The following is a 144,179-nucleotide window of genomic DNA, read 5'->3' on the forward strand; positions in this document are numbered from 1 at the left end:
ATAAATAATACATTCTACAATGATCTACGTTTTAACCAACTATATATGGAGATAATATACAGTACCATACTTACCTAGTAGGTCACTTAAGATTAACACTGTTTATTAGCGAAATTTAGATACAGGATTTAGGACATAATTGGAATATTGGATATAATTGGACTTTTTCTCAGGAATGGTATATTAAATTTAAGGGTATGGCAGCTTAAAAATGTAAGTTTTTAGTTAAGACCTGAATTCTGTTGGACTTGTTATGGATCTTAGTTTCTGAGTGAGTTTATTTCAAGCCTTCGGCCCAGATTCTCCTAAAACGCGATCACCAAACTTAGTATTTGGCTTGCGCTTAGGTTTCATCAGTCTGCCTACAGCTGATGATGTAAATGCCTCAGACCAGTGGTTGTGTATAATATGTATGCTATGTAGGTATATTTTATTAATTTAAGATAAATAGTATAAGTATAGCCTTTTTTGTTCTTTAATCCATATCTTAATTTTGTCAATGAATAGTTTTTTGTTTCCCTCACTTTGGTGTCGAGTGTCAGATTGTTGAATGATTTTATTGCCTGGTATTTGTGGTGTCTTGAACCATGCTTGAACCAGAAAGTGTCTTGGTGTCTGAAACCAGATATTCTGCAAATCTTACAATAATTAGGACGTGCTGTTTGCACAATTTGAACAATTCATTCCTCTAACCCTATTCAAGTTCCGTTATTATTTCATTATGAACCAGTTGCTTCACAGAACTGAAAAAATAAAAGAACTTGAATAAAACTTCCACAGAACTTGAAAATTAATTTCGAAATTTGATGAATTGTTCAAATTGTGTGAATTAATTTTAATAAAGAGCTTAACTCTATTGCTATCCAATTCCTCTTTGAATGCTATGACTTATCACTAAACTATCATACAAAATGTTTTTAAGAAAGTGAAAATAAGAAATCCTGTACTGTGGGTGTATAAATAATCTATAATACAATAACAAAAAAAAATTATAAAAAATATTAAAATCTTATTAAAAAATTTTGAGGTTGGTTCTCAGCAAAGATAATATAATACAAGGTTCTCAGACTATTGTGGAATAATTTCAATTAAAGATCTATGCCCGAACTAAAATTCTCGAATAAATCGATACTCTCCACTTTTTCTTCAGTTCCATCTTCTAAATCCATAGACAAATAAACAATTCTCTTTGCTTACCCCTTATGATTTTGTTTGGTGTAATCCAAATTCCTGGATGCGGCCGAATCTTTTTCTGATTTTCACTAATATTGCCTGCAACTATTACATATTGTTAACTAACTAACTAACCAACCAACCATCACGACGTTTCCCCGCAGGGGTAGGAAGAGAGGACGGACCGCCAAACAACTCGGTCTTGGCACACACTTCTTGCCTCATTCACATTCATACATCGTCTCATACATACTCTTCTATTATTCTGACTCTTGACATGACTCAATTATTTGATTCATTTGATCGTGCCATGTCTTCCTCGGGCGTCCCCGACTTCGACTACCATTCGCATTTGCATCATATATCCTTCTTACACTCTTTTCTTTGCTCATTCGCTCTACATGCCCAAACCATCTAAGCGTCCCTCATTACGCTTACATTAGCCTTTCATTCTTTGTGGATCTCCACATTCCTCACACGATCATACATGGTTTTACCACATATAAGCCTCAGGGATCTCATTTCAACAGCATTCAATCTACTTTCATCCTTTCTCTACCAGTCCATATTTTTTAATTTTAGTAACAATATGATATTATTTTTGGCAGTACAACGAACAATTTGCTCATTTAATAATACAATTCTCCTCCCGATTAATGATGACTGCTTTTACCCTCTCGTGCTTCAGTCTGAACTTTGTGAAACAATCTATTTGAACTATCTCTAAAACCTAAAACCTCATGTTCCCGTCGTGTTCAATTTACGTTATTTAGCATTAAGCGTCTACTACGCTGCCAGAAATTGAAGGTAGGCGAAACTTCACTAAGGATTTTCCTCACAATACGGAATTTTAAAACCATGGAGCATTTTGCATCGTGACATTTTTGCTGTTAACAAGTCAACAGGAAATATTTAAAAACAATTTTGAATTTGGCTGAACATCTCTTTCATAGCTTTTTAAATATTGTATATAAAACGGTTTTTAGACAGATAGTTTCATGAATCAACAAAAGTTAAAAAAAAGTAAACAAAAATGAATTAAATCTTACTATAAAGTAGAAAGAAATGAAAAACAGTAGTAACAAGTGCAAAATTAAGAATGACAAGAACATTACAAATAGTTAACTTCCCATTTAACATTTTTAATTTTTATGCTTGTAGGTGAGTTCGAGAACATATCAAATTATAAGTTTCATTATACATGTGGTTTTCCAAGACATATAGTTTGCTATTAGTGGAATATTATTTTGATCAGTACTGTCAAATCGAGAAAGGGTATTTCTTTGACCGCGGAACAAACAAACAAAATACTAAAGTTTTTAGTTAGAAAGTGACTTTTAGCATTAAATGAGAACCAAAGAAACTCTTGAGTAGTGATGAACCATGATTCGTTTTATTAAGAGCGAAAGCCACGGTACTAGCTCAATATGTTCGTACGGCTCAAATAATGGAGTCAATTGACTGTCGGCTCAATTGAACGGGAGCAATGAAAGTACGACTCGCCCGATACGACTCCTCTGGTACGGCTCCCCTACTACGACTCCCCAGATACGGCTTCCTCGATACGGCTCCCAGCTAACAGCTTTAGCGTACGACTCTTGGTACCGGTACGACGCCACGTACCATGAGAAAAAAAATAAGATGCTAGGTAGTTGTCTCTGTACTGTCAGACGCCGTGTAATACAAATGAATACTTGGATAATTTTAACGGAGCTATTTTTCTAAAATATCTCCTGATAAAAAATCAGTAACCGTTTAATTTTGCGTGGTATGTTTTACCGCACGGTGAAAATTTACTGATATTAGATATTGTTAATTTATTAAAAAAATGGTTAAATTAATCGTTTCTTGTTTAAAACGGGACTGGATGCCTATAACTAATGACTTGACAACTTTCAAAACAAACTATCAGTAAAGCACGAATATGTTATGAGGAAGTCGGAATACGTGATCTTAAAAATAATAATACTGTCGCATCTCGTCTATTATATTTATTCGCACAAGTTCACCTGCGTGAACACGTGTTCAGATATATTCTGAACGATTAATATTTTACTAAGACATTGTCATGCAGTCACATTATTAACGGTATCTTGATAAAAAGCAGTTTTCATTTTTCTCCGTGCGTATTTCCTTTTTCGTGTTCGATAGGAGGCAGTATTTGAGTTTAGAAAAAGAATTAGCGTAGCTAACTCGTGCGTGTTTCAAGGCAATGCTGTCGTACTGCCTCATATTGAACACGGAAAAGGAAAATTGCGTGCGGGAGTCGTACGATTACGGCGCATCAAAAAGAGCTAGCTCATTTCTGCAGCACTTTCACGAACGACTCGTGAGGGTTCACAAATGAATGTTGAAATTTTGACATTTATAGAAAACTTACTAAATTTTGTGATCGTTTAGACTTGAAATCTGAAATTAACATCAAACTTACATAGGTCTTTCCAGTGCCTTTATAATCTTGGAGAATAAAAGGGTAATGTAGTCGCAATAGAGAAAGAAATATGTGTAAATGTTTAATATATCACAATACGTTTTATAGCTCAAGGGTAGCGCACGTTTCGTATTAGTTCCTCGTGGATACCATCCTCTATTACCGCCGGTCACCAGGTAGGTAGTAGCAGTCTAGGGCTGTATCAAAATAAAACTAACTCATTGGAAATAACAGCTAGAAGCCGTCAACGCTCGATGTTATTAAAGAAAATTTGCGTCAAAAGTTGGATCCCAGATAATCCCAGGCAGAGTTCGTTTGTATGCACGTCATCACAAAAAGCATTCTAACGGGATGTCTGTCGAATCTTGCCTGGGTAACATTGACCATTCTTCTATAATTTACAAGACCTTTAAAATAGGACACAATAGTATTAAGGACGCTGTATTTATTGCTTAAACACGATTAAGATATATTAGATTTTATTTGTGTGCTTTCGTTTATGAATATGTGAGAAATAAAAAGAATAAGAAGAAGAAATAAGAAGAAATAGAAATAAAAACGCGAGATAGAACAAGAATTTTATTTATTTATTTGTTTATACAAGGTGAGGCAAAAGTAATCACCTTATTGCGCCTTATTGTTTTCAGATTTGTTAAGTAAACAAATGCAGAATACAAAAATGGACAAGACATGAATCGATTTACTCCGCAAGAATGCGGAATAATGGTTTCCATTTTTATACGCAACAATTCGTCGGTTGTGTTGGCACAGCGTGAATTTCGTCGCAGATTTCCTGGCCGTCCGACACCAACTGGACAAACACTGCGGCGTTTGGCCACTCGCCCTGAAGAGACTGGGACAACAAGAGATGTTCCCAAGGCTGGCCGCCCCCGGAGTAGCCGTACTGCTGAGAATATCGCTCCTGTTGCCCAAGATGTCGAAGATGAGCCCGGAACATCGAGCAGACGACGTGCCACGCAATTGAGCATTAGCCGGCGGTCCCTACGCAGAATTTTGGTGAAAGATTTGAAGATGTTCCCTTACAAAGTGCAGAAAGTGCATCAGCTGTTAGCTGTTGACCGCCAAACGCGTATAACCTACGCTCAAGCCATTCTGAATCTCAAGGAAGAGGTGGACGATTTTTCATCGAAAATTATCATGAGCGATGAAGCTCATTTCCATCTTAGCGGTTAGTGAATAAACAAAATAATCATTTCTGGGCACCAAAAATCCGTGTATCACCCACGAAGAGCCATTACACCCGCTCAAAGTTACTGCGTGCTGTTTACGCTGGAGGAGTCGTCGGGCCTTTTTTTTTGAGAACCCTGTGGGCCAAACGACGACTGTGGACGGCGCGCGCTACAGAGCCATGATTATCGAATTTTTTCTTCCTCAATTGGATGAATTGGAACTGGAGAATATGTGGTTCCAACAGGACGGTGCAACAGCGCACACTGATCGAGCCACAACCGATATTATGAAGGAAGCATTTCCGGGTCGCTTAATCTCTCGTTTTGGTGATTTGCACTGGCCGGCCAGATCACCCGATTTATCCGTTCCAGACTTCTTTTTATGGGGTTTTTTGAAGTCGCGAGCTTACGTAAATATACTTCAGACTCTTGAAGACCTGAAGCAGTACCAACGTTTATCATAAAAAAAATTACAGCAGAAGAACATTGGGTGATTACTTTTGCCCCACCTTATATTTACCCGTTCACTCGAGAAATAATCATTAATTCCAATGTTAAAATATGAAATTATATATAGAAATAAAAATTCATTTCATTTTTACAAATGATAATCAAAGATCATGTTAAAAACATATAATTAGAGAAAATAATTTGAAATTAATATGTATATTTTTCAAATGATCTAAAAATTCTTATATTCAAAATTGGATAGCCACATTACCAATACTTCAGCATAAAGTAGTTGGGAGTACCACAAGGGTCTGTTCTCGGACTAATTCCTTTATAATATGCATTCATGATTTGGTAAAAGTATTGAAATATTCTAAATTAATAATATTTGCAGACGAAAGGTTTGTGCACATACCAAAAAACGATTGTGAACTCATGAGAAATCAATTAAATGAAGACGTAGATAATATATCGACATGGTTGAGGATAAATAAACTAAAATTGAATACAAATAAAACAAAATTTGTGTACATTGGTAAACGAGTAACACCAATAGAAAAATACATTTTTTATAGACGGTGAAGCTTTTAAAGAATAGTTTGAATTTAAATATTTGGGAGTAATACTGGACTCCAAACTGACTTTTTCTCAAAACACAAAAGAAATCATTTATTTTATTTTAAATGCACATTTACAGTTATACATAACCAAAAATAAATGTACATTTTATTTTATTTTATTAAGTAATAATCGCGTTTTTGAACTGTTGAATATTTAATAGGAAAATATCTATATCAGGGGACAGGTAATTTAGTAACGGAATCATTTTTCCGAGCTGCATTACTAATGGTATGTTAGTTCTGCATTTTGGAACGACAAAGGTTCTGTGCCTGCGCGCTCTTGTGTAATTGTCGGGGACATAAAACTCAAATGTTTCTATTATATCGGGAATACAGATGTTACCGTTTAGAAGTGTATATGCTGTTGTCAGCAAAGCAGTTTTCCTTCTATCGGTGAGGCTATTAATACCCAGTATGCTGGACAAAAAGGCTGATGGATATAACCAGGGATAATACCCGAAATCACTAAGATATAAATATCTCAGAAACTTCTTTTGTACTTGCTCTATCATTTGAGAGTAAGTTAAATCCATTGGTTCCCATATTACAGAACCACTTTCCAAAATGCTACGTACTAAACTATAGTATAGCACACGAATCGCGGCCGAGCTGCAAAAGTGTCAGGAGTTGCTTAACACAAATCCTAGGATTCTTAAAGCTTTGTTGCATATCGTTTCTATGTGGACGTGAAATGTTAGGTGCGAATCAAATGCGATTCCCAAATCTCTCGAAATAACAATGTGCCGAAGAGATGAATAAGACATTTTGTAGTTAAATTAAATCGTTTTGTTTGCCTTGGTGTAGCACACAATGGAGCATTTCTTAATAAATTAAACAATTGCCAAAAAATTTCACTATTGGGAAGAATAAAACGATTCCTAAGCACAGTTTCCACTAAACAAATAGACAATGCAATCATTGTAACACACGTTAATTACTGTAAGAGCATTTTATTCTTGGCCAACGACAATATATTCTGAAAAAAAATAATACAATAAAATGGAACTACGAGAATTATACTGAAAAAAATAGAAATGCAAAAGTCAAGGAAATGTTGAAGGTGTTAAATATCTTGTCATAATATTTAATTCAATACTTTGAGTACTATTTTTAATCAACAAAATATTTAATGGCTTTATGGTAGCTGGATTTCTGGGAAAATTTTAATTTGCAGCACAAAAACACCCAGAGTCAACCCAAAAAGCGACAAAAGTTGTTGATCTACGAAGCCATCAAGATATTTGGTGTATCACCAGAGGAAATTAAATTAGAAGAAAATATAAACAAATAAACGATAAATTTAACACTTTAAAAAGTTTGAAATATATGAGATTATACGAGGATTATACCTAGGGTTGCCAGATGTCCGGTTTTGCACCGGACACTACGGTTTTTTGAACGGCTGTCCGGTCTAAAAAGTTTTGGAAAACCGGGCAATAGAAAGTCCGGTTTTTTTAAAATACACCTTATGTATGTTCACTCACGAGATAATTTACAGAGCAAAAGCCGTGAGCGATTCTCTTAACGTTTACCAAAGAGCACTGGCCTATGTTGAAAAGAGGTACCCTTTTGAAAACAAAACCTACAAAACTTTCAGTTGCTTGGATATTGAACGCGGAAGACTACCAACGCTAGATGAACTAATTGAAATATCAAATAATTAAAAGCAATAATTAGTCATCCGAAATACTAATACAAATTGAAAATATCTCCCGAGTAAAAATAAATCCCGCCAACGGGAATAGAACCCGTGCCTTCTGATGTCCGGTCAGGTGCTCTGTATCCACTGAGCTATGTCGGCTTATTTCCAACCCGCCAAATGATTTAATATGTACTAGTACCTACCTCAATCAACAATTACTGCTTATTATATTTTTTATTAGTATTTCGGATGACTAATTATTGCTTATAATTATTTGTTATCCTTTATGCTATGCATAAAACCTTGTCTTATAAACGTTAGTTAATCATGAAAAAAAAAAATATATAATAATTGAAATATGGTCACTGTTCCCATGGAAGCAGCAAAATCCTTCTGAAAATCTTTATGAGGAACTGGCTGCACTTCAAAGTATTTTTCTTTTACTTGAAGGAAAATCCATTGATACATGGTGTAGGTTTTTCAACGATGAATCAGACCAAATCTGTTGAAAATGGTACAATATATGTGCAGTGTTCCCGTCTCCAATGCCTTTGTAGAAAGGATTTTTTAGTGTAATGGGTAATGTATGGACTGACGAAAGAAATAGACTAGGTGTGAGTACCGTAAAAAGCCAATTATGTGTTTTCTTCAATTTTAATGTCAGTTGCACTGAATTTAAAGATACAATTTCCGGCAATGTAGCATCTAGTGCCAAATATATATTATGTTCGCACTCAGTAATTTTCGGTAATTTTCTTTTTGATCTGGCCAAAATCAAAGGGGTTTATGATTATCAAAGGATCCTTTGATTTTTTGACAAATTATACCAACAAAATTAAAGGGGGGACACTTTGATAAAAAAAAAACATTTTTTTTTATCTGGACTATCTGGCAACTCTAATTATAGCACATAGGTGACTATGTAAATATTTAAAAACCATTAAATAATTAAATTAAATACTACAGTTAATGGTAAAAACTAAAATCTACCTCATATAACAGTTACATGGTCAAAGATTAAAGAGATAAAAATGTTCCACCGTTTTCATTCAAGGATTGATTATTAAATTATTTATTTACCACTGTGTGCGATTTACGCATTAAAGCTTGTATTTTTAGCTTATTTATACAATACCGCAGAAGTTATTAAAAAAAAACGTACGATTTTTGAATTTCCATGGGAACATCATTAAAGAATTTCGACATTCTAGTATCATCTGTCTGTTTTTTTTCATTTTTGAAAGGGAAAATTTTTATGAACGGCTTTAAAGACGACGGTCGATGACATGCATACGACCTCTGCCTCGGACTAGTATGACTATCTTACAGATGTACCGTTACAATCAGTTTAATTGATGAATTCAAAGTAATATAGAATGCATATAATATTTATCTTAATTCCTTGTTAAAGGCATTTTTGCTTCTAAAAAATTTTGGCAAATAACCTATACATTGACAATATGGCCATATTTTATAATTCCCTTCCAAATCTACATAATGTGATTATTAACTGATGTGTGAAAGGACAGGAAGATAATGGAAACCAATATTTTCAGAGTTGTAGTTTTATTATTACAAGTATCAAATGTTCACTAGGAATACATAACAAAGAAATAATGAAGATCTGAAATAAGATGGTCGGCAGCAAACAATTATTTAGTTTGTTTATTTACAGCTGTGCCTCAACCCAGTCAACCAAGGCTGGTACGCGAGACCATACTCCGGGGTACCTGGCCTGAGCGCAGCCACTTCCCCAGGAGGTGACTCCGACAATGACTCCATTGACGACAAATGGACCACCAGAGTCTCCCTGGCAAGCATCAACGCCACCGACTCCCAAGAGACCTCCACAGATCATCCTGTCGGTGACGGGGTTGAATCCGGCGTAGGCAGCTACGCAAGCAGCCTGGTCGACAACGGGGAGGGTCACCTTGCGGAGGGTGCTTGGGATGGAGCCTCCGGACTGTCGAAAGGAAGTCAACATTAATTAAGTTAATATTATACACAAGGTATCCTGGTTTTCACATGGGTATAATATATTTTCATAAAATATCAGTACATATATAGGCCATGAATCAACTTACCGAGGTAGTTCCCCATCCGGTGACGAGAGCTGGAGAGTCAGTGGGAACATTCTGGTTCAGGGTTGGCAGAGGAATGATCTTTGTGTTGATGTCATCGATGGCGATAGCTTCTGAGAGGATGAGGACGGCGATGTCGTAGTCGAGCCTGGCAGCGGAGTACTGGGGGTTGGTCACCACCCTGGAAACCTTGTAGGAAACGCCACCAGATGCGTGCTGGCTAGATCCGGCACGGACATTCCATGCTCCGGCAGAAGTTCTGTAATAAATAATTCAGTTTATTAGCGGGTCGTCCTACTCATCATGTGGCGGCCAAAAACTTTATTTTTTACGCCATCAAATCGTGATAACAAAATGGCCAAGTGTTAAACTTACGAGACGGTGCAATGTCCAGCGGTCAGGATGACGGTGGTGGTGATGATGGAGCCTCCGCAACGAAGTCCTCCATTGTACTGGAGAGCCACTTGCCATGGGGCATCCTGGATGGAAGCCTCGGTTCCTCCAACAATGGGAGAGGATCCGATTCCCCGGATTGGACCGAGGGTGCCGGCTGGACAAACATATTAACCATTTATTTATTGATACAAAACTTTAAGTAACTTGATTCTCACTATTACTAAATAAGTTTTACCGACTATTTATGATAATATATAAAACTTTTTGGATAACTTACCCGAAGCCACAGCGACGAGAGCAGCGAGTACTACGAATTGGAACATCTTGGTAATGATACCTTGCTTCGTTGTGTTTCACTATTTATACCATTTTGAAAACAAATTATGATAATATTCTTATAAAAATAATCTTACTTACCACCAATTAATAATAGTTTGTCTTGTCAAGTCAATCATGAAGATAAAAAATTTGGAAATACCAGTCCTTTTGGTTTTATCCGAATAGATATGAATTTCGAATGAACATCACAGATAAAATATATTTGTGTTCTAGTGAAAATAAGCACTCGCACACTTATATTTAAATTAAAGCTTGAATTAGAAACATTGTATTTCCATAAAATAATTTAAGCCGCGCCGTCCATGAACGCGTACATTATAACCTACCTTACGCTTACCTTTAAATAAGCTTTTGGTGAAAATAAGCAGCCGCTAACTTGCACACTTTTAATTAAACTTAAAATAGGAACTGAATACTCTACTACCTAAAATAAAAACTCAACCAGAGCAAAAAGCTGAAATATATATTTTTTAAAATTTATTTATTACAAAATAATACAAGATACCAAATTATAACAGATTGCAAAATAAATATTTTTTCTCCTAATTCCACTACTCTATACATAATTCAATATACACAATTTTAGAAAATTCGAATTTTTTATTTTATAATATTATTTGATGTGTTGTAATTAGTCAATGGTTGTTGTATATGGATGTATGTGTGATGTGTGATGGTCAGTTATATTATTTGATGTGTTGTAATTAGTCAATGGTTGTTGTATATGGATGTATGTGTGATGTGTGATGGTCAGTTATATTATTTGATGTGTTGTAATTAGTCAATGGTTGTTTTATATGGATGTATGTGTGATGTGTGATGGTCAGTTATATTATTTGATGTGTTGTAATTAGTCAATGGTTGTTGTATATGGATGTATGTGTGATGTGTGATGGTCAGTTATATTATTTGATGTGTTGTAATTAGTCAATGGTTGTTGTATATGGATGTATGTGTGATGTGTGATGGTCAGTTATATTATTTGATGTGTTGTAATTAGTCAATGGTTGTTGTATATGGATGTATGTGTGATGTGTGTTGGTCAGTAATATTATTTTTTAATATGTAATGTGTCGATAAATTTTATGTTACACCATATGTGATTGATATATGACATTTTGTCATTTGTCTAGTATATTTATTTTACATAATATAAAATTCATTACGGACATAAAATCGGTTTTTATATTGATTTTGTTTTGGTTTGATAAGTCAATGTTAAAATCGCCGATTATTGTTATGTACTTTCTAATTCTTATTAAATAAAATAATGTTTCTGAATTCTTCCAAAATAGGTAATCGAAATGCGACTCACTCATATTGAATTCGCATTTGAGCATTTTTTTGCTAAATTTGTACAGTGTTGTATTTTGCGCTCTTCTGTACAGTGGAGGCATTTGGGTACCTTCATGATTTCTAGGCATCTTATTCAAGATATTCCCAATTTGAATACATATTTGGACGGAGAAATATTAAAATTCATGGTGTGACACTGTTTAGCGGCCTACCAAATGAAACAAAAAAGATAATAGAAACTAAAAAAATTAAAACATAGCAGATAAAACTAAGGAGAACAACATCAATAATGCCATATTTTAAAATCTTCACTCTAGTTATCTGAAAGTCACGGACCGCCCCTGATTTAAAGACAGCTGGAGACAAAAATATAAAAATGAAAAAAAACTACAGGCCGCATCAAAACAGAAAATCCTAGTGAGGAGGCCTGCGAAAACTGAGAAAACATTATAACATAACGCTTTATACAGCATGTAAAAACTTTACCCAAAAACCAATGAAAAAAAATTACTAACATACAGCAGACTTCATAATAAAGAAATTAAACCAAATTTGATATACTTAAAATAAAATTAAAAAACTGTACTATTTTATTATTTTTTTAAACGCTTCTAGAAAACATTTTCTTGTTCATATGTAAATTTTTCGAAGATAATTTCTTCTGAAAGATTATCACTTTGTGATGGCATTTTATTAAAACACAAATTACGTTGTTTACATCACTTTATTATATACAACCTCTACATGTTTCGTGAACGAAGTTCACCTCATCAGGAGTAAGTATACACTGAAGTCAAAAATCAAAAATAGATTACAATTGGAAAGAAGAAGTGGAAGGAGGGGAAATGGTATTTGCGATGCTTTTTGAATAATTTAGAAATTTTAGAAATAAGTAAACATGTTAATATAAAAGCAGATATAATAAATAAGCATTTTTTATAAACCCTCTTTTAAATATTTTCCCACTTTACTGGTCTTTCTCGTCTAACGATATTGTAATTCCTAATTCTGATAAACTCCGCCCACTCTTACCCCTCCCCGCTCCTTCCACTTCTTCTTTGCAATTTTAATCCATATTTAATTTTTGACTTTAGTGTATACTTACTCTTGATGAGGTGAACTTCGTTTGCGAAACATGTAGAGATTGTATATACTAAAGTGATGTAAATAAAATTATTTGTGTTTTAACAAAAACATATATAAACGTCAGTTGATTTATGTTAAGAGTTGGATTATTGATAATACAAGTAACAACGTACGAATATTATTCAAACACAACTTCAACAACACACTTGAATTATATTATGCGTAATTTTTAATATGGGTGCAAAAAGCTCCTGAGGTCCAATGATTCTACCTGTGGCTAATAAAATATAGCAATTGTCGCTGTAAATAGCGCTCCCAACGGATTTCCTAAAATTATAAGAACCGTTATTTATTATTTTATTTAGCGTTCGCGTCAATGTCAGAGTTATTTCCAACTGTTATATTTAACAGTTGAAAATCGCCAACGATAACTTCGTTGGCGTTTTCGAATAAATTGTAGTCAGCGGCCAGTACTATCAGGCACGTTGTCCTTGAAAGTACCGGGTTTTATTGGAAAGACGCTGGAACACTTCGCAAATTGTGTGAGGTAATCTCAAGAGATCCGATCACCCAAATCACCAATCGACAAACTAAAGAACCATGCCAATAAAACTTACCAAATACGTACATATTGTAACAGACATGTCGCCCTCGGACTGGTCTTATAATGGTCGAAACAGCTATTATCTATTAAATCAGGCTGAATGTAACTTTTCAGAATAGTCTAAAGAAGTAGCTATTTATAATTTTTTTTTAAATATTTTTTTTTACATTTAAATTCCATCCTTAGTTTCTTATATTATTTCTCTCTACCTTCTTCTATGTACCTAAACATTTGTTTCATGTAAAATACAACTATATATATATTTGCGGTCGATATTTGAAGCCGGGAATTTATTATCTTAGTTTTTCATGTGCATTTACATTAAAATTCAATTCAATTCAATTTTCTTTATTCATTTCTAAAACATTAAAAAATTGTTAATTTCAATGCTTTTTAAAAATATTTTTGTAATAAGAATTCTTAGATTAATAATAAAATTGTGTATATCAACTATACCAGTGATAATAGAGCTTGCCTCTTAAAGGAAGCTTCATTGATGCTAAAAATGTCGATATCCGAATTGATTCTGTTCAACAGCAAGATTGCTCTCCCCACAGGCATGACCATTGGCAAGTTAGTCCTGCAGGCCGGGAGATAAAATAGTCTATGTTGTCGGTGACGTAGATAACCATCGAGAACATAGAAATGAATGCTTTCCATGATGACCGAGTTTTCAAACCATCCACGAATCAGTCTAAAGAAATGTGTAGCAATGCGCATATCCCTCCTGACCCGTAGATAGTTCATTCCGAGCATACCCAAAAGAAAGTCAGTGGGATAGAGCCACGGGTAGTAGCCATACTCCCTCATCTCAAGAATTTCTTTTGAACTCTCTCCAACATGAAAGAATACTTTACCTGGTGTGGACTCCAAATCACCGACCCACTTTCAAGTCTACTCCTTACTAAGGAATTAAATAAAACTATAAGCACCCGGTTATCTCTAAAATTCCTTGCAGTGCGTAGAACAAAGCCCAGAATTCTCACTGAAGTGCTACATGCTCAATATGACCATGAAATGTCAGCCTACTATCAAACATGATTCCAAGATCCTTCATTGTCGAGACACGTTTTAAACTTCGGTCGTTCATTGTTTACCGGTAATACCAGGTATGACTCGCCCTAGTTACCCACCTCACTAGACAGTTTCTGTTCCGAGACGGGTGTTATTGCTCACATTATTTTTAGAAAAACTCCAGAATTTGTCAAATAAAGCAGAACTTTCAGTAATCGTTTCAATATTTTCTAAGAAATTAATAATTTAATCACTCTCTCTGTTAACTCCCCCTTTAATACCTGAAGCCACCTCACCTGCAGTAAATATGAACATCATCTAGAAGTATCACCGCACCGAAATAAATTACCCCGTACAAGAACATGCCCCCCCGACTTACTGACCAACTAATTAGATCGCTTTTAATTACCGGTTGAACTACGGTGTACCGGGAGAGCAGGGGTATGCATACAGTAGGCACTTAATCGTCACACTTCATACGTATTGCTGAAGCTGTTGCGTATATAATTTATATACAACACAAGGGGTACCCAACCTGCCAGTTGAAGATTTATGCGGCCCAAAATGAAACTTTGAACTATCAATCTTTTGGATTTTGATATTTAAAGAAAATTAATCGCTCTCCTAAATTTATATTATATTTTGTAAAATTAGAACATCGTTGTTAGAAGATCACGGACTCTCGATGGGGTTTTTGATTTATTGTTTGAAAAGCGCCAGGCAAGTCAAGCGATAAATCACAAGGTCCATCGAGTGTCCGAGCCTTACTGGTTATGCTTTTGCCGGCTCCCACACTCACCGAGCGTGTTTAGTCGGCAATACAGCAGTGATATAGTGAGGCGGCTGTAGTCTGAGCATTGACCAATCAAGTAATCATACAAGCAACTATTTGTTTTATTTACTCATTTTAGCACGGATGCCATTTCTACCGATTTCGGAAAAATCTATCAATTTACCTATAATTATAGAAAGTCTATCAAAATTTGTGAAAATCAACCGAGATTTTTTGAAAACCTACTCAATTCAGTTAAATAACTACCAATATACACAAAAATGTGCCAAAGATTTTGAAACTCCGTAAATCTTGTAGAATTTTTAATTCGCAAATCATACACAGGCTTAGAATTTTTTTTGGCTTACCGATTTTGGTTGAACGCCCCTGTCCCAGACGTTATGTGTCTACGAGCCGAGCCTCTTCCCGTAGACATAATACTGTGAGATATAACGACGCACTTAGCGAGATCATTGATTCGCCTAGCAGCCAGCAAATAACTCGGGGCGGGGAAGAGTTTAACAAGTTTAACCAGTGTTAACTGCTGCAAGGGATTGACATTTCCTCCTGAAGAGTAATCGTTACATGGGCGACTTCTGAAGCTTCCTGGTTAATTTCGAAAGTCATCCCACTAAAATCATACTTCATATTTTTTTCGATATTTGTGACTGCACAGATGTTTAACCCCTCTTTGCAAATTCATAAACACGATGTCAATTCAACAGTTCAATAACCGTGTAACCGACCACGTGGCAACTTGGAAATCCCTAACTTTTAAACTAGTGATTCTCAAAAACATTTCGCCAACTGAATAGTACAAAGTATTTTTTTTTTTTTATAGTGAATACCTCACAAGAGTCCCAACTGCTCCCGTATGGAGCCAGTGAGACTATGGCATCCCCAATTGGGGGATGTTGTGAGGCTGAAGGTAAGTGGGGAAGGGAAAGAGGAAGGTGGGGAAGTACCTGGCTATTCAGATCTAGTCACTAAACACGGCTAAAGCCATTTGGAGCAACGTTTCAATTCTGGATGGTGGTCTTATACTAGGGCGATACTGGTAGTATCTTCCACTCTGGAACGTGCCGCAAATATACTATATAGTATATATAGTAAAGTATACCTTCCATGTAAATTCGAATGTAAATCATAGTCACCACTGATTTAATACCTTTGTTTTCTGTCTCTTGATTTTCATAATGATGATGAAACACAGTTTTGTATTAGAAATTTAAGGCCCGATTGGACAAGCTTTTGGATCATGAAACAAGCCCACATCGCACATATTGTATTTTTTACTCTGCGCCAATCAAGGAACACACATTTTGTTGACCTCCCACATAAAACCAGAATAGAAAAACATTAATTATAAAGCTTTCAAATAAGAAATCAATCATTTATTAGATAACAAAAAAAACCTTAGAGCATGAGAGCTTTTTTCACTAGAAACCTTATACATTTCCTAACTAACAGTGATTAACAGCCATAGCAGACGTATTTCTTGCGTCAGCAGTTGGTAGCTATTTGTTTGACTACATATAACTGTAGTGGTACGCAACTACTTCATTCGAACGAAATTCTAGAAGTCTCGATTGTTCCAAACAAACTTCTTGGATGTTCTTTTATTTATTTGTTTGGAAAATTCTACATAGCAACCAAATTGTTCCAGAAGCTTCTTCACCTTTTAAAATCGACAGCATGAAGAAGTCAGTCAGTCATCAATCTGCCATCAGTTAACAAGGTGCTCAACGGGTGATAATCCGCGCACCTCACTTGCGTGAAGGATATTCTTCCCGGCTCTCATCATGGACTCCATCGGGACATCATCATAGCGCTTTGGCCCAGATCGCCGTCCCTGGCCAACGCTACATGGATTACAGCGCCCTGGTTCCAGCGTCTCTAACCAGCGCTTCATCCACTCACCATGACCACCACGAGGACACGTAGCATCCTAACTGGTCTACTCAGCTCCCATTTAACCACCTACAAGGTCCACCGCACCTTCGGCCTTCTCGTCAGCACTGGAGTACTGATTGCCAAGATCGCCAGTGCCTGACAGTCGACGAGTCCGGTCACCAGCGCCCGGCGTCGACTCACAGACCCGCGCTTGACCAGCACATCACAGCGAGCATACGGAGAATACCACACCTGTCCTACGTCATCTCATCACGGCCACCTGACTCATCAAATAAACACTCTGACCTTCACGACACGTCTTTCATTCCGTGCCGTCCTTGCCAGATCACCAAAGTGGTGACCCCGACGTGATTGTGTTACCCCGACTCACCGGTAACTCCGTCTCAAAATGGGTGATCGGTTGAGGCACCATGGAGCTGCGTGCACCAGACTATCTTCGCACCAGCGCGGATAATAGTGCCCACCATGGTTACCTTGAGTGTATCCTCAGCTTGTGTTGTGAACAGTGTTTGTAATTTATAATAATTTTGTTTTTCTAACCATTTTTATATATATTTTTTACGTGAGAAAATATACAACAACTGTACAGTGGCCCATAACCCAAGATAAATGCAACGATACCAGCACCAACCCTTCTTAAGACCATCAATAAGCAAGATCTGACTCAACTTTTCTTTCTATCGCGGCCCTCAACCATGCCGCTGGAAGGGGAGTCCTGTAGTGGTACGCAACTACTTCATTCGAACGAAATTCTAGAAGTCTCGATTGTTCCAAACAAACTTCTTGGATGTTCTTTTATTTATTTGTTTGGAAAATTCTACATAGCAACCAAATTGTTCCAGAAGCTTCTTCACCTTTTAAAATCGACAGCATGAAGAAGTTAGTCAGTCATCAATCTGCCATCAGTTAACAAGGTGCTCAACGGGTGATAATCCGCGCACCTCACTTGCGTGAAGGACATTCTTCCCGGCTCTCATCATGGACTCCATCGGGACATCATCATAGCGCTTTGGCCCAGATCGCCGTCCCTGGCCAACGCTACATGGATTACAGCGCCCTGGTTCCAGCGTCTCTAACCAGCGCTTCATCCACTCACCATGACCACCACGAGGACACGCAGCATCCTCACTGGTCTACCAGCTCCCCCTTCAACCGCCTACAAGGTCCACCGTACCTTCGGCCTTCCCGTCAGCACTGGAGTACTGATTGCCAAGATCGCCAGTGCCTGACATACAACGAGTCCGGTCACCAGCGCCCGGCGTCGACTCACAGACCCGCGCTTGACCTGCCATCACCGCCTGCATCCGGAGAATACTACATCTGTCCAACGTCATCTCATCACGGCTACCTGACTCATCAAATAAACACTCTGACCTTCACGACACGTCTTTCATTCCGTGCCTCTTCACCAGATCACCAAATAACTATTTGTTTGAACTATGTAGAAATGCAATGTGGGCGTGGTTTGTGATCTTAAGCCCCCGCATACCCAATTCTTTTCTGGTTTATTACAAATTTCTAAATTCTTTATGTTAAAAAAATACATGTTATTTTTGATGCTAATATCTAAAAATTTGTTACGCTGAAACGTTAATTATATAAAATTCCCCCGATTTTCAAAAATTATTGAAAACACCTTTTGTTATGTTATTTTATATGTTATAGGCATGAAAAAAATCACAGTGTATCTTTAAATGTAATTGAAGCATTTGAAGAGAGATTTTTTCCTCTTTTTCAAACTATTTAATATTTTCTCCATTTACGCGTAATTATTATCGTTTTTTTATGCGCGCTCCCCTTATCATTCGAATTTTCATATTTCCCTTTTAAAACATTTTTGAACGCTTACCACGTGGCCTTGAAGTCTGACCATTGTTTGGATAAAATTAACTTTCAGAATTAAGTTTTATCAAAATTTGAAAATCGTTATTTAATCTATAGTAAGATTTATAATATTTAATGTGCTGTGCTGTGCTAGATATTTTCGCTTTTGTTAAATTTAAACAGATAACTTAAACATTGTCAATATGGCCATATTGTATAATTCCCTCTCAAATCTACATTATTTCATTATTAACTGATGTGTGTGAGCCGGAGATGAATGAAATCGAATACAAACATGGAGATGAAGAAAACAAATATTTCCACAGTTGTAGTTTTTTTAAAATTATATATTATGTATCAATTGTTCACAATTAAATAATTAAAATCTGAAAATATATGGCAGACTGCAAACAATTATTAAGTTTGTTTATTTACAGCTGTGCCTCAACCCATTCAACCAAGGCTGATACGCGAGTCCATACTCCGGGGTACCTGGCCTGAGCGCAGCCATTTCCCCAGGAAGTGACTCCGACAATGACTCCATCAACGATAAATGGACCACCAGAGTCTCCCTGGCAAGCATCAACGCCACCGACTCCCAACAGACCTCCACAGATCATCCTGTCGGTGACGGGGTTGAATCCGGCATAGGCACGTACGCAAATAGCCTGGTCGACAACGGGGAGGGTCACCTTGCGGAGGGTGCTTGGGATAGAACCTCCAGACTGTGGAAAGAAAGGAAACATTTATTAAATTCACTATAAACAAGATACTAGTTTTCACGTTATGTGTTACCATAAAATATCAATACATCTATATGGCATGAATCAACTTACCGATGTAGTTCCCCATCCGGTAACGAGAGCTGGAGAGTCAGTGGGAACATTCTGGTACCAGGTTGGCAGGGGAATGACCTTCGTGTTGAGGTCATCGATTGCGATAACTTCTGAGAGGATGAGGACTGCGATATCGTAGTCAAGTGTGGTATCGGAGTACCGAGGGTTGATCACCATCCTGGACACCTTGTAGGAAGCGCCACCAGAAGCGTGCTGGCTAGATCCGGCACGGACATTCCATGCTCCCGGATAGGTTCTGGAAAATGTTCAGTTTATTAGCAGTTTGTCCTACTCGTCATGTTACGGCCAAAATCATTATTTTTTTATACTATCAAATTGTATTAATAAAATTGCCAAGTGTTCGACCTACGAGAGGGTGCAATGTCCAGCGGTAAGGATAGCGGTAGCTTTGATGATTGAGCCTCCACAACGAATAATTCCATCGTACTGCAGAGCCACCTGCCATGGGGCTTCCTGGATGGAAGCCTCGGTTCCTCCAACAATGGGGGAGGATCCGATTCCGCGGATTGGACCGAGGGTACCGGCTGAAGAAACATATTAAGTAATAATTTATTGAGAAAAAACATCAACTTTAGTAATATTAATTCGTGTACAAATTTTACCGGCTGTTTATACAATTATAATACTTTTTGTATAACTTACCCGAAGCCACAGCGACGAGGGCAGCAAAGACTACGAATTGGAACATCTTGGTAATGATACCTAGCTTCATTTTGTTTGAATATTTATTGCAGTTTTATAAAAAATTATCTTAATATTTGCGATTAATAAATAATCTTACCACAAATTAAGAATGAAGATAAAAATGCGGAAATACCAGTCCTTCTAAAAATTAAAGCCTAATATGATAATAAGAAATATAAAATATAAGTGGAAATATAAAATATGCCCATGGGCCGCATGCGACTCAGTTGAAGATCTTCTGTATACATTTGACATGTTTAAATTGGCATGTATAGTTAGGTCAGGAAAACTGATTAGGTTGGTGTGGCTTATGGTAGACATTCTTGAAAAAATCGGCAAAAGATCGACAGTGTTTTTGATACCGTCGGCCTTTCTGTCTACAATATAATAATATTTGTTTTGCATTATCACTCCTAAATAAATTCTTAAGATTTTTTTACTTCAGAATGGGTATTACAAGGGAATCTGTCAACTATGATTATCTACTATGTCAACTCAATTTATTAAAATTTTCTGAACGTAGAATAGTTAATGACCTAACATGTTTATATAAAATAATAAATTCAATAATTGACAGCCCTGAACTATTATACTTGATTTCTTTACATTATACCTCACAAACCAGCATCGAGGCATTATCTACCTGTTGTGATAACTCCAACACAGAATCACACAATTGTATACCCCTGTTCGCCGTATATAAAATTTGAGTTATGATTATAAAGATGTTGTTGATATATTCAGTTCCCAATTTATTTCAGAAAGAAGAACATCACATTTAATACAATATTTAACTATATAAACTACGTAGCTCTGTTTATCTTGCCAACTTATCTTACCAATGTTTTGTAATTTTCCTAGTATTATATTTTTCCATCTTGCATGGTGGAGTATCTAGTTTCGACTCCATTTCGTTTTTGACATTGTTTTTATTTTAGTGGTTAATTTTTATTTTATCTTCTATTTCCTTTTTGATTTTGTTTTTAGATTTTGCTTTGATTTTTTTTCATCTTGCGTTGATTTTGTTTTTTGATTTTGTTGTGCTTATTTAGATGTTCTTTGTAATGAATAAAAAATAACATGTAAAAGCCCAGCCGGGCGTGAAATTAGAAATAAATAAATAAATTGGAAGATTTCCAAATAGAAACTCGGTGTCCGGTGTTCTCTATACAGTTTATTAAAGCAGACTGGGTATTTAAATTCTTTTTATCGAATGTAAGGGACAAAGTGCTTTATGTGATTACTTAGAATTAAGTAGAACTGTTCAATATTGAGATTTAGACCATCGCTTTCCAAGAAAGACCAATCAACCGATTTAAGCGAGTCACAGATAATCCGAATAATTTGCAGTTCTGAAATAATAGCTTTTTCTTGTAGTCTTTAGTATACAAATATTAAGTGGAGGATGATGGATGTCACGGAGAATGATAACTTCTAGGACTTTACTAGCTTCGATATATTCAAAATTGAAGAATACGAGATCCATAACACGATTGTTAATGTTTCTAACATGATTACGTCGAATTTTCTTTTTGTATATTGACATGTCGAGTATTAATTTTTCACTCTCCGAGACAGTTGTGTGACCGAAAATTCAGGGTCATGCAAATCCTAATTTACGTTTGGTAGATTGTAATCACCTACAGTAATAAATTTGTCTTCAGGAAATTTTGTTTTAAATATTTAAACGTTTTCATAATAGTTTTTGTACACAACAATGTTGGCCGAGGGGGGTGGTTATTATTTTTTCACATTTTTCTTTTAAATTTCACCAATACAAACAATTGTTCAACGTTACAGTTTTTTTTGGTTAATTTCTTAGATGCAAATTTCTTTTTTTATTGCGACCTGGACCCCACCTCCTCTTGACTCAGAACTGGTAACTAGGTTTCTGTCCATCCTATAAACGTTGTTAGATGATAATCCTAGTTCAGAAGAATTGATGGATGGATCTAACCATGTTGTTTGATGAACATATTATTGATGGTATACACATTCTAATGTTTGCGAGCTTTGTTCGGAGCCCTCGCGCATCGTGATAGTATAGGTTTAGTGTGGTTTATTTTGATAGTTTTTTTTTAAGCTTTCACAATTTTTGGTATTGAGTTAATATATTTAATGGTGATGTTGGTTTCGCAATTTTTTATTCTTGTTTTCAGTTCACTTTGTAAAATAGCAAGTTAATTTCTTTTTAAATTAGTGTGGTCGTTTGCTTCATTGACACCATTTTTCAACTTTGCTCTGTTCATAAGAATGGATTTGGAAATTTTTGCATCTTTGAATTCAATCTTGATGGGTCTAGTATGGTCAGGTTTCTTGATTCCTAACCGGTGTATCTTAATCTCGTTTGAATTGAAGGTGATTTCGAATCCCTTCAGAGAAGATGAAATCTTTTGTATATCTTCAGTGATTCTCGTTGCAGTCGACTGTGAATTGCTCTCGGGGATGTTGAATAGTATAATGTTTTTAGACTACGATAAGCATAGTAACAGCCATTTCTCCTGTTGTAACCAAGAGGTATGTCGTTTTCGGTGTTACTTTAACTATTTGGGTTTTCATGAAATTGTTAGCTGGGTCATTGAAAATTGTTAAGAGTTCAGTTATCACAATCTTTGCTTTTGTCATGAACTGTAGAGATTTTTTTTGTAAATCCATGGTGAATAAGAATAAAACTTTTATTTCAGTGAAATAAATGCAGTTGACTAGCGCTGTGACTACCCTACTGCGTAGCGGTCGATTGATGATAACGCGGCGGCTCACGAACTGTGCAAAGTACAACGTCAAATGTATCCACATAATGATACTGTTTAAGTAATCATCATCAAAATAACTTTTATCATTCACTCAATCAATAATTGTTAACCTCGATACAGGCTCAGTCCTAGTGAGGTTGATTTTTATGAGAAAAAAAGTGTTTTATGTATAGTGAGATGCAATAAATAAAAAAAATAAAAACACTATTTCAGTCGATTGCTGGCCAACTATTCAGGGCGAAAAAAGAAGTTGGCTCGAATGATGTACGTGTTTCTGTCATATGGTTAACAAAAGAAAGATTTGATTAAAAAGTTATGCCTGTGTCTTAAATTTGTGTTAATGTCTCAAGAGTATTGTGATCAATGTTGTAATTAAAGATCAGTGGATTTATTATTCGAAAAAATGTGATTATTTGACATATTGAGATATTTAAATAAAGTCTGTTTTCATTGCACCAAATTAAAAATTTGTTGATATTATCCCGAAGAAAATTACAATGATAAATGTATTAAAACTGTCTGTCGTCTGCCATCTGACTGAATCTGTTAGAACGCCCTGTGTCTCTTGATTTTCATAATGATGATGAAACAGAGTTTTGTATTGGAAATTTAAAGCCCGATTTGCAAGACTTTTAGAACATGAAACAAGCCCACATCACACTTCTTGTGTTCCTTACTCTACGCCTATCAGGGAACACACATTTTAATTTCCTCCCGCATAAAATCATGACTGAACAATATTAATTATAAGGCTTTCAAATTTGAAATAAGTGGTAAAAATTTCGAAAAAATTTACAGTTTTATAACTTTTTCCACCGGAAACTTTATACTTCTACCTGACTAACCGTGATTAACAGAAATTCGTAGTGTTTCATTTATTAGAAGCTGGTAGTTGACTATAACTTGGACTATATGTATTTTTAAATATTAATAAAAGAAATGTGATGCGGGCGTGTTTCGTGAACATTATGGTCTCAACATTATTTGGTTAAATTTCATTTGCAGAACTGTGTTTCATCGACAGATGAAAATCGTTAATGAATTCTTAGTAAGATTCCATTTAATCCCTTCTGTCAGGTATTTTTGCTTTCGTTAAATTTAGTCAGATAACCCGCAAATTAACAATATGGCCATTTTTTTTTAATTCCCTTTCAAATCTACATTATGTGATAATTAAATTATGTGTGAACGGACATGGAGATAATTGAAACAAATATTTTCAGAATTGTAGTTTTATTATTATAATTATCAAATTTTCACAGGAATACATAACAATTAAATAATGAAGATCTGAAAGAAGATGGTCGGCTGCAAACAATTATTATGTTTGTTTATTTACAGCTGTGCCTCAACCCAGTCAACCAAAGCTGGTACGCGAGACCATACTCCGGGGTACCTGGCCTGAGCGCAGCCACTTCCCCAGGAAGTAACTCCGACAATGACTCCATCAACGACAAATGGACCACCAGAGTCTCCCTGGCAAGCATCAACGCCACCGACTCCCAACAGACCTCCACAGATCATCCTGTCGGTGACGGGGTTGAATCCGGCGTAGGCAGCTACGCAAGCAGCCTGGTCGACAACGGGGAGGGTCACCTTGCGGAGGGTGCTTGGGATGGAGCCTCCGGACTGTCGGAAAGAAAGTAAACATAAATTAAATTCATCATTATCGAGAAGATACTAGTTTTCACATGCGTATAATATATTTTCATAAAAGATCAGTACATATATAGGCCATGAATCAACTTACCGAGGTAGTTCCCCATCCGGTGACGAGAGCTGGAGAGTCAGTGGGAACATTCTGGTTCAGGGTTGGCAGAGGAATGATCTTTGTGTTGATGTCATCGATGGCGATAGCTTCTGAGAGGATGAGGACGGCGATGTCGTAGTCGAGCCTGGCAGCGGAGTACTGGGGGTTGGTCACCACCCTGGACACCTTGTAGGAAGCGCCACCAGATGCGTGCTGGCTAGATCCGGCACGGACATTCCATGCTCCGGCGGAAGTTCTAAAAGTAATTCGGTTTATTAGCGGATCGTCCTACTCGTCATGTTGCGGCAAAAATCATTATTTTTTTATACTATCAAATCGTATTAACAAAATGGTGTTCGACTTACGAGACGGTGCAATGTCCAGCGGTCAGGATGACGGTGTTGCTGATGATGGAGCCTCCGCAACGGAGTCCTCCATTGTACTGGAGAGCCACCTGCCATGGGGCATCCTGGATGGAAGCCTCGGTTCCTCCAACAATGGGGGAGGATCCGATTCCGCGGATTGGACCGAGGGTGCCGGCTGGAGAAACATATTAACTATTAATTTATTGAGATAAATATCAACTTTATTAATATTATTTCATCTATAAATTTTATCGGCTGTTTATACAATTACAATACTTTTTAGATAACTTACCCGAAGCCACAGCGACGAGGACAGCGAGTACTACGAATTGGAACATCTTGGTAATGATACCTTGCATTGTTTTGTTTGATTATTTATAGCAGTTTTTCTATTAAATTATCTTAATATTTGCGATAAAGAATAATCTTACCTACCACCAGTTAATAATAGTTTGTATTGTCAAATCAATCACGAAGATAAAAAGTGCGGAAATACCGGTGCTTCGGGTTTTATCGATCAGATAGTAATTATGAATGAATATCCCAGATTAAAGTAAACATACCCTACATTATAATCTACGAGTAAATTGGTGGTGCTAATTTAATTATTTTTGGAAATACTCTTTTCGCTAGTTATGCTTTAAAATATTGAGACGACTTATTCGTTTGCACCGGTACACAGACATTAGTTAGTAAAAATACATTTTTCCACGAGCATTCAAACACCAATACAATATTGTAATTGTGTGCCTTTTTTGAAAGAATTAAGTTTTTTATATGGAAAAAACTATTTATTCTTTCTTAATACTTCTAATAGCTTCAATAATTTCGTATTTTTCAATCTTCACTCTAGCTTACTAAAAGTAACTTACTTAAGTTGTATATGATGTTAGTTCAGTAAATAATCCTTGTTTTCGACCTCGAGGACCAAACTAAACATTGTCAAAAATAAAAAAAAATAAAAATATATTCTACCTTTCTTCAATTTTTGGAGTTTTTAATCCTCAAGAACTAGTTTTCGATCATAACCATCTCACCTGGAAAGCTGAATTTTAGAAGTAATTGAGCCTATAAAGTTCTAAGCTCAAATTGTAGAAAATTTAGTCTGCTTCGAAAACGTATGAAATAATAAAAATTAAAAACTCGTTTTTTAGCATGGCTAAAAACTGAAGAAAGTTAGAAAATATACTGTTTTTTTTATATTTTTGATGATGTTGCGTTTGGCGTTCGAGGTCGGAAACTTGGATTAATCATCGGGCTAACGTCATAAACAACTCACCCATATATTAGAACTAGCAGATCTGATGCAAGGTCTGATGTACGTGGTTACTGGACTAATACTACCGGAGTGCGGAGAACTGCAAAAATTATGACGACATTATATTACTTACATAATGAACAAACTTTGCTACAGAATCTGATGAAAAAGAATTGTAAATTCTAAAATATTTGCCGACTTTATTATTGTAAAAGTATCACTAACTGAATCTGTATAGCTAAATGTAGTACATAATTAATTTTTTATACCCTTCAGGAAAACATTTACTTTCTAATAGTATTCTCCGAATAGATCGTATATAAACGCAGGTTGATTTATGCCAACAGTTGGATGGTTGGTTATATCAGTAACTTCGTACGCATGTATTATTTGATTACAATTTCAAGAACCATATTATTTTTATTTTTATTTTAAATACATAAACGGCTATACTGCCTTTTATAAATAAACATATTACAGAGTACAAAAGTAAGAAAAATAATATCATTACATAATAATAGTTTTAAACTTAAAAATAAAATACAATTATTTTGTGTATCACAACCAAAAATAACAAAAAAAGAACAATGAGAACTATCATCATTTCATTTCAACATGTCCATATTGCGTATATAAAGTTACATTATGGAAAAACAATTTTTGAGTGCATGTTTATATTGCGCTAATTTTAAGCAATAAATGTCGCCGATGTTAGCATGTTCATTTCCCAAAATGTGTAATCGACTGATTGGTGAGTAATAATGTGATAATGTGGTCACTATTATCAATTGTGGTGTCATATACATCTTTAAAGAATGAAGCAAATAAATTAACAATAGTTTCTGCATTATTTCCATTTATGCCGTTATAATACATGCTAGCAGGTATATCTATTTCATTTCTTTTTAATGACTTTGAGTACTTCCATAAAGTGTTGATGTCGTTATTTGCAATTGAATTTTCCACATTATTTAAGTATTCTTTGTAACAATTTTTAGAAAGATCGTGACATTGGCGCCGAATTGAATTGAATTGAATATAATCATTAATTGATTTAGAATTTTTGTACTTTTTATGTATTTTCTTCTTCAATAGAGTCAAGTCAATTAAATCTTTATTGAACCACTGAGGGAAAACATTATTTTTACATTTAATGTAAGGCACACTTTTTTCTATGATATTGTGAATTATTTTATAGAATACGTTGATATTTTCGTTAATATTTTCTTGTTTTAAAAAAGTCCAATCAGTAGCATTTAAGCATTCATTAATATGATTAAAATCAGCTTTATTAAAATTGTGAAGTGATTTTTTGCACTGTAGTTTTGGTATTTTATTTAGTGATACGCTAATATTTAATGGAGGATGATAGTTATCTACAGGTAATATTATTTCACTTGATTTTACTACAGTTACTGAAGTATCACTTGAAAATACCAAGTTCAGTATTTTGTTATTACTATTTTCAATTTTATTTAATTGTGTTAGATTTATAAAATTTGACATGCTTATAACTTCTTTGTTTATAGTTGACAAGCCAGCATTTTCTATACCTGTCAATTCCATAAAGTTTTGATTCCAAATGATGTTCGGAAGATTAAAATCGCCAGTTATAATTATTTTTACTTTTGGATATTTTAATTGTAAAATTTCAATATCTTCAAAATGCTTGGCATAAATACTAATATCCGATTTAGACGGAATGTACACATTACCCAATAAAATTCTGTTTTTACCTGTATTAATCATAACAAATAATTGCTCTATTTCAACATTTTTTGTATTTAACTGTCTGGAGACAATATTTTTCGCTACTGCAATCAGAACTCCACCACTTCTTCTTTTATTGTTTTTAATGTCATCGTTTGTAGATTGATTTCTATCCCGGCGGAAAACGTTGTATCTTGACATTCCTAGTTCTGCAGTGTGAATATCCGAATGTAACAAAGTTTCTGTGAAAATCAACACATCAAATATTGAAGTAGTTATTTCTAGTCTGAGAGTGTCCAGTTTAGTTCGAATTCCTCTGACGTTTTGATAATATAGGTAACAGTGATTTAGTTTATTGTGTAGTTTTTTGGTGTATGCTGTTGAACGATTTTCGGAATAGAATGAACATATTTTATCGTGAGATATTATGCGTAATTTTTAATATGGCCGATACATAGCTCCTGTGGTCGAACGATTCTACCTATGGTGAATAAAATATAGCTAATGTCGTTGTAAATAGCGCTCCCAACGTCCCTTTAGTTGGGATTCCCTAATAGCTTAAAATATAGAATCGTTATTTACTATTTTTTTTGCGTTCTCACCAACGTCAGAGTTATTTCCAACTGTTATATTTAACAGTTGACAATCGCCAACGATAACTTCGTTGGCGTTTTCGAATAAATTGTCGTCAACGGCCAGTACCAAAAGGCACGTTGTCCTTGAGAGTACCGGGTTTCATTGGAAAGGCGCTGGAACACTTCGCAAATTGTATGAGGTAATCTCAAGATACCCGATCACCCAAATCACCAATCGACAAACCCACAGAACCATATCAATATATATTTTTTTATTTTTAAAAGTTATCATTAGTTTCTTATTTTATCTCTATCTTCTGTGTACAAGTTGTTTCATGTAAATTACAAGTTTTTAATTAATAAAAAATTAAATAAATTTTGCGGTCGATATTTGAACCCGGGAATTTATTTTTATTAGTTTTCCATGTAAATTTATGTTACCCACCTCACCAGACAATTTCTATTCCGAGACGGGTGTTACAGGGATTAAATAATAAATAACTTATGAAGTTAGCTCCTTCAAAATCGTTTGAAACCTTATATTATTTTTAAACAAATTAAAGAAGTTTTCAAATACAGCAGAACTTACAGTCGTCGTTTTAAAATTTTCTCAGAAATTAATAATCCCTCGGTTTATTTCAACTTCCTCGCAACTAGGACGAAGTACATTATTGTGCTCGCGAAAGTTTAAGGATAATTTAATCACTGTCTCTGTTAAATCCCCCTTACCTGAAGCCACCTCACCTGCAGTAAATATGAACATCATCTAGAAGTATCACCGCACCGACATAAATTACCCCGTACAAGAACATGCCCCCCTGACTTAACTAATTACAACGCTTTTACTTACCGGTTCAACTACCGGGTACCAAGAGAGCAGGAATTGCATTCAGTTCTTAATCGTCACACTTCATACGTATTGCTGGAGCTGTTACGTGTACAATTTATATACTAGACCAGGGATGCCTAATCTGCGGCCCACGGGCTGCTTGCTATCTAGTTGAAAACGTTTTACCGCCCAAAATGAAGCTTTTTGTCATCTATGTTTTGGATTTTGGTACTATACAAAAAAAAGTTAATTTATGTAATTTTTTTGTGAAATTAGAACTTTCCAGTTATTGGACCACGGATTCACGAGGGGGTTTTGATTTATTGCTTAAAAGTGCCAGACAAGTGAAGCAATACATCGGAATGCTATTCCTCCGAAATTTTGTTAGATCGATTATGGGACATAAGGAAGAATTTTTTTTTCATGAATTTAAATATGCATACCCTCTTATTTTATTCCATTTGATCCCAATAACTCATATAATAAATATTATTTTGATAAAACACCGGCAACCCGTGCCGACTTGATGCCAAACATATGGTACAGAGTTAATATGGAAGGATTTTCAACTTTCATTTTTGTCGGATAAATAAAATTTAAAAATGCACAAATGTTCAATTATGTAGTATTTTATATTATAGTTTGTTTTTTACAGTCAGAATAAATCTTCCAGTGTTCCTGAACGCATCGTAACAAAAAATATTTTTGTTCCTCTTCGACCGTGAGATTAAGCCATGAAAATCTTGCATTAACTTAACAGTTCTTTCAGCTGTATCATTCACTACCCTCAGCGGCGACACCTTCTTTCTGACTTCTGATACGAAGCAATATTTGACCACAACGTAGGGAATTCGTTAAGAAAACTTGCATCTGTTTTCAGACGATCAAACAAATACTTGATCCTGACTGAAATGAAGTCGTAAATATTTTTCTCTGAAACAAAAGTCACTAAACTATGATATGAACAAAAACCTCAATACAAAACATAATTTAAACTACTTAATAAAATTACCATACAATTTACCATCGAAGATCTTCCTTCAATGGGATGTAACGTTTGTCATGGGTTGATAAATTTTTTTTTTTTGATTTTTCTTTGATCTTTTGTTTGATCCACAGCGTCGTCAAACAGCGATAAAATAGATCCTTCATCGGTCAAATACCATAACTGCTTACTGAACAGAAATAAAGCTGACATTGAGATGTTTTCATCAATTTTTTCTTAAGCCTTCATCGATTTCAAAAATCACAAGTCCTGATAAGGTGCTTTAACTGGTATAATACATTGTAACCATGGCTTGACATAGGATGTTACTATGAACAGGCAAACGTATAAAAGTGCCGCCTTATCCTTACCGGTAATTTTAAATTGCGCACAAATTAATGATATTTTCAAGGAATAAAGCGCCTTTGCCATCCATCGAGCACCTGGAGGCCGAATCTTAAATTTTCTCGCTGTATTTCCTCCTAAAACTATCACACAGAGCTCTAAAAACTCTCAATAGTCATCTTCAAGTATTTTTGTTGTCAGTGCAGTATGGTAAAAGTCAAGCAAATCATCGATTTCGGAACCGGTTAGGTGCAATGTGAGATTTTCTCTATAGCACTGAATTTTATCGGGATCAACATTTTTACAGTTATCTCGAAACTTTTTGAAGAGTGGTATGTCAGGGCTTGTAGTCATTTGCATGATTTTTACTTCAAACACAGCTTTTAATACCAACTATGGCTATATTTGGTATATATTGACAGTGAAATTCACTTTCCGGATATTGTAGAACAAAACTTCAAGAACTTGTCCATTAGATGGCAGTTTAGAACCCGATATTTGGTGTTTTACGACTCCTATTAAAAATATACTCTTTTTAGAAGTGCGTAAATCTAACAACATCTTGCCTGAACGAGTGATTTTCGTGTTTTTGTGTGTGTTTTTTCATTATTCAAACAAAATTAGAGGGTATGCGTTCAAAAATAACAACTTTAACTTTTTTGGGACACCCTAATATATATGTATAGATTTGTTTATTTATTTGTTACTTTAATAACGCTCTTTTTAGGGGATTTTACAATTGAATATAAAAAATTATACATGAATACAGTTCATATTTATTATACATAACTAAAATGTCTCAGTAACAATAATTTGTATTTGTCAAGTGATAAATCAAAGATGTCTACTGATTCGGTACATTTGTTACCCTTCATAAGTATTCCGGGCAATGAGGAAACATTTGTTAGTTAGTACCAGAATTTCTGCACTGAAATACATCCCGACTTCTAGTATTACGTAGCGGAATCCTAACTGGATCATCAAATACATCATTTAGAATTTATATAGAAATACCAAGTCAGTGAAAAACCTTCTTTCAGACAATTTAAGCATATTCATTTCATTCAAAATAGTGTTTAAGTTCAACAAAATTGCGTGAATCCCCATTTGAAAACATAGAAAAAGTAATAAATTATTTTATATTCTTTCAATATCTTGTACATGAATATTGTAGTGTGGTTTCCAGACGGGAGAAAATTGACTTTTGACAAAGGTAAAATATAACAGTTTAATAAAATTAATATTGTTTGACATTTCTAGTTAATCTAGTTATAAATCCGAAAATTTGTAAGCCTTTTTAAAGATTTCCGTTATGTGGTTAACAAAAGAAAGATTTGATTTAAAAGTGATGTCTTTAGTTTGGGTAATGTCTCAAGATTATTGTTTTCGATGTTGTTATTAAAGATCACTGGATCTTTTATTCGAAAAATCTGACCATAAATAAACCACTCACAATCTGACTATTTGACATATTTAAGTCAAGTCTGTTTTCATTGCACAATTTGTTGAAATTATCCCGAAGAATTCAATGATAAATTTTTTGAAACTGTTGATATGAATATAACAGTGACGTACCTAATGGCAGCTGATTGCCGCCGCATCGATTCGCGAAGTGAATTTTGGTTAACGCAATTGAAAATTTAAATTCATAATTCTCCACCGCCCGAAATGCAAAAGTTTTCTTTTATAGTAATTAAGGCGAATAAAATTTTTTTTTCTAAAAAATATTCGTAATAAGCGTGTCAGGCCCTATCCAAAAATTACCAAAATCTTAAAAATAATCCTTTTTTGCGAATTCACAGTTCAACAGTTCAACAACCTTGTAACCGACCAATATCTCGAGGCAACTTGGAAAGCCCTAAATTTTAAACTAGTGATTCTCAAAACCATTACGCCAACTGAATAGTAAAAAGTAAGCCTTCCATGTAGATTTGAATTAAAACCATAGTCGCCACTGATTTAATTCTTTTGGTTTCTCCCCACTTAGAATGCGTTCTGTCTAATGATTTTCTCAATGATGATGAAACACAGTTTTGTATTGGAAATTTAAAGCCTGATGACAGACTTTTGGATCATAAACCAAGCCCACATCGCACTTCTTGTGTTCCTTATTCTACATCTATCAAGGAACACACATTTTAATGCCCTCCCGCATAAAATCATGACAGCATAATATTAGTTATGAAGCTTTCAAATTAGAAATAAAACTCGATAATTTCAGTAATAACAAGTTATAAGGTAGTAAAATTTTCAAAAAAATTATTGTCTTATTAGAACTTTTTCCGCTGGAAACAAAGTAAGATTGTTTGTAATACCTTGTGCTAGACATATTTGCTTTCGTTAAATTAAGTCAGATAACCCGAATTGACAGTATGGCCATATTTTTTAATTCCCTTCCAAGTCCACATTATGTAATTATTAACTGATATGTGAAGATACATGGAGATAATGGAAACAAATATTTTCAGAGTTGTAGTTTTATTATTACAAGTATCATATGTTCACTAGGAATACATATCAAAGAAATAATGAAGATCTGAAATAAGATGGTCGGCTGCAAACAATTGTTTAGATTGTTTATTTACAGCTGTGCCTCAACCCAGTCAACCATGGCTGGTACGCGAGACCATACTCCAGGGTACCTGGCCTGAGCGCAGCCACTTCCCCAGGAAGTGACTCCGACAATGATTCCATCGACGACAAATGGACCACCAGAGTCTCCCTGGCAAGCATCAACGCCACCGACTCCCAACAGACCTCCACAGATCATCCTGTCGGTGACGGGGTTGAATCCGGCATAGGCAGCTACGCAAGCAGCCTGGTCAACAACGGGGAGGGTCACCTTGCGAAGAGTGCTTGGGATGGAGCCTCCGGACTGTCGGAAAGAAAGTAAACATTAATTATCATCACTATCGACAAGATACTAGTTTTCACATGCGTATAATATATTTTCATAAAAGATCAGTACATATATAGGCCATGAATCAACTTACCGAAGTAGTTCCCCATCCGGTGACGAGAGCTGGAGAGTCAGTGGGAACATTCTGGTTCAGGGTTGGCAGAGGAATGATCTTTGTGTTGATGTCATCAATGGCGATAGCTTCTGAGAGGATGAGGACGGCAATGTCGTAATCGAGCCTTGAAGCGGAGTACTGGGGGTTGGTCACCACCCTGGACACCTTGTAGGAAGCGCCACCAGATGCGTGCTGGCTAGATCCGGCACGGACATTCCATGCTCCGGCAGAGGTTCTGAAATAGATAATAAATCGGTTTATTAGCAGTTCGTCCTTCTCGTCGAAAATTTAACAAAATGGCCAGGTGTTGGACTTACGAGACGGTGCAATGTCCAGCGGTCAGAATGACGGTGGTGCTGATGATGGAGCCTCCGCAACGGAGTCCTCCATTGTACTGGAGAGCCACCTGCCATGGGGCATCCTGGATGGAAGCCTCGGTTCCTCCAACAATGGGGGAGGATCCGATTCCGCGGATTGGACCGAGGGTGCCGGCTGGAGAAACATATTAACTATTAATTTATTAAGAAAAAACATCTACTTTATTCAATTAATAAATAATATTTAAATAATAAATATTCTATAAATTACAATACTTTTTGGATAACTTACCCGAAGCCACAGCGACGAGGGCAGCGAGTACTACGAATTGGAACATCTTGGTAATGATACCTTGCTTCGTTTTGTTTGTTTATTTATAGCAGTTTTATGACATATTATCTTAATATTTGCGATAAATAAATAATCTTGCCTACCACCAGTTAAGAATAGTTTGTTTATTCGAATCAATCATGAAGATAACAAAAAATCGGAAATACCAGTGCTTCTGGTTTTATCGATCATTTTGAATCTTTTAAAATCTTTGAAATTTTTATCGATTTTGAATATCACAAATGAAAGTATAAATCAATATTAAAAACGTCAGTGCAATTGGCCAAAATACACAAGTTGTTCTCAAATTGAATACATTTTTAGACGGAGAAATATTAAGTTTGATGCGAAACTGTTTAATGTCCTAACAAATCAAACTTAAAAAATAGAATCTAAATATTTAAAGCCTAAGTAAAACTTGGCAGTGAGAACCGATTACAACAACACCAATAAATTTGTATTTTTTATTCTACACCCTTGATTTAAAGACAGTGAATTAAAGTAATGCTAAAACAACTGTCCAACTCAGGACAGGAAACCCTATCGAAGAGGACTGCAAAAGCTGTGACGACATTATATTACTTACATCACGAACAAACTTTTTTATAGAAAGTAATGAAAAAGATTAGTGAACAATAAAATATTTGCAGACTTGACAATATGTAAAATTATTTAATTTTGTGAACGAATACTATTCACTCACAACATCAAGAAGTATATTATGCGTAATATGCAATTCGGCCAATACGTAGCTCCTGGGGTTGAACGATTCTACCCGTGGCGAATAAAATTTACCTATTGTCGTTGTAAATAGCGCTCCAAACGTCCCTTACGCTGGGGTTCCCTAATAATTGTTTATTGCTGGAACTTTGACATCTGTCGTTTCTGTAAATGAAATGATCTAAAAACCCCAGTTCTTGATCGTTTATGCTAGCATTTAGCCATGTTTCAGTAAGAGCATAAATTTCGTAATTCATCGTTGGTAATGTACATTTTAGTTCTTGAAGTTTCGTTCTCAGTCCTCTTACATTTTGATAATATATTATTAGTTTGTGGGTCAGTTTTTTGGATTTAATTTTACAATTGTTGGGTGATTATTAATGTACTTGATTGTAATGTCTTGCTCACCCGATGATTGCCTATTTTTTAGTTCGATTCGTAAATTATTTAGATAGTTCCTTTGAGCAACTGATTGATCAGGGTACATGCGGATATTATTCTTCAGCGAGCGTTTTTTGCCGAGTAGGATTTTCGGCCATTTAGACTCAGGGAACTCGACTTTTACACCCCTTGGTTTATTAGTATCCCTTTTCCCGATTCTGTAAACTTTCAGGTCGAGAGAATTGGTAGAGTTGTCCAGGTCGAAAATGATTTTTTTTATGCTGGTAGTGTCGTCTTTCATAATATCAGTCTTGGTTATTGCTTTGCTTTCGGGGAAGTTACATATAATAATATTTTTTTCCCTTAAATTTTGATCATTCGTCTCTGCAATAATATCGCAGATGTTATTTGTTTGCATATTAGTAGTGGTAACAGCAGGAGGAATATTTTTGTACACTGATAATTCGCCTTCTAGGGTAGCCATTCTTGCAGCCATTTGGCCTATGGACCCTAGGATATTATTAGTTTTGGGCATTATTTTGGCAATATGCTCCTTGGTAAATTTGTTATTGGGATCCATCAAAATATTTGTTAGTGCATTGATGGCATCTTGTGCAAGGAATATGTATGTCTGCGCATCCATGATAAGTTCGGATTTAGGTTAATAAAAATTAAAAATTAATAGTAGTTTGAACTCCCCTGATTACTGTCTGGAATCAAGTTCACTTACAGGTAGTAATGAGTAGGTATCAGTACCTACTACGGTCACAAGGCGTGCGGAAATGCAGGTTACCTGCCTTTGGTGTAACAATAATATTAAATATTGAATTGAAGTAAAGTTATTATTATTTGTTATTAAAACTTCGGGCTTTTATTTATTGTTGAGGACACAAAGAAATGAACAGATTCAAAACTTTTACACTGGAACACAATGGCACAGGAATAGAGTGTTAAGTTTTATTTTAAATATTTTGTGGACAGAAATAATTCGTGACTGGTTTAGTTTACTGTTGTTGAGTGAGTGATAGTCCAATAGTCCAATATTATTAGAATCATTATTTTTGTTAGCGTTCGCGTTCATGTCAGAGTTATTTCCAACTGTTATATTCAACAGTTGACAATCGCCAAAGATATCTTCGCTGTCGTTTTCGAATAAATTGTCGTCAACGGCTTGTACTATAAGGCACGTTGTCCTTGAGAGTACCGGGCTTTATTGGAAAGGCTCTGGAACACTTCGCAAATTGTATGAAGCAATCTCAACAGACCCGATGACCTAAATCACCAATCGACAAACCGACGGAACCATGTCAATAATAATAATAATAATAATAATAATAATAATAATAATAATAATAAATAATAATAATGAAATAAAAAGAATTTGGCATTCTCAGACTATAAAAATATTACCATTCGTTATTTCGGCTACTGGCATTATATCTAGCTCTCTAATTAAAAATTTAGGCGTATTAGATCTATCAAAAAAATTATATATAAAGATGCAAAAGTCATTTCGCATCAAAGTTCGCATTCAAGTCGGTCATTTTGAATACACGTAGGATAACAAAAGATTTTTTTAGTATTTGTGTTGGGGGATCAGTAGGATTTATAGGCCCTGTTAGAAGTTCTACCGAGCCGAACCCTCTGATATGAAAATATCTGGAGTCGGTGAATTATTTTTCCATTTGATCTCTGGTGAGTTGACGTGTTGTTCTTGTATTGTTTTGTATTTATTTTGCTTATATAATGCACTTACATAATGTTGATTGACTAGATGATCATTTGTGGAAAAGTGAGTGGAAGGGTTAAGTTTTTCCTTTGGGGAAGATTTAACCCGGACAACTAAATCGGAAGTTTAAATGAAAAAAATAATAATTAGCCTTTTATTCTGAACTTCTGTTAGGTATATTAATATTAGAAATGTTTTGTTTGTTATAATATATCCTGAAGCACAGTTTGCCTCTTGGCATAGGCCTCCTCTAACAATTTCGCCTTTGTGCAATAGTATATAGTCAATGCGTTCCTCAATCTTTTCTCCTAGTCTTCGCATCTCACTAATGCCCAGGATATCCCATTTTATTTCTTCGAGAGCTATTTCTAGCTCGTGAAGGCTTTCTTCGGTTCTAAGGGTTATCGTATTTCAAGTTGCAATATTGAGTATTTTGTTTCTTCTTGTTGTTAAAGGGTTGTGGTAAAGAATTAAATTTTCACCATCTAATGAAGTTCGTTTCTTTAAAATCGTTTAAAACTTCGTATTAGTTTTAGAAAAACTCAAGATTTTTTCAAATAAAGCAAAACAAAAAACAAAAGTCATCGAAATTTTCTCAGAAATGAATAATCCTAAATGAGTTTCATGCAAATAGGATGAAGTACATTCTTTTACTAGCACAAGTTTAGGGATAATTTAATCACTGTCTCCTTTAACTCTAAATTTAATACCTGAATCCAACTTATCTGCAATAAATATTAACATTATTTAGAACTATGCACACCGCACTGACATAAATTTCCCGTTACAAAAACATGCCACCCCGACTTAACTAATTACAATGCTTTTAATTACGAGTTCAACTACGGGTTACCGGGAGAGCAGGAGCTTGCATGCAGTGCTTTATCGTCACACTTCTTTGGTATTGCCGAAGCTGTTTTTATTTTGTTTTTTATTATTTTATTTTATTTAATATATTTAAAGTGGGTACAGGATATAATATGAGTACATACAAATATATATTTCTGTACCCGAGAAGCATACGGATGCAAGTCCAAAATTTGAAGAAATGAGTTTTTGATGAAGACATGAAGTAAATTATCATGTTCATTAGTGGCAGAAAGATGCAAGCCCTATCTTGAATATTTATAGTATTTTCAAAAATATATAAGGATGCAAGAACCATTACATCGTAGAAGCATAAAGATGTACATTGGACTTGAATCTTTCTGCCTCTAACATTACTACGCTTTCCGTGGAAGTAAACATTCGAATGTAGACTCAAGTCCATTTTGCGTCCTTCTGCCTCTAATTTCTATGTTTTCTGTGGAACTAAACAAAACAATCCCAGTGCTCTCATCATTATTTATTGCATTCCTGCAATAAATAAAAATGAAAAAGAGTATTTCCGTGTATGAATGGATGACGAGGCTCAAGAAACAGAATTGTTCTGAAGAGACTGATGAAAACATAGGTGGTGATATTATTATTGAAGACCTGACCATGTCACTTATTTATTTATTTACTTACATTTACCTTACCTCATCATTACACTACTGAATGGACTATATAGGGATGGAAAACAGGGGGCAAATGAAGTAGCGTCTTGCCTCTTAAAGTGGATATACAGCGATATGGGGGATAATGTTGAAGAAATAACCGTATGGTCTGACAACTGTGCAGGTCAACATAGAAATATAACAATAGCCATATCCTACGTATGGCTGGTTTAAAAAAAAATTAAAAACCTCAAGATCATTCATCATAATTTTTTATTACGTGGTCACACTCACCTGAAAGTAGACTCTGTCCATTCAGCGATTGAAAGGGCAAAAAAAAAACTACCCAATTCCAAATATTTTACCTCACGACAAAACAATTAAAGGGAACAATTCATCTATATTAAATATTTGAAATTAGAAAATTTAAAATATTTAAATCCCCTTTAAAATGGTTCACAATCACCTTTTGTATATCGAAAGAAGAATATGAATGGTGAGGGTTTCCTAATATCAACGGTATTATGGCTACGAGCTGACGTAAATGTGTCGGCGATGCTACTGTATAATAATGGTTTTCAGGAAACTGAATTTAAATATTATTATATTAGAAGAAAAAGGAGAGGTGTTTTGAGCGGTGACCGGATAAATCACCAAAATGATAATTCATAATAATTTCGCATTTTTAAAAAGATATATAAAGTCATGAAAAGTGATGAAACAAAATCTCTATTAACTAGGTTAAGTAGGTTAGGTTTAATTTATTTTTTTCATCGTTTCTAATGACTTTATATCACTTTTTAAAGGTGTGTTGAATTGTCACTGTGTTGATTTATCATGGAACCGTTTTGATCGCCCCGGAGGTATTGACCCCCGGGTAAATACAAATCCAATCGCATTAAATACACCAAATTTTGGTGATCTACAAAAGATGTTATAGTGGGTACCAGAGCCACTGCACTTTTTTGCATTTTTTTTTTTAAATCTTTTTTTCTCTGTCAGATGACGAAGATATGGAATATAGATATTCATATTTACCTGTTATATAGTTATTATTTTACTTCCAAATGAAGTTTTCAACATTGATCTATTTTATTTATATTTATATTAACAATAAATAAAATATAAATATGTACTTTATTTATATTTATAGGTAAATATAAATATAAATAAAATATATATTTATATTTACCTGTTATATAGTTATTATTTTACTTCCAAGTGAAGTTTTCAACATTGATCCTTTTATAATATACCATGTGTCGTACCAAAATATTCAATATCATTTTGAAGCAGAAGGACTCAAGTCCACAATGCTTTTTTTTAGGCTTCGCATATAAAATATTTTATTTTATTTTCTCATTTTCAATACAAAATTAATTGATTCAATAGGATAAAAAATAAAAATCAATTATCATGAATATCCGCAGAAGTTATGAGACCAAACTTACAGAAAAAAAAGTATTTTGGCTCTCCTGAACATTTAGCTTTTTGGACTTGCATCCGTATGCTTCTCGGGTACAGATTTATGTTCGCAATCTCACCAATGAAGAAACTGGTTCTTGTGGTTGGTGAGAGAGTTACACTAATTATAAGAAAAATAGAATATCATTATGCTATAAGTAAGTATATATATATGATAGGAACAATATATAAAGAGACAAAATCTAAATACAGTGGAGATGAGTAATGACTGATAATAAATATCAATGAAGGGAAAAACAGGCAATTATTTAGTTAATTATTTCTGAAAAAGTAACTTCAGTTTTAGTTTAAGTATGTTAATATCCTTTAATTTCTTTATTTCAATCGGAAGGTTGTTGAAATACTTTATTCCTAAATATTTATAGTTATTACCTTTATAATTTATAAACTAGACCAGCGGTGACCAACCTGCGGCCCATGGGCAGCATGCGACCCAGTTGAGGATTTTTGCGGCCTAAAATGAAGCTTTCAGCTACCTCTGTTTTGGATTTTGGGACAATACACAAAATCGTTCTCATAAATTTATCACATTTATATTATATTTTGTTATTGGACTTCGGATTCTCGATGGCGGTTTTGATTTATTGCTTGATAAGTGCAAGGCAAGTCAAGCAATATATTAAATCCCCATCGAGAGCCATTCCCACCGAAATTTATTTAAAATTTACCGATATTCATAGAAAGTCTAACGCAATTTGTGAAAATCAACCGAAATTCAGTAAAGGCGATGCATTACGTCGTGTAATATTTTGAATCGAGCCGCTATCAATAACATACCTTACGTAGATGGCGAGAAAGCTTAAATTCCCGCTTAGCACCATTCACCTGTTTTGATTTATGCAAGAAAAAAACATGGCCGAAAAGTGCCTTTTATTTTATTTTATGGATGTTCAGGCACAAATATTTAAATGTTTTTGTATAGTTTTATAAATAACTTTATTTGCCGCATTATACAATAAAACCATAACCAAAAATCGGTTTGTAAGTAGGAGATTTTGAACATTAAAACAGTTTTCATAGGCCTTATACATTATTTTTTTCTGGGCTTATAAAACGACTTAACTAAAAAATATTCCATTATTTTAAAGGCCAGGATGTATTCTACTCGCAGTATTTAATTAAAGCATCTGAAACATTTCTAGGTGACCAAATTTTCAAACCAAAAACACATGATTTTGTCTTGCATCGCCTTAAAATCCACCGTTGTTCACAAAAATGTACTGAATATTTTGAAACCCTACCGAAATTATTATTTACTATCTGCTCTAATACGGGAAGATAAAACGAAACACGCGAGATCATTGATTCGCCTAGCTGCCAGCAGATAACTCGGAGCCGGTAAGCTACAGTTTAGTTTTCAGCTGCAGCTAGCGATTGACGTTTGCCTCTTGTGTGGTAATCGTTATATGTGAGACTTCTGACGCTTCCTGGTTAATTTCGGAATTCATCCCAGGAAAATCATTGTTCTGCATATTTATATCAAACTATCTGTATTTTTAAATATAAATATAAGGAATACTATGAGGGTGGGTTTCGTGAACTTTATCATAAGTCTGAACATAATTTGGCTAAAATTCATTAACAGCATTGTGTTTCATCAACAGATGAACATCGTAAATTGATTCTAAGTAAGATTCTTTGTAATCCCTTGTATCAGGAATTTTTTATTAAATTTAGTCAGATAACCCGCAAATTGACAATATGGCATTTTTTTAATTTTCCCTTACAAATCTACATTATGTGATAATTAACTGATGTGTGAGGAGACATGGAGATAATGGAAAAAAGAAATTTTCAGAGTTGTAGTTTTATTATTACAAGTATCGAATGTTCACAGGAATACATAACAATGAAATAATTAAGATCTGAAAGAAGATGGTCGGCTGCAAACAATTATTATGTTTGTTTATTTACAGCTGTGCCTCAACCCAGTCAACCAAAGCTGGTACGCGAGACCATACTCCGGGGTACCTGGCCTGAGCGCAGCCACTTCCCCAGGAAGTGACTCCGACAATGATTCCATCGACGACAAATGGACCACCAGAGTCTCCCTGGCAAGCATCAACGCCACCGACTCCCAACAGACCTCCACAGATCATCCTGTCGGTGACGGGGTTGAATCCGGCATAGGCAGCTACGCAAGCAGCCTGGTCGACAACGGGGAGGGTCACCTTGCGGAGGGTGCTTGGGATGGAGCCTCCGGACTGTCGGAAAGAAAGTAAACATTAATTAAATTCATTATTGACAAGATACTAGTTTTCACCTGCGCCTAATGTACTTCCATAAAAGACCAATACATATATTGGTTATGAATCAACTTACCGAGGTAGTTCCCCATCCGGTGACGAGAGCTGCAGAGTCAGTGGGAACATTCTGGTTCAGGGTTGGCAGAGGAATGATCTCGGTGTTGAGGTTATCAATGAGGATAACTTCTGAGAGGATGAGGACGGCGATGTCGTAGTCGAGCCTGGCAGCGGAGTACTGGGGGTTGGTCACCACCCTGGACACCTTGTAGGAAGTGCCACCAGATGCGTGCTGGCTAGATCCGGCACGGACATTCCATGCTCCGGCAGAGGTTCTGGAAAATGTAAATCAGTTTATTAGCAGTTCGGTCCACTTGTCATGTTGCGGATAAAATCATTATTTTTTATACTATCAAATTGTATTAACAAAATAGCCGGTTCGACTTACGAGACGGTGCAATGTCCAGCGGTCAGGATGACAGTGGTGCTGATGATGGAGCCTCCGCAACGGAGTCCTCCATTGTACTGGAGAGCCACCTGCCATGGGGCATCCTGGATGGAAGCCTCGGTTCCTCCAACAATGGGGGAGGATCCGATTCCGCGGATCGGACCGAGGGTGCCGGCTGGAGAAACATATTAACTATTTATTGATTTATACAAAACATTTAATAAGTTTATTTTTAAGACAAATTCTAAAAAAATTTCCGGCTTTTTGTAAAAATATAATTCTTTTTGGATAACTTACCCGAAGCCACAGCGACGAGGGCAGCGAGTACTACGAATTGGAACATCTTGGTAATGATACTTTGCTTTGTTTTGTTTGATTATTTATACCATTTTGCATGTTTATTATCTCAAAACTTGCGATAAAAATAATCTTACTTACCACCAGTTAATAATAGTTTGTCATGTCAAATCATTCAAGAAGATTAACAAATGAGGATATTCCAATGCTTCTGGTTTTATCGATCATATATTAATTTTGAATGAATATCACAGATTAAAGTAAACGTAGTGTGAGTTACATTGATGGGGTTAATTTAATTATTTTATGGGAATACTCTTTTTGCTAGTTATGCTTTAAAATATTTAGTCGAATTATTTGTAGGGCCCGTACTGACGCAATTTAAATATAAACAAAATATTTGTATGCCTTTCTTGAAAGAATTAAGTTTTTTTATGGACAAATCTATTTATTCTTTCATAAGACGTTAAAACATTAATTATAAAAACATTAAATATGTTTGTCTTTTAATTTCAAAATCATGATTATGAGGTAACCATAACTACTCGTATTTGTTTTGAAAAAACTTTAATTTCAACACAAATTTTCAATAAATGTGTTATTCTATTTTAGAATAATATTTTGTTAAACTGTTTTTTTTTAAATTCAAATGTACACTACTCTTCCATCCATAAGCAAATGCTTCTAATCTAAGAGCAGTTAAAATCATGAGATACAACATAACCCGATGTAACTCCATCATTATTTTTTGTCCTATATGCGAAGAAAGCTCCAACAAAAAAAATATATATTGCGTGTGTACGAGCGCAAACAATTAATAAGTCTTCTTATTTTAATACATGACTTTCAAAAAGTTTATTTCCATAAATTAATAAAACACGCGCCGTTTATGAACGCGTAGATTATAAATTCGTTACCCTTATATATTAATAAGTTTGTTCACAAGCGAAAATAAGCACTCGTTAATTTGTAAAATTTAAAAAATTTAAAATTGCCCAATATAAAAACTTAACCAAGGCAATGTCTCAAAATAAACATGTTATTCTCAAATTGAATACATTTATTAGAAGGAAAAATATTAATTTTCATGGTGCGAAACTGTACTATGCCCTAACAAATCAAACAAAAAAGATAATAGAAACTAAATATTTAAAGTCTAAGTAAAAACATGGCAGAGAAAACTGATTACAACAACATCAATAATTTCGTATTTTTCATCTTCGCTCTAGCTCGCTCTAGTTTTAAGTCATGGAACATCCTGATTTAAAGACAGCTATATAATAAAATACAAAAAAAGCTAAAACAACTGACCGCCTCAGGACAGGAAACCCTATCGAGGAGGACTGCAAAAACTGTGACGATATTATATTACTTACATCAAACTTTGCCATGGAAACTAATGAAAAAGATTAGTGAAAAGTAAAATATTTGCAGAATTAATAATATGTAACATAATTAAATTTTGTGTACGAATAATATTCACTCACAACTTCAGGAACTTGTAATACGTAATTTGTAATATGGCCAATACGTAGCTCCTGGGGTCGGACGATTCTTCCTGTGGTGAATAAAATATAAAATATTGGCCTTCCAAATCCTAATATTATAAGCATCGTTATTTATTATTTTTGTTAACGTTTTGTTGACGCAGAGTTATTTCCAACTGTTAAATTCAACAGTTGACAATCGCCAACGATAACTTCGTTAGCGTTTTCGAATGAATTGTCATCAACGGCCAGTAATACGAGGCACGTTGACCTTAAGATTATCGGGTTTTATTATAAAGGCACTGGAATACACGGCACGGAATAATTGTGTGAGACCCGATCACCTGAATCACCAATCGACAAACCGACATAACCATGTCAATAAAGAATTTTTACTTTTAAAAGTTTTCCTCAATTGATTATTTCATTTCTATCTTCTACGTCACAATTAGTTTGATGTAAATTGCCAGTTTTTTATTAATACATAATAAAATATACTTTAAATATACTTTTTTCGGTCGATATTTGAACCCCGGCATTTATCATCTTGGTTTTCCATGTGAATTTACGTTTCCCACCTCATTAGACAATTTCTATTCCGTGACGGGTGTTATGAAGATTAAATAATCACTATTTAATGAGTTTAAGTGAAATAAAATTAAGTTTGTTTCTTTAATATCGTTTAAAACCTCAATTTATTTTGAGACTCAAGAATTTTTCAAATAAAGCAGAACAGTTATTGTTTCAAAATTTTCTCAGAAATGAATAATTCCTCGGTTTATTTCGACTTCCTTGCAACTAGGATGAAGTAAATTATTGTGCTCGCGCAAGTTTAAGGATAATTTAATCACTGTCTCCGTTAACTCAAAATTTAATACCCGAAGCTAACTTACCTGCAATAAATATTAACATCATTTAGAACATCACCGCACTGACATAAATTACTCCGTACAAGAACATGCCCTTCAGACTTAACTAAATACAACGCTTTTAATTTCGAGTTCAACTATGGGGTACCGGGAGAGCAGGAGCTTGCATACAGTGCTTAATCGCCACACTTCATATGTATTGCTGAAGCTGTTACCTGTTTAATTTATATACTAGACCAGGGTTGCCCAATATGCCGCCCATGGACCGCATGCGAACCGGTTGAGGATTTTTGCGGCCTAAAATGAAGCTTTCAGCTACCTGTATTTTGGATTTTGGGATTATATACAAAATCGTTATCGTAAATTTATCAAATTTATTTTATATTTTGTTATTAACCCCGGATTCTCGATGGGGGTTTTGATTTATTGCTTGAAAAATGCTAGGCAAGTCAGCCAAAATTTCTTTAGATCTTTTCAAAAATCCACCGATCTTCATAGAAAGTGTACCGCAATTTGTGAAAATCAACCGTTTTTTTAAACCTACCAAATTCAGATAAAAACCACCATTATTCACAAAAATGAACGAAAGTTTTGAAAGTAAGACGTGAAACCCTACGGAAATTTTTATTCACAATCTGGTCTAATACTGGAAGATAAAACGAAACACTTAGTGAGATCATTCATTCCCCTAGCTGCCAGCAGATAACTCGGAGCGGGTAAGCTACAGTTTAACCAGTGCTCAGCTGTTGCTAGCGATTGACGTTTGCCACTTGTATAGAAATCGTTACATTTGCGACTTCTGAAGCTTTCTTGTTAATTTCGAAAGTCGTCATCATAGTTGTGCATATTATTTTCATTCGATATTTTTATTTATTAATAACTTTAATAACGCCCTTTTTAGAAGCTTTTGCATATTAATAGTAAAAAATATACAATAATACAGTACATTATTTACTATACATAACTAAACCGTCTCAGTAAAAACCAATTGTTTTTGTTAAGTGATAATTTAAATATGTCCACGGACTCGGTATAATTATTTCCCTTCATAAGTATACTGGGCAATGAGGAATACATATGGTAGTTAGTACCAGAATTTCTGAATTGAAATTAATCCCGACTTCTAGTATTTCGTAGTGGAATCCTAAAGCTTATTAAGCTTATTCTGAACCATCAAATACATCATTTAAAATTTTATATAGAAATACCAAGTCAGTGAAAAACCTTCTGTCGGACAATTTAGCATATTCATTTCATTTAAAAGATTATAATTGTAGTTCAACAAAATTTCTGGAATACACATTTTAAAGTTTATAAAAAGGAAGAATTTATTTAGTATTCTTTCAATGGCTTGTACATGAATATCGCAATATGAATTCCAGACGGGAGAATTGTATTCATGTTGAATTTTAACAAAGGCTTCTAATTAGCGATTTTTTTTTATGTGGTGATCAAAAAAAAGATGTGATTGAAAAGTGATGCGTAATTTGTGTTAATGTCTCCAGATTATTGTGATCAATGTTGTAATGGAACACTTAATTTTTTAATCGAATAAATCTGACTATTTGGTTTATCGATATATCTAAGTAAAGTCTGTTTTCGTTGCACCAAATTACAAGTTGACATTATCTCGAAGAATGTTACAATGATAAATATTTTGAAACTGTCTGTCGTCTGCCATCTGTCTGACTGCATAGACTTTTAACCCTTCTGGGGTTCTCACTTTAAACAAAATCTTCAGAACAACGCTTTTTTGCAAATTTTGTCAATTTAACAGTTCAAAAACCTTGTAACTGACCAATATCTCGTGGCAACTTGGAAATCCCAAAATTTTAAACTATTGATTCTCAACACCATAACCCCACCCCAACTGAATAGTAAAAAGTATGCTTTAGGACTGCCTCTGTCTCTTGATCTTCACAATAACGATGAAACACATTTTTGTATTGGAAACTTAAGGCCCTATTTGCCTAACTTTTGGATCAAGAAACAAGCCCACATCGCACTTCTTTTGTTTCTTATTCTACGCCTATCAAAGAGCACACATTTTTAATACCCTCCCGCATAAAATTATGACAGAAAATTTCTAATTATAAAGTTTTAAAATTAGAAATCAAACCACTATTAGAAAACTTCAGCAAAAATAAGTAATTAAGTGGTAAAAATTAAAAAAAAAAAAACTTGCAGACCGAGAACATTTTTCGCTGAAAACCTTTTACATCTTCCTAACTAACCGTGATTGATAGAAATTCGTAGTATCTCTTGCGACAAACAAACAAAAAAGACAAACAGTCTGTTCAAATTCCACCATTATAAATAATAATTTAAGAAGTGAAAAGTTTAAAATTCGTATTTTGATATCAAAATTTCACATACGAAACAGTACAAAAATATAAATGGGAGGTTAAGTAGAATAAACAAAAAGAAACAAAAAATGAAACATACAGGATATAAAAATACGTACAGAGCCAAGGTAAGAATTTACAAGAAAGTACTTACCCACTAATAATACATTGCTAAAAATAGATAATGTTTGTGACGAAAGGCTTAAATCACAGTGAAAACAGATAAACCGTAGCTTCCCACTTCGCGGATTAAAAATATACGAATTTTTTATAAAAACGGACATCCTAACGACATCTGGTGAAGAAAAATTTGATCGAGTTTGTTTGCGGTAGACATCTGTAATAGTTGAAATTATGTCGAGATTCTAGAGCGTAAACACAGAGGTCATTAAAATCGTCTAGGGCAAGAAGGATTCCCCCTTTTTCTTAGGCCTAAAAATAAACATTGAATTTTGTCAACCAATAGATCTAAACAAAAAGCTATAAAATTTTGAGTAACCAATCAGTGAACGGAAAGGCGTGTGTTTACGAAAGACAAAGAAATGAACTTTGGACCCGACATTAAAAAAAGATAATTAATGACATTTCCATTCCCACAGAAATTAGAGGTGAACGCACTGTAGTGTAAACATCGACGCTCAAGGTAACAAATCCTAGGGAATGTTTAGAATAACTGATACATTTATGAGATAGCGAACCATTGAAATCGAGGGCTTTGGGGCCTTTTCATGTTGAAAAACACACACACGAAAATGCAATGGAAAAATTATAAACGTGATAGTATAAAAGAAGGGCGGGAAAGCGAAGGAAAATTACTGGCAGGATTTTCAACCGTCGTGCAATTACCTATGATAGAAGGAGGGTGTCAAGTTCGATGAAAATCGTGCTAAAGAGAGGTGAGAGTGTTGAAAACAATGGGAACTAATCGTTATCAATTTAAGATGAAGCGGAAATATTGGAAAATCAATTTTGAATGAAAATTTCGCGAAAAAATAGACATTTTAGAAAGAGTGCAGCGACTGGACGAAGGGGCGATTCAGAGATTTCGGGCTGCTACAAAGGTCCTAGGAACATGATAATTGAGTACCAAAGGAAGACAGTAAAACTAAACATATAGCGATAGATTAAATTCAGAAAAGTAGGCGTTTTAAATTATTATCAGGGTAGATAGATATTAGAGTTACACAAGACTACAGAAGAAATGACACGAGATAAAAGGTTGACGGTCTCATGTGTATTTTAGAGGATAAACAATCGAAATTCGAACATGATTTTTGTTTACGTTAAAGTAATAAGCCATTAGAAAAACAATTAAATTTAACATGGGGCTTATGAAATGTTTAGATAAAGCAAAAGATATAAAAATTAACTGCTCTAAAATAAAATGAAATTTACGAGCGTAGTACCAAAATTTGAGACGTAAACAGATGTCCAGACGTATGATTTATGTGAATCCTGGTATGAAAGGGATGGATAGTGGGGAGGAGTCTAGGTCAAACAATAAAAATGACGGGTATCCCAGAGTCAAATTAGGTATATCTCCCATAGAAGTGTTGAAAATTATATATTAATTAATAATAAATAAAGGATGAAATTTTCCTGGAGGCAACACACATCAGGAAAAGTGTGGAAAAGATAAAGAAAGGGTAAAGAACGGGGATAAGGAATGATCCAAGTGGAGAAAAGCGATACAATTCTAATTTATCCGTGAAATTAATAAATACGACTTGGAAAATAAGTAATTATAGAGTTATGAGAAATAACATAAGAATAAAGAAGAAATTTGTGGAGGAAAACGTCGCAAATAAAAGAAAATTCAAAAAATAAGGAAAAACTCAAATCTGCGACATAAAAAGAGAAAGTACGGGTGAAAATGGAAAAAGCTCATATAGGTAACAATAAAATTAAGTAGGATTTAGACAAATCGAAATTCAAAAATGCATAGTAAAGATTTCGACATGTATTTAATCATTTTTCGCACGAGATGCATAAAATTGAGATCTATATATATGTTATTGAGGACGGACCTATCGCAAATTGAGAAAAAAAAGGAACACAAAATCATGATATGCTAACTAAATTTTGTATGAACAGGAGAACAAAGGAAGTTTGGGCGATTAACGCAGACTTACTCGATTCGGACCCTATGGGGTTTAGGACAAGGAACGAAAAATAGTCGACGCCCATAGTCAAATGACTGAAATTATCAAAAGAAATTCAGATACGTCTTTTGGAACCTGAGAGGGGTATAAAAGTTCGTGCACATCAGTTTTCAGGGAGTCAGTCGAGGTTTTTGAAAAAAGGTGGTTACGCCGCAGTACTACGTTTTTGGTAAAATTAACAGTTGGAAAATCTCTAAGTGTTAAATTTTAAATAAGTCCCTGGACTTATTTAAGAAAAGAGAATTTTGTGAAAAGTACAAATACTAAAATCAGTGAAATTTTATTAAGTCAGTTTTAATTTAATCAAACAGTGTTGGTAAAAAAAATAGAGTTTAGACTCAGTGCTTAAAAGACTTAAGTGAAAAGTGGAAAAAAGTGATTAGTGAATTATCTAAATTTTAAAATAATTATTTCATTCAAAATGAAAAACATTCAAATTCAATTAAGAGTTTTCGGAAATCTAAAGTGAACGTGATAGCGGATTGATATTTAAAAATAGATTATAATTTAGCATCAATTTTGTAAAAAAAAAATATTAATAATAAATACTTACATCTTAGTTTAAAATAAACACAATTTAGACAGTTCGAAAAGAAATAACAACAAATGTTCAAAACTTTGTTCTAAAAGTAACAGTTCGGGAAAAATTTAATTGTGGATAGTTTAAAATATTGGTGAGAACAGTGCAATTTGGGAGAAAGTTTAACAGATATTTAAATTATTAAGAATTGAGTTAATTAAAAGTTTGCGCAATTCGGAATAAATTTTCTTATAAATTTATATAAAAAGAAATTTAGAATCAAAAAATTGATCAATTAAAATCCATCGTGCGTAAAGCGACAGTGTTAAAAGTGTTTGTCGTTTTAACCAGAATTTTAACATCAATCTACCATTTCGAAAAGAATTTGAAACAGCTCATTCAAAAGTCTAAACTAGAGAAGTGTTATTAAATCAACGGGTTTTCTGGATTAGGATTTCGTTCGGAAGAAAAATTAAATATGAGCTAATTTATATGGATCAAGCAAGAATAAAATATTAAATAAGAATAAATAGTCGAAAGGATTTATTTTGAAATTAGTTGGAAAATACAGTTAATTAGGTAGGATTTCTTCGACAAGGTTTTGTTGTGTAGATCCCAACCGGAAAAACCTTGATGGGGGTAAGTTTTCCTTTTATAAATAATTTTCAGGTCCCAGGAGGCAGAGAAGTGCTGTGAAGTGGAGGTATATCAATTGAATATTAAAATAAAACAACAAAAAGGAATTACACATTAATGTATGCATATTATGTATTTATCTCATTGATGTATTATACTAGATTAGCCCTGTCTAGCTAAATTCATTTTTAAAATGACCCCACATAGCGTACGTCAAAAATATGGAGATGAACTTAACAACCCAACTCTGTTTAAACTCCTTGTACAAGCGTTCAAACTCGTAAGCAAAACCACGGAGAATTTGTTGTCAGAGGTGTTGTAATATGGACATAAAGCCAAAAAGAAACTAACACTTACATCAAATTTTATGTTTTGAATAAGGGCTGAATCAGGAAAGAATTGATAAATAATACAAAATGATTTTAATTAAATTTATATTTTGTTTTTGAATTCTATACAGGTCCTATAGAACCAAAAAAGTATATATTTTTACTATTGTGAATAGGTTTTTTTTTTAATTTACCACAGTATTTATAAAGAATGATATATAATTATTGAAGAAAGCAATCACTTTGTGACTTGAAATCATTTAATTTAATTTAATTTGGTTTTATGCCCAGTCTGGCTTTTGCATGCATTTTAAAACAGAATATATCTTGTAAGCTGTCGAAAGTGATACAAAATAATTAAAACTGGTGAATATAAAATAATATTAGTTAAATATTTAACAGTAACATAAAATTATAGAGACTAGAACAACACTACGTATCATTTAATAATTATACTACTATCATTCAATTAAAAGTTATTTTGTCTTCAACCACTTTGTTAGAATTAAGACATTGTGTCAACTAGTTTTGGTCAGCTAGTTTCTCAACCTTTTTCAAGATAGCATTATTGAAAACTAACCTAAGTACTAAAACTGACCTAACGACTTTACATTAAACATAATGTAAGATTAACCTAAAGAGAGAGATAAATCATAAAATATTGCGGGTTCACAAGCGAGCTGAACCACGAATTATGGAAAAGGAACGAAGCAACCTAATTGAATAAGCAACAATGATTATGACAGAGCTTCAGAGAGCGTATGGGTAAGGGTTAAGGGGGGTGGAGATTACATGATTACAATATATACTTATTTATTTATTTACGCCCGTTAAATAGGATTTTACCATAGACATATGAATATTAGTAGACCTGCCCTAAGTGATTAAAAGCGTATTATCCCCACTCCCCATACCGGTTCCATTGGAGCCGGCTGTGCTCGCGTATGGCCTCAAGTGAAATTTGAAAACGTGACGTCATCATTCTTGTGCGAACTATGGTCGAGGCATCATCGGTTCATTTGACGAAATAACACGGCAAAATGTTGACTTGTACTATGAAAACTTGTAAAAATAGATTTGAAAAAGAGAATAAACCCAATTGTCGTATTACATTCCATATATAAGCATTATTTTACTTTATTTTAAGCATATTCACATCGTATAATATAGATCAGTTTTAGAAACATATACTATCACATCGAGAAACGTCTGGACGCGAAACACAAAGCTGGTTGGTTGCTGGGAAGTAAATTATGAACATTTATAAAAGTGTCGTAACTAAATACTTAAACGAAATATTCGACTCTGAAAATAGAAGAAATTTTTTTTTGCCGAATTTGGACTTCGCAAATTTGTTCATAACGTGGCGAATAATTTGCGCTCCCATGTAAAAATGTCTATTCATTCAAAAGCAGATTTTACTTTTAAGAAGTAAATGGTGATATTATAATGCGAGATGCCTATTTACTGTCAGATTGATTTATTGACGAATCACAGTCAGCCTTACTCCCTTCGTTCTTCAACAGTTGATTTTACCCCTCGCCATTATCTTCTCGTCTATTAATTCCTATGTCTGTGGATTTTACGTATTATTTACGGCATTCACGCACATCGGTTGTTGCAATTCTGATAGAGGAACAACCGGCTTTTCGATTACAAAAAAAGTTTCAGCTGGATTGAGAACCAGTCCTGTTCGAGAAAAAACAATGACGGTATCTCTTTTGGCAGGACCTGTGCCCATAGTGGACAGCGACTGTCCGATATCAGCCTGAAAACACCGACATTATCAATTAAAACCTGATCAATCCATAATAAACTTTATAAAGTTTTTTATAATTACCGGAAAAACAGGCAAAGTTTTGCAGTCTACACGTCGGAGGCCGCTTGCAGTGAGATAAATATGTTTAAAAATTATTAGAGCAAACGCGGTTTCCTGCTGATGGTACCCAGTTATTGTCACATAATTGAATTCGGATTGTTTCTAACCATTTCTCCATTTTTTCCGGTTTTGTGGGGAAACCTAAGCGAAAATACCCATTAAAAAAATGAATTCATTAAATGACGCAAATTTATTTCTATCAATTCTTCTACAAAAAATCGAAAAGGCGAAGCAGATATTACCCGAAAGGCAATACCGACTTAATACAACCCTGATTGGCAAAATGCACGGACCAAATAATTCACACACACTTGAGCTGTCACGCGTGTCAACGCTAGACGACTAATACATCAATAATTATCACGCATTGGTTGCGTGATATTTGTATATCCGCACGTGATAATAATTAACATGAATCACCCTATTGGTGGATTCCTTGTGGGTGTGTTATTCATGTGACGTCAGGAATTTTACCAGCAAAAATAGCTGACAAGCAAAATAGCTTAACTCTAGACCAACAAAAGGTAAAACGCAATGCACAGTGCCCATCTCGCATTGCGACACAATGCGTGCGCCTTTTCATAAATGTGCACGTGAACCAAACCAAAATTGTGTTGGGGTTATTTTTCAATGGTTATGCCGTGTCTAGTCTTATTTAGTCTATGATTTATCTATAAAAAAAATAAAGTAATATATTGTATATAAAGAATATATATATGAGTAATGTATGTAACTACATGTATATGTATATATATATTTATCATTTAATCGAAACATTGGAATGGCGATTTAAATACCTACCTATGTACATATCTAAAGAAAATATGAATACTATAATATAAAAATATTGAAAAGAAAATATGTATTTATTAATGTTCAAGTCCAAGTAGAATCATATATTTTATATTTATTTATTAATATATGTACTATTACTTAACATATTTTGGCAATCGAGATATGTGTACCTTAATTTATGTATATATATATTTATTCTTCATTTAACCTCTAGTAATTTTACTAAATTCGGAAAATGAAATGAATAGGTCAACTTTAAAAAAAAGGGACTGATTTAAATACCAAAGTTGTGAGGTTTTAATTAACTTGCACCTAAAAAAGAACCCAACTGACTTATAAGGAGAGGTAGAGATATTTTTTAAATAAACAATCTCACATCTGGGTTAGTGTGTCAAAGGAGGTGTTTACATTATCGATTTGTTTATAAATAAAGCGCACACTGGAGAACTGGGTCAATTACATAGTTTGAAAACGACCTTGGCTGCAACTAGACAATTATCAGGATGTCATTGTGCAATGTGCAGCGTTTCGGGATATTCGCAAATACCTATCATTCACAAACGACAATCGAAAAATCACGGGTTAGTAAGATTTATATCGAAATATTACATGAAACATTTGAATATCATTGATTGAGAATTCGCGTAGGTTTCTTTTAGTTACTTGAAACAGCTGGAAGTTGCGCACTCTCAAATACCTATCATTCACAATCGACAATTGAAAAATCACGGGTTAGTAAGACTTATATCGAAATATTATACGAAACATTTGAATATTATTGATGGAGTGTTCGCATAGATCCCATCAGTTGCCTGAGACAGTTGAGAGTCGTGTACCCTCTTATGTGGCAATCAATTACATGAAACAGTTGAAAAATCACGGGATAGGATGAACCAAATTTAATGTTGAACCCTGGAGGAAAAATTTAAAATAAATACAGTTCATCCATAGGAGGCAGTGGTCGCTTCTATAACAAGACTATTAACCAAACAAAATAGAGATGGCGATTCTTTTAAATAAAAACGTCAAAAACAAACAAAAAGCCTGGAGTTCGATAGCTCTCCAAAACAAAGTAGCAATAAGATCTTATTTTATTAGTATTTATTCATATTTTCCTATTAGTATTTATGTATCGAGATATCGGACTCATGACTCACAGCCCTGGGATTTGAGATTCTCGGTTCCCAATGTTTTATATGAGAAAATGTTACATTGTGAATTATAAACCTTTCCCAAAATGTATGTATACATATATATCTTTGAATGTATTGTCCATTGGAGAATGCGGACCTGCATACAGCTTGCATTTTAGGTCTTCGGATCACTCTCGCATTTTCTCTTGGAGTGGTGGCAAGCCTAGGAAACTTGTCATTACAACAACCGTGAGTATATGATTGTATATAGGACGAAACCGGTTCGCCCTAAGTAAATTGTAGTCCAAGGAGGAGTCGGAATTTGGGAGTATCAAGGCTCGGGAGAAGACCTGAAGGCAGTGCATGATGACGAAGGAAGATTTTTTTGGGACGCGGTAACTTAGGTACCAATCAATTGAATCGTGTCACAAGATTGTGCAAATTTCTAGTTGACTCTCGATCACCTTGTTTACTTGCAGGAGGATGGGAGCCAAATTATGCCAGCAAAGGGCTATTCTGAGTTCGTCAAATATGCAATTAACTAATTACAACCTACTAAATCAATCTTTACATGTACCTTATAGCAGCAGAGTCATAAAGGAGTGGCGCCAAACAGACACAAGAGTTTACCAAAATCAAATTTACTAACAACTAACCATTTGAGTTATATTAAATTACCTGTCCAAATAAACATGAATAATATCTTCTACCAGCGTTTAACTACGACTTTATTAGGGTGCAGTGAATCAGAATAGTTACAATAGGAAAGCTAGCTCATTCAGAGAAATCATTTAAGTCTAGATTTGCAATGGAAAGATTCAATTTTGAAACTCAACGCCTTGATCAGAATCAAAAGGGTTACCACAAAATGAAAGTTATTAAAATCCTATATCATTAACCAAAAAATTACACAACGTTTGATGGAATTTAATTACAATATAAATACGAAAATATTTGCGTTCAAGATCGTAAATAACGTATTAATTAGTTAAGTACATATGTCTTTAAAGATATATAGTACAAGAGAGCTTTAAGTAGCTTTCTGTAGTTATCAAAGAAATTAAGGGTCCAATTTTCATGGAGGCTTATGTGTTGTGGGGGGGGGAATTTTCCATCCCTGCGAACACATATGCAAAGCCTTAGAGAAAAATAAATAAATATCGGTCATAGCCAAGAGAGAAAAAAATTTTATATTGTTTTATACAAATAAAAGAATGGCGAAAAGATGAAAATATCACATGTTTGATTATCATTTCTTGCTCGAGGAAAAGTGACAGAAAGTAACAAGAGAAACTACAACACGACAAGAATTACGTTTTTTAGTTTTTATAGGTTTTTAAGAAATATTCCTTGAAAGCCTTACTTTGAATCTTTTGTATATGCTGGCTGTTTTAAAACATATCTGGAAGAGAGTTATAGAGTGTGTACACTATATAGTAAAGAGATTATATCGCCTATTTTGTATCGTGCGTCGGAGGAATGCGGATTTTATCGTTATTCTGGGTATTATGGTTGTGGATATCTTGAGTGTAAAGTAGTTTGATGTCAGTGTGGGTTGATTGTTGGTTAATATAAGAAATGCAATGCGGGCGTGTTTCGTGAACATTATTTGGTTAAAATTCATTTGCAGAATTCTGTTTCATCAACAGATGAACATCGTTAATGAATCTAAAGTAAGATTCTTTGTAATCCCTTGTGCTAGGCATTTTTGTTTTCGTTAAATTAAGTCAGATAACCCAAATTGACATTATGGCCGTATTTTTTTAATTCCCTTCCAAATCTACAGTATGTGATTATAAACTGATGTGTGAGGAGACATGAAGATAATGGAAACAAATAATTTCAGAGTTGTAGTTTTATTATCACAAGTATCAAATGTTCACTAGGAATACATAACAATGAAATAATGAAGATCTGAAAGAAGATGGTCGGCTGCAAACAATTATTTAGTTTGTTTATTTACAGCTGTGCCTCAACCCAGTCAACCAAGGCTGGTACGCGAGACCATACTCCGGGGTACCTGGCCTGAGCACAGCCACTTCCCCAGGAAGTAACTCCGACAATGACTCCATCAACGACAAATGGACCACCAGAGTCTCCCTGGCAAGCATCAACGCCACCGACTCCCAACAGACCTCCACAGATCATCCTGTCGGTGACGGGGTTGAATCCGGCATAGGCAGCTACGCAAGCAGCCTGGTCGACAACGGGGAGGGTCACCTTGCGGAGGGTGCTTGGGATGGAGCCTCCTGACTGTTGGAAAGAAAGTTAACATTAATTTAATTCATCATTATCGACTAGATACTAGTTTTCACATGCGTATAATATATTTTCATAAAATACGTATACATATATAGGCCATGAATCAACTTACGGAGGTAGTTCCCCATCCGGTGACGAGAGCTAGAGAGTCAGTGGGAACATTTTGGTTCAGGGTTGGCAGAGGAATGATCTTTGTGTTGATGTCATCGATGGCGATAGCTTCTGAGAGGATGAGGACGGCGATGTCATAGTCGAGCTTGGCAGCGGAGTACTGGGGGTTGGTCACCACCCTGGACACCTTGTAGGAAGCGCCACCAGATGCGTGCTGGCTAGATCCGGCACGGACATTCCATGCTCCAGCAGAGGTTCTGTAATAATTAATTCAGTTTATTAGTGGATTGTCCTACTCATCATGTGGCGGCCAAAAACTTTTTTTTTACGCCATCAATTCGTGATAACAAAATGGCCAAGTGTTTAACTTACGAGACGGTGCAATGTCCAGCGGTCAGAATGACGGTGGTGGTGATGATGGAGCCTCCACAACGGAGTCCTCCATTGTACTGGAGAGCCACCTGCCATGGGGCATCCTGGATGGAAGCCTCGGTTCCTCCAACAATGGGGGAGGATCCGATTCCGCGTATTGGACCGAGGGTGCCGGCTGGAGAAACATATTAACTATTAATATTCATTCAAGACATTTAACAACTTTATTTTTATAACGAATTCTCACAGACATAGGAATTAATAGACGAGAAGATAATGGCGAGGGGTAAAATCAACTGTTGAAGAACGAAGGGTGTTAAGCTGACTGTGATTCGTCAATAAATCAATCTGACAGTAAATAGGCATCTCGCATTATAATATCACCATTTAGTTCTTAAAAGTAAAATCTGCTTTTGAATGAATAGACATTTTTACATGGGAGCGCAAATTACTCGCAACGTTATGAACTAATTTGCAAAGTCCAAATTTGGCAAAGTAAATTTCTTCTGTTTGCAGAGTCGTAGTTAGTTTCAGAGTATTTAGTTAAGACACTTTTACAAATGTTTCATAATTTACTTACCCCAGTAAACAACGATGAGCACACTTGAGAATCGCTACATTGTGATGTGATAGTTTATGTTTTTAAAACTGATCCATATAATACGGTGTGAATAAGCTTAAAATAAAGTAAAATATTGCTTACTTATGGAATGTAATACGACAATTGGGTTTATTCTCTTTTTCACATCTATTTTTACAAGTTTTCATATCACAAGTCAACATTTTGCCGTGTTATTTCGTAAAATGAACCGATGATGCCTCGACCATAGTTCGCACAAGAATGATGACGTCACGTTTTCAAATTTCACTTGAGGCCATACGCGAGCCCAGCCGGCTCCAATGGAACCGGTATGGGGAGTGGGGATAATACGCTTTTAATCACTTAGGGCAGGTCTACTAATATTCATATGTCTATGCGAATTCTACAAAATTTACCGGCTTTTTTGTAAAAATATAATATTTTTTGGATAACTTACCCGAAGCCACAGCGACGAGGGCAGCGAGTACTACGAATTGGAACATCTTGGTAATGATACCTTGCTTTGTTTTGTTTGTTTATTAATACCAGTTTTTATAACAAATTATCTTAATATTTGCGATAAGAAAATAGTCTTGAGAAGACTGAAATTATTTGAATTTTACCTACCATTAATAACACTAATCTATAGTTTCTCGTGTCAGATCAATCAAAATGATAAAAAAGCGTGTGGAAATCCCAGCGCTGCTTATATTTTCTAGATATTAATGATTTTGAATTACTGTCATTGATATCACGAGTTTGTGCTCTAAATGTGTTACAATTAAAAAAAGACAACAAGCAAATAATGCTGTGTTGTATCCCGATTCCCTTTCTTCCATCTTTGCACCTATTGGGTGTAGAAATAAGTGCGAAGATCCAAAGAAAAGTCGTCCAAATAATTAATTATGAGATTATAGCTTGTACGGTGGTGTGGTAGATGGATAACGCATTTAAGGCGAATTTTGATTAATATTTATAACGAATTGGTGAACATTATGAATACCAAAAAATATGCTTTAGATAAATTGAAGATTTTCCTATCGTTTCGCTTGAGTAGAATACAAATAAAATAAAAAATTTACCCAATAAAAAATATAAATGCAAACTACTAAAAAAATACTTTTTCAATAGAAATGTATGAACGCAAAAAGGAAACAACTTAAAAAATTCAGTATTATACCTAAGATTATCTGTAACAGCTTGAATTGATTAACTTTTTTGCTTTCTTATAAAATTATTTACAAAATAAATAAAAACCAATTTTTTGCTTGAAATGGAACCTTTCTAGACTCCGTTTGTCAAGCGATTTTAATGCTTATTACCTACGATATAAGGTATACCAAGAATATACACATTTTTGGCTTGTAGCTTCCTCTTAACGCTTGACGTTTCGTTAACTTAATGTTTTTGCTTGTTTATTTGTGTTAAACATATATCACTACGCACTCGTCTCCATATTACAATATTATTGTTTTTCATTATTCTTCTATTGTTTTCGTATAATTATTACTTTTCTAGTTGGTTTTTTATGAAATCTCTTTATGTTGATTTGACACAGTTCTTTATTTGTTTTTGAAAGCTATATTGTTTGTTCTGCTTTTTAATTAAGACCGGTATCGTATCCTTTTTCCAAAAGAAGTATTCATTGTAGTTCAGGAGGTCTAGCACGGATGATCGATAAAGCCATTCGTCTATAGTGTGCTAAGATATGGGTTAAACCGGGAATCGAACCTGGTTATTAAATTGGCTAAGCTCAGATAAAATGGTAGAGAGATGAGGCTCGTGTACTGTCAGGGGCGGGCAGCTTCTTTGGTCATCAGGCTCGTCCATCGGTTAGGAGGTCAAAGGGTAGGTTTATCACACAATAATAACACATGGGTAGTAAGGCACAAGGTATATTAATTGTCTCGAGAAATACAGGTTGACATAGATCTCCCTACTAACTCTCTCTACTAATTTGTGACGACCAGATAAAGCGTGGATTCTACACGAATTTACGAGAATTGAACACAAAAAAGGGGGAAGGTTGAAAGCTTACGATTCGCCTTGAGATGTGGTACATCATGTTGACCCAGGTTTCCCGCGCTTAGAAAGCAGCGGTACTGATGGTGTGGTAATATGCACTGGGGATTTTACACGAGAACGGGACTCCATTGAGTTTAGTTCGAACCGAGATAATAAACATGACTGCTAGTTTGATGGCGAAATGTATCTAGTTAAACTGGAACGAGATCGCGTCCGTTATTGCGTAATCATGCAAGCCATGCCCGCGAGGGGTTTTCGCCATCGTGAGCGACCGTGTTGCTAAGACCAAGGTCGGATTTGCACTTCCGAAGCGCGCTTAGGGCCGCCCGTGTTGACCGCGAGCAGTGTGGGTGGTCCAAGTCGATCACGTATTTCGACCATCTGGTCGCGTGTGTCGCAACTAGTGAGGGGAAATTGGGGCTAGTGTGCATCCTTTTTATAGGGTAACTTGTATTACGTAACACATTCCCCCTCCGCCAGTAAAAGGCGACGTGGTAATGAAGCTTTAGGCACTAAAAATCCTCTTCATCTTGTCGTGAGGTGAGTAGAGAGAGAAAAAAAACAGTGTTGATTTGCAAAAAAAAAACAAAGAGAAAAGAAAAAAAAAAAAAATATGGTTATGCAATGGTGAAAAGACAAACTACAAGGTTATGCAGTGATGGCAAGAACAACATACAAGGTTATGCAGAGATGACAAGAACAACATACAAGTTATGCAGTGATGAAAAGACAAACATACAAGGTTATGCAGTGATGAAAAGACAACAACCTGACTCTAAAATTTCATTGGTCTGTAAGCTAAGTTTGAAGAGCGTAGTGTTCGTTGAGTACCAAGTAGACGTAATTTCACTGTAGTTATTAAAGTTACACTTTCACTGTAACTTGACCCATTTGAGATTGCACTCAAGTATCACTAGGGCCATAGAAATTGAACTGTGCTTCTTGGTTGTGGTTGAGAGATGGTGATGCTGAGGGCCAGAAGTATCCGGGTTCTGATGTTGTACCAGCGTGAATTCCATTATGCTGATGTGGTGGGGCAGTGGTTGTCAAGGTGAAGTGAAGTTGGTAAAGACATGGAGTAATACCAGTGAGTAGATTGATGATTGATGCGTGTGATGGCTATTATGTTGAGTTTGCGCATCGGCAAGTGGTTGATTTGTACAATGGCCCATAGTTGATTGTACGACGGCAAGTAGTTGATTGCACAATGGCAAGTGGTTGATTTGTACAACCGGCAGGTGGTTGATTGCACAATGGCAAGTAGTTGATTGCACAATGGCAAGTGGTTGATTGCACAACGGCAAATAGTTGATTGCACAACGGCAAGTGGTTGTTGCTCAAACGGCAAATAGTTGATTGCACAACGGCAGGTAGTTGATTGCAGGAACATAACTAACCTTGAGCTGGCATGCTCTGAGGTTGGTTCTTTTGAATGTGGTTTGAATGATGAGACAACTTGATTTGCAACTGCACGTACGACTCACACCTAATTTGGGTGCGGTCGGGTGTTTTTTGGTACGCAGAGATTGGAGAGAAGTGAGTGATGGAAGTGAAGGCGGCAAAGAAGTGAAGCTCAGCTTGCAGGTGATGAGGAGGGCTGCTGGTCTTCTTTTTAATCCGGGGACAGGTTATTATTATAGTCAAAATTCTTGAAGTTTACCTGCCTGGTAGACCAATGATGAAAAAACGTTTGGAGAGAAACAAATTGTGTTCAAGAGAAAAGACAAAAAGACAAAAAAAACGTTGTTGGTTAGAGAGGAGAGAGTAGAGAGAGATCTATTATGCTGACTATACCATGAGTATCCCGAGATTGGGGAGACAAAAAAAACTATCATGACTGGCGTGAGGTTACCTATTTGATTTACAAGGTACAGGTAGGTGGTTGTGCCGTAGTAACACCAAGTTTCTGAAAGAAGTTGGCCTTCCATTGCCGGTGTTAGCGCTTGAGCGATAACAACTTACGACTTTCAAAATTACAAGAAATGTGTTGATTACCTAGGAATGGGGTGAAAAAGGAAATATTTGAAGCAAATTTCATGGATAAAGATTGTCTTAAAGACAGACGATACGCTATGTGCGTAGGGTACACCTTCCAGATTCATGAAATCAACCTCAAGAATAATGAGGGATGAGGAAAAAATGGCGTTGAGCGAGAAGGTCTGCTGGTGATGGAGCTAATTCTCCGTTCGATCTTTTTCAGAGAACGAAATGTGGTCAACCAGCAGATTTCTTAGCTCTTTACAAATATACATGAGTTTGATGGAAGGGTGAAGGATGGAGGGTTTGAGCAGCGAAAATTGATAGTGACTGAGCTAATTCTCAATTCGATCTCTATGTGAGGACGAAATATATCAACCAGCAAATTTCCTAACTCTTTACAAATATACATGAATTTGATGAAAAGGTGAAGGAGAATACACAGTAATAACAATCTAATCTTTCACGTGTATTTGGTGAAAGATTAGGGGTCGTTTTTAATCTTCTACAGTTTGTGAGAACATGACAGACCCTTGCTCAAGCTTCACAAACCTGGGAGTTTTTCTTATTCGTCTCCCAGACAACGAGTTAGGTGGTTTTGTGTCACTGTCTCAATTAACTCCCACGACACGATACCTCATAACCAACAGTGAAGCTGATGGCTAGTCCATGGTCAATGGATAGTGGATGGTTCTTGGGTCCGCTTGACAAGAAGTCCACAGGTATCAGTTAGCGTAAAAAAATTTGCTGAATGCACAGCTTCATGTTTGTTTGAAGAGAACAAAAAATTTCACTACAGTGAAGGACATTTCCTTCAGTGTCATGAGTTATACAAAAGGGTCCCAATTAAGGGCGACAAGTCAGGGTAAAATGATCTACGTCTGGTAGAACAAGTACATAGTGTCAACTTATTTAAAGAAAACAACAACAAGATATTGTATCGTTCGCACGAATCATGGTAAATATTATAACGTTTCCACGTCTCATGTAGAAATTGAACGAATTACGAAAGAACCCTAGTATTGAAAGGACGGTACAACATAGATATTTATAACCATTTATGGAACAAATTATCTCTTTGGCCACAGTGTATGTGAGCCAGTAAAAAAGTAATTATAACGAACTTCTCGTATCACGGTAGATATTATAACATTCTCATGTATAGCGTTAGATTTTATAACGATCCCTCGTCTCATGGTGGATATTGTAACATTCTCATGTATCATGAAAATAACATATCAACGTTCAATAATAAAAAAGTACCGTTTCAATACCGGAAAAAGATACATACACAATGTCAAAAACAATCAAGTAGTGGCTATTGGTATTATCAAAAAGGACAATGGCATAACCTTTGGTTGGGTTTATGTGTTTAGTTGGCAATAATACAAGACATATGCCTAAAGATGTCTTACGCCAGACACACAGTATAGCAGAAGAGACCTATTTGGTTTTACTAACTCTTTGCTTACAAAATGTTGAGATGGCATAACCTTTGGTTGGGTTTATGCTTTAAGTTGGCAATAATACAAAACATATGCCTATAAGGATGTCTTAGACAAGACATACATATAGCAAAAGAGACCTACTCGGTTTTACTTACTCTTTGCTTACAAAAAGGTTTGTAGTGGTTTATTTAAGACCTTTTTTAGGGTTTTACTTACTTAAAATGACCAAACACAAAACGGGGAACACACTTGGTGTTGCCAAAATTGCCACAAACACGAATGTTGTGAACTTTATGTTACAAGTAGATACAAGAGGCACCTAGAGACACAGGATGACTTAATATAAGTGACCTGGCTCGGTGTATTTGACAAGGCAAATTAATGTCATTTAAGTCAAAATATAGTACATAATATAACAAATTGGGGTCAGAAAGTTGAGATCTTAAGATTTTACATACTCAATGTGACCGAAAGGTGTTATTGTTATTGATGAGGAGGACAAAGCGGCGTTTGTTCTTCTTTACAACAACCTTTTTCAGAATTGACGTGTCAATATCAAATTCTGAAAAAACAACAAATTAGAGCAAATGGGAATATTGAGCGCCATTCAATTTTTTAGACAAAACTGAAAAAACTTTAAAAAAAGGTAATTGTAACTTTTATTTGTTACACCTTTGTAAACATGAATCAAATGACGATACCAAACTGGAATTTACACACGCATTATGATTACAAGTTACAGGGGTAGAAAATTCACCTCAATTGGGTGTATGTTGCAAAGGGTCATTGTTTTATGTACGATGGAGCCCAATGGAACAAATGTGACGAACAAATGTGAAAGAACAATGTGAAAAAACAATGTGAAAAACAAAGAACATGAGAGAATTAAAAAATTTTTTACATATAATGTTGTACGTGACTTTTTGTGGTAGTTAAGACAAAAAATAGTTATATATTTAGTGTCGTAGGTGTCAGAATGGTGACGACTGACAACTGATGTCCAGGGTCATGACTCCGGGAGCATCAATCGTTTTGGAGGTGGAAAAAGTCTCTTGACTGGAATGACGTCAATTCCAGAGAAGATACGTACAAAATATGAGTACAATTTATATACATTACACGGTGAGGTGTGACAAAGAAACAAAAATAACAAAAGGTTTATACAAAAGAGCATAGTAGTACATGTATGGGTGAGAAATGATTAAAAAAACCACAGTTGACACTTCTGTGTTTTTTGAAAAATGAGAAGGTTACCTTGCAGAGGTCGAAATGCGAGTTTTTATGAAACTTACGCGATGAGACATGCTGTTTGTCTGCACGAGGGCCAAATCTCGTGGGACAAAGGTAGAGCCAAAATTTTGTTAGCTATGTATGTGGTGACCTAGTGAAGGTGGTGTCTATTGTGTCCACGCTTCCTAGTTTGACAATATCTTTCACATGGTAGTTACCGATGTGTTTACCAGAGGCGTCCGATAGGGTATACACTACATCTGAGATTTTTCTCAGCACTTTTGCTTTAACAAAGCGAGGAGCTAGTTTTGCAGAGAAGTACAAAGCACCTTGTGAAAGTGTGTTGTTGCGTCTCCAAACTGTGTCGTTTTCCTTAAAGGTAACATGTTTCCTGCGTAGATTGTATCTGTTTGTGTCAGCAATTATACTGCCGGGTTGAAATTGCAGCCCTTTTATGTATTTCCTGTTGTGAAATGCTGCGTATTTAATCAGGACGTTTTTGGTTTTGTTGAAAGGAGAAATATTCCTGTCTTTTAATTCCTTTTCTAAACTTTGAGTACTTTGAGAGCAGATGTTGGCTATTATGCCTAAGGTGTTGTTTTGAGGATTCATTTTGTGGAAGTTGATTTAAACTTTGTGAGAAGAAAAAGAATTATCTGAGTGTGTGGCTGGTTGTTTTTCAAAAAAAAATACCAGGGGTTTGCTTGTGATGGTTGGTGAAGAATTTTGTGAAATTTTTCAAAGTCCTAGTATGGAAAAAAAAATGGCCAGCGGTTTCCTTGTGTTTTTGATGGAAAAATTCCTGAGATAGTGCGCTTTTTGAAAAATTTCCGAAAATTCTTCAAAGTTCCAATTATGGAAAAAAAATGGCCAGCGGTTTCCTTGTGTTTTTGATGGAAAGTCCCTGAGATTGTGCGTTTTGAAAAAATTTCCGAAAAATTTTCAAAGTTCCAATTATGGAAAAAAAAATGGCCAGCGGTTTCCTTGTGTTTTTGATGGAAAAATCCCTGAGATAGTGCGCTTTTGAAAAATTTCCAAAAAATTTTCAAAGTTTCAATTATGGAAAAAAAATGGCCAGCGGTTTCCTTGTGTTTTTGATGGAAAAATTCCTGAGATAGTGCGCTTTTTGAAAAATTTCCGAAAATTCTTCAAAGTTCCAATTATGGAAAAAAAATGGCCAGCGGTTTCCTTGTGTTTTTGATGGAAAGTCCCTGAGATTGTGCGTTTTGAAAAAATTTCCGAAAAATTTTCAAAGTTCCAATTATGGAAAAAAAAATGGCCAGCGGTTTCCTTGTGTTTTTGATGGAAAAATCCCTGAGATAGTGCGCTTTTGAAAAATTTCCAAAAAATTTTCAAAGTTTCAATTATGGAAAAAAAAATGGCCAGCGGTTTCCTTGTGTTTTTGATGGAAAAATCCCTGAGATAGTGCGCTTTTGAAAAATTTCCGAAAAATTTTCAAAGTTCCAATTATGGAAAAAAATGGCCAGCGGTTTCCTTGTGTTTTTGATGGAAAAATCCCTGAGATTGTGCGTTTTTGAAAAATTTCCGAAAAATTTCAAAGTTCCAATTATGGAAAAAAAAATGGCCAGCGGTTTCCTTGTGTTTTTGATGGAAAAGTCCCTGAGATTGTGCGTTTTTGAAAAATTTCCGAAAAATTTCAAAGTCCTAGATGAGTGAAGGAAATTTTTGAAAAAAAAATTTCCAAGTCTTTGATTTGAGAAAAAAACGGCCAGGGGTCTCCTTGCAATTTTAGTGGAAAAGTCCCTGAGATTGTGCGTTTTTGAAAAATTTCCGAAAAAGTTCAAAGTCCTAGATGAGTGAAGAAAATTTTTGAAAAAAATTTCTTCCGAAAAAAAAATTTCAAAGTGCAGATTTCGAGAGAGTATTGTTTGTTTCTTTCAACAATTAATTGGAGGGTTGTTTGTGATTCGAGACATATTGTCTGAATTTAAGCAGAACCAGTGTTTGGTTATTTACTCGTAAAGATTCCCTTTCCCTTGGACAATCGACAGGCCATTGCGGAGAAGCGCCGAGGGTCCGGGTTTACGTCAATCGCGAATCTCAATTATATGTAAAGGGTAAGTCGGCTTTCAAGACTTTTCTTTCAAAAAGGATACTCTACCCACCTTTATTACATATAAAGCGGAATTATCAAATGACAGAAGGGCGTTAGTTTTCCTTGTCTATGTATTTTGCAGAACGATGCTGGCTTATGGCTCCACTAACAAGGAATTTATTTTGTATCATGTACAAGATTTGAAACTGTTGAATTGTAGATTATTGTAGTTCATTCTCTCTAATAGTTGCACTTGGAAAGTAAACCATTGTGGTTTTGGATCACTATGTGATGTTTGAGATGTCCGAAAAGAAGTAAACGTCGATTGCGCACTTTGTGATGGAATACCGGTACTTAAAATTTTGTCGAGTGACGATTCGTAAAACTTGTAATTTAACACCGAATAGTTTTAATGTGACACGGTTGTTTTAAATTTGACGCGATGGTTTGTAGAATAGCTAAGATTTATTGGAAGAAAACATTGTTATTCAAAGGTTAATACAAAACAAGGCATGAAAACAGAGTGAAGGAGTACAAGATTATTTCCAATTTGACCTCCCGATGGACGATTAATTACCAAAAAAAACCACGTTTTTGCGCCAGTGCTAAGTATTGGTTAAACCGGGAATCGAACCTGGTTATTAAATTGGCTAAGCTCAGATAAAATGGTAGAGAGATGAGGCTCGTGTACTATCAGGGGCGGGCAGCTTCTTTGGTCATCAGGCTCGTCCATCGGTTAGGAGGTCAAAGGGTAGGTTTATCACACAATAATAACACATGGGTAGTAAGGCACAAGGTATATTAATTGTCTCGAGAAATACAGGTTGACATAGATCTCCCTACTAACTCTCTCTACTAATTTGTGACGACCAGATAAAGCGTGGATTCTACATGAATTTACGAGAATTGAACACAAGAAAAGGGGGAAGGTTGAAAGCTTACGATTCGCCTTGAGATGTGGTACATCATGTTGACCCAGGTTTCCCGCGCTTAGAAAGCAGCGGTACTGATGGTGTGGTAATATGCACTGGGGATTTTACACGAGAACGGGACTCCATTGAGTTTAGTTCGAACCGAGATAATAAACATGACTGCTAGTTTGATGGCGAAATGTATCTAGTTAAACTGGAACGAGATCGCGTCCGTTATTGCGTAATCATGCAAGCCATGCCCGCGAGGGGTTTTCGCCATCGTGAGCGACCGTGTTGCTAAGACCAAGGTCGGATTTGCACTGCCGAAGCGCGCTTAGGGCCGCCCGTGTTGACCGCGAGCAGTGTGGGTGGTCCAAGTCGATCACGTATTTCGACCATCTGGTCGCGTGTGTCGCAACTAGTGAGGGGAAATTGGGGCTAGTGTGCATCCTTTTTATAGGGTAACTTGTATTACGTAACAAGTGTCTATACGATATTAACTAAAATCGTCATCTATGGTCAGCTGGCAATCATTGCAAACACGGTCAATAATTGATAAGTAATATTCCAACCGACGATAGACAAGTCAGTTTCATTTCGGTTAACTTTTGATATACCCAATTTTTTTAATATTGACTTTCTTCATGCAAAATTACTGGTTTATTAATGAACCGAGATAGATTAAAGTCGCTCGTTGGATTGAAAGACGCAATTGAATCCGTTCATACTTGGAGAAACTTGTTCTGTATGTCTCACAATATGGCTTGAGATCTCATTGACCAATTAACTCCTATTTTGAGGTCAAAAAGTAATCACAGACTGTCAATACATATTTAGGCTAGTATTTCAATTCAAAATGGCCAATTTATTAATATCTGTTCGTTGTTTAATGACGTTTGGCGTTTCAGAATATCAAATACCTCCAGTGTTGCCAGCGTATATTGATAACTTTACAATAATTTATTTATTAATTGATACATTACTCTACAGTACTTTACATTTCAATTCAGCAACGTTGGCCTCACTGGGTTGTTCACCCGTGCTGAGGCCCCCATTTTAAAATATGCGAATTTATACATTTAAACAAAAAACAACATTAAAATAATGATAAATTTACATCAAAATTAAAGATTAGAAATCAAAATCCAATTCTCACACCAAAATAAAAACATTAGAAGAGAATGGAAATCGGCATTTACAATGATCTATGTGCTTGTGCGTGCCGCTTGCCTTATACATTTTTTTGTGTTGCGTGTATATGTTTTATTCTCTTATGTTATAGAATTTCGGAAATATTGTCTTTATTGTTCTTTAATCCATTTTTTTTATTTTGTGTTTGATTTTATTTTTATTTTCCTCAATTTTTGTTTCCAGTGGAAGACTGTTGAATGCTTTAATTGCGTGGTATTTATGGTGTCTTTGTCCAAAGGTAGTGTTTACCGTCGGAGTTTTTATGTTTTTTTATACGCTTTTCTGACATGGATCGATAGTTGGAACTACTGATTGTTTTGTAACGATTACACTAGAAAGGTTACACTATTGACACGAGACCAATATTGGCAATGTAAATCGACATACGCTTGCAACACTGGCGCATTTGTCTGTAAATTAACGTCAGACGACTACTTATAAGTTAAAAATACTTATAAATTGACAAAACGTTAATATACATTGGCAGTTTACGTGTACTTTTTGACACTAAAAAGGGAGTTTATTAGTCATGAGGTTTTCTTCTTAACTTTTGTTCCTCCTAGTTGGAATGGAATCAATCGATCGCCTCTCGATCGTCCATGGTTCATGGGCATACGATTATTTCAGTTCCAAGAGCTTAGTTAGTCCAACCCCATTCATTAATACGTCAGTTATTTTGCATAACAAACGACATGATCCAATAAGTCGTTCACTTTCACAGCATGTCCGACAATTTGAAGGCCGCGCTAAAAGTACGGATTATGTCAACCGACTTGGGAATCTTATTCTGACCGTGCTCGCAAATATCGCTAACTGACCATAGATGTCGTATTTCGTCAATATCGTTGACATAAGGTTTTATCGATCGTCCATGCTAGACCACCAGTTGTCAATGTTTTCAGTTCACGAGTAGATTTCGATTGTGAGCATTTATTGGTAATCCTCTTTTGTTTGTACTGTATGAAGTGTATTTCGCTTTGGTAATGTTTCACGTGAGTGTGTTTTCGTCAAGCAATTTTTAACTATTAAATCATTTTAATTATTCATTTTATTTAATTTAAATTAACTGAAACATATATTTATCTCCTTTCGAAAAACATTTATTTTCTAACACGATTCATACATACAGTCATACTAGCCGTCGCCACGACGCGTCGTAACAATGTACTAAAATATTTTAAATTTATTTTACCAGTCAATGTTTCCATAAAGACTAAGTAGTTATGTGAACAATACTACCTTGATAAGTAAAAACACATTGTCCTCATTGAGAGTCTTAAGGAAGACACTGTGTTTTTACTTATCACGACCGAATAGATCTTCACGTCCAAAAAATCATCCCTACAATTTTTCTCAATCAATCTCAACCAATATTTTGAATTTTATTTTTCGTATTTTCTCTAATGTTGAAATATTTGAAGTATTAATTAACGACAGGTGCTCTGAAGGGATTTAAGTTTAAATTTTACGAAGCGTCAGCATTTTCTTTGAATTCTTTCTAAATTATGAATATAAAAATAAAATATTATTTAATTATCCTTTAAACAACAACAACATTGCAACAGTCTCAGATATTCGTGGTTTCAGAATAACCCTTGATAATAAACTACAATATAACCTTCGTATACATCAAATCACAAATAAAGCTGCTAAAATGTTAGGCCTCGTCATAAGAAACACAAAACATTTTAATAGCATCGATATCATTAAGTAACTCTTAATGCTATCTAAGCAACTTTGCCTATGTACGAAGTCATTTGGAGTTTTCATTAGTTGTTTGGTCTCCATTTTACAAAATCCACATAAACAAAATCGAATCAATTCAAAAAAAATTACTAAAATGTCTTTGTTACAATTCATTTGTAAGATTTAATAATTATGTAGAGGCAGCTTCATACTTTAAAATTGATTCACTATGTGTACAGAGGCATCATAAGAATACACTATTCCTGTATAAAGTAGTTAACAATAATATTCAATTCCCAGAGTTGCTAAACAAGATTCCATTCAATGTACCTGCGCGTTCAACACGCTCTTGTGTCCTGTTCAGGGTTGATCAAAGCAAAATGAACTCTAGGCAGAATTCTTGCCGGAACAGACTTTGCAATAATTACAATAGCGTATTATCCAAGGTTGAAATTTTCAGTTGCGAACTTAGCAAATACAAGAGGTCCATAAAAGAATATTTCTCTGATGGTTTGTGTATAATGTTTATGTCTCTATTGTTTATATCTCTATTATGATTTGATTTATATCCACAACCTCTCTCCATGGCTATAAATGTATTGTTTTGTAAATTTTTCATTTAATCGTTGTGATGTATAATTTTTTTTAATTCATATTCCTTTCTAACAAATTTAATTTACTTATTCCATATTATGCTGTCTCAGTAAAGTAGAGTAAAGAGGTAAAGTCACAAGGAGGAAATCCATAATTGGTTTTGATTTTACTATATAATACTTATGTACAAACTGATTAAATGTAAACTGTCGATTTCCCGAAAATAAATAAGAATTTAGTAGACGGGTGACCAAACTATTTCTTTTAGGCTTCTAATTAGGGGAACCTACAACAGTTTTTTTAATGTAAGGAATCAATGTTTTTAACTGTTCTTAATATAAATCCTAATGTTTTCAAACCCTTATTTACAATTTGCTGAATGTGGGCCTTGAAATCTAGTTTTTTTATTATTATCATGCCAAGATCTCGCAAATCCGTTACTCTTTCTGTTTCCGTTATTTGATTTATTGAACAGCTGTAAAATAGAGATGTTTTTTTTCTGGAAACGGCAAAGTTTTGCATTTTTCTACATTTAAATATAAATTGTTTTCTGAGCTATTTACCATGTCTAAATTATATTGAAAACAGTGATTTAAGAGGGTTATTTCCTTATTTACTTTAATATCTTCGGCGAATAGCAATACATTGATATCTTTAAAGCAGTTGAATATTGTTGATAATTGATATTGATTTCCATTTAAATCTACACGGATGGCATTTCTTGTGTATATTATCTACTAAGTGGGTGTGTAGCAAAGATCACGGTAGAAAATTGTTTATCTAGGTAGAATCGTTTTCTTTTATCAATAAGGTCATGATTGGGATTGTTAATTTGTTTGTTTTGTTTCATCATTATTTCATCATTTTAAGCCACGTGGAAATACCTTGGGTTTTTTATTTATCGTATATCGCTAATCTTAAGCTTATCTATAACATGTGATTTAATTATAATTATAGTAAATAATTTTGAAACTATCTGATATTATATCGATCATTAGGAGTTAAGAAATATTTGTTTATCACATCAACAACATAATATGACAGAATAATGAGGTGAGATACCAATGTATAGCGATGAGGCATTTAACTAAAGAAGGATGTTTTGTAGTAGAAGAGATCACTAAGGCGTGTGTAGTTATTATTTTTTTAATTTTGGAAAAATCTCGAATTATAATTTTTAACCACTGAACACATAACACTGCATAAAAAAGATTCTGTTGCATTTAGGAATAGAACACGTTGCCGGGTTTTTGGGTTTGCCACTGAGTTAAGCCACAAATTCATTGTAAACAATATTAGTGACTCTCGAACGAAATATTGAAACAGCAAAATTAGAAAAAGATTCAGTTTCATCTAGGAATTGAAATTATGATCTCAATCTTGCTGCACGGAGAAAACTTTATGATAATATTGTTAATTTATCATAAATCTGTTCAAATTATTTGATTTCATGTTAAAAACGGGACTGGAGGCCATATAATTGATGAATGATTTGACAAATTTCATAAAAAACTATCAGTAAAGCACAAATATGTTATGAGGAAGTCGGAACACGTGTTCTTCAAATTGACCGGTCAGTGGCTGAGTTGACATAACGATTGGGTCCCGCCCAGGCGTAGTGTGTTCAATTCCTCGGCTGGCTAAGTCCTCCATCACAACACAAGCAACATTTCCTAATGGTAGCTGGTAGTAGGAGATTTAAAAATATTGTCAGGTTATTCGTAACCCGGGAATGTTTGACTTTCATTTAAAAAGTCAAATAAATATATTATTTAGGTGTCCAAAAAAGCAAACTTATAATTTTTCTCAATCAATCTAAACCTAAAAAAAATTTCAATTTTATTTTTCGTCTCTTCTCTAAGGTTGGAATATTTAAAGTATATATAAGTACCTACACTTTGTCATTTTGCTATTGGTCAAATTGACAGCCCTGGAATTCTGACTTAGAGAGTTGCCAAACCTGAGGTAGCAAGAATCTGTGATTTGCATTGAAAGCAGTGGACATTCTTTAATCACCAGCCCAAATCAGCGGGCATTCCTCTTGGCTGAGGTTCGACGAACACATTCGCCAATATTTGTGAGCATCAGTTTTGCATATGGAGCATTGAACATTGGATTGATTGAATCGGATGGCATCTGCCGATCCTGGTTGGTTAAGGGGGACCCTTTTGGAGACCAGCAGCGTGAGGCTGTTTTGCATTGGACTACAACATTATTTTTTGGATAAATTATAAACTGGGAGTTGCTGTGAAGAACTGGAATCTACTACTTCGCATCAAGAACGAACTGGTATCACACCTTCATTTTACCTATGCAAGCCCTTTACCAGACAGATTTAATAGTAGGATGCTAATTAATTTCTTTTTTATTATGTTTTTTTTGTGGTAATACATTTAAGTCTTCTTAAATATTTTTTTTTTATTTCTAGATAATAAACCCATCCTTACTTTATTTGTTGCCACTTAATCCCACGGTAACAAAGCCTAAAAAGGTAAGTTTTTAGTTTAGACCTGAATTCAGTTCTGAACCTGAAGCTTGTTACGTATAAATTAGTTTCGTTAAAATGTATTTAATGCGTAGGTTGTTTAATGTTTTACATCTAAATAAGATACCACAGGAGTTATTATATGTCACTCTTCATTTATTAAAATCGATAATTTGATAATTCCTTGCCAACAGATAATTCGTTACCTAGTAAGTGATGATTCCCCATTAGGTAAGGGTGTTAGGTTTAAGCACCAATGGAAATGTATTATGTAATGTAGTTATCTGGTTGCGAATATAAGGTACTTGCTCAGAGACGTACGTGAGATAATATCCACTTCATCATCACTCAATCACCCAGTTTGATAGTTTGCCAGAGTTTCATAATAAATAATACAAAATGATTTGAGCACTGTACAGATAATCTCAAGAAGTTTATTTAGAATAGATTTATTCATGCCATGGAGGCTTTTACACTATACATTATTATAGGTAAGTTATTCAGGAGTACAATAATATAATAAGCTGAGTATGAATAATATAAGCAGGTACAATGCAAGTTTTCATAGAGAGTTCTATTGTACAGGGTTTTCCAATAAGAGGTGTTATTTGGAATAGCCCGCTATTTCGGTAGATGTTACTTTTGAAGCTGTCATTTTTTGACATTTGACAAGTAGAAACTACGCCATAAAAATGGAAGATACACGCTTCAACAAAACATTAAAACTATAAAAATTCTCTTGAGTGAATAAAATGCAAATCATCTTGAGTGATGAGGCCCATTTACACCTCGGTGGCTTAGTCATCAAGCAAAATTGTCGCATCTGGGGCAGGAAAACCCAAGAATTATTTTTAAAAAGCCTCTTTATGGTCCGGCGGAGTCATTGGACCTTACTTTTTCGAAAATGAGGCTGGAGCAACAGTTACGGTGAATGCATTGCGCTATCGAGAGATGATTAATGATTTTTTACGGGCGGGATTGGATGGTATTGATCAACGTTTACTTTCAACAAGACGGCGCTACGTGCCACACAAGCAACGAAACCATTGATATTTTACGATTGAATATCAAAATAACACCTCTTATTAGAAAACCCTGTACAAAGGAGTTATATATAGCTCCATATGGGTTTAAAAGAATATGTTGCTAATTTATGTAAGATCTTGGGGATAATAAACTACCTAATATTTGCTATTAGTAGTACATTTTACTTACATTTTTTTTCTCCTACTTCTCTTGATTCTATATGTATATCTACAATAATATAATATACACTCCTTTTCCAACCACAAGTTAATGCTTCTCTGGAAGAGTAGTATTAAATATTGTCATTGTAAATTGTAAATCTTATATCTTATTACTTATATATACCCTTTAATAAAAAATAAAAAAATTAAACTCTTAATGCGATCGTACTGAACTCCGTAATTTAATTAATTTTATACGTGAATTTCTTTATTACAGTTTGTACATGTTTAGTATGTAGCAAAAATAAAACTAATTATTTATTTCCTCCTTGTGACTTTACCTCTAATTATATAACATACGAAAATATAACAAAATTAACAAAACATCTCTAATGACAAATAAGAAAAACCTTTATTATATGGAGATTATTACCACGCAGGTGGTTAGTTACGTTTAGTGATTTAGCAGGAGTGGCCGGGTTCATCGGGTGGGGTGTGTTCAGGATGCGCCTGCCAGCTGCGTGACATGCCAGATCGGAAGAGACTGATTTGGGAAGACCCTTTGACCTCTCCAACTGTTCTCTCGGACCATCGCCTTGCGCCGCAGTGGTAGGAATATATTCACATTCCGATCCCGAGATACCTACGCAACCCTCATATATATTACCCTCCCTTCCTTAAAACAGACACTCCACACAGCATCTCAAAATATGGCGTATAACTATAATTTCCCTCAGGGTTCCCTTTTATCATTTATTAACTTTCAAAAATACATTTTTTTTACTATTAAGTCCCGTTAAACTGATTGATATCAGTTTGTCAACGGGTTCTTTTAACAAATACTTTTTAAATACATATACAATTTTAACAAGTACATAAAATATACAAATAATTACATTAGTACAAAAAAATTCTTTCACACAACCATTTTTTTAACATACATTTCCTTCTGTGAGTCAATTCACAGCTTTTTAATGAGTTTGGTAACATGTTGTAAATTATTGGAACGAGGTATTCTAGAGTTCTTTGACCGTATTTATTCAGGTATCTGGGAACTACAAGTCCATCGTTTGCAATTAGTTTTGTATTATGAACATGTGTCACTATTTTATTATGTTCAGATTGAGAAGTATGCTGACTCGCAATTTTAAGCCACAATATAGCACGAACAGATAATAAATTTATAGAATTGTATAGTAATGACTTTGGGACGTTATTTCTTTGTTCGTATTTAGTTTTGTTTAATAATAATTTTACCAAAGAATATTGTACATTTTGGACTGAAAGAAGATTTGTTTTTGTTGAATGTCCCCATGAAGTTATTCCATATCTTATTAGGGATTCCGCCAATGACAGGTATACTATTCTAAGGGTATTTTCTGGAACAAAAAAACTTCAATCTATAAAGTTTGCTCACGATAGCTCTAAGCCGTGTGCAGACTTTTTGTATATGTATATCCCATTTAAAATTACAATCAATTGTTAAGCCTAGATATACGTATTTTGAAACCAGTTCAATATTTTAACATAAGCATGGTTGTATTACAAAGTTATGGGTGCAATTAAAATCATGAGAAATAATTTTAGGAGTTATGGTGATGTTATTATGAGGAGATCTGATGTGCATAAGCTTCGTTTTTTTAGCATTGATTATTAAACCTACATCATGTAGGTTTAATACCTTTGTAGAGTTAATGTAAACAAGGAAAAACTGAGCTTATTTCGGGCCAATGCCTTTGTGTTTCCTCCCTCCTTTAACAAGGGTCTTCTGAAGACCCAAGTTCAGTATTTCCTTTCCTTCAAAAGACCCTTCACACAGCATCACATTAATTGACGTCCTGAGCGAAATTATCTTAAAACTCATGTAAAAAAATAAAACGTAAAATTCCGAATAATTTAATCACTGATAATACATGATTTCATATTACATTTATAAATCCGCGATCGGACCATCATATATCTTCGGCTTAATTACCTACATTGGTTCTGTTTTTTAATCTATTGTTTCGTAAAGCTATGAAAAAATAATCATCAAATGTAAGTGGTGGATTACTTGTACTTGCAATTACTATGCCTCTTTTTTTATTTTATTAATTTTATTTTTTAAGAAATACAAAAATTATCCTATAATTTATAAAAAAAAAATCATATACCTAAAAAGTCACAACTTACATGTTTATTGGTAACCAAAGAAGGCGAGGTAGATTGTGGTCTACTACCGTAATGTAGGTACTGTCAGTGTTGTTGTCTGTCACAGTATATGATACTTTTTATTTGTAAGAATTTCATATTGGTAACCAAAGTAGGCGAGGTAGATTGTGGTCTACTACAGTAATGTACTGTCAGTGTTGTTGTCTGTCACAGTATATGATACTTTTTATGTGTAAGAATTTCATATTGGTAACCAAAGTAGGCGAGGTAGATTGTGGTCTACTACCATAATGTACTGTCAGTGTTGTTGTCTGTCACAGTATATGATACTTTTTATGCGTAAGAATTTCATATTGGTAACCAAAGTAGGCGAGGTAGATTGTGGTCTACTACAATAATGTACTGTCAGTGTTGTTGTCTGTCACAGTATATGATACTTTTTATGTGTATGAATTTCATATTGGTAACCAAAGTAGGCGAGGTAGATTGTGGTCTACTACAATAATGTACTGTCAGTGTTGTTGTCTGTCACAGTATATGATACTTTTTATGTGTAAGAATTTCATATTGGTAACCAAAGTAGGCGAGGTAGATTGTGGTCTACTACAATAATGTACTGTCAGTGTTGTTGTCTGTCACAGTATATGATACTTTTTATGTGTATGAATTTCATATTGGTAACCAAAGTAGGCGAGGTAGATTGTGGTCTACTACAATAATGTACTGTCAGTGTTGTTGTCTGTCACAGTATATGATACTTTTTATGTGTAAGAATTTCATATTGGTAACCAAAGTAGGCGAGGTAGATTGTGGTCTACTACAATAATGTACTGTCAGTGTTGTTGTCTGTCACAGTATATGATACTTTTTATGTGTATGAATTTCATGTGTATGAAGTGTTTATTATCAGGCGAAAATTATGAGAGGCAATGTGTTAAATTAGTATTCTTTAAGCTGTACGATTATAATGACTTAGACCCCAAATCTGGTATGTTGAAAAACAATTACAAAAATAAAAATATAAAAAAAATAATGTGAAATCGCACAAGACTCCTAACTGTTTCAAACCGTCTGGAGCCAGAGAAGGTAGTGGGAATAGGAAGAAGATGGGGAAGAGGAAGGTGGGAAAGTACCTAGCTATTCAGATCTGGTCACCAAACACTGCCAAAGCTATTTCAAAGAAAGTTATAATTCTGAAGATGGTCTCACACCAGGGCGATACTATGAGTATATTCCACTCTGGAACGTACCGCAAATTTACAATATATTATTTAAAAGGAGTAATTTGAGAAATTTCACAAATAAAATTTAATTGCGCACACCGTAATTTGAACCCGCGCCCTGCTGCTCGCTAGTTGAGTACTACCTAAACGAATGACAAGACATAGATTGACATTTAATTTTTTTCCAAGCGAGGTGTTAAAGAGACACATCCATGATTTTAGATTTATTTATTTATTTATTTATTTATTATTTATTAACGCCCTATTGCGCTTTTACATAAAAAGTTGACAGTATATGTATATAAGTGTAACATGTACATGGATAAAATAGCTAAATATAATTTATTCATAAGGTAATTAGAAAATAATATGGTAAAGTAAATGTATGAAGGTATAAAAAAGTATGAAGGCTAGACCTTTTTTTTTAAAGCTAATAAATACTACAAGTTAATACTTAGCAAAAAGGTCTAAAATTAGTTGCCTATTTGAAAAAATTATCTTTACTGGACCATTAAAATGGCTACTATGTTGAGGTGGAACGCATTTTGAGATAGAAGAAATACCAAATGGTCAAGTGAAAACAGGACTTCGCTACCCTCAGCCAAAAAGTAAATAAGACTCCTAGTATCAGAGTGAAAAAAAGCAATAATCTTTTCAAGAACGAAATTCTATATTCGAAAATGGTTGAACAATTTCATCAGAGGTAATGAATGATTAGCACAGGGAAACGCCCACGACAAACTTCTACCGGTATGTATCTTCAGTGGGTTCGAGTATATAAGATGATTTTCAATGATGGATATATTATCTTATGAAATTTAATTAATTTCTCTCCTTGAAATCAAACTTTAATCTCGATTATTATGTTTAAAATTCGAAACAGTAAATAATTTAAAACTGTGATCATTAGCATAATGATTTTAGTTGGCTTTGTGTATCTGGATTATTTTGTAAAATCAAGTAGTATATGACGAGTTACAAAAAAAAATTTTACCAATAACCGTTGCCATGATGACTACTTATTTATGTATTATTGAAACTATATTAAGTTAGAAAACAATATAAAAATTAACCCATAAAAAAATTTATTTTACGAAGATATTAATAAAATTAAATGAATTAAAAATTATATGGACATATTTTTTGATTTGACTGAGAATCGAACCTACCTCCCCAGGGACTAACTAAAATAAGTGATTACCGCTATCACAGCCAAATACTAATAATGAAAACGAAAAATAATTAACTTTTCGTTCTAATAAAATGCAGGTACACTTGAAATACTAATTGTAAACACTGACACTATTATGTTGACAAATTTCGGTATGTAAAGCGTGTGTCGTGAAGTTGGTGCTTTGAAGCGTGAAAAGTAAAAATTTTGAGTTTTTTTTTTTACGATATGTTGTATCCAGATAGCAGCTTTGCCAGGGTGTAACTCAATACGCGAGGGATGGCAATGTACGCGGGGTTAATTTTCTACTTATTGCTGTGAGATTTGCTCCCCTATCTGCTGGGAGCTGTAGAGTTTGGGATGTGATTGTATACTCCATGGTTGCCAGATGCGATAATCGAACAATATTGGATTTCCTGTTTAACAAAGCATTATCTTTATTCCATTTTCTCATTTTATGTCTCTAGATATATATAATAAACGGGAGGGTTAACCCTCGAGTGTGGAAAGGCTTTATTTCTTTAGTGTGTAGCAAAATTATCATCGATCGTTAAGGGTAAATGCAGGAAACTGTATTATTATTTTTGAGATCTCACGAGGAGATCCTGTGTTAACAAAATCCTTTGTTAATGGAGAACTCAAAATGATGGTCACTAATAAAAAGTTGTCCAAAGAGGCTATATTCAGTCCATAGTAGAGTGAAGACACTAACCCAGGTAATGAGACATGGAACTGGCTAGCTAAAGATGAAAATGTTAGGACGATCAAAAAATTGTACCTACACTTTCGCCATAACGTTACTTTAAGGTTGTTATACTGCCTTCTGCGCAAGCGTGATAAGAGTTTGTACGATTGTAGTAACGTATGCGAAATTTGCTTTATGGCTATTAGTTCGAACATATCTGCTACAAAACAGACTGCACCAAGGAACAGGAGAGTTACCATCTATAAAGTAAATTGCGTAGCGTCTTCTTCTAACTTCAGTCATGGTTCTGTCACTTCTGCCCACCAATAAGTTGAATTTTGAGATACTGGACATATTCCCTACATCCCAGAAGGATGTATTTTGAAATTGTATATTTCCTGTATACTTATTCTTGCAGGAAGCAGTGCAAAAGTGGCTTGCGACAAACCGTAGACCTTCTTTTGGGAAAGAATACAGAAGGTGGATCTCTTAACAAAGTGCCTTAAAATACGATGCAGGTCTTTGAACTTTTGCGTAAACAAATTGTAAAACAAAAAGTATCGATAATTTTTGACTTTCCCTCGTAGACTAAATGCTGTTGAAAATAGATCTCTAAGATAAACTATCGTTAACGGAGTTACAAAATATGTGGGGATCCACAAATAATGAAAAGCAGACGTAAGCGCAATGATCAAGGTGGTCCATCATTTTTCATAGTTAGTTAGATTTTTGTTGAAAGAAAAAATAATATTATTCTATAAAAAATCCACACATCTCAAGGAGGGTTGATCTCTCACTGAGATGAAGAACCTTTCATTACTTTGCTAGTTTTATTGATGCGCCTGCCTCATATAAAACAACAGTAAACCTCCTTTGCGACTGCTCGGCTGTGGGGTACCCTAAATCCACTGAATACATAATTATTAGTAGAGTGATCAATACACATTTGAAGGAAAAGTGTAGTTGCCAATAAGGAACTTGAAAGAAAAATATTATGACTCAAAAAACATTCATTTATATAGATTAAGAAATGTTGATCCTAAATTTAGTATTCAAATTATTGACCTCAACACAGGTTTGTCCTAGTGAGGTTAAAAATTCTAATGTAAACAATTATACAATTTACAAAGAAGCAATTAAAATCAAACAATAAACATTAAAAATTAAACATAAACAATAGACAGAAATAAATAAGCAATGAACAATACACAATAAACAATAAAAACCAAACAATAAACAACAAATATAAACAATAAACAGTAAGCAATAAGCAATAAACAATGAAAGTATTGTACTGGATATTATCTCCATATATAGTTACTAATAACTAGATCATTGTAGAAATGTATTATATATTTGTACATCACCCTTGAGGTGATTTTGCACAAAAACAGCGCTATACAAATCTACAAATATTATTATTATTATTTATTATAAATAAACAATAACCAATAAACAATAAACAATAAACAATAAACAATAAACAATAAACAATAAACAATAAACAATAAACAATAAACAATAAACAATAAACAATAAACAATAAACAATAAACAATAAACAATAAACAATAAACAATAAACAATAAACAATAAACAATAAACAATAAACAATAAACAATAAACAATAAACAATAAAGAATAAACAATAAACAATAAACAATAAACAATAAACAATAAACAATAAACAATAAACAATAAACAATAAACAATAAACAATAAATAGTAGACAATTAGAACCGCAATAAACACAAACGCCCTCTGATTCGTCGGCGGGTTCTGACAGATCTTGAGCAAAGTTGCGCTGCGCAGACTCGCACACGGGTTACCATTGTGGTATACAAATTGTCTCATAAAAAGTCGTGTGTTTTTTTAAATCTTGTTAAGAGGAACGGATGTGCAGACCTTTTCATACAAATCTTAAATTTGAATTTGAGGCCGAAATACCCAACTAAACTGAAAAAATATTTAAATGGTAATAACTAAAAAAAACTTACCTTTCCTACTATGTAAATATAATGAACATAAAATTTAAAAAATATGAATTGTCGAAAAAACTATTTTGATGATTAATAAATTTTCAAACGACCGATTTACGTTTGAAAACAAATTTGAGGTACATAAAATCAAAATTCAGACACATCTTAATATGCCGAAATCACGGGTCACTGTGTTCGTATACGCTAATCTTCGACACTGCCCAACCGATTCTAATGAAATTTTGTGAATGTGTATGATTGGTTTAATATTAATCTAAAATATTTATTTTTTAATTTTTTCAACGAATTTTTTTTTCAGCGTTATAATCCAAAAATACATACAACCAAATTTTTTATTTTCTCTACACCTGACCATCAATATTTTTGTTGCGATTTTACGAAAATTTATAGGAAATAAAAAAATAAGTTGCAATTAATTTTTAAGTTTAAAAAAAGAAGGTTATTATTATATTTTTATTGGAGAAAACACAGATGCAGACAGTAATAAACATGACAGTAAAAAACATTAATTGGAGAATTCGCCTGCATTCTAACTGTTTCTCACAGATTAACGTTAGTTGTGAAAGCTTTATCTAATAATATTGGAAAAAGAACGATTGATATGAAATATTATTCACCAAATCACGCTACATTAAATTAAAATTCATTGCTATAATTAAAATCAACAATATTGTTTAGACTTTATTTACCTCATTTATAACATATATTTTTATACATTACCCATTAAGAATTTTCATTGTATTTATTTCTCTTGAATATGAGAAGAATATAAAATGACATAAAAAATGATATCGAGTGTTTTCTGTGGATCTTATTCGTACGGCAATCTGTCACACTGTGAAAGATTGTCATACCTCAAGGCAGTTTTACGCGTATAGAACGGTACCGGTCGAATTTTTACTTATTTTCTACTGAACAATAATCACAATCTGCTGAAATGATCGATATCAAATAAAACGTCAAAACAATATCTACGATGGATGTGACTTGCGCATGTATTCTCAGTATGTCAAATGCATAAAATATCCAACAACAGATAAAAGGCGGACTACATAAAATGAGGTCTATATAAAATGTGCTCTATATAGAAGAGGGTCTGTATTAGGATAACGTCTGCTCGGGCCCACAGTATTTTTTTTTATTTAAAACACAAATAAATAAAGCAGCACATATATGTACAAGATATTTGCTATACCTTTTGATTACAAAAATAATTCTTCAGTTTGGTCTATTATTTTGGCCTCAAATACAAATTTAAGTTCTGTGTGAAAAAGGCCGCGCAGCCATTATTCTTAAATAATTATTACGGGATTTGTTGATTTCATACCGACTGGAGTGGAATTGACGTTACTGTTAACTGACAAAACCGAGGTACGTATGACGACACGCGTACCCCGTCAGAGTTCGATCGCTTTGGCGGGCTTGAAAAATAGAATGAAATCGACATTTGTAAAAAAAAAACTGGATTTAAAGTTGAAGGTAAACTTTTATGTAAATGGTTGTAAATTCCTTATTTCAACAGACCGTTAGGTACCAGGTGGTATCAGACGAGCCAATGAAATTGATTATCTATTCTGACAAGAAATAAGTTTGATATATTTCACAGACGACCAACGAATTCAGGGGTTGCGGACCGAGGACCGAGGACCTATCGTAAAAAAAATCTTATTTCGGTTGTATGCGAGTAATTCTGGTTCAAGAATTCAGATTTGTTTTGAATTTAACTGTCATTTTCAAAATTGGAACCGATTGTGTGAAGAATTAAGAAAATTATTAATTTTCTAAATTAGAACGTATTTGTCAAGAATTCAAACTATTCCGTAATTTTTCATGTTTCTATGTTAGGAATAAAAAGACTAAATTCGGCCCGTTTTTTTAAACTAAAATCCACAGTTTTATTATTGTTAGTGAAATTTTGCACAATTGACCTTCAAAACAAGAGAAAGATCACTATCTACTTCTGTTTTCTAAAAACCCAGCGTAAAGTCATCTAGAAAACTATAGTTGCAGCACGTTCCAGAGGTAAGTATCGGACTGGTGAAATAATGCAGATGCCATAGTCCCTCTGGCTCCGGACAGTTGGAAACTGTTGAAGCTCATGCGGAATTCACACTAAAAGACTCCTGAACTCCTTTAAATTGCTAGCTAATTAAATTTATTTTCTGTCATAGACATATGAATATTAGTAGACCTGCCCTAAGTGATTAAAAGCGTATTATCCCCACTCCCCATACCGGTTCCATTGGAGCCGGCTGTGCTCGCGTATGGCCTCAAGTGAAATTTGAAAACGTGACGTCATCATTCTTGTGCGAACTATGGTCGAGGCATCATCGGTTCATTTTACGAAATAACACGGCAAAATGTTGACTTGTGCTATGAAAATTTGTAAAAATAGATGTGAAAAAGAGAATAAACCCAATTGTATTACATTCCATATATAAGCATTATTTTACTTTATTTTAAGCATATTCACATCGTATAATATGGATCAGTTGTAGAAACATAATATACTATCACATCGAGAAACGTCTGGACGCGAAACACAAAGCTGGTTGGTTGCTGGGAAGTAAATTATGAACATTTATAAAAGTGTCTTAACTAAATACTTAAACGAAATATTCGACTCTGAAAATAGAAGAAATTTTTTTTGCCGAATTTGGACTTTGCAAATTTGTTCATAACGTGGCGAATAATTTGCGCTCCCATGCAAAAATGTCTATTCATTCAAAAGCAGATTTTACTTTTAAGAAGTAAATGGTGATATTATAATGCGAGATGCCTATTTACTGTCAGATTGATTTATTGACGAATCACAGTCAGCTTCACTCCCTTCGTTCTTCAAAAGTTGATTTTACCCCTCGCCATTATCTTCTCGTCTATTAATTCCTATGTCTGTGATTTTCTGTTCATTTTTATTATTCTCTATATTTGTTTTTTTTTAAAGTTTAATTTTATTTTTGTTTCCACATTTATCACATTATTACAATCAATTCTACGAATACAACATAATATGCCTTTTAATTTACCAAATGGACTAATACACACGAACACAACATTTATATAAACATCACAAGTACACGAACACTATACAAGACAACAAAGTATATTGTACACGAATACAGTAAAGAATGAAAGTGGTAAGAAAAGCATTGGCCATAAGGGTATCCAAATTTAAATGCCTAAAAATGGAGAATCGAATAAGTAAATTTAAAAAAAAAAACAAGCGTTGAAACTTAAGTTAAGTGAACATAATTATAATGTCCTTTTATGTTGAATAACTGTAAGAATATAATGTGTTATTCTTCTAATATGTGAAATGATTATTTTCATGTGTATTCATATGATATTACTGCATTTATGTAGTTAGGAAGTGAAATAGTAATATTTCTTTAACTATACATTATTTAAAAAAGAAGTGCGACTACTATAGTACAGGCGTGAGCCTAGTTGGTAGTTGAGAGCATACAAATAAATTGTGATGTATGTTTAAATATAAAAAAAGAATCGATCATCAATTTCTTCATCGTACAAGCACGCCCCAGCCCGGCACACTTCCACCCGTTTATACATTCAGTGTCCTGAACTTAAGTCATACCGTAATCAAGCATTCGAAAGGTCCGATTCACGCAGTATTTGTCCGTAATGGATAGTCGACGAGAAAAGCTGTAAAATTCTTCCATTCTCCTTTCATAAAAGACTTAATCCGATCTCTCAAACAAGTTAGTGGCCTGTCCTTTTATTAGTCGCTTTACGTGGCAAGTGGGAGGGCCACCCTCGTTAATCTAGCCCCGTACACTTCTTTAGAAAGCCCTTCTGTGCTTGTCGTTTATGTTTAACTGTCACTGGTTTAATATCCTATAAGGTACATTTATAGATGAATCTTGGACTGTACCTACATGCTATCTATTAATATTTATAAAATTAATTCACTTTATAACACCACCAGTCAATCTAAGGTTCCCACTGCGATCAAACGCAGCGGTTTTGGAATAGCTGAAAACGCCAAACCGCGTACAAATACGCATTGCGGCTAGCGTCTTTAATTAATTCTATTTCATGGTGGTACCGAAATAGAATTAAGTAAAAACGTACGTGTTTGTACGCGGTTTTGGGTTTTCATCTACTCCAAGACCACTGAAAGGGAGGTAATTATGCCTCGATAAAAATGACCCATTTCCATACCCAAAAATATCCCATCAAAAACGTGGTTTCAATAACTCTTTTTTCAAAAAATAAATTTCCTCACGTATTAGAATGGGATTTGGACAAAGACACCGTTCCCTCTCACCTTTCCTACTTACAATGATCTAGAAGTGCGAACTTTAGACTTCATGTTTTTGGTTGTCCCTCTCTAAACCAATATCCTCACTTACATCAAGCCTTAAAATTTCCTCCTAGATGTTGAACGAAGGGTTCAACATCTCATTTTTTTGACACCAGTCTACCTTATTTGCATATTTAAATAATGTTAAAATATAATTTCATAATGGCCTACAACACTGTTGGAAGGTGAAAGTCAAAATATATAAAAAAATAAATAAAACACGAACTTATTTAAAGTGTTTTTTTATTATCAATACCTAACTTACTTAAATTTTTTTTTATCTTAGAGTTTTGATAGTTGAAATAATTTTCAATTTTCGATTTTTATACCGATTTGTTTCTTGTAATCCCTACCCGTATTCATTTGCAAGTATTGCTAATGATGAACGCTGTTGGGACATGTAGGCACGGAAATCTGTTGTAGTAGTAGTGTCAACGTAATTGGCACGTTTCATGTGAAGGTTTGGAAAGAGGAGGACACAATAGTATTGATTGCATTCCTCCTTGCATTATACTATCTTCGGGTTAAATGGACTGAAGTTCCTCATCATATATGATTGAACTTATTTATTCCGAATCAGCGGTTGTTGATTTCTTTGAATATATATTTTTTTAAAAGCCATAATATTATTCACTGGGGTCTCTTGTTGCGATAATTTCATATGTGACAAAATCTGATAGACCCAATCTAAATAAATCTGTTAATATTGAAATAAAATTATACTGAAATTGTAATCTTCATTTCCAGCAAATGGAAATATGAAATACACCCTGATAATACTTGACATAATAATATCTAAGACACTAGTTCTCACAAGTTAGCGCGGCCCAACGTAATAATTCTACAGATCCAGTTATCTACAAATGGTTTAATTTGAGATACTAACCAACTTCCGATCGTTAGCGGGGCAATTTATAGGCCCTAAATAACTACACAGATATCTCGGCACAATGCATTGATACCCTTGAAAGTTATTTCAAAGGAAATCAAAATACACGGTGTCCGGAAATCTACATCACACAAAGACCCCAGAAAACATTTTTTCGATAGTTCGAATTTTTTAAAATGTTTTATTTTTTTATTTGCAAACTAAAGGACTAAAACTTTTGGAGCCGAATCCAACTTTCTACGCACATATACGTTAAATTGATGATACACAGAGAAAACTTACTGATAAAGAATATTTCTAATTTATGAAGACTCTCTTCAATTATTCATTTTACAGTTAGAAACGGGATTGTAGGCCCTTAACGAATGAATTAATAGGTTTCCTGAATAATATTATAATTATATTATAAATAATTTAATAAAATAACAATGAATTGTCACGATGTCAGAAAACGTGCTATTTTTAATAAATCAGCAGTACTTAATTTTCTCCATGTGTGAACCCCCTAGCGACCGATTGACCTACAAAAATTAGATCCCCCACTCGATTTACTCTAAAATGAATGCTCAAGCGATGTAAATTCACTTGTGTAGGTAACCGGAAAACTCAAAACAAAAACAATCCAATACACCTCTAAACGTCATGTAAAGTGATGAAATAAAAACGGAGTTATGTAGGTTAGCTTTTCATAGACTATTTTTAATGACAAATATCACTTTTTAAAGGTGTGTTGAATTGTCACTGGGATGAGTTATCATGACACCAGATTCACCAGTTTCAGGCTTGTACCACGAGTTTCCGGACTCTGTGCATATTTATTCACACTTCTGGAATGAATTTATTTATTTTATTTCACTGAATCTAGCAAAGTTACTATTTTTTATTCCCAAAAACTTCAAACTATCCAGAGCCAGTGGGACTAAGACATCTCCTTTTGGGATAGGTTGTGAGGGAGTGGATATTACCTGGGTTTGTATCTTACGTTACTCAACACTCCAGAACAAGGTCCTTTACTAATACTATTACTGATCAGTTAGTATAAGCTTCATCCTTTGAACCACCGTGTATCACGCATTGAAATCAGACATGGTCCCTTCCTTAGCCGTTCTGAATGGTATCAGTTAGTTACAGGGACAGTTGCAGCCACGGATCAATATTATGTCAGTGGACTTCCTGACCGAGGAACTCTATTCAGAGAAGCTCACAGAGAGAAGGGAGAGGAGAGGGGGGGGGGGGATAAATAGTATTATCTAAACCAAATCAAATTATCTTTGAGATGTATTTAAAATAAACGATGATGTTTCTTAGTAATAAAATTGAAAAATGTTAACAAATCGAAACTTTGAAAGAATTATAAAGAATTATAAATTTATAAAGGTTAATAGTTTGTAACCAATGTTTTATTATCTTCCCTTTGTGTAGGGAATTAGGAAAAAGCTATGATTTCGTAATTTGTGCCATTATAAATATTTTTTAACTTTCAACCTTCAACGAAAAATGACGCCAATTTTCAATCATGCACTTTGACAATTTTTTTGGATTTTATCTAAAAAAATGCATCCAAGAATAATTATTTCTCATTACAATGCACAAATCAAATAAAAAAAAATTCACCGCGTTCCAAAATTTCACTTAAATTTAGAGGTTAGAGAAAGTCAAGTATGTCCTTAACACCCTTATATATTATATCAACTTTCAACTTTGTAATAACTTTCATATTTTGAGTTTAAGGGGCTCTTAATTGGAATTAAAGGTGAATGAATGAATTAGGCTCGAAATTATCCAAATTGAATTGCAATTTTTAGATCATGACCCCATGTGCATCAATTTACCGGTGAAGCTTTAAAGTAAGCTTTTATAATAGATTAATACATACACAACCAACTATCAGACAAACTCACTAACCAATAGGTTAAAGTAAGCTTTTCTAACAGATTACAACTAACAATACATACACAACCAACTATCAGACACACTCACTAACCAATAGGATGCATGAACTGGGCAAAAAGTTTTTGTGTACTGTTAATATATTTACTGACTCAATTTATAGAACTAAGCGTAATCTATGTCAGCACTTCTTTAAATCCTACAAATTATAGTAGCGTTAGTAATATAGTTTTAGTGATTTGTTTTCTATGTAGTATTGTTCTAGTTTCTATATTAGTATTGTTATAGAAACTAGAACAATACTACATAGCTATGTAGTATTGTTCTAGTTTTTATATTATTTTATGTTACTGTTACATCTTTTACTAATATTGTTTCTTATTCTGTTTATCAGTTTAACGTAATTTTATCCTTTAAAAACTTTGTATCTATGTTTCCATAGCTCACTAGGTAAATTCTGTTTTTAACATCCTAGTAAAAGCCCGGCTGGGCGTAAAACCAAATTATTATTTTTTTGTCTCCTCAAGTCACATGATCACCCTTGCATACGTCAAAAAACTCCTACACATCACCAGCATCCCCAAAGATGAAGTATGCCCCGAGGGAAATAACTTTACTCAGAGCCTCCTATCTGAAAAACAAAAAGCAACTACATTAATTAAGAATATACATACACGGAGAAAACTTGATGATATGAAATATTGTTAATTTTTAAAAAATGTGGTCAAATCACTAGTTTTCCTGTTAAAAACGGGACTAGAGGCCTATAACGAATGATTTTAGAAATTTCAAAACTAAAAACAAAAGACGTGATTTTCTCACGAAAACGGCGCTATATAAATAATCAAATCATTATTATTATCTATAGAGCATGAATATATTATGAGGATGTCGGAACACGTGTTCTTAAAAATGATACCATTGTCGCATCTCGTCCATTAAGAACACTTTTTCAGATACATTCTGAATGATATATTTTTTTTCGAATGATGTGTTTGGCTGCACAAGAAAAGACTGTAAATAATAAGCACCCGCACACATCAGCCTGAGGGCTAATAACCTGGGTAATGATTTATATCCAGCCATTATGAAAGAAAGACGATTCAAATCACAATTCACATTTTAATTACAAGTATTGTACTGGTATACAGAACGTACAAAGGGGTGTAGCTTATAGGTACTTCCTATTTCTTAGAGCCAACCCAATTCACAAGAAATAGTTAAATATATTTAAATACAACTGGGTTTTAATACACAGATAGAAAACTGAGACAATCGGAATTCTTTCAGTGATAATTTCAGATTGGAGCACATTGTGCATCATCGATACAGCAAATGGCGTAGCCGACTGCTGCAACAGTGGCCAGTTCAATTGGTAGCCAGCAGAAATTGGCCAGCCTTTAGGTGAAAAGCATCATTGGCTGATTCAGTCGGTAGCCAGCAGGAATCGGCCAGCCTTTAGGTTGACAGCATCAATGGCTAATTCAGTCGGTAGCCTGAAAGAATTGGCCAGCTTCTAGGTTTTCAGCATCAATGGCTAATTCAGTCGGTAGCCAGGAAGAAATGGCCAGCCTCTAGGTTATCAGCATCAATGGCTAATTCAGTCGGTAGCCAGGAAGAATTGGCCAGCTTCTAGGTTTTCAGCATCAATGGCTAATTCAGTCAGTAGCCAGGAAGAATTGGCCAGCCTCTAGGTTTTCAGCATCAATGGCTAATTCAGTCGGTAGCCAGGAAGAATTGGCCGGCTTCTAGATTTTCAGCATCAATGGCTAAATCAGTTGGTAGCCAGGAAGAATTAGCCGGCTTCTAGGTTTTCAGCATCAATGGCTAAGTCAGTTGGTAGCCAGGAAGAATTGGCCGGCTTCTAGGTTTTCAGCTTCAATGGCTAATTCAGTCGGTAGCCAGGAAGAATTGGCTGGCCTCTAGGTTTTCAGCATCAATGGCTAATTCAGTTGATAGCCAGGAAGAATTGGCCGGCCTCTAGGTTGTTAGCATCAGTGACCAGCAATCGGCAGCAGCAGAAATTGGCCAGTCTTTAGGCGATCAACAGCGGTGGCCAGTTCAGTGGGTAGCCAGTAGGAATTCAGCGGCGGCCTGGCCATTTGATTATAAGGGCCGGCACACGGAGACGCCCCATTATTGTAATGATGACAGATGCGTCTGGCTCAGCTGATAGAGTGCCCGCAGTAAACAGCTCATGGCACATAGTTGTAATATTTAAAAATGATTGTGCCGTGATGGAGGAACAGAAGCGAATACGGTTTTCAGTTGAAACTCAGGAATTTATGATTTTAAATTTGAAGATATCGCGTTCTTACTGGAGATGTTCCGTCCACGCGTGGTAATTCTTGAATGCCAATATTTTATTTAAATGGGCCTATTTATATTGTCTCCTACAAGCGTTTGTGTGATGTCAGCTTACAAAAACATGTTCACGTTTTCAAAGGGCAGGTATTTTGGTACCAATAATATTTCGCCTAGCGACTGGCTTTGTCAATATTTTAATTTCTTTTTAGAAAATAGGGTTATCGAACTGTTTCATGTTCGATTCAGTTTTTTTGCCGCCTGGTAACAGATTGATACATTTTTCAACTGGTAAATATTGGAAAAAGGGAGTCATAAAACTTGCAGGTGTTCATCTTTATCCGCAATTGATATTAAATGCAATAAAATAATTTTTCATGTTCGATACAAGTATTTTTAACAGTATTGTGATAAAAAATCCTCACTCATTTTTCTCTGTGTAGAATTATATTATTAATTCGCATAGGCAATAAGTACGTACATACGAGTATTTGAGCCTTTTTAGTTGTTAGCGCTTATTTCAGCAGTTTTAATGTGCGTATAAATAATAATGGGATTAAATCAAAATTCGTATTTCTTACATTTTGAAAGTTTATAAATACACCCAAAACAAAATCAAAATCATTATAAGATACATTTACACAGTAATATAATGCTCATAGATGTCTCTCCACATTTTAGAAGACCTATGTAGGTATAGACAAAGTTTCAGCATAAAGGGGAAATTAGCAAAAAGACCTAACAGGTTTCATTAGCGAGCGCAAGTTCTCCAAGAAGCGAAACTTCTTAGGAGCAAGTAAGGGAAGCTGACTAAAATCATTAAACAAGTCGTGCCATGTTTCTTTGATCCTTCAATCTGTGAATTGACACGAACCACGCACGACGGAACGGTATATTTGTGGTATGAAACCATTACAATCGTTGAAGATTGTATGTATGGGTAAAATGTATTTACATTTATTATCTGGAATTGGTGTTACGAAACTATTACAATCGTTGAGGAATGTATGAATAGGTAAAATGTATTTACATTTACTATCTGGTATTGATGTTACGAAACTATTATAATCGTTGAAGGATGTATGTTAAGGTAAAATTTATTTACATTTATTATCTGGTATTTGTGGTACGAAACTGTTACAAAAGTTGAGGAATGTATGTATAGGTAAAACGTAAACATACTTTTTCTGTATATGGATTTATATGCATGTATGTGTAATATGTGCGTTTAAATGCACTAGTAATTTAATATCTGGTATTTGTTCTTACACTATGGCGATACTGAGAGAGTCTTCTACTTTATTATACTATTTGAATGAGGTAATTGTAAAATAACAAATATCAATCAAATTAAATTTGCGACCTTCGGCTTGTAAGTCCATAGACTTACCCCTCGACCTCGGAGGCTGTCAAAAGAAATGAAATGAAATAATATCAAATCTAAGGAATTTGTCGAAATTTGTAAACCTCGTGATTACGCGATTAATTGGAGAATTATTAGCGGTATTTGATTGGTCTACTTGAATATGGGAATTACGAAGAACCGTAATAATATGTATGTTTTGTTCACCGCGATGGAATATTCAATCTAAAGGCGAAGATCAATTCTGGAGCATCTTTTCAATACCTTTATTAAGTATCTACCCATTGAATTATTAAGGAGAAACTTCTCTCTCTTTATAAGTAATTCTGACGAGGTTCTAATGAAGACTCATCATTTCTCGATTTCGTTCCTTTGTATTTAAATCAAAGAAAATGTTTCTCGGAGATAATCAACGTTTCTGCCTATCCAAAATGTATTTAGTTCTTATGCTACCCCAAGAAAATGAACCTTACCATTTATGATGGGAGTTTTTGATTACAAAATTATTGCAAATTACTTTTCCGATGTTGAAAAAATGTTGGAAAAAATAGGAAGTTCGAAATTTTGTTACTTATTACGTAACCCTCTTGAATGCCATTTCTCTGAATATAATTAGCTATTCTGGAGAAACCGCATATGGTAGATTATATATTATTTTGAAAAATATATAAAAACACATTATCTGGTAAGACAGTACAATTTACAAAAACATAATTATGAAAAAAACAAGTTATTATGAAAATAGAATCAGCTGGCGCGTGGCAAAAATGTATCGTCGGCTATCAAGAAGACTGAAACATTTTAGGTAGGTAAATATGTAATAATTAAATTAAAAGAAATAGATGAGATAAAAAAAAATTGGCATTCTCAGACTATAAAAATATTACCATTCATTATTTTGGCTACTGGCATTATACCTAGCTCTCTCATAAAAAATTAGGCGTATTAGATCTAACCAAAAATTTATATATAAAAATGCAAAAATCAGTCATTTTAAATACACGTAGGATAACGAAAGATTTTTTAAGTATTTATATTTAGGGATCAGTAGGATTTATAGGCCCTGTTAGGAGCTCTACCGAGCCGAACCCTTCGATATGAAAATATCTGGAGTCGGTGAATTATTTTCCCATTTGATCTTTGGTGAGTTGACGTGTTGTTCTTGTATTGTTTTGTATTTATTTTGCTTCTATAATGCACTTGCATAATGTTGATTGACTAGATGATCATTTGTGGAAAAGTGTGTGGAAGGGTTTAGTTTTTCCTATGAGGAAGATTTAACCCGGACATAAAGTCGGAAATATAAAGAAAACAACATCCATTGACTTAAAAGGGTATATTTATCCAAGACACTGTCTAGATTGCATCTAGTTCGAGTTGAATCTTGCGTTCATACATTGCTAGAACTCATCTCATTCAACGTACCTTCTCAAAAACTCAGAAATAAAGAACTGCTCTTCTAATTATTCAACATTGTTTAGAATGTGTAAAATGGTCAACTCACGTCAAGACCTTGATTTTTTTGTTTAATTTTTTGTTTTTGAATATTTAGATATTAGCAATTTTTTTCATAGATCTACTAATAAAAAAAATATAAAATACAAAATAAAATAACAAATAGAATCATAAAAATTATAGGGAAAAAGAACTATACATTATAACAAAAGAAAAACAGTTACCCCGGTTTAATAAATAGAGTTTGAAAAATATATTTAACTCCTGTTAAGGTGACAACAATATTTGTGAGTGTATACAATTCATGTTTTTTTATTAAAATATATAGCACATATTTTACGGAAAGTGTCAAGACTTGAGTCTTCCTTTACGGCACTTGGTAGGGTATTATCACAGACATAGGAATTAATAGACGAGAAGATAATGGCGAGGGGTAAAATCAACTGTTGAAGAACGAAGGGGGTTAAGCTGACTGTGATTCGTCAATAAATCAATCTGACAGTAAATAGGCATCTCGCATTATAATATCACCATTTAGTTCTTAAAAGTAAAATCTGCTTTTGAATGAATAGACATTTTTACATGGGAGCGCAAATTACTCGCCACGTTATGAACTAATTTGCGAAGTCCAAATTCGGTAAAGTAAATTTCTTCTGTTTGCAGAGTCGTAGTTAGTTTCAGAGTATTTAGTTAAGACACTTTTACAAATGTTTCATAATTTACTTACCCCAGTAAACAACGATGAGCACACTTGAGAATCGCTACATTGTGATGTGATAGTATATGTTTCTAAAACTTATCCATATAATACGGTGTGAATAAGCTTAAAATAAAGTAAAATAATGCTTACTTATGGAATGTAATACGACAATTGGGTTTATTCTCTTTTTCACATCTATTTTTACAAGTTTTCATATCACAAGTCAACATTTTGCCGTGTTATTTCGTAAAATGAACCGATGATGCCTCGACCATAGTTCGCACAAGAATGATGACGTCACGTTTTCAAATTTCACTTGAGGCCATACGCGAGCCCAGCCGGCTCCAATGGAACCGGTATGGGGAGTGGGGATAATACGCTTTTAATCACTTAGGGCAGGTCTACTAATATTCATATGTCTATGGGTATTATAAAGCTTTTTGGTAGACGTCAGAATGTTTTTTTGTCGCTCACTATGCAATTGAGGATATTTTGTATCACTTTATTTTTAGCAAGGTATTATTGACTTGACTAGACACTTCTATTTCATATCTATTTTTTTATGTTTTCCCTGTTTGTCTCTGGTTTTATATACCATCCTTTACTCTTACATTGTACATTGTCCCAAATCTCGTGTCGCTTTGTAATATAATGGACGCAAGTCCGTTAATTAATTAAAAAAATAAATAATAAATACGTAAGGAGGGCAGCCGATAAAAATATGTGGTTGGAAAATGAAGATAATGTTGGTAGTTCTTATTCGAAGTATGATACAGTTAAATATGACCGAAGGAAATAGGGTCTCATTAACTCAGTTGGTAGAGCAGCACCTCGGCAAGGTGTAGGTCCTGTGTTCAAGTCCTGGATGCGACCGTATCTTTTTCAGTTTCAAATTTTCGTTTAAAAATCGCTAATATTCTCTTCAATAATGAAAAAAATCTTACCACACACATTTTCAACCAAAACGTCGCGAATTTCATATATATCAAACTAAATAAAATTCCTTTCATTTGAAGAATTTGCAATTTTGCAAAATATATGTGCGTTTACAAGTACTAGTTATTCTACTCAAACTTATTTTTTGTACCAACCTATTTACAGCATAATTATTCACAGTGCCCTGAGTTACCTTATTGTGTTAATATCATTTAAAATGCATAAGTCAGTAATTATTATATTCATTATTTGTTTATTTAAAAGTCATTTCGTAATCTTCAACAGGATATTATATAAGAAATGTATTGTATTCCATATTTATTTATCAGCCTTATCTGCTGTTATCACTCATACTTTGTCAATAGATAAAAGCATACTTATAACAATTATTTATATGTCGGAGAAAAAATCTCAATGCAAATGCTTATGCACTATTTTAGTCAGTTCTCTATATAATTGTATGTATGTATATTATTTCATGTTATTCTTCGCATCAATCTCTCTTCATAATCAGTACCTACTTACCTTGCTATTGGCCGTTTTATGGTTTATTATTGTATTTATAGCCTTCAAGATAGCTATTTTCATAATTATCATCTGCATCGAATGTTTCTATACGAGACTACCACTATCAGCGTCTCTTGTAACCATAAAACTAACCTGTAACCATAAAAAATACGTTTTATACACAACGATAAAATTAATATACTAAATAGAAATGGATGATTACATTATTCAACAACTAGAAAAAAAATTCTACTAAATAAATTCTGTAGTATACACTAAAACAATATATAAAGACGTACGCTTTAATGAAATAAATATGACAAAAGCAAACTGTATTATTATAAACATGAATATTAATAATAAAATACCTATTCAAATAATGACAGTCTACAGGACACACTCAGCTGTAATACCAACATTTATAACAGAACTGAATAATATTATCCTAAACCATAAATGTGCAAAAAATTTTCTGATTGGTGATATTAATATAAACATTGCTGAAAATAACCATTGTATTGAAAAAGAAAATTATATAAACATGATGACCGCTTTAAACTTTAAACCCTGTATAAGTAGTTATACTAGAGAATTTAACAATCAGATGCCATCATGTATTGATCATATATGGTGTAATTCCAACTATACTGATAATCTCCAAACAATAATATGGAAAAACAACATAACGGATCATCATACATGTATACTAAACCTCAACATAGAAAAACAAAAAATAAATAATAATAATAATGACTCTGCCATTCCTAAAATAAAAATAAATCATTAAGAACTATATGAAAAACTGTCTCACGAAATGTGGGAATCTGTATTTACCACAGAAGATGTGAATATAAGTGCATCACAATTTCATGACACCTTTCAAAAACATATAAAAGATTCAAGCTATGAAATACCGAACAAAGCATATAAAAATAAATTTCGTAAACTTAAGCCATGGATCACTCATGGCATCGTGGTTTCTATAAGAGAAAAAGAAAAATTATTTAAAGTAACAAAAAAATATCCACTAAATAATCCGATCATCTCACACTTCAAAAAATACAGAAACAAACTAACGGCACTAATTAAAACCACCAAAGAGGAATTTTATAAACAAAAGGTATTGAATTCAGGAAACAACAATAAACAAATTTGGAAAATAATAAATGAGATTATTGATAACAAAAGGAAAACCAATGACATTTTAAAGCTACATATTAATAATAATTTGGTACAAGTTTCGGATAACCCTAAACAATGCGCAAATGCTTTCAATAATTTTTTTTCTAATGTCGGAAAAAATCTGGCAAACAAAATAACTAATAACGTAGTTAATATCACATCTGCCATAGAGAATGAAGTGGCATCATCATAAAAAAAAACAATAGGAAAATTCGAAATGGTAACTGAACAAGAAATTGTTGATATAATAAAAAACCTAAAAACTGAGTCAGCACCAGGTTTCGATGGGATCACTGTTGAAATTCTAAAAACACATCTTAACTTTTTGAAAAAACCTATTACATATATTATAAACAATAGTCTTAAAAAGGGAATCTTTCCATCAATATACAAAAAAACTATTATTTCGCCGATTTATAAATCAGGTGACTCAAAATAAATTAATAACTACCGACCCATATCAGTACTATCAAATATCTCAAAAAGCAAATACAAAATTTTATTGGAATTAATAATATATTGAGTGTCCAACAATTTGGATTTCGCGCAAAAATAACCACGCAGGATGCAATCATAGATTTAAAAACAAAAATATATGAAGCACTGTACAAAGGAAAAAAAGTCTCTTGCAATTTTCATAGACCTAAGGAAAGCCTTTGACAGCATAAGTTACATAAAATTACTATACAAGCTTAACGAAATCGGAATTATTGATAACGCTAACACGTGGATTGAAAGTTTCCTGAACTCTAGAAATCAATATGTAAAAATAAAAAATATTCTTAGTGAACCGAGCACAAGCGACTTTGGAATACCACAAGGCACGATTTTGGGCCCTCTTCTATTCATCTTATATGTTAATAATATCTTTGAATTACCAATAACAGGAAAACTTATTTCATATGCAGATGATACTGCAATTATATTCCAAGCAAATTCATGGAATGAACTTGAAACAACTGCTAATCATGATAACAATACCTTAAAAGAATTGTTCGACAAAAATTTATTAACATTAAACATTGAAAAAACCTATTATATACTTTTTAGTATAAATAACAAAAAAATACCTCCTATCACCTTAAATATTAAAATTCATTCAAGAAAATGCGCCACTAAAATATTAACATGCCAAAATAATGATTGTCTATGCATAGCAAATAAAAAAGAAATAAAATATTTGGGTGTAATAATAGATAATAACCTTAAGCGCTTGTTATATGATAGCGAAATTTCGCAAACTGTCAAAATGTCTTCATTTTTATGTCACTAGAGGGCGGTAGTTGTACATTAATGAACTTGTTAAAATATAACATCACATGTGCGTTTGTCGCAAAGCAATGAACGTATAATATGAATGTGAAATATTAAGTAAAACAAACAACTTAGTAAAAAAGTATGACTTATTTGCAGAACCTACTATTTTGGTAAAGCATTTAATTTGACATTTTTTATAAATGTTTCATCATTCACTTGCTGTTGTCATTAGTGTTGAGGAACATTTCCGATACATATAGTTTGTTTTACACGGTGTTCGGAAACTCGTGGTATAAACGGTAAAACCCTTTATAGGTCATAAGCTAAAAACGGATAGTTTTGAAACCTGCAACATTAAGGTTTATATTTCTTTATGTTTACAAGTTATAAGCCCTTGGGTTGTAATCATTCTGAGGTAACGCACAGAGGTCTTGAATCGAACCAACCGCCCAAAGTTCTCACATGTTGAGTAAATTTACGAAAATCGCGTCCTGGTCAGTTTCTCTATAAAATTATCAAAGCAGTTATTCATTTATTGTCAATTTTTGGGTTATGACTTTTTTTATTTGAGCTTTAGTTTTCGAGAAAATCGAAGGTGGATTTATTTGGTAAATTTCTTAATTTTATATTTGATAGAATATCTATACATATTAATAACATCATTAATAAATTGACCTCGAGAAATAAAAGAAATTTTATTTTTTTATTTATATATTTGTTAAATTATTCTGTGTCATTTAGTACAACTAAACAATAATCTTTTTTCATTTATTCGTTACTTGAAGCATACCTTGTTTGGAGTATTTTTTCCGGCTGCCATGGATAAATCATAATATTGATCTACAAAGAAAAATAATATTGGTAATTTTTGGTTCAATTACCAAACGTGCCCTATGAAAAAACGTTCACTCTCCCACTGAGCGCGTAAAGACAATGAATTCTCTCACACACACTTGCATAAAGATGCCGCCAGTAAACAACATGACGTTAGTGCTAACCGTTAGGAAAAGGAACGCATGTTAAATGTTGAATTTTACAACTTTTAAAAAATATGACACTTGAAAAAATACAATACGTCAAATTTACATGAAAAAAGAGAATTTGTGAGTATTTACTGTTTTTGTAGCTTCATAAGATTATTGCAATTCTTTAAGTGAGTCGGTATTCTACTTTTAGACCCATTAATGAAACATCTTGATGGCATTTTCGAAATATATACGCCGTAAAACAGGGAGCCTATAGCTTCACCGCCATCACCGGGGGCTTCCATCCCGGAATAAGTAAAAAACTGTGAAATGCGTTGAAAATTTGGTGCAAGATGAAGTATTTATTTAATTGTTAATATCCACAGATAGCATAACGATAATTAGAGGACGTACTTCTACAGATGTGTGTATTATATACATATTTTAAATTAAAAATATAGTGTAAAGCCGTTATTAACGCGATTATCATACATCTAAGTTTTAAAAGTGGGTTGTATGGTGTATCAATGTTTTTATTTTTTATGGTCGAATGCCTACAACAACTACAAAAAAAAAATAGGCAGACTGAAAAATAATAGTCCATTAATTGGTAACAAAGAATATGAAGTCTGAGAATGACATACGAAAGGTAGTATTAAGCCGTTTTAGAGAGCCGTTTTCCAGCAAATCACCATTCTGCCCTATAACCCACTCTTAAGTGGAAGACTCAAATAACCAATATTATAAATCGATTAAGAAAACTCATATACATATTTATTAATTTAAGAAATATACTTAACTTAAAAATTCTTAAAAATATATACTACGCACTAGCCCATTCTATAATACAATACGGTATCGTTGCGTGGGGAGGAGCTTACAAAACCTCAATTTTGCCACTGGAAATTACCCAAAGACTAATAATAAAAATTATTACTAGGAAACCATCAGATTATTCAACCTCTCAACTTTTTCAAGACTTTCAAGTCCCACCTCTAAAAATACATATATAAAAAATACGCTGCTTCAAATACACAAAGATTCTAAGAAGTCACACCACGCCATGGTACGCGTAGAGAGCAATAGACATAACACAGTGGGTCGCTTAAGTACGCCATTAATGCATACCAGTTTTGCACAACACTTCTACACATACAATGGAGTGATGTGGTTTAATCAATTGGAAATGGAACTGAGATTGGAACCTGACTATAATAAATTCAAAAATAGACTAAACAATGATATCTTAAATAGTTTGGCTACCTAGAATCGCATTGGCATTTGATGAAGAATACTTAATTGACAGTTTCTTTTTTTAAATTTATTTTTTATTATATATATTTATAAATATTATTATTTTTTATCTATGCACGTTATATTGTGTTATAATTTTTAACTTTTAATTTTAATTTTTAATAAACTTCTCTATGTTCCCGCCTTTACACACGAGTAATTTAACTCTCGTAAAGGTTATATATTGTATACATATATGTGTTTTTACAGTTTTTTAATCAATGTTGCAGGCTTAATTACTCATTATTATGTTACATATGTATGTTTACAAAAACTAATAAAAAAAATAAAAATATATACATAATTTGTTTGTGTATTTGTATTTATGTGTGCAAAATATGTACGTTTACATGTGCATATGTGCGTTTACATGCACTAGTTATATAAGCATACTTTGTGTGTTTATGTGTTTTTATGGATGTGTAAATAATATGTGCGTTTAAATGTACTAGTTCTATATACATACTTTGTGTGTTTATGTATTTGTATGGATGTGTGCACAATATATGCGTTTACATGTTCTAGTATTGTTTACATACTTTGTGAGTTTATGTATTTGTATGGATGTGTGCATAATACGTGCGTTTACATGTACTATTTAAATACACACTTTTTAATCTTCTAAATTTAATGTGACACTATGACATCCACAATCGGAGTATGTTGTGAGACTGAAGGTAGTAGGAAGGTAAGGGAGATGGGGAAGAGGAAGTTGGAGAAGCAACTGGCTATTCAGATATGGTCACCAAACACATTTTTTCGGCCACGTTTCGTTTATAAATGGTGGTCTTTCACAGGGGCGATGATGAAATCAGTCTGGAACGTGCCGCAAGTAAACTGTATATTATTTTTAATAAATAAATATTTTAAAATAACATTTGGATTTCAACCCGCGACGATATAAACGATAATTAGTGATTGCGCCTACATAATCATTATATTATTAGAAGTAATTAATATCATAACAAACTACCAGGTTTAATAACATACCCCAATTCCGTAATGTAATAATAGTCTTTCAAATATGGAATAAATAATAATAATGGCTTTAATTCAGCTGAGAGGAACGGCGATGATGCGAAGTGTCTGCTGTCAATGGGGTAATTTGGTACTTAGTTTGATGAGCAAACCGCCTTTGTAATAATAATATATGTTCTAAGTCGCCGGAATAAACCTGATACACAGGTGGCTAAGTCATACTGGAATATCATTTTGAAGGTAGTTCAGACATGATTCGGGTGACATTTAATGTTAATTATTTGATTATCATGAATGTGGACTATAAATAATATAAACGAGACGAAATTAAATAACATTTTTTAAAACTTTAATCTAAGGGAAAAATAGTCTCCTTCAACCGACCTCACCCGATCCCTCCTGTCATGAACCCGGGCACTTCTGCTAAGTCACCACACGTAGCGAATCGCTTGTGGCGACCTATGGCAGCGGTGTTTGCTGGAATTTGGTGATATTATGAGTAGAAATGGAAAATGTATGGAAGGAAGGAACAGTAAGACCAATCACTTACCTCTGTATCTCAACGAAGAAGCACATAGCACAATAACAATATAGTGAGTTCCACCGCGAAACCTCGAGGTAATTATCGCTACAACAAAACTATAAGTAAGCACTACCGAGATAGTCAATTTAGTTTTCAAAATGATTATGTATTCATAAAACACCAACAACAATTAAGTCCCAATACTTCATAAGTTTTCAAAACATATGCACTCGAATTTTCCCTCTATTCTTTCCATTGTTCCAAATTTCAAATACTTTTCCAGTAAGGTGATGGTTAGGTAGGAACTTTATAAATGATACCCCGGTAGGAACTAAGCATATTCTCATTTCAAAACCAAACCACTTTCTAGATAAAAAATAGAATATTATAGAATTTAAAAAAATCTCAATAAAATACTCTTTTCCATTCCCCTTGCGCTTCATAATTTATTACCATAAATCCAACTCATATTTACAGATTACCCGCCCCTGCTTGTTTGATGATAGACGAGATTGTTTTAACCCATCAATCAAACTAAATAAATCTATTGGTACTGCAACTAATAAATTTAACAGAGGTACACTAAGCTGCTGGACCAGTTCAATTAGTATAATAGGTACCTATAACATGGTTTATAATATGATTTAAGATTTTCACGGCCAAAAGTATTTTTGTTATTTGTTTTTGTGGTGTTATGCCGTGTTACGCTAACTCCTTCTTTAGCCAACCTTTCGGACAGCATTGCAGTGTCCATCATCAGGGCAGATGTGTTATTGTGAATATCACATCTGCCCTGATGATGCCTGATCTGCCCTGAAAGGTTGGCTAAAGAAAGAGTTGGCGAAACACGGCACAACACCCCAAAAACAAATAACAAAAATGGTTTATAATGTTCAGAAATTCGCAGCTAGGTAATTTTTTTTAACGGTATCTGCAGTTTTTATAAGAAGACGGGAGTAGACAAGAGTCGTTTCTATGACTCGACATTGAGTTCAAAAGTTCAGCTGCGAAATGATTTGTCGGCCTGTGTGTTTCCTCCCTCCTTTTGCACTTCATAGGGTCGAAACCAAGACCTGCCATGTATTCCATCAGCAATAATTATTCGCCTGAAATACCCATACAAATTAAAAATATCTCCTGAGTAAAAATAAATGCCGCCGACGGGAAGGTGTTCTAAACCACTAAGCTACGTCAGTTTACTCCCACCCTACAAATAATTCAAAATGTTCTAGTATTTCATTCACCAATTATTGCTTATTACATTTTTTCATCTGTAAACAATGAACTTTATTTTTGTGGGAAAGGCTTTGGTAGTTTTGAATTTTCCCACTAGATGGCGTCTAGACATATTATATCTACTTTTGTTAGTGGAATATTTTGACTTCTCAAATATTATTATTTTTAATGATAATGGCAAGGATTTTTATGCATAGCACAAAGGATAACAAATTATTACAAGCAATTTAATTGGGCGATATTTTCAATTTGCATGAGTATTTCAGGTGAATAATTATTGCATATAAAAAATTCTTTTATAAAACAAATAATACAAAGTATTATAATTTGTTTTAAATTTATTTGACAAACATTTAAAATACATTTATTTATTGTAAAGCAAGTTGGCACCATATTTGTTGGACTGGTCCCACAAGTTAGCTTTGCGGTGACCATCATAATATTTTACTGGTTCATCTAAAATCAATCGAAAAAATAAATCATTAGTTTAATAGTTAATCTAGTGCCTGATCGAGGATTTTTTTGGTTGAAAATAAACAAAATGGCGGCCTCTGATAATTTACTCGCGGGGATTCGAGGTAAAAGCGCTAGTAAATTGTTTGTAAAAATTAGAAATTGATTTTTTTTTTAATTCCTTCAACTAGACACTAGTTTTTTTTAATTCTTTCATTAAACTGTATAAATTTCAAACTAAATTACAATATGTATAATAATGTTGTATTATTTATATAAAAAATAAATTAAACTGCTTTCAATTTAAAAAAATTAAGATATTAATTTTTTTCATGTCGCTGACTACCCCTAACCCCTTAAATAAAATAAACTACTGTTGTCAAAATACTTGAAATTTTGAAACTTTGACAAAAAACGGAAGTTTAATGCATATTTTACCGACATAAATAACTGTGTTTTAAAGTAATTAAATTGAATCGAAGTGTTATTTTAAGATGAATTGAAATAACACTTCGATTCAACTTAATTGCCTAACAGCGCCCTTGAGGTGATTTTTTTACGAAAACGGCGCCATGTTAATTAGCCAATTATTATTATTAATAACAATGAATAGTTATAGTTTATAGTAATTATGTTGAATCGAAGTGTTATTTTAAGTTGAATTGAAAAAACAATTCGATTGATCTTAATTACTAGTTATATTTAATAGTAATTAAGTTGAATCGAAGTGTTATTTTATGATAAATTGAAATAGCACTTCGATTCAACTTAATTACTAATTATATTTTATAGTAATTATGTTGAATCAAAGTGTTATTTTAAGTTGAATTGAAATAACAATTCTATGGAACTTAATTACTAGTTATATTTTATATTAATTAAGTTGAATCGAAGTGTTATTTTATGTTAAATTGAAATAACACTTCTATTCAAATTAATTACTTCAAATATATATCTATATTTTGTAGTAATTAAGTTAAATTGAAGTATTAAAAAAAAATCGTATTAAACGTATTCAGCTACTCTGGAAGATTACCAACATTTTAAAGAGATAAAACTTTCAAATAAGACATATATGATTTTGCATTACTCCGGATTACATCACCTTACTTAGATGCAACATAATTAGACTTTAATTGCACATGCAGTCTGTGCAGTGTGCAGTGTGCAGTAACCACTTCACATCCTTCCCCAACCCTTCACCTTTTCGCTGAGTTTCCTTTATTCTACAAGGTCTTTACAAATGGCAACACACGAGATAACAAGGGTTTAATTTTGAGCGAAGACGTAATCATTTTAATACACTATTCTAAATTGTTAACTAATTCAACAGACTCCATCCGGGAAGCACAGTAATCAAGGAACTGAATTTGAATCTTTTGCATTCTCGACGCCTGTCGTATTTGGGGATACTATATGGAGGGTTTTTTTAAGAAAATTAAGAATTGAACCTGCGCTTTGAAAAGATCCTCAATGAAGAAAACATGAAATAAATCAATTTAAATTGATCTGTTGAGCACAAAGAAGAGTTGTAAAAATTGCCGTTCTCTGTTGGAATTTTTTAAATTTTATTTTCGACTAAGCTTAGTTTTGAGTCTTTTTTTTAACTTGAACGTTTTGCATTCTTCTGTCTGTAAATTTTTTTGTACGTTCCGTTTTCGGTTCAAGATGGTGGCCGTTTTAATGGTGCAGTGAAGGATATTTTTCCAAATGTGAAAATGTTGTGTTAATTTGGACCTTCTTGATAAGAAGGATACCTGATTATAAAGGATACCGGATACCTACCTGATTGAAAAAAGTTTGAAAATGTGGTGTTTGTGTTAAGGTGTATAAGTGCAAGCGAGATAGTATGCTTGTGAGATTCTATAAAAGGCGATGCATGCAAGTAGAGTAGCTCTTTTTGTTACAAGCAGCTCCCTAGTAAATACCAGTAATTGATCATGTATATACTTTACTGTGTACTACCCGACACGCCCAAATAAAGGCACGACACCACACAAGGGAGTCATGTATATTAAATGGACAAGTTAGTACACCACAGAAAAAAAGTCAATTAGAAAGTGACGTTCTATAATAAATCCTTTTATGAAAGTTAACCCTTAGGAGCCGGAGCCCTGCAAATGCAGTGTCGAAGAATTGTGCGTACGCACGTCACGAAGCACTGCAATTGCAGTGTTGAAGAATTGTGCGTACGCACGTCACGAAGCACTGCAATTGCAGTGTTGAAGAATTGTGCGTACGCACGTCACGAAGCACTGCAATTGCAGTGTTGAAGAATTGTGCGTACGCACGTCACGAAGCACTGCAATTGCAGTGTCGACCTTATACATTCATTTGATCTCGGTCGATGTATATTAGTATCGATGTATAATGAATATTCTACAGGGTTTATCAAATACAAAAATTAAAATGTCACTTTATCAAGTAGGTACGATATTATTTTCGTGTTGGCCTTAATTTTTTATTTATTTTTAATATTCTTGCCGGCTCCTACGAGTTAAGGAAAGTAACTTACTATATCTTAAGATTTCAGAGGAAATTTTGGTTTTTATTTATTAAATAAGAGAACAATAGGAACACACATTTTTGAAAGCGAGCTCTACTGTTCATAGAACTAGTAGTTATTCCCACACATGCAAACTAATAATTTCTCTTCTTAGAACGCCGTTGAATTTCATGTTAGGGTAAAAAGTTACTAATCTGGTTTAAATTATGAATACGTCAGGTAACCTGATTAATTTTCTTCAATATTGAGAATAAAATGCCTAATACCTTTTGCATTTTCAAAAGAGCTGAGTATCGACTCCGGTCAGTGGCGTACGGTCCACAGTAACTGATTCCATTGAGAGTAACATCTATTTTTTTTATTGATTTATTGTGAAAAACAGTATATTCCATTTACATTTCACAAATAACAGTTTATAAATTACAGTTTATAAGAAGTCAGTACATACATTTATTTGCATGGGTAAATACATCAATACTATCTGATTAACCAGATTTGTTAAATAGTATGCTTATTGCCGTCTTAAATTCTCTTTGGTTCAAATTGAAAATGTCAATCACAGAAGAAATGTGATTTAACAAAGTAGTTATTCTCCCCAAAGGCATGATCATTGGTAGGTTGGTCCTGCCCCTTGGAAAAATAAATAATCTGTGCTGTCCAGCTCTGATGAAATTATCAGGGACATAAAAATAAATTCGTTCCAGAATATCTGGTTTGCAAATGTGCCCATTTAGCAGCTTGTGCGCCACTAACACCATTGCAATATTTCTCCTAACGTCTAGACGTTCTATCCGTTCTATCCTAGACGTTCTATCCCCTATATCTATTGACTGTAAATAATAAATAATAAAAACAAAATAATGAAAGCAAGCAGAGTTGTAGATACTTTCAGTATCTTCCTGGTGAAAGATTACCCTTCAGAATCTAAACGTTGCTTGAAATGGCCATATCCATGTTTTGCCACCAGCTTTAAATAGTCAGGTACTTCCTCACCTTCCTATTCCTAATCTCATTCCTCTGTTCAGTACCTCAAGCCTCACGACATACCCTTATTTGAGTTGAGATGCCATAGTCTCACTGGTTTCACAGCGATGTGAAAGCAAGTGTGACTTTAATCACATAAAACAATCGTAGTTGACTTTGAAAATGCATGGCATATTGGTGTACGTTGTGTACCATCTTACGTAATTGCATTTTTATATTCAAGAATCAATGTATTTATTTTAGCCAACTAACCGTGCTCTTCATTCCTTCATTAATATTTGCCAAAACTTTAATATCTATATGTTATCGGACTCATCGACCACATTAAAAAGAGCATCATATCAATGATATAAACAATGCCGATACATATCGTTTCACTTATATATATCACCACTTCTCACACCTCACAAGTACACACACTTTACACTACATAAGTAAGTAAGAAATTATTTATTTATTTAGCAACGCCCTTTTTAGAAACTTTTACAAATATATTTATATAGACTTATTATAAATAACGAAAGCACCAGAAACAATCTTTTTTATTTGTTAAGTGATAAATTGAAGATGTCCACTGATTCGGTACAATTATTTCCCTTCTTAAGTTTTCTGGGCAATTAGGAATTCGTTATGGTAGTTATTGCCAGAATTCACTCCACTGATATAAATCCCTTCTAGTGTTACGTAATGGAATCCAAAAGCTTATAAATGTAAGCAAATTACGAGGAAACATATATTGGTACCCACCACGAAATATTCATTATGTGTAATATTGTATCAATCCATTGTAACCCGTGAACTCTTTTGTTCTATGATAATAATGTTTGCTTCTTTCAGCTGAACAGATCGGTGAGTGCAATACTCTGTCTGCCATATATGAGTAAAAGTGTACATCTAAATAAATTACATGATATTAAATCGAAAATAAAATAAATCACAAAAAATAAAATATTATAGGTCTCGCAAGTTAAGTTGGCTTCATCACAGTACTCACACAGATGCAAAACTTACATACAGCGTGTTTCGATTTAAGATTGAAAAAAAAACAATTGATGATTATTTCACAATTGAGAACTCTAAGGACGGGTTGTTTCGGAGAATTTGAACAATTCATCAAATTTCAACGTTCATTTTCGGGTTCTGTGAAAGACTTATTCAAGTTCTGTTTTTATATCATTGTAGGCTAGTTGCTTGATAAAACTGAAATAAAAACAGAACTTGAAAAAATCTTTCACAGAACTTGAAAATGAGCGTTGAAATTTGATGAATTGTTCAGATTCTCCGGAACAACCCGTCCTTAGCCAAAGCGCGTTGAAGTCGGTCACATAAAACTTATTTTGTTTTACGACATCGTTATTGAAATATTGAAGTTTATCATTTTTTTTCTAAACTAATGTGATAATTTTCAGGATTGAATTCAAATGGGAAGGTATTCTTAAAAAAGACAATGGTATTCCTAACAATTCTTAGTCATTTATGTAAGAATGCTGTACATAACAAACTTCCATCGATAATGACCCTAATTCACGGAAATTACGGCAATTGGAATTTATATCTAATTGTTTTTCGGGGAATAATTATTATTCTGACCAGAAATATTTATTTTACAAAGCATGTTTAATGTTAATTTGATATATTTCCTAGAAGTATAATTAACCCACATTTCCAAAATTTTATCGTTTCCTAGAATTTTAAAGCTCGTTTTGGAGAACATTAATTTGTTAGTTGTTTCTTTATTTATTTTGTTTTGCGCCCAGAGGGCTTTTACATAAATAATAAAGGCAGTACATATTAACATGATAAAATACTTTAACATGAGAAAAAAATAGTATAAATAAAGTTATGATGGAGATAAAAAGTATATAAATGAAATGAAAATATAAGCAACAAAATTTTTAAGAACAGTGAGATAATATCAATAATTTACGATAAAAACTATCCCACTGGACCTTTAGCACATTAGTCAGAATCATCTAAAAGTTCACCTATACCACTTATTTCCCCACTGATTGAAGATCCCAAAGATGATCCAACGGAGGTATCTTCAGCTGATTCCTCAAGATGTATTGTGAATTCATCAGTGTAAGTATCGATCTTGGGTTCTAATTTTTCGTATTTATCCTCTTGTTCCTTGACCTTTCTAAAAATGTCTTTGAATGTCTGGGCATTAATTGCGACAACTTCTTCTCCAAGTAAAGTCTGGACGGAATCCATCGTAAAAGTAACATTCCTGACAGCTACGCGTCCTTTTATTATTCCCCAACAGAGTTCGATTGGGTTCAGCTCCGGGTGGTATGGTAGCAGACGCAATACTGAGTGACCATGCTTTTCCAGCAATTGGTCCAGAATGTATTTCTTGACTCGTATCTTGTGGAGCTTAATAATATCATACAATATTGGTATTGTGTTTTTAATCGGATACGATATTCCATGCTTTTCCAACCAGGTCAGCATAACTCCTTTTCTTGAACTTGATGTCGGAATCCTTTCGCATTCTTCATTGTGGTATGACGCATTGTCTATAACAAGCACAGATTTTGTTTCTAGATTTGGCAAAACCTTTTCCGTGATCCATTTTCAGTAATTGGCAGAATTCATAGCACCATGGTAGTCGCCAGTCCTCTGATCAGATTTAAATGTTAACAGTGCGTTGGGTACAAAACCATTTTCACTGCATGCATGAAGTATTATTAGACGTTTGCCTTTAGACACAGGAACTTTAGCTCCTTTATTGGAGTTGTCAGTCCACGCACGTGGTGTTGTATGTGTACTATGAATGTATGTTTCATCAGAATACACAATTGGACGTCCGTCATTCCTATATTCTTCTAATTTAGTGAGATATGTGGTACGTTTAAGTCGGATATCATTTTTTCAATAAGCAACTTTCGTTATTATTTTTCGGAATAACTTATTGAGTAAAACCTCAAATTATAATATTTAAATACTGAAGACAATATTAGTGATTTTTTCAAACGAAAATCTGAAACAGAAAAATCAGAAAAGGAAACGGTCACATCTGGGACTCGAACCCAGGACCCTTGTCTTTCCGGGACAATGCAAATAAAAACAATAAGATAGGTTTATCTATAAGACGCTGTCTAGGATTGCATTTAGTTCGGGTTGAATCTTGCGATCATACATAAAGATAGTTGCCAATAAAAATGTGCGGTGAAAAAATGAAGACAACGTTGGTAGTTCTTATTCGAAATATGATACAGTTAAAAGTGACCGAATAGGATAGGGTCCCATTAGCGCAGTTGGTAGAGCATTATCCCGGAAAGACAAGGGTCCTGGGTTCGAGTCCCAGATGTGACCGTTTCCTTTTCTGATTTTTCTGTTTCAGATTTTCGTTTGAAAAAATCACTAATATTGTCTTCAGTATTTAAAGCAACTTTCGGTTTGTTTCTGTTTTTCTCCATCGAAAACCCAAATTGTGAACAACTTTCCTTAACGTAGTTATACACCCTGCGTAGTCGATGTCCCCTTTTAGAACTCTATGAATCTTTTTCATCGTTGGCAAAGACTTATGAACTAAATGAAAATCATACACACATCTTCTAATAACTTCCTTATCGAAATCATCTACATCTGATTTGGTTGATAGTCTGCGTCGTTTCTTCCCTGGTGTGCTGAAGGTTGGTCGTTGAGTTGACGATGATGACGGTTGTGTTTCTGCTTCCTTTGCCACTCCAGTTACGATACGTCGAATACTAGTCTGCGATACTCCAGTTGCCTTAGACGTCAAATCATATAAGTCAGTCATGCTTAAAAATTGACCACCGTTTTTTTATATTATGCATAAAATAATTAAACACGCGGAATAAAATTTCACGACTTTGTCCATTCAGTGATTTGCCACGTCCCGTTTTGTAACAGGACTCCATGATGTCGTAATAAATATTCACTTGCACACTTTAAAAACACTCTGTAAATCTACTAATTCGAATTAAAAATGATGTAAACTATTTATTATTTCAAATTCAAAAATCTCTAATTATTTCACTTGCGATATGTAGGTGCACGTATGTTTAAATCAAATTACGAACTGAATGAATAGGACACCCCGTAAGTATACCCCGTAACGGTATTGTTAAAACTTGCCTCTCTTCTAACTAGTTACAATAAGTGAGCGTAAGCAAGACAGAGAGCCTTATCGCGTTAGTGGGCGGCGCTTGACGTTCACACAGATAGACCAATACATCAATTCTAAGCATTTTTATTGCTTCCTTCTTTCGTTGCGTTACCTATACATATTTAGCACTTGTACTACGGTGGCTTGAGGGAAATTCTCCATCTTCTGTGTAGGGCGCGCCCTGCCACTGGGCGACGGCCTGGACAAGAGTTTTTTCTGATCTCTGGTAGCGCTGATTCTTCCCGGCTACTTGGTGGCGCATTGAGGGAGCAAACTTATGCACCCTTCTCTCTGCGAACATCTGTGAGGCGCTGCATCGCCAAGGGAGGCCGAAAAGCGCCCTGTATGCATGGTTATAATGTAATCGGAGTGTGTTCATGACGCCTTGTGTATACTTTGTCCATAGTTCACTAGTGTAAAAGCTCATGCATTATGTTTGGAATAGTTGCTTTTTCACGCTCAATACTCTTCTTTGGCGTTCTTTGTCATTTTTATTATTTAGGTCATAAGGGACGATATCCCCCAAATATTTGATTTCTCTCCAGATTTTGATATTAGTTCGTTTTGACAGCCGGAGCAGTATTTTCTTTAAATATCAACAATGATGATTTTTCAGCATTGCACATTAGCTCATTGGTTATCTTTATTGGCCGTGAAATGAATTGGCAGTTAAAGAGATCCGTTTTCGTTCTTTTACACTGGGTTTAGAAGGGATTTATACAAAACAATTTGTAGGTTTTTGTTAGGAAGTGAGTTAGCTAAGAGCTTCACAGATGCACTCATAGAGGGCAGTGCAAAGAGCTTGCTTGGAAGTCCGCAAGATGGCAGCTAGTAGCCAGTAGTCGCTAGGGCCAGTTAGGCTGCTTCAAGACAAACATGGTGTTTGCAGATCTCATTTAGACAGCTCCTAGTTAGGTCGACCATCGAATTTACTCTTATAATTCGCGAAGTATTGAATAAATCTCTGATTTAATATAAATAACTTATTTTCTAAAATCTCCTTCCACGACGAGTTGGAGAACTGTGTGGGAACACAACAGTTTTGTGATAATCCCTGCTACTAACCTACAATAAATATATACTAGTTCAGTGGAAGTACCGAAAATTTGTCTTTTTAATTGTCAGTCCATTTTTTACAGCATGGCCCGATTAATATAATATGCTCTTTAAGTTATTTATGTAATTTTTTTAATGTATTTTATTAAGATATATTTAATGTGCTCAAAATAAGATGTAACGGCACGGCACTGACTTAAAGACACACTTCATTAACATTAACTTTGAAGATTTTCCACGAAAAAAATAATACCTGTGGTGCTTTGAGTTGAAGAGACTTTTGAATATGAAAGTCATATTTAGATATAATATTATATATTATTCAGTCTAAGACAATGTATGAGGTGGAAATATCAAGAAGCAATACGCTGCATAAATGGTAGCGCGACGAAGTGACTGTCAGAAGGAATACTTAGGAGACACTGAAGAACCAAACCGCTAGATGTCGCAGGCGTGTGCAGTGCGTTACACCGAAGTAAGGTCAGTTTCGCGGCAACTCAAAACGCTTCACTCTGAAAAAAAGGTTAAATAAGTTACTTTAAGTTACTACTTGGTTTAAAATAGCACTACTTGGTTTCAACTTGATACTACAAGAATTTTTTTTTTATGGTGGGAGATGGTAAAAGATGCATTCAAAGTTCAGTTATTAGGTTAGGAAATACGCATATATTATTTAAATAACCTAGACTGACACCTTAAAAACCTATTTTGAGCATGTGCGACATAAACCACAGATATAAATAGCTGTCATGAAATCTAGTGTTTTTTTAAAGAACCTTTGCATGCCGCGGAATTCTACCAAGTTAAGTTCATACCATTTTTCCATCACATTTAATTATTTGATATCATTTTCAAATGGTGTTAAATTGCCAATGTTCTGAGTTGTTATGGAACCCACACTTTTGATAAAACATGTAAAAATATAAAGATTTTATTTCTTCAACAGATTATAATTTTTTTAATTTTATTTAATACCGTCCAATAGTTACAACTGTTTCCGACTTTCCGGAGCCAGTGGAACTATGCCATCTTTAATTGGGGTATTTCGTGAGGCTGAATGGTGTGAATAGAAAAAAAATCAAATAAAGAAAGGTTAGAAAATATCATCGTGTCACTAAACATGGCCATTGCCATTAAAAACTACGCAACGTATCGATACTGAATTATGGTCTTTTACTAGGGTAGGTACCTAACCACTACTCTGGAACTTGCCGCAAAAGGTTCCACTGACAAATCAACGCTTATTTTAGAATTTTTATAAAATCAAAAAAAAGCATGAATAAAACTAACCCATAAAAAAATAACCGCAAACCATATAGGTTATCTAGCGATGAGCTCTTTAAACAATTTAACGTAGGTACTTGATGTTCGTCAAAACTATATAAAAAAGGTTACTATCCATGTACATAAAAATCTAGACAATATTAATAAAATTGACCATAAACATATCACAAGAAGCCACACCAGAAATGACCTTATGATCCCAACGAGCAATACGGCAAAGTATCAAAAGACACACACATACTTGGGACCTAAACTGTACAACAAAATCCCCTCTGAATTAAACATAAAAACTTGTAATATTTCCTACATTGGCCCAATAATAACTAAATGGTTGATTGGACTGGGTAGAGGAGAATCTGAAAAAATGTTAAAAAACGTCACATAATAAATAGACATAGACTAATCACACACTATATATATATCTTCCATTATTCTAATTATTGCTCATACACAATTGAAACATACACAACAGCTCAAGTTCGACTCTATCATAAGATTGTAACGATTAAACATCACAAATTAAAACATTAATGAGATATATTATAGACATAGACAAATCACACACTTACTTTCACATATTTTTGGTTCCTTGGAACGGGCAATTTGCCTAGTTAGGAACCAATAATTTCGACCTGATAAGGTACAATCATCTATAATCACTAAAAATATTTTGATTATATCTTGTATCATATTGTACTGTGTGTAAATCTAAAGGAATAAATAAATAAATAAAATAAACCTAACCTAAACTAACGTAACGTAACCTATTTAATCTGTTTAACTTAACATGGTTTTGCATCTGCAATTGAAGCGTAGAATTAAAAGACTTTTGGAAAGTAAAACACGCCCATATGGCACTTCTTGTGTTATTCTTTATTCTATGGTTCAGTGCTAGGCGCCTAAGAAATGTAGATACACACTGTTTCCTCCATCTTCCAACTAGAGTAGTCGATTTCTCAGACGAAGAGGATTGGAATTGTAAGCCCGTCTAGAAAGGTTCAAAGAGAAGAATAATGTATGGAGAATGTCAGAGGCGCAGACGCTACTATTTCAAACATCAAAGAAAATTTATGATACATTTCAATATTTACGGTTATTCCCGCAGTGAATGTGAACACCCAGCGGGAAACATTCAAAGTCTTACCCGAATACCTTGCTTCACGGTTCTTTTATAATGTCATTGCTTTATGGCCGTTTTGTGACGAATATTAACTGTTTTATAAACCCATTTAAATTACGTATGATTAGTCCGAATTACAAAAATAGCAACAACAATAACAAAAACAATAACAAAAGATGATAAATATTAGTTTGACATTTCGTCTTTTTTCAAATTATTTTAGTAACAAACAGTACTGGGTATCTAGCATGGTCGATCGATAAACATTTTATCGATAATGTCGGTAACTTGTCATCGTTCCTAAGCATGGCTGCAGTTCGCCAATGAACCAACAATAGTTCACAACGAATAAGTATTCTTAGTGTATTAAACGTGAAATGTTGTCTGTAAATTAGAAATTTGCAGTCTTGGTCGGGAACGATAACAAGATATCGACATCATCGATAAATCCTTTATCGATCGACCGTGCTAGATACCCTGGAGTCGCAAATATTGGATACGAGTCAGTTAATGGTTTTATTATAGACTGTAATCAATATTTAACACAACCAATGGGGTGACTGTTGTAAACCGTTAGATTTAGAAAGTGATTCTGACTCAGCCTTGGTCTTTTCAATGGATATTATGGCCTTGAGCGACACTGCTGGTTACCACTGCAAAAGCTTTCGCAATAGAATTAAACGCACGGAGGAACATGTTCACGGCACCGGTTTTCTTAACAGACTAGTGATATATATAACCTTGTTGCAATGTCACTCATGTAGGTATTACACACTGTCAGACTGGGATAGATAATTGGGTAACAGGTTATTGGGTTGAGAAATGCAGGATTTTATGTTGAAGGGAGATGCATATAGTTGTGGCAATAAGTACAGCAATGAGTGGTAAACAGATTACAAGGTTTTATAAATGAATCGGTATATACCAATAACATGTCTCTATGAAATATCTGGTGAGTGATTGTATACATTTTATCGGGCAGGGTAACCCACAATAAAATACCGCGTAGGTAAAAATGGGTGTCTATAGAATGCATGCTGCTTGTTGAACAAAGCAGAGTGTTTTGTACCTATATTCAGAGTAGTTGTTCGTTTCGCACATCGCTCAAAGAATTTTACGAGAATATTCGCGTATATTCGGTCTCGAAACGTCCGTGTCATAAACTTTTCTTTTTTTGTTTAAATTTAATTTAATGTTGTTATTATTTTAAATTTACATATATGTATTTTTTTAAATGATATTATTGTAAAGCTGCACATCTTGATACAGGAATGCCCTAGTGAGATGTGCAGAGTATGCTTTTTATGTAAAAACTGTTTTTTGAATTAAATAAATAAATAAATAAATAAATAAATATTGTCATCGAGTCAAAACTGTGGGTAGGTACATTGCCTATGCCAGGTGTGGCGAACCTTTTTGGGCCCGCGTGCCAAAAATCCTCAAATATTATTTCTAGATTGTGTGGCGTGCCCAAGCTGTAAGAAAAATTAACCAAATTGATAAAATAAAAAAATAAATATTTTTATTCATAAGCTTAAAAATTACAATAGAGTTTCATAAAAATAAAGTCATAATCAATAAATGTGCATATTAGTTATTTATCAATGAGATTTTTGCTGTTGTACATTCGATGACAAATTCTTAATATCTGGATCATATTTCGTCACTTTTAGTAACACACACGACCAACTGGATTCATCAGTCATTCTCGTTCTTGAATCACATTTTATGAAATTCATTTCTGAAAATAATGACTCACAAGCATATTATGTAGAAGAGAAAATTGATAATATTGCTCTCGCTAGTTTCTTTAAATCGCTAAAGATTTCTGGAATGGCTTTCCAAGTTCTCATTATTTCTTCTTCTGCATTTTTATTATTTATGTTCGTTAATCGATCGCTTTCAATTATGTCAAAATCTTCTAGATTTAGCCACTCGAAAATCTCCAAATTGAGGTCATCTGCTGATAGTGTATCCGGATATAAAATAAATTTTGATATCTTTTCAAATCTCCTGAACTGTTTGAATCTTGAAGAAAACTCGTTGACTATCGATTGAATAACTACAGAAAATTCTTGTGTTAATTTGATTTGATCTGGCTTTTCTTCTGCAAAAAGTTTTTTGTATTTGGGAAATATTTGAAGCTGTTAGATACAACGCCACGATCAAAAATTTGTAATTTAGCTTGAAATGCTTTGATTAAATCAAACATAACAATAATTGTTTTGTTAACGCCTTGCAACTTAATATTTAATTCATTTAAATGTAAGCACAAATCAGTAAGAAACATTAATTTTGAAAGCTATTCGAGGTCTAGTAACTCATTATATTTTTCAATGAGATTCTCATTTATTAAAAAAAGTCTAACTTCTTCCAAACACTCAACAAATCATTCAATCTCATAAATAAACCAATTAAGTTGCAAGCATAAAAAAAATATTCCTATGGATTTCTCTGGAAAAATTGTCAGTTTCGGCGGGGAACATTGAATGGAATTTTCAAATGTAACGTAAGATAAATTTGAGTAGAAACAACCCAATTCTGGTTTGAAAAAAATCAACAGAATGACTGTTACATTTGAAAAGAAAAGGAGAATATGAACGATTGTTCAGATATTTTTGAAACAACTGGTCAAATCAAAAAAAAAAAATTTTAAACTTAAAAATTAAAAAAAAAAAATTAACTTGGAAATCGTTAGTGTGCCATCCAAATGATCAAACGTGCCACCTCGGGCACGCGTGCCCTAGGTTCGCCACACCTGGCCTATGCAATGCTTAAAATTATCAGCCAGAGAAGACGGCTTTCGAAATTTTTCCACTTCATCAAAAGGAACGGTTTGTTAGTAGAATTTTAACCGGGACGTGTTTTTGTCATATTGTTGTCGACACTGTGTCTCCAATTTAATTTCCATTGTATAAAAAAAAACAATGCGCTAAACTATGCCTATTTTATGTATTACAGGAGTGCAAGTCAAAAACAAAACCTATAACCGAAGTTTTAAAAAGGAGTTTTATAAATAATAAAAGCAGATTGATTGTGCAGGTGTGATAAACAGAACAGTTTTTGTTTTTTTTTTCGTGCTTGATAGGTTGGGCCCATCAAATCGACCACATGGTCAGTGATCAAAATCAAGTGTGTGATATTTAATTATCTCAAGTACAATCAGAATTTCAGTTCACGGATCACCTATCAGCAGCTAGGTTACTCTGTTGTGATAATTTTACTGAATGTAGAACAAATTTTCTTGAACTCGATTTTTCTGCCTCTCTAAATTGGCAATTTTTCGAATAGATGAACTGTTTACAAATGCCAATCCCTGTGACGTCGATAGAGAAAAAAAGGTATTTAAAAACTTTGAAAACAATTGAATCTTTTTTTAGAAATATAGTTAGTCAAGATAGACAGGATGGTTTGTAAGTGATGAGCATTGAAAAACGCTTACAAAAAACGATGTCTTCGACAGTAGAGGCAACGGAGGAACTAAAAATAGGTAGGATTTTTTTCGTAATTAAATTTAATTTCATTACAGTAGGTTAGTACATATTACGTCCAAGATTTTTAGAGCACCACCCATTTTTTGTGAGCAGCTGCCGCTACTCTCCACATGTGTCTGAATTGTGATAAGTAGTGGAGCGTTATGGGTGTGCTTTGATTACGTCAAGTTTGATTGCGGTTTTCAAAATCCGTGATTATAATATAATCATCCGACTTATTGACAGCGTTTTTAAATTTAAGGTCACATTTGCCACGTGTTTCACACCTAATCAAGTGACATTGACAAAAGGAATTATTTGTATTTAATTATTATCTCTTCTTTACGCCCCCCATTGAGACGTTATCATGTTGTATAGGACCTTGCAATGAGCAAACACGTGTATTCCACGCACGTGCACCATACGTGTATACCACCCACCAGATGTCAATAGAGTATTTAGATCTAACTTATTATTATCCACTTAATATAGTTTTAAGGGTTTCGAATAGATGGCGGTTCCTACTCCCAGATAGGGAGCTCACTTCCAGTTGCGTCCCACATTAGAATAACTCACTCTGATAGAGATTCATTATAATTATCTTATCACATTTCTGGCGGGTATTTTTTCCGCTGGCGCCACGCTGTTTCTGGGCGAAAATAATTTAGTACCTACTTTTATACCCAAGCTATAAAAGTACTAAAATAAAATCGAATATTATTTGAAATGCTACTCAATTAACCTTGTTATATGTTTATTACGGTCCGCCTATAGGTATTTGCCCATACCTGCATTCTTTAGATACGCACGACACCTCTCAATAAAAACATAAAAACCCTCATTCCATTAATTGAATTATTACAATAACAGTATATGTTATCTAACTAAGATAAATATAAAAATAAGACTTGCATTACGATTCGATAATTATGCACATATAGTTGGGACCTTTACAAAGATATAGGTGTATAGTATTTATATTTAAAAAAAAAATTGAAGGCGCAAAGGGTAGAACCAAAGATATTAGAAGAACGAGATGTGCTATGCGCAGTTCGTACTGAGTGGAATTGTTTTGCCGAGTGTCGCCGGTTTTGTTCACCAATACTACTGCACACCTTCGCTTGCGCTAAGGTATCCGCTCTAATACATAGAACAGATTTCTGTGCGTACACGTCCCGATACCGTTCAAAGTACCCTAATTAGGTAGTACTCCGGCTACGGTCCGGCGGCCAACATAGCATATCTCGTTCTTCTAATATCTTTGGGTAGAACCCTTCCCGGCGTTAAGCATCAATCGACTGAACGGGTAGAACTATCCTTCCCGGCGTTAAGCATCAATCGACTGAATGGGTAGAACTATCCTTCCCGGCGTTAAGCATCAATCGACCGAACGGATAGAACCACCCTTCCCGGCGTTAAGCATCAATCGACCGAACGGATAGAACCACCCTTCCCGGCGTTAAGCATCAATCGACCGAACGGATAGAACCACTCTTCCCGGCGTTAAGCATCAATCGACTGATCGGGTAGAACTACCTTTCCCGGCGTTAAGCATCAATCGACCGAACGGGTAGAACTACCCTTCCCGGCGTCAAGCATCAATCGACCAAACGGGTAGAACTACCTTTCCCGGCCGAAGTGCGTTAAGATAATAAAGTACTCGTAATCTTTGAAGAACCAAAGCGTTCATTGATTATTCCCGATCTCAAGTGTATTTGATTCTAAGAAAATAATAAAACAATAAATCACAATTACGTAGATTAATTTAAATGACAAATAATATTTTAAATGTATCTTAGTGTTATTACAACTTATGAACACATTTTATAATACAGTTTCCTTTTTATGAATAGTTTAGTAGAAGGTTGCAGGGCTGTTTTTGATCTGATTTAAGAGTCCAGTAGTTCGGACGTGGTGCTGTGAAGTATGATTTGTTTGTAATAATCTCGTATTAAAAAATAAAACAAATGTTTACAGCTACAATCGTTATCATTTTCCTAGATTAAGTGTAAATAATGTAACATAATTTATCTAATTTTTGGAATAACCTGATGAGTAAAGCTCAAATTGGAACATTTAATTATTAAAGACAATATTAGCGATTCCCAAACGAAAATTTTAAACAGAAAAAGATACTGTCCATCTAGGACTTGGAACTAAGGACCCTTGCCTTGCAGGGGCACAATACCCCAAATTTTCGTTTAGAGAGAGCCTTACATATCGTCCACGGAGGCCCTCCATAGTCAAGCAAATAGTTAAACTGCCTAAGCCATCCTCACATGATTAGCGACATGACGTTAAGTGGCTCAACTCACGTATAGTAAACAGTGTGGCGTAGGCTTCCGAGGAAAGGGCGATCATATATAATTGTCTCGATACAATAGCCACGTGTTTTACGGCAAGATAAATTGCTACATCAAACATAAGCCGGTAATGGCCACCATCTCGCCGGAAGGAAGTGGAGCGGCTGGCGGCTGGAGGCTGTACGGCTGTATCCGGCGGAACCGCCCTGGGATTCCCTCGTCTCATCTCACTCGTCTTATTTACCGTCTTGTGCTATCCTGAGGGTGGGAGGATTTAATTGCAAATTTTAACAGGTACTGCATTAATTTTATCGTCTACACTGGTTATCTACCATAAGAAACGTTTACAATATTTCAAATTAGAAACATTTAGAACGGGTTGTTCTTTTGTACACGAATGTCTCTTTCATAAATTTAGACAAACTAACATTTATTCATTATTTTTTTTTTAAATTATAAGGAATTGTACCCATATTAATAAACTGATCTTTAAAATAATAAAGTAAATTCAATATATCTTTAAGTTGTGTTCAGTGAAAGCTAGTATTTCTTTATAAGTTCCTCGGGTAGAAGATAGTTCACATCAATCATCCTACAAAATATTTGGACACATCATTTTTTTCAGTTTTTTTTAAAATCAACCAGTGAATTATAGTGATATGTTTTTGGGTTACTATGCCGTGTTGCGCTACCTCTTTCTTTAGCCAACGTTTCGGACAACATTGCAGTGTCCATCATCGGGGCAGATGTGTAGTCTGATTACACATCTAATCTGATAACATTTCTAATCTGATTACACATCTGCCCTGATGATGGACACTGCAATGTTGTCCGAAACGTTGGCTAAAGAAGGAGGTAGCGCAACACGGCATAGCACCTCAAAAACAAATCACTATAATACTTTTGGAATCTCAAATCATAACCAAACAGTGAATATTAATTTATAAATGTAATAAATATTTAAATACATCTATTTTGAGTTTCTTTTAGATTATACTAGTGGTTCCGGGCAGATGTCGTCCTGCCACAGACCGCCTTCTATATAAGGAAGTTAAATTTGTGGTTTTATGTATTTTTGGATAAGATATTTTTAATAAAAAAGAATTCGTTGAAATTTTTTTTTATCAGGTACAATACTATCCCATATTTTAACTGGAACCAACCATACAAATTCACAAAATTTTATTGAAATCGGTTAGGCAGTTTCGGATATTAGGGTGTACGAACACAGTCATACGTAAATTGTATACATTAAAGTTGATAGAATGCATTGTCATCGACAACGTATCTATGTCGGTATTGGTAAGTGGGTTCGTTTCAACTTCCTAGATTTATATTCAATTATTCAAAACCAAAATTCAAATAAATGTAAATGTAATAAATAGATCGACAAATATGACGTTTAATAAATAGGTCCCAATGGTCGAGTGGTTAAAACGGCTTTCTCGGTAAGACATGAGATCCTGGGTTCGATTTTGTTATTTTCTGAGTCTAGTTCTGTTTCACGTTACGTTTAGATTACTAAGTATAATCGTTTTCTTCAATGGTATCAAATAAATGCATATAAAATCAGCAATTTTTCAAAGCATTACCATGTTTTACGTACCTACTAAAACATAGTAGGCTATTTTTCAAAGCATTACCATGTTTTACATACCTACTAAAACATAGTAGGCTATTTTTCAAAGCATTACCATGTTTTACATACCTACTAAAACATAGTAGGCTATTTTTCAAAGCATTACCATGTTTTACATACCTACTAAAACATAGTAGGTTATTTTTCAAAGCATTACCATGTTTTACATACCTACTAAAACAAAGTAGGCTATTTTTCAAAGCATTACCATGTTTTACATACCTACTAAAACATAGTAGGCTATTTTTTCCTTCGCCAATTATTTACGCTCTGCGTGTTTGCGGTACTCCGCGAAGGCGGAATATTAGCTAGACAAATGGATTAATCTTCCTGTATCGCGCGTGTGTTTCCCGGAAGTTGACATGGTTTGCCTGGCAGATTCAGGCTCTCCTTTTTACTTGGCACTTCCACATCTGGTGGAGTTCCAGAACGAAGCTACTTGTTGAAACTAAGCGATACAAAGTTTTAAATGGATTCACTGTTTGTGCTGTTACAAATTAAAAAGTTTAAATTGGGTGGTTGTGAAAGAATACTCATTACTGCCTGGTTTTATTTTAGTGTGTTATGAATGGAAATAATTAAAAACCATATACGGTATTTCAATAGAAGATGCTTCGAAGAACTAGCGTCATTGGTCCCTTCTACACGGAATCTACACTGTTGACATTTATCACATGTGAATGTTTTGTTTCTACGACTCGTTCTAGAGGTCAACAGCTTCGCTGTGAAACGATTTGCAAGCCGCTGTATTTCTTTCTGGATAGCTTCAAGACACTACACATTCTTCCCAAAAAGACCCCTATTCAGATAACTGAGACCCGAAGTATATCATATTAATAGTATTTCATAATTAATTCATTTAAAAAAATATAGTATTTTTTATTTTATTTTATTTTTTTATTATTATTACTTTTTAACATTTATTTATTTATACATTTTAGGAAAAGTTGACAGCAAATCTTTAATTATACAATTCAACTCTATAACAAAATCCCGAAGGAAATTGCTGTGATAGAAAATATTAATAAGTTCAAAAATGAATTAAGAAAATATGTCTATCTCAATTATTAATGTTTCTTTTTTGAGACTTTATTGAAATATTTAAAGAAAGATTATGTTTGCCAAACAATGTACATGTTTATATGTTTTTAAAACTATTAGCACACACGAAGATGTGAGCTAACTTAAGATTAATAAATAAATAAATGATACAATAATAATATAGTTAATTATGCCAATTATGAACTTCCCGCTGATGAATAGTTAATGGTAAGGTGTACAATGTCATAGAGATGTTCTCTTAAATTAATTTCTTGTTTTAATTTTGCAGCACGGTGTCGAAGATACTCTCAGTATTATCGTTGTGTAAGACAACCATTCAGAATTGAAACGTTGCTTGGAATGGCTTTAGCCGTGTTTGGTGACCAGATTTGATTAGCCAGGCATTTACCCCCTCACTCTTCTCCTCCACACTAGCTTCAGCTTCACAACATACCATAATTGGGGATGCCATGGTCTCGCTGGCTCCAGAATGTTGTGAACAGTTGGGAAAAAAGAGTGTCTGCAATACGTCATAATTTGTCATTTTCACGAAAACTCAATTGCTGGAGTGAGCTGCTTACGAACTTGACAAAGAAGCGAAGCTAACAGTCCACAATGAGTTTCTGATAATAACCCTGATGTAATGCAGTGAGGCTTGGAACTGGCAGAGGAGGGATAAAAGTATACTAAATGCTGTATGTACCTATACATGTTTGTAAAACCATGGGCAACCCCAGGGACTGCAGCTATTCCTTTTTAGTATCTTATTTTGCTGTAAAACTAACTAAACTACTATTTAATTATATATTTTTAGATACATCATTTTAAAAATAATAATTAAAATACTTTTAATATTGAAAATCATACATTTAATACTTCACTTCCATTAATACATCTTATACACAATTAATACATCTTCCACTCTATAATGAGTAATTTGTAAAATGACACAAATAAAATTTACTTGCGCACGCCGGGATTTCAACCCAGGATCTCCGGCTTGCTAGTCGAAAGCCTTACCCATCTTAATAAAGATGTTATGAAAATAACATATGATTATTACACTAAGTAGGAACCTGTCAAATCTGTGATTTATCTTGTCTATTGTTTATGCTCTGGCAACAAGGAACTTTAACAGGAAGTGAGAAAAAATTCAAGATGGCTTCACTTCCCGGCCGGTCAGACAAGAGAGAGGGTGTCCGGTCGGGGGGTCAATTATTATTTCTGGGGCTCTGAGGATCTGATCGAAAGATATTTCATGGATTCGTGATTAATACCGAAATGTTCAGTTTGTGATTCAAGTTTAGAAGTCTAATAATATTTCCCGCGAGTGGAATTCGCCCCGGGTGGCGTGGATAATGAAAACGTATTTTCGCCATGTGTGGCCATGGGGGTAATCAGAATTTATCCAAGAGATCCGTGATTATTTCTGCCGATAAACTGTTTTCGCCGTGTGCATTTTGATTCAGAGCATTATTAAGTTCCACCTTGCCTCGTGGAAGGGCAACTTACGGATTAACCGTCTACTCATGGCTGGACCACACTGGGCCGTTGGCCAGCCACATTCTGATGCCGTCTACTCCTCTTGGCTGGACCACACTGGGCCGTTGGCCAGCCACATTCTGATGCCGTCTACTCCTCTTGGCTGGACCACACTGGGCCGTTGGCCAGCCACATTCTGATGCCGTCTACTCCTCTTGGCTGGACCACACTGGGCCGTTGGCCAGCCACATTCTGATGCCGTCTACTCCTCTGGCTGGACCACACTGGGCCGTCGGCCAGCCACATCCTGATGCTGCCATCCTCTAGCTACATGGCTGATTCATCTACTCCGCTATTCGCGGCACTCAGTATTCGTTCCTCATAACTACGTACGTTCATATTATTTTAGACAGGGTAGATAGATTCTACGTTCTGGTCGATGGGGGTAAGTTTTCACCTTTTTTGTATTTCTCTGTGAAATTAATCAAATATAACTTGTTACGGCCAGTCCAAAGTTTATCCAGATTACTTTCATTCTACAACCTTGCAACTTCCTTTCAAACATCATGTAGATGGGATATATTTTTCCCCGCCCTGAATGGAGAATTATGCTCTACCGTCGGTAGGTCGGTTTGGCGAGCTCTTTTCCAGTTCAACCACTGGAAGGGACTCTGGCGCGTTGGCCTTCGAAGACCAACAAAGTCAAACTTGGCCACCCACTATTCAATCATAATAACAGTCAATAATGTACTTAGAAAAACCACACACAATAACAGCCTATTAACACATCTGTGGGCTAAGTAAGTATCGTAACATTGTGACGACTATTACATACATAACAAAGAAACATCGAAAAAATGTATATTCGAAAGAGTGATTATGAAGATTTCGTTTCATTTTTATTTTATTTTATATTATAGAAACAAATAGAAGATGATTAAGAGATGAAACAATAAACAGGAATAAGATACTTCATGTTGGGTACCTATGATATGTTTCCTTGTAATGTCTGCTAAGTGGTTTGTTTATTCCTTAATTACCAGGTGACTTAATGTGTAGTTTATAGGTGTGTGTGTGAGACGTGTGTAATGTATGTGTGAGTGTTTGTGTGTGTGTCTGTATGTATGCGCATTGAATAGTTTAAATTATTGACATGATGCCACGTTTGAATTTGGGCAGTGAATCCGAAAAAATGTCAAGGTTAGAGTTAAGACAAATATTATTTAGAGTATGAAGAGCTCGGTTAATTGTCGAATTAGATGCTACATTTGTTTTATAATTTATCGTGTGGAATAGCACTGTATGTCGTGTGCGTCTCAAAGGTATGTTTAAGTTAATAAGGGACAGAAGTTCAGTAAAGTCAATGTCATTGTTTAAAATTCTGTGTATAAACATTGAGTCAGCTACTGCTCGTCTTCGCTGCAAAGTTTCAAATGTACACTCAAAGTTATTTTTGAATAATATAATAATATATTTTATAAATTTGTTTTGGATACGTTCTATACTATCTATGTAAAGTTTATATTGTGGATTCCAAATAGGCGATGCATATTTCAGTGTACTTCTGGCTAATGCGAAATATAACATAACAATCGTACGCGGATTACTGAATATATAAGTCAATGTGCTTATTAAATATAAGTTTTTTTCATACGGAATCTTTAAACACACCTGCAAAGTTCTCAAATCTACTGCCCTAATTATGCACTAGATTTATAGGTGTGTTAGCCTGATCATTTGTTTTAGAGTAAAGAATAATTTAAACTTTTGTCTCGTATTTGTAGTCTGTCTTACAAATAATTTTATTTTGGCGATATTTTCAGGGCTGTCAATTCCAAAATCATTTAACATCGCTTGTTAAATTTTTAAAATCGTACAACTTATGGTAGCTTTGGTAATGTAGTTTTAGTGATTTGTCTTGTATGTAGTATTGTTTTAGTTTCTAATATTATTTTCCTATTTTATGTCCGGGTTAATCTTCCCCATAGGAAAAACTAAACCCTTCCACACACTTTTCCACAAATGATCATCTAGTCAATCAACATTATGCAAGTGCATTATATAAGCAAAATAAATACAAAATAATACAAGAACAACACGTCAACTTACCAAAGATCAAATGGGAAAATAATTCACAGACTCCAGATATTTTCATATCAGAGGGTTCGGCTCGGTAGAACTCCTAACAGAGCCTATACATCCTACCGATCCCTCAACATAAATATTTAAAAAAACCTACATGTATTTAAAATGACTAATTTTTGCATTTTTAAATATGATTTTTTTGATAGATCTAATACGCTTAAATTTTGAATGAGAGAGTTAGGTAATGCCAGTAGCCAAAATAACAAATCGTAATATTTTTATAGTCTGAGAATGCCAAATTCTTTTTATTTAATTTCCTAAATCTGTGTATTTTATTATTTTTTCATTAACAAATTTTTGAATATTACAGGAGCAAATTTTTTTTCTTCCGATTTTATGTCCGGGTTAAATTTTCCCTATAGGAACAACTAAACCCTTCCATACACTTTTCCACAAATGATCAACTAGTTTTTCAAATTTTGTTTTTTTTTTCATAATATTTTCATTATACTTGTAATCACAGATTTATATTTGTGTATTCATTGATCTATTTTGTACCTACTTTATAATGGATTACATCTATATATTGTTATTATTTCCTGTAATTTTGATGTTCTACTATACACACCGCATCATGTATCACTTTTATTTTAAAGCCTTTTTTAGCATTTAAATAAATAAATCAATTAATTTTATTCAATAGAACATCTGTTACATCTGACAGCGTAATCAAATTTTGGTTGTTACATCCGAAGGTAATGGTTAATATTTAGAATTGGAATATTCAGCTCAATGCTGTACCATTTCTACATTGTTGGAATGAACTTATGGGACCATGTAAGCGTTTTATTCCCTGACTTATGACATGAATTCTTACTAAAGAAGTGTACAGTCCTTTCAAACATTCTAGAGATTTGAACCTACTTGCAGTTCTGCATAACATACTCATAAAACCAAACATTTATAAAGATTTATTTATTATTTCATTTGTGTTTCATCAAATATGGTATTGGTACCTAAATTTTTTACGATTATTTTTATGTATAAATCGATTTTTAACTCAAAGTCAATTGCTTAGACTACAAACCTATAAAAGCTTCCATTAACAACTTCCAAATAATCTACTTGAGAAATTATTGAAACAGAAAACGATCCATTCTGTTTAATAAATTTCAGACATTATTTACTTAGGCTTCCGTGAGAATTAATTAAGACATGAACTCATCGACCTTATTAAAATTCCCGTGAACTGTTCGCAATAATGGGAATAGAAGTAATTTACTTCTACCTCTCGATATGTTTGCTCCAAGTAAATACGCTTTGTATTTTACGGTGACTCGAAAGTTGATCCCCCGACAGTTGATCCCCAGGACAGTTGATCCCCGAACAGTTGATCCCCCTGACAGTTGATTCCCAGACAATTGATCCGTCTGCCAGTTGATCCCTCGAATAGTTGATCCCCTAAAGAATTATTTCTACAGTATGTACTCATTAGTGAAGTTTGCAGAGAGGATAGACGGCCGAATAGCAAAATACGACATACTTATATATGCAGTTTGCTTAGGAAAATACGCTACATCTGCTTACCTATATTTTATAATATATATATTAGTATCCCGAAGTGGTATGCAGAGAATATGTACGGCCGTAGGTATAAAAAAGTCAATATACTTTCATCTGCAGGCGTCTTGGGTGGAACACAAATATTTTATTAACAATAATGACGTGTCCCGAAGGAGTATCCAGTGAGGATTAATATATGGCTGAATTAAAAAATACGACATGCTTATAAGTGCAGTCGGTTAGGGAAAATACGCTTTACTCACCACCTAAATATTACGTAATCATATATAACATTTGCATTTTAATCTTAATATATAAAAATCACGCGTCACTGTTTTCTTACGCGCTAATCTCCGAAACCGCCCAACCGATTTCAATGAAATTTTGTGAATGTGTGTCCTTGGTTTTAGCTTGAAACATAGTCATTCTTGGACCCGATAGTTGTCACTTTTGTCGAGATTTCTCATCGAAAATTACATACAACCATAAATTTTAACTTCCTTACACCCCTTTCCTCACAATATTTCTTAATGCAATTTTCAGGATTTGTACAGTAAAAAAGGGTTGCAATTAATTTTGTAAGTTGTGTTAGCTTTCGATAGATGGCGGTTTGAACAAATCTATTGACATCTGTATTATTCATATTAAGAAAATACCACACTCAAACATTGTGTAGTTTTTAATTGTGCTGTGTATCATTTTTTGTATTATTTTTAGTAAAATGTGCATTCATCACAATCAAAAATCGTTCATCAAATCAAAACGCGTGCGATTAGCTTTATTTTGTTATGGTTTTTTATTTCGATTATATTCTAATAATCATTTTTTGTATGATTTTATTTTTAGTAAAATGGCGCGAAGATGGACAACCGTAATGGTAATATAATGATATTAATTAGGCTCTGAATAAAAATAACGTACTTGGCTAGGCTGACAAAACGGAAGAGGCTTTATTTCGTATCATAGACAAGTTTACACCGTTAGAGACAAGTACCTAAAGACATGGTATTTTAAGCATAACACAGTAAAATACTACAGTTAAGATGCCTAACATTTTTACAAACTTATAATATTTCACTGAAGCGTCTGCTGGCATGTCCTCAGATTGGCAAATAATTAATTTAAACAATTTTATTACTAATTATTTTTCTAAAATAAAGATGGCGCACATCAATATGTTTTTATCTGTTATAGATTACAGGACTCCCTGATAACTCTTGAGCGCTTTGATTATCATTATATAAGTTATTTATATACATTTGTTCAGTTATCTCATTCTGTAAATTAATAATATACGCAGCTTCCCTGCAACCCTCTGTTATTGCCATGTATTCAGCCTCAGTACTTGAAAGTGCCACAGTTCTATGTTTTTTATGACCCCACCAGATGATTGAACCTGATAACATAAAACAGAAACCTTAATATGATTTTCTATATTTTCTATATTATTTTTCTATATTATTTCTATATAACCTTCAATATTAGTATTTCCATCCATACGCTTTTCTCACCACCTACATATTATGTAATGTTAACTATATTTAACATATAAGCACAAACTATCACCATAGAAACGTCAAAAACTAATAAACTTAGACAATATTCACATAATCATCTCTTTAACCCTTCGACATTCAAGAATATATATTTTATTTATTATATATATATATATATATATATCAAACAATACAAAACAAAATGAACCTTTGTCTGTCCAACTGGGAAGGATTCCCGTTTCAGGGCAGCCAAATTGTGTATTTAGTACATAATATTCTTACAATGGAATGGCGATGCTGTCAAAACAAATTTTGTTAAAATTGTTGATTGCATTTGAAGTGACAGGATGGTTTCTTTATCCTTGAAAGAATCGCAAAGATGTTATTTATTACCAGGGTGAATTTGGATAACATTAGTAATTGCATTCAGAACAGATGAATTGTTTTTTTCGGGACATCACGAGTCTCAGATTCTTCCCAGGGCATTTTGGAGAACATTTACAATTGTATAGTTAGAATTTCCACATTTATAAATCAGTATAAGAAAACGGCAAAACCGACATTTCCAAAATTCTCAGAAACACTTCCAACAAGTTCAAAGCAACCCAATCAGGTCGCTACACACATACTGCTTGATATTGCCAACCCTGCCCCCACCCCCTGTACCGTCAAATCAATATCAACACGCATACTTCGTCCTAGACATAAGAATTGATAAGCACCCACTTGTATCTTGACTTCCGGACCGAACAGACACGCGAAAGCGTTCAGTTTGAGACGAAATTCAGGACATAAGGCCTCTGAAGTTGGACAGTGAGATCTGTCCGAAACGTCAGAAATTAAAAAGTCCTTTTAAGGACTACTTTACGCGGGTAAACCGAGAACATTATTCTACATATATATATATATATATATATATATATATATTATTTTTATTTATTACATGTAAATTATTTAACATTATAAATGATAACAATATGCAGACTTATATATATATTTTTTTCGTTTTTTATTCTACTACTCCATAAGTTGAGCTCCAGGAGCTCGTGTTTATGGGAGGAGTATTTACATTTAGTTGTAATGATTTTTTAATCAATAATCAAAAACTTTTGATATAAGTACAAACATAATATTAACATAGGTACACAAATTAGAAAAGTGTGTTTTTAAAGATAATTAAAATAATATATCTTCTTACAGATTAAGTAAGCGTGAGGAAATTAAGGGTACAATATATCAGGTAAACAAATTAGAAAAATAGTTTTTTAAAGAAAATTTAAATAATATATACATATATTTTTACAAATTGAGTAAGTGTAAGAAAATTAGGGGTACAATATATCAGTATCCAATTTTAGGGACTTAATTAACTTTTTGAATTGTTCATAATTCACAGTTTCGGTTACACTAATTTTATTTTTGGACAATAATATATTGTACCATCTCACACATATAAATAAAATATATAAATGAAAGATTCAAAGTTCGTTTAGACGACCCGTACATTTTCATTCGTAGATGGCGCATAACGAATAACTCTCGAAAATAAACAATTTAATAAAAACTGGTAACATAGATTATTCTCATTCCGATATGCAAGGAAAAAAGTACGTACCTATTTAGAAAATTTTCAAATAAATTTTTAGAATGAACAAACAAATGTATCTCAAATGTGCATTTAGAAGTGTCAATATTATATTGATATTTTATTTTTTCTAATTTGAATTTAATTTTGATAATCCGAATATACTTCAACAACTTATTAAAATGTATCAAAATACAATATTTAATATTATAATCGTTTATGTTATGTGCAAATGTATGTTTAGATTCGCCAATGGTCAAGGCGGAACTGAAGAAATGCGTAAGAACATTATTAAATATTTCATATCAATGGTGGCATCTGCTGCCTCTCTCCAGCACCAAGGAAAAGCACTACTTTTTAATTATCCTTGAAAAACTAACTTTCATTGCGCGATTGGAAATTGCCACCGATTTAAATGATTTATTTTTAAGAAATAAACAGCTGATATACGCATAGAATCTTATAACTATCTACTGACTGCTGAAGCTGCGTTATTGATAGAATGTAATCTCTGCGGTGAGCAATTGATGCGTATTTACAAGGAGGGCATAGCGAATGTACTGTCAGTCACGGGACACCTCACGCATTCCTTTGACCCTTTCACGCAAACGAGTGCAGCTAATTTGCTTCCCATCGATCGCGGTCCGATCCGTGCGTGAGGATCAAACTATGTTTGTTTCTCAAACTACATGAGTTTGCGGCGGGAATCGAAGGAATATATGATGTGATTCATGACTGGTGGTATATTCGTTTTGCTTTTTTATGAACGCGTAAGTGATTGCTTAGCGCAGGGAATATGTTTTGCAAGTGACGTAGCCGGAGCGAAAGGACGCAAAATAGTTATTACAATTTGCTAATTTATTATAATTACACTGTTAAAAGAAACTATAATTACATTTGTCACTAATCATTATTCACAATTGATTTCACACATTTGTTTTTCCTCTTTGACTGAGTAATTATTATTTATTTGCAAGTTGGGAGCGGCTCAGCGCGTTGTGCGGCTCTAATCAGGACGTATTTTGTGGTTTTAGCCATTTACGTTTATAGTTTATTGGTATGTATACCATTGGCGATCGGTGACTTTTTGAAGAAGGGATACTGAAGAACACACTACATAAAAATGCTTCTTAAGAACATTGTTCTCTTTTAATTTGATAGTATGATTAGCAGATAGAGCAAAAATTAATAATTACTAAAGTTGCTTCTAAAATCATGAAATATCGAATTTATTGCACATTTCTTTATTTACAAAAATATTCATTTTGATAGGGAATTTTAGCCTCAAATCCAAAATTAAGTTTTGTACAATTGCGGAGATTTTCCCATTGATATACATTTATATGGCGACAACGTTACCGACTGCAAAGCTGTCTTTTTTAAGCTGTAATCTGTGATTAAACCTAATTTTAAATGTTGCAGCAACCCCGTGGAATCCAACAGAAAATACTCTCGGTGTAACGTGGAATGAGGCATACTACCCAGATAACCTGATATATGAAGAAGATTTTCGATTTGGTTCCATGGGGAGTCTGGGGGTCACCGACAAATGCAATAATGGATTCAAGATCGGCAATTATACGTCAATAGGAGATATTGATGAACCTCGAGGTATCATCAATTTTTAACAACTCAAAATCTAACAAATCAAAAAGTGAAGAAGAAATCGTAAAATTTTGAAAATACAGCTCTGATGTTACCCTAACATAAATCGTCACCTCAGTTGGACAGGGTTGTTGCGTCACTTTACCTTGTTCTGAGATATGAAGTGTCAAAATTTGCAAAGACGATGTCTCATAATCGGTTTAACAATTAATGATTTGAAGGTTGAATCTTATGTAAAGTACTTTAGTTTAACATATTTTAAAAGAATATATTGAAATTGGACGTATACTAACCATTTTAGAACATACCGATATGTACAGATACAACAATATGCAACCAGCTAGAGTGGCTAGAGCATAACAATTCATTGCATATGGCTCTCACTGGATTAAATTCCATTAAAAAATAAAACTACATTACAATCAAATATTTTCCTTGAAAATATGATAAACTAAAATACATTATACGAGATGGAACCTCAAATTCAGAAAATGTTAAATAAATTATGATAAATCGACTTTTCAAAAATTGACACCTTTGAAAATGGTAAGGTGACGTTAGAACCTTATCCAACTAAATTAGCGAACTACTGCGTGTTCATTCCTGAGTAATGCGACAATACCCATTGCAATAATTTAAACATAAGATTAATTCCTGCCATTTTTAATATTAAAATTATCACGACAGAATATTTCACATGAAATTTATTTATTTATTTCTAAATTCACGCCCGGCTGGGCTTTTACATGTTATTTTTTTTATTTTTTTACTACGAACATCTAAATAAACACAACAAAAAAAAAACAAAATCAAAGTAACATAAAAAATGAATGTAAAATCCTAAATAAGATTGTTAGATGTTTGCCTGGTATTTCATAATCACAATGACCTAAAGAATTATTTCTCTGTAAAATGTATGTTTAAAAGTCGGTTCGTGTGCATTGAACAATACATTTAAGCACCTACTTTACGAATCCCTTGAATATTGTTTGTTTATTTTAAAAGCTTTCAAATAAAATTGGCCAATGGGTGTGATAATTATAAGGATGCCGCTGACAAAGGCAACGTTATTATTGTAAACCCATAATAGTATAAGAGATTGAAAATTGCAAAATGCATTCCTAAGATACTGTAAATATATCTCTATTGTTTACGTCACGTCCCTTAGAAATTTATTTTTAGGCTAAGAAAAAAAGTATTCCACACGCCAACCAAGGCGTGGGAGAAAATAACTTTAATAAGATCAACTTTTTTAATGTGTTTTTGTATTTTTAATTAAAAAGGCAGATACCGCAAGTATCGAGAGTCAGTCATCGAGAGTAAGTCTCGGACGGTCAGTCTCGGAGAGTAATCTGTGAGAGTAGTTGGTGAGAAGTGGCAGGTAGTGGAATACCTATTGATTAAGGGAACTTAGACCCTTAATCTGAGAGTAAGCTGTGACAGTAGTCTGTCAGAAGTGGTAGGTAGTGGAATACCTATTGATTAAGGGAACTTAGACCCTTAATCTGAGCCTTGGCTGTGACAGTAGTCTGTCAAAAGTGGTATGTAGTGGAATACCTATTGATTAAGGGAACTTAGACCCTTAATCTGAGAGTAGGCTGTGACAGTAGTCTGTCAGAAGTGGTAGGTAGTGGAATACCTATTGATTAAGGGAACTTAGATCCTTAATCTGAGAGTAGGCTGTGACAGTAGTCTGTCAAAAGTGGTAGGTAGTGGAATACCTATTGATTAAGGGAACTTAGACCCCCCTGAGGTGATAACTCACAAAAGCGGCGCTATAAAAATTGTCCAATATTATTATTATTATTATTAATCTGAGAGTAGGCTGTGACAGTAGTCTGTCAGAAGTGGTAGGTAGTGGAATACCCATTGATTAAGGGAACTTTGACCCTTAATATGAGAGTAGGCTGTGATAGTAGTCTGTGAGAAGTGGCAGGTAGTGGAATACCTGTTGATTAAGGGAACTTAGACCCTTAATCTGAGAGTAGGCTGTGACAGTAGTCTGTCAAAAGTGGTATGTAGTGGAATACCTATTGATTAAGGGAACTTAGACCCTTAATCTGAGAGTAGCCTGTGACAGTAGTCTGTCAGAAGTGGTAGGTAGTGGAATACCTAGTGATTAAGGGAACTTAGATCCTTAATCTGAGAGTAGGCTGTGACAGTAGTCTGTCAAAAGTGGTAGGTAGTGGAATACCTATTGATTAAGGGAACTTAGACCCTTAATCTGAGAGTAGGCTGTGACAGTAGTCTGTCAGAAGTGGTAGGTAGTGGAATACCTATTGATTAAGGGAACTTAGACCCTTAATCTGAGAGTAGGCTGTGACAGTAGTCTGTCAGAAGTGGTATGTAGTGGAATACCTATTGATTAAGGGAACTTAGACCCTTAATCTGAGAGTAGGCTGTGACAGTAGTCTGTCAAAAGTGGTATGTAGTGGAATACCTATTGATTAAGGGAACTTAGACCCTTAATCTGAGAGTAGGCTGTGACAGTAGTCTGTCAGAAGTGGTAGGTAGTGGAATACCTATTGATTAAGGGAACTTAGACCCTTAATCTGAGAGTAGGCTGTGACAGTAGTCTGTCAGAAGTGGTATGTAGTGGAATACCTATTGATTAAGGGAACTTAGACCCTAAATCTGAGAGTAGGCTGTGACAGTAGTCTGTCAAAAGTGGTATGTAGTGGAATACCTATTGATTAAGGGAACTTAGACCCTTAATCTGAGAGTAGGCTGTGACAGTAGTCTGTCAGAAGTGGTAGGTAGTGGAATACCTATTGATTAAGGGAACTTAGATCCTTAATCTGAGAGTAGGCTGTGACAGTAGTCTGTCAAAAGTGGTAGGTAGTGGAATACCTATTGATTAAGGGAACTTAGACCCTTAATCTGAGAGTAGGCTGTGACAGTAGTCTGTCAAAAGTGGTAGGTAGTGGAATACCCATTGATTAAGGGAACCTTGACCCTTAATATGAGAGTAGGCTGTGATAGTAGTCTGTGAGAAGTGGCAGGTAGTGGAATACCTATTGATTAAGGGAACTTAGACCCTTAATCTGAGAGTAGGCTGTGACAGTAGTCTGTCAAAAGTGGTAGGTAGTGGAATACCTATTGATTAAGGGAACTTAGACCCTTAATCTGAGAGTAGGCTGTGACAGTAGTCTGTCAAAAGTGATAGGTAGTGGAATACCCATTGATTAAGGGAACTTTGACCCTTAATATGAGAGTAGGCTGTGATAGTAGTCTGTGAGAAGTGGCAGGTAGTGGAATACCTATTGATTAAGGGAACTTAGACCCTTAATCTGAGAGTAGGCTGTGACAGTAGTCTGTCAGAAGTGGTAGGTAGTGGAATACCTATTGATTAAGGGAACTTAGACCCTTAATCTGAGAGTAGGCTGTGACAGTAGTCTGTCAGAAGTGGCAGGTAGTGGAATTCCACTACCAATAAACTTGAACTGCAGCTGAAAGTTAGTAATATTATATTTATATTTTATAAAAATTTAACTGATGTAAAAAAATCAAAGATAGTGTTTTCCAGCCTAAGATAGTAGAAACACGGAGATTCGTCAAAAAGATCAACTGTCGGATACAAACAAAATGGCAATTGCAAAAGGTTGAAAGTGATATTAGAACTTCGTCCAACGGAAATACAGCACAGATGGCTCTGAAAGTCATTTTTGGTATAGAAATGAGTAAAATAAATGGTTTTACATCCAGAGGTGATTTTTGAAAACAATATTAGTTAGAACCTTGTCCAACCAAGGTGACGAATAAATCATCCGTGGTTTAATGATTAGTTTATTTTAGCTAATACTTGATTATGAACAACTTTTAACTGTTAATTTTTCTATTCTCCTAGCCACACATCTGGCACAGTTTATGCATTTTTTTACATGTTTTTTTTTGTATGTGTATTTTGTTTATTTACTAGCTATTTAAATACTGAAAATTTTTATATGTTTTCTAGGTATTACGTTTGCATGATGTGAACATTATCAACCTGTAATGTCCCAAAATTAAATTCCCAGACGCAACTGAATCATTTACCTTATTTTCTTTTTCACATTTTTCGTCAATGATAATGATTGTCGTCAATGATAAAATAAAATACAAAACTTAACAAAAGCTGGAATCCCATCTGATCTATCATGCGAACAATTTCATAGAATCTACGAAAAAGATCAGTGAGATCAGGCCTTCTATGGAATACAAACACTAATCTGAACCTTTTCGTTCTGTAAATAGCCAATGTATATTATCATGGAATAAGTGGGAATCCTGCATAACTTATATAATTTGAATTTAATTTTATCGGTGATTTGATCCATTACTATTTGGATGCCTTTCTTGAAATAATTGGGATAAAAATATTTTTTCTTATTGACGTGGACGAAGGCAAACAAATAATTCGTCCTAATATTTTAAAGCACAACTTGTAAAATTTGTATATTTCTTATATTTTAGTTATTATCTATAAACGCGTAGATTTTAAGAAACCTTACGTTTTCACTTAATGCAATTATCTTCTTCTTAAAATTATACAATATTACATTGATTTGTTTAACGTTCAAAAATGATTCCAAAAAATAGAAAATAATAATTTGTTTTAAGATTCGAACGGAGTCGGATTGCTGATCGAGGGTGACGGTTGTTTTGTCACTCCGAGCCTGCGCTTGTACACGGGGTCCTTTTTCCTTTTGAAGATGAAGACACTCACTCCAAGAAGGGCCACCTTGCAGGTCCAACAAGAAGCCCTCCCGCAAACTAACATCTCTGTGCTCTACGACGCTGGCTGTTGGTTTTACGCGCAAGGACCTCTGGAATACGCGACTGGTCGATTACTGTTCAACTTCACATTTTCTTCCGTTGAAAATATATCCACGGTTCCTTATTCTTTTGTGATTGATAGTATAAGAGTTGAAGGACCTACCATGGTTACGAAACGGGGTCCTCCGAGAAGAATTGGATGGGGTGTATTTAATTTACTAGTCAGAGCTTTAGCTGCCTCTATCATCTTTCCTTTTGTAGTAATTCTTGGAATTTTTATTCCCGTTTGTCTTGGTTTATATTATTTCTAAATTTTGCTGATTAACTAAGAGTCTGCAACAGTTGACTATTTTTCATATATATACAACAAATAAATGATATGCCCAAAGGCACGTTATACCAAAACTACATAAGGTCAAGCTAAGAATCAAATCGGCCTCTTATTTCGAAGCATAAAAAAATTAAGGGCCTTGTTCAAAATTTCAAAATCAAAAATATTTTTTCAAAATGTTGCAATTTTAACATAAAAAGTCCTCGTTTTGTCCTTATTTTTTAATTATGTTTCATAAATATTTACTTATTGTTATCAAGCTTAATTTGTAGAACTCCATTTTCATTTTTATTTTTTATATATTCAATAATATTGTTATTGGGTTTATATAATAATTTTTTTTATATATTTACGTTTTTGTAACAGTATTTAAAGATCTGTTATAAATAAATATTTAAAATTATTTTATATTAATATAAGTAATTTATTACTATTGTATTTTGCCGATAAATAATGTTTCCATCGTTTTTTATAGACAGGTTCATTAAAGTATAAAATATTAATAAATTTCATTAAATATCCCGTTTTATTAATTTCAACATTCAGTTAGTATATATTTTTGTTGTGAAAATGATTTTTAATAGTTTTAATGATGCTGACAAACCACAGAGGTACTTTCTGCCGTTGTAACTAAAAATACAATTACCAAAATTAGCAAAAAAAAAGTATGGGAAGTTATTAAGTATCGAATCTTTTATGTTTTACAAAAAAAAATCTCGTTTTTCTGTAGATTAAATAAACAAGTTAAAACTTTGCATGAAATGACTTTAGCCGTGTTTGGTGGCTAGAATTAGATACTTCCCAAATTTCTCTTCCCTATCTCCTTTTCCTCCCACTCCTTTCGCCTCACAACATACCCCAATAGGGGATGCCATAGTCTTAGGCCTGGTTCCCACTATGCCGGACCGGCAGATCTGCCAGGCCGGTAAAACTGCCGGAAGGGCTAGTGGCTGTACAATTTATATGTAGCTATTCACATTATCCCAGGTCCGGCATTTTTCCGAGCCCGGCATTTTTACCGAGCGTTTTGTCACTGCGAAAGTGCCGGTAGAACCACCGGACCGGAGTAATGTGAACGAGTTTGTGCCGGTATCCGGCTGTCCTCGCTCGCCGCGCCCGTACTCCGGGCTCCCCTCTCGTCATCGGCTCGCATTTTTTGAAGAAAGTAGACGTGTTCGCCCTGCTCGTTTAAATCTTTTTATCAGTATTCAAATGTGTACCTCCATACGGACGTAGGAGATTAAAGCCTTCAGACACTCATTTTCATAAATCCGTCATTCTATCCAAATATTTATTTTTTTCATTTTTTTTATACTGTAATTGTTACATTATCTAGCGATTCCGTCATTCAATTTTTCTATTGACTTGCCTACCAATGGATAATGGACAATATCACCGGGAACATAACAAGTCAATCGGTTTAATTGTTGGCAGATGAATCATCTAAATGCGTTTAAGATTGACGATTGATTTTATTCATTAATTTCATTCATTTAACATATATATCCAGCTAACAATAAAAAAAAACCCTAATATAATAGAACTTCCTTCTTCTTCTGGCGTTAGTAAGATTAGATTATTAATATTAATTTTAGTTGTAAGTTGCTAAATATGTAAATACTCGTATATATGTCGTTAATATACTAGTTATAGGCCTTAGTCGTAAGTTACTAGTCAAGTCTTAGAGATAAGTCAGTAGTTCTAGTATTAACTATTTAAGAAATATATTTGTACAGAGCCCTTGAGGTGATTTCTCATGAAAACGGCGCTATATAAATCAGCCAAATATTATTATTATTATTAGTTTAAACGGTAATTCCTCGTGCAATTTTTATGAAGCGGTCTAGGCTTTGGTACATTTAAAGTACCATCATTGATCTTTTGCCAAAATTTACTATCCTTTAATATAGTAGAATCGCATTCCTTGCCATATGAGCCCACACTAATAAAAATAAAACGGTACTCTGAATCAACATCTTCCATTAATACAAAAGAATAATATTCCTTGTAATTAAAGAACATAGAACCACTCTCGGCTGGTTTCAAAATTCTAATATGTTTGCCATCTACTGCTCCAACACAGTGAGGAAAGTTGGCTTTTCTTTCGAATCCTGAAGCGATGTCCTTCCATTATCTTTCCGGCTCCGGTGTAATGTGAACACTCTTGTCCGGTGTCCGGTTTCCGGCAGATCTGCCGGTCCGGCATAGTGGGAACCCGGCCTTAGTGTCTCGGAGTAGTTGCGACTCTTGTATTTTCGACGTATTCTCCTTATACTGCTTTTTTACTTACATACAAGCACTTTCGTTGATAACAATAACTAATAACAGAAAAGTACTTATTTTCTAAACAGATATTCTTATATATTTTACAAAATTTTGTTAAACTTATATAGAACAATTGTTTTGACAAAAAATCAGTACACCAGGCCAATTATAAATATGCCAAAATGTTAACAAAACTGCAAAATTTTTACCGTTGAATCTGGAGAGCGGCATCGTAGGTTCAATGTTAACTAAAAAAATTCATAAAATTAGTTCTCACTGCTTTTGATTATTTAATGTTTCTCTTCTGATTGATTGATTGATCCCAGAATGAAATACATTTTTTTATTTATTCATGATCTCCATAAAATGGGTATGCACCAATACGTACCTATGGTTTATTTTGGGATGAAATTGACAAATGAGAAAAGTATGGCACAATTAATAGTTCAGCAGATTGGTTTAACGTTGAGAATGTCGATGGTCAACGCAGAATCCTTAATCAGCTGAGTCACTCTTTTGATTGGCGCGTACTGATGTTCAGAAGTCCTCGCTTTTGGAGTATAAAAAAAGTGCATGGGATCTCCCACGAGTGTAATACTTGTTCGTCACATATACATTTTTCATAATAATATTAAAGTATTAATTCATTTTTACTCCATTTTATTAATTATAAACTAAATGACTGGCTTTTCCACGATTTTATATTTTAAATGATTTACTACACGATACAGAGATAAATAAGATAAAAGGGTATTTTTATAGTTAAAATAACATAGTTCATTGTAGATATAAGGTTGCGTTTAAATGAAAAGAGAAAGAAAAAATAAACAGAAACCAGTTTTTAAATTACAGATAGCACAAAAATAATAATATGAGTTCATAATATACAAGTGAACTATGAGAAAATGTAAAAAAAATATGCTCCTTAATAATAATATGGGTTCATGAACTATAAGAAAATGTTAAAAAATATGCTCCTAAATAATAATATGGGTTCACAATATACAAGTGAAAAATAAGAAAATGTAAAAAATATGCTCCCAAGTATATGGGTTCTTAATATATAATATGCAGGTGAATAGTAAGAAAATGTAAAAACATATGCTCCTTAATAATAATATGGGTTCATAATGCATAATATACAAAAGAGCAATAAGAAAATGTAAAAACTTGTGCTCCTAGGCTGGGTTTACACATGTAAGTAAAATTTACGACTTTCGTAAATTTTTGATAAGTTACTCACAGGAGCGCTTACATCCAACTTACCGTAAATAATGCTCACGGAAGTTGATTAGAAGGTTAATTTATGAACTTCTCACAGAGACCGCTACACCAGTAATTCTATTTTTGGTAAGATGGCTTCCTGACAACAACGCGTTGCCGCCGACTTTGACAGCTGTCAGTTAGTAATATTTGATAACAGGGATTTGTTTATTTACGGTTAGATCATGGATCCCCATATAATACCTATTTCCGCACACAACGGATTGCCGCTTCGATAATATGCACAATTTTGTCAAACAAAAACGCAAGGGCCCGCAGAATGTTGGATTAGGAGTTGGCTTTAAAGAAGAAGTACTGATGGGCTTTCGTTCGTTTAACGGCAGAATTAAGAATTGTGGATCAAAAAAAATTCTTATTTTATCCAAATTATAGGATCTGACTTCTAATACATATTGGAAAAAATTGGACCGCTAATTAAAAAAGAATGATACTCGTTTTCGGAATGCTATTTCACCAGCTGAAAAATTAATGATATTCCTGAGGCGTATGTGTTAACACCATGTACGATCGTGTGAGAAATGCGGAGATCTGCAAAGAGTACAAGGCTGATGTAAGCGAGATGAGTAAAATCGAGAAAGGGACGCTTATATGGTTTGGACATGTAGAGCGAATGAGCGAAGAAAGGAATTTAAGAATAATATACGATGCAAATTTGAATGGTAGCAGAAGTCGGGGACGCCCGAGGAAGACATGGCACGACCAAGAAAAACAGATACTTGAGTCGGGCCATGTCAAGAGTCAGAATAATAGAAGAGCATGTATTAGACGATGTATGAATGTAAATGAGGCAAGGAGTGTGTGCCAAGACTGAGTTGATTGGCGGTCCGTCCTCTCAGCCTACCCCTGCGGGGAAACGGCGAGATGGTTAGTTAGTTAGAAAACTTAATGGTGACTTAGATTTTTACGTCAGGTAATGTTTTATATGTATTCTTATATTGCATTTTTGTATGCATTCATTGGAGATATTAATTTGTTGTGAAGTTTGATAGCTGATCCATCAGTTCGTGAAGTCGAATACTAGAATCATTATCACACATTTACACAGGC

The 144,179-nt window shown here is 34.1% G+C and overlaps 4 protein-coding genes across 4 annotated transcripts; all 4 read right to left on the reverse strand.

The window, feature by feature from the left end:
* Window positions 1–9,055: 9,055 nt before the first annotated feature.
* On the reverse strand, window positions 9,056–10,319 carry LOC149423309 (trypsin-1-like). The gene is made up of 4 exons (XM_089632949.1): window positions 10,261–10,319; window positions 9,963–10,137; window positions 9,591–9,846; window positions 9,056–9,469 (listed from the first exon to the last, which is right to left on the reverse strand). The coding sequence occupies exons 1-4, from the start codon at window positions 10,304–10,306 to the stop codon at window positions 9,176–9,178; spliced, it is 771 nt and encodes a 256-aa protein (XP_089489075.1). The 5' UTR covers window positions 10,307–10,319; the 3' UTR covers window positions 9,056–9,175.
* An 8,944-nt stretch (window positions 10,320–19,263) lies between these two features.
* On the reverse strand, window positions 19,264–20,377 carry LOC149423310 (trypsin-1-like). Its single transcript, XM_089632716.1, has 4 exons — window positions 20,332–20,377; window positions 20,039–20,213; window positions 19,669–19,924; window positions 19,264–19,557 (listed from the first exon to the last, which is right to left on the reverse strand). The coding sequence occupies exons 1-4, from the start codon at window positions 20,375–20,377 to the stop codon at window positions 19,264–19,266; spliced, it is 771 nt and encodes a 256-aa protein (XP_089488842.1).
* Window positions 20,378–24,358: 3,981 nt separating this feature from the next.
* LOC149423311 (transmembrane protease serine 9-like) lies at window positions 24,359–43,432 on the reverse strand. The gene is made up of 13 exons (XM_089632717.1): window positions 43,387–43,432; window positions 43,090–43,264; window positions 42,721–42,976; window positions 42,313–42,602; window positions 37,762–37,829; window positions 34,275–34,449; window positions 33,937–34,192; window positions 33,586–33,818; window positions 26,586–26,599; window positions 25,534–25,593; window positions 25,242–25,416; window positions 24,877–25,132; window positions 24,359–24,755 (listed from the first exon to the last, which is right to left on the reverse strand). The coding sequence occupies exons 1-13, from the start codon at window positions 43,430–43,432 to the stop codon at window positions 24,462–24,464; spliced, it is 2,298 nt and encodes a 765-aa protein (XP_089488843.1). The 3' UTR covers window positions 24,359–24,461.
* A 13,992-nt stretch (window positions 43,433–57,424) lies between these two features.
* Window positions 57,425–59,375, reverse strand: LOC149423312 (trypsin-1-like). The gene is made up of 4 exons (XM_089632950.1): window positions 59,324–59,375; window positions 58,287–58,461; window positions 57,916–58,171; window positions 57,425–57,794 (listed from the first exon to the last, which is right to left on the reverse strand). Exons 1-4 carry the CDS (start codon window positions 59,367–59,369, stop codon window positions 57,501–57,503), a joined length of 771 nt encoding a protein of 256 aa, XP_089489076.1. The 5' UTR covers window positions 59,370–59,375; the 3' UTR covers window positions 57,425–57,500.
* Window positions 59,376–144,179: the final 84,804 nt, after the last annotated feature.

Source organism: Hesperophylax consimilis, chromosome 6 (assembly GCF_061612785.1).
Source record: "Hesperophylax consimilis isolate HC1 chromosome 6, BYU_Hcon_1.0, whole genome shotgun sequence".
NCBI lineage: Eukaryota > Metazoa > Arthropoda > Insecta > Trichoptera > Limnephilidae > Hesperophylax > Hesperophylax consimilis.

What these genes read in the sequence shown, in the direction of transcription:
- LOC149423311 (XM_089632717.1), bottom strand. Translation starts at nt 43,432, where the DNA reads ATGTTCCAATTCGTAGTACTCGCTGCCCTCGTCGCTGTGGCTTCGG. An exon ending in GCTGGACATTGCACCGTCTC is followed by an intron (nt 42,977 to 43,089) that starts GTAAGTCGAACC and finishes TACATTTTCCAG; the next exon opens with AACCTCTGCCGGAGCATGGA. An exon ending in CCTCGTCGCTGTGGCTTCGG is followed by an intron (nt 25,417 to 25,533) that starts GTAAGTTATCTA and finishes ATGTTTCTCCAG; the next exon opens with CCGGCACCCTCGGTCCAATC.
- LOC149423309 (XM_089632949.1), bottom strand. Translation starts at nt 10,306, where the DNA reads ATGTTCCAATTCGTAGTACTCGCTGCTCTCGTCGCTGTGGCTTCGG. An exon ending in TCTCGTCGCTGTGGCTTCGG is followed by an intron (nt 10,138 to 10,260) that starts GTAAGTTATCCA and finishes ATGTTTGTCCAG; the next exon opens with CCGGCACCCTCGGTCCAATC. An exon ending in CCGGATGGGGAACTACCTCG is followed by an intron (nt 9,470 to 9,590) that starts GTAAGTTGATTC and finishes TCCTTTCGACAG; the next exon opens with TCCGGAGGCTCCATCCCAAG.
- LOC149423310 (XM_089632716.1), bottom strand. Translation starts at nt 20,377, where the DNA reads ATGTTCCAATTCGTAGTCTTTGCTGCCCTCGTCGCTGTGGCTTCGG. An exon ending in CCTCGTCGCTGTGGCTTCGG is followed by an intron (nt 20,214 to 20,331) that starts GTAAGTTATACA and finishes ATGTTTCTTCAG; the next exon opens with CCGGTACCCTCGGTCCAATC. An exon ending in GCTGGACATTGCACCCTCTC is followed by an intron (nt 19,925 to 20,038) that starts GTAGGTCGAACA and finishes AACATTTTCCAG; the next exon opens with AACCTATCCGGGAGCATGGA.
- LOC149423312 (XM_089632950.1), bottom strand. Translation starts at nt 59,369, where the DNA reads ATGTTCCAATTCGTAGTACTCGCTGCCCTCGTCGCTGTGGCTTCGG. An exon ending in GCTGGACATTGCACCGTCTC is followed by an intron (nt 58,172 to 58,286) that starts GTAAGTTAAACA and finishes TAATTATTACAG; the next exon opens with AACCTCTGCTGGAGCATGGA. An exon ending in CCGGATGGGGAACTACCTCC is followed by an intron (nt 57,795 to 57,915) that starts GTAAGTTGATTC and finishes TCTTTCCAACAG; the next exon opens with TCAGGAGGCTCCATCCCAAG.